At 41.3% G+C, this 112,587-nt stretch overlaps 6 protein-coding genes and 2 pseudogenes across 9 annotated transcripts; 6 read left to right on the top strand and 2 right to left on the bottom strand.

The window, feature by feature from the left end:
• Window positions 1-5,270: 5,270 nt before the first annotated feature.
• LOC103721836 (NDR1/HIN1-like protein 12) lies at window positions 5,271-6,277 on the top strand. The gene has a single exon (XM_008812193.5). The coding sequence runs from the start codon at window positions 5,372-5,374 to the stop codon at window positions 5,993-5,995; it is 624 nt and encodes a 207-aa protein (XP_008810415.2). The 5' UTR covers window positions 5,271-5,371; the 3' UTR covers window positions 5,996-6,277.
• Window positions 6,278-12,497: 6,220 nt separating this feature from the next.
• Window positions 12,498-24,086, top strand: LOC103721835 (long chain base biosynthesis protein 1b-like). Its single transcript, XM_008812192.5, has 13 exons — window positions 12,498-12,808; window positions 13,240-13,397; window positions 13,523-13,617; window positions 15,860-15,951; window positions 17,741-17,834; window positions 17,927-17,999; window positions 18,108-18,240; window positions 19,308-19,485; window positions 21,668-21,808; window positions 21,893-21,988; window positions 22,118-22,259; window positions 23,439-23,566; window positions 23,676-24,086. Exons 2-13 carry the CDS (start codon window positions 13,292-13,294, stop codon window positions 23,850-23,852), a joined length of 1,455 nt encoding a protein of 484 aa, XP_008810414.1. The 5' UTR covers window positions 12,498-12,808; window positions 13,240-13,291; the 3' UTR covers window positions 23,853-24,086.
• Window positions 24,087-28,188: 4,102 nt separating this feature from the next.
• Window positions 28,189-29,279, top strand: LOC103721847 (exocyst complex component SEC15B pseudogene; annotated as a pseudogene).
• An 18,467-nt stretch (window positions 29,280-47,746) lies between these two features.
• LOC149751086 (uncharacterized) lies at window positions 47,747-51,266 on the top strand. The gene is made up of 2 exons (XM_089927917.1): window positions 47,747-50,121; window positions 50,829-51,266. Exons 1-2 carry the CDS (start codon window positions 49,483-49,485, stop codon window positions 51,264-51,266), a joined length of 1,077 nt encoding a protein of 358 aa, XP_089784043.1. The 5' UTR covers window positions 47,747-49,482.
• An 8,721-nt stretch (window positions 51,267-59,987) lies between these two features.
• Window positions 59,988-60,687, bottom strand: LOC149751087 (uncharacterized). The gene is made up of 2 exons (XM_089927918.1): window positions 60,069-60,687; window positions 59,988-60,016 (listed from the first exon to the last, which is right to left on the bottom strand). The coding sequence occupies exons 1-2, from the start codon at window positions 60,685-60,687 to the stop codon at window positions 59,988-59,990; spliced, it is 648 nt and encodes a 215-aa protein (XP_089784044.1).
• A 2,915-nt stretch (window positions 60,688-63,602) lies between these two features.
• Window positions 63,603-68,626, top strand: LOC103697077 (cell division cycle 20.2, cofactor of APC complex-like). Its single transcript, XM_008778853.6, has 8 exons — window positions 63,603-63,989; window positions 64,086-64,196; window positions 64,289-64,468; window positions 66,598-66,867; window positions 67,219-67,321; window positions 67,450-67,766; window positions 67,954-68,103; window positions 68,213-68,626. Exons 1-8 carry the CDS (start codon window positions 63,891-63,893, stop codon window positions 68,360-68,362), a joined length of 1,380 nt encoding a protein of 459 aa, XP_008777075.2. The 5' UTR covers window positions 63,603-63,890; the 3' UTR covers window positions 68,363-68,626.
• A 144-nt stretch (window positions 68,627-68,770) lies between these two features.
• LOC103697081 (long chain base biosynthesis protein 1b-like) lies at window positions 68,771-77,516 on the top strand (annotated as a pseudogene). Its single transcript, XR_016398599.1, has 9 exons — window positions 68,771-70,103; window positions 70,196-70,268; window positions 70,377-70,509; window positions 71,587-71,761; window positions 75,119-75,259; window positions 75,348-75,447; window positions 75,581-75,712; window positions 76,889-77,019; window positions 77,129-77,516. The product of XR_016398599.1 is annotated as a long chain base biosynthesis protein 1b-like (transcript).
• Window positions 77,517-81,844: 4,328 nt separating this feature from the next.
• On the bottom strand, window positions 81,845-94,331 carry LOC103697079 (RING-H2 zinc finger protein). Of its 3 annotated transcripts, none has more exons than XM_088713035.2 (2): window positions 93,412-94,331; window positions 81,845-81,912 (listed from the first exon to the last, which is right to left on the bottom strand). In XM_088713035.2, exon 1 carries the CDS (start codon window positions 94,243-94,245, stop codon window positions 93,418-93,420), a length of 828 nt encoding a protein of 275 aa, XP_088569161.1. In that variant the 5' UTR covers window positions 94,246-94,331; the 3' UTR covers window positions 81,845-81,912; window positions 93,412-93,417. The 3 variants fall into 3 exon arrangements, with proteins under 3 accessions (XP_088569161.1, XP_088569160.1, XP_008777078.1); XM_088713034.2 differs by having other exon boundaries at window positions 81,845-81,989; XM_008778856.5 differs by lacking the exon at window positions 81,845-81,912 and adding an exon at window positions 88,805-88,989 and having other exon boundaries at window positions 93,412-94,330.
• Between the last annotated feature and the right edge of the window lie 18,256 nt (window positions 94,332-112,587).

Raw genomic sequence — 112,587 nt, forward strand, 5'->3', positions numbered from 1 at the left:
TAGCGTTTCAATTAACTACGCTTATACACGTCGTCTTAGGCGAAAAAAACCGACGCTTTAAAGCGTCGTTTGGCTTTAGGTCTACGACGACGCTTTTAAGCGTCATCCACTTCTTCAAATTACCAACACTCATTAAAAGCGTCGGAACAATTTGGCGCTGGAGCAGAATTTACCGACGCTTTCCACTAGCGTCGGCTTTTCCCTCTTTTACTATAGTGTTCAGAACATCTGGGCTTGATTGTAGATATTTTTTCTTGAAAACTGGGCTTCATTTGGTGTTTATTTTTAAGCATTGGGATTTGTTCTTTGATGAATCTATAAAAGTCTACAACTAATTTGTCTTCAGTTTTGAACACGTACGAGGAATACTAGATCCCTTTCAATAAGGCAGTGGCCATGCTATTCTAGATTTTCATGTGTTCTCTTTGCCTTCTTAGTTCTCTATGTGTATCACATTACTTATCCTTTCTTCCCTTTGTTTGGCAAACTGCATTGAAACACAAATTCAGTTTCAAATGCGGTTTCTTTCTATATTACAGAGTAACATTATTTGAACAGTATCTATTCCATAGGCTTCTATTCCAAAGCACTAAGCCAGTAAGTATTGTTGTGGACCTGTGGTTTCTTTCTAAAATTTCTGGAGACTTGAATCTATTTATCTCTCAACCTTCATGTGAAACTAAAATTTGTTTTGCTATTATTTAATTTAGCACTTTAAGTAATGGACAAACATTTGTAATAAAGATCTACACTTGTTAACATTTTTTTGTTGTGTTTCTATCGTATTTAGTTGCATTTCATGCTTATATATTTTTATTGAATTCTATGCAAAATAGGTTAATGTCTATGATGGGTAGCAATAAAAATACAGGTGAAATTTCAAGTGTATTTGATTGTAAAAGTTCTCAAGCTATGGAGCCCTTTAATAAAGATAGCTCCAAAGCAAGCAAAAAAAAAAGTCGGAGATATGGAATCATTATAGTGAGGTAGAAAACCAAAAAGACAAGGTTAAATACAATTATTGTCATTTTATTTTTTTAGCCGAACCAAAAAATAGGACGAGTCATCCTCACAAACATACAAAGAACTATACGTCAAAAAAAAGTCTTAATAGGAAGCAGAAATAGTTAATGGATAACGTGACTTCAAAAGATGGTGTTGCATTGAATTAGTTGACTCTCTATTCAACCGATCAAGAAAGAAGTCGTGAGGACCTTCCAAGAATGGTAATTTTATAAGAGTTTCCATTTACAATAATTGAACATCCAGCTTTTCGGATGTTTCTTAGAAATCTTAGATCTGAATTTCATGTTGTTTCAAGGACAATATTGGCTTCTGATTGCTTTAAAGCATACAAAAGAAAAAAAGAAAGACTTGATGATTTGTTAAGGCAAACAATGGAAGAATCAGCTTAATATCTGATATGTGGACAACAAATCAAACATTGGGGTACATATGTCTCACTGCATATTATATACTAATGATTGAAAATCTAAAAACCATATTATCAATCTTAAGATGGCTCTTTCACCACATATGGGCCTAGTCATTAGTGATTCTATAGCTAGTTGCATTTTATCTTGAAATATTGAGAGAAAGTTGGGTTCAATCATTCTTGATAATTTGTCAGCAATTACAATTATTGTCATGAAATTTCAAAGATAATTTAGAAGAAATCTACTTTTGGATAGTAAGTTCTTTCATGTGCGCTGTTGTGCATATATTCTTAATTTTATTGTGTAGGATGGGTTGAAGGTAGTGGAGGGTGCTATTCATAGGATACACAAGGCTATTAAATATATAAAATCATCTCAAGAAATGTTGGCAATGGTTATGAAAATTGTAAAATAATTAAAGATGAATGGTAAGAAATGGATATACATATATGTACGTACTTGTTGGAATTCTACGTATCTCATGTTAGATGATGCTATACAATTCAAGAATGTGTTTATGCAACTTGAGGCTAGGGATCCTAATTTTGAAGGTGCGCCAACTGAGGAAGATTGGTCTCATGACATCATTATTTGTAACTTTTTTAAAGATTTTCCATCATATAACTATTTTTTTTCACGAACAAAATATCCCACTACAAATTTATATTCTGTGAAATTTGGAGAATACAGATGCTCTTGATTCAAAAATCTAGGAGTTCAAATATAGTTGTGATAATGATGGCCTTAAAGATGCAAAAAAAACTTAGCAAGTATTGGAAGGAATGCTCTCACATTCTTGCCGTAGGGGTTGTTGTTCTTGATCCAAGATATAAGAAGAAGCTTATTAAGTATTGCTTTCAGAAAATCTATGGTAATGGTGATTATGCTTTATTTGAGATCAAGAAAGTACATGATATTCTTCAAAATTTTTGTGATGATTATACAATTTTATATGGTGCAAATGTCTCTCATGTTCAAATGAAGGAGATGGTGTCTAAATCTCAAGGTTGAGGAGATGAGACACTTTTTATGCAAGACTATAAACAATTTATCCAAGAAGAAGAAGTTTCCCAACCATCCAAGTCAGAATTGAAAACCTATTTGGAAGAGAAGATATTTTATGATCTCTATTTTGGATGCCTGCATTAAAAGATAAGTCAATAATACTAATAAAATTGACTTGCAATGTACTTTTTTGAGTAGGTTCATCCATTAGGGGAAAAATTTTGAAATTTTAGAGTATTGGAGATTCATCGAATCAAAATATCCAATATTATCTAAGATGGTACATGATATCTTGTCAGTTCCTGTTTCTAACGTTGCATCTGAGTCTGCCTTCAGCGCTACTAGCAGGATTTTGGATGATTTTTGTAGTAGCCTATCCCCGAATATGGTTGAGGCATTGATATGCACACAATTGGCTTCGAGACATCTTGCCTCATCATTTAGGTTCAATTTCTAGAACATTCATAAACTTCATCATGTACAAATGCTTTAAAACTTTTTAATTTTTAATTTCATTTTTTTTTTGTAGATGGCCCACATCCTCATACAAAGTACAAGGTTGAAAAGAAATTTTTTCACTACAAGAAACTTGGCCATTAGCGACGCTTTTTTTGGCTATTAGCGACGCTTTTAAGCGTCGGTAGAAACCATCCCGACGTTTTCCAAAGCGTCGGTAAAGCGTCGCCTATGCTACAGTGGAAAAAATATTTTCCGACGCTTTTAAAAGCGTCGCTCTTTACCGACGCTTTAAAGCGTCGCGAATTACCATTTGATAAGAAAATTACCATTTGCTGTCTGAATCTTCTCCTCCATTCAGAAATACAAACAACCTCTCCGATCGGTACCTTCATTCTATCCATGCGGAGTTGTTGGGTTTGGCTATATAAACAGTTTTTTTTTTCAAATTCGCCGATGTGGGACTAAAATGATGTGGTTTTTTGGATTCCGACGACGCTTTTAACGGCGCTTTTAAGCGTCATTATTTAACGACGCTAAAAAGCGTCATTAAAAGTGTCGTCAATTATATATTAACTTCGACGACGCTTTTAAGCGTTGTCCTTAGCCGACGCTTTTAAAAATCGTCGGCAAATGTTGACGGGGAAAAATTTTTGCCGATGCTTGGAATAAGCATCGGCTAATAAGAGTCGGAAGTTTTCTTTTTTTGTATAGTATTTGCAGCTATATTCTATCTAGTCCAGATAGCATTGTGGTGCGACTTTGCGAATTTTGGAACTTTGAATATTTGCAATATATGCTTGATTATTTTGATCATCTAAGGACCTTATTGTTTTATGCTTATTTAGGGACTGATTTATTAGTTACTACGTATGCAGAGAAAATGAAATTAGACATCTTCTTCCTTCCAAGAAAGGCTTGTCACACACACATACATGCATTCTTGTATGTCCATATGCATGTGTAAAAGAATCAAGAATATTGTTTCTATTATTCCGTCTGTCTAAAAAATAATATAATGTACTAATTGCATATGAGAGGAACATGTTGTATTAGCTCAATCCATCTTGTTGGTTGATCCCGATCGAACTACTTACCACTATCAGAAAGTCATTGATTAGGATGATGATGCAATAGATGGATCTATCTTCCTTTACCTGTTAACTTAATGAACAAGATGTTGATTTTGTTGAAATAAATGAGAGATAGATACAATTTTATAAGACAGTTTCTCTTAAATAATGTTCATATATGTTATTCTGAACTACTATTTAAGAGTTGTTCTAATATAGAGTTGATATTCTAGAAATTTCAGACACTTTCAGCTGCTGATCTGCATGACCCAGAAATCTCTGCTCTGATAGCATCAAAACTGAGGGAGTTTCATGATCTCGATGTGCCTGCTCTGAAACATGCACTCCTCTGGGACAAAGGTACAATATAGTTGCTTTCTGTACATTGCATTATAGCCTAAAGGAAACAGTTGGGCAAGTCAGCCACTGTTTCTGTTCCCCATCAGAAATTGGCTTAAAGCAAACAGAAGTCTCAGCTCTGCTGAAGAAGCTGAAGAATTTTGCTTGGATACTTCAGAAGAATTGATATAAATTAATCTCTGCATCAATTTTCAAGTCATCCTCAGGGTAGGATGTTAAACCAATTTTTTTGGTATAACAAATTTGATAAGCTCTAGCCAAGTATATACGAGAGCTCATCAAGCTCAACAAACTGAAATGCATGGCATCTTCATATTTATAACCTAAGGTTAAAACCCAATAAGCATTTTTATTTAGGTTTTTTTTGCACGAATGTCCTTCTAAATATCGAATTTTGCATGAATACATTTCTAAATTGATATTTGCATGTATACCCTTATAAAACATTTGTTTGGCTATTCTACATTTTTTTTATCCTTACGAACCCTTTTTGTTTATAAATAAAAGTTATACCATGTACTAAATCTAGCCATTTTGACGGATCAAGTGCCCAATAGATATAGCATTTTGCTCCCATGCTCTTAATCGAATACAAGAATTAAACAAAAATTTAAAGGCATCTATAATTTTATAGTGCCGATCCAATCTGCCCCATTCTTTTCAATAGGGAAAGTAAAGCCAAAAAAAGAAAAAGAAAAAAGAAAATCAAAAACTGAGTTAAAAGAAAACCTATCTTCCACATCACAAACCCACTAGTACTGTCCTTTTCTCCTCCCAGTCCCCAAGTCATCACGCCAACGCAACTCCTCCCCAGTCCCCACACGCCCTTCATCCGCTTCCTCTTGCGTCTTCTTTCACAACTTTTCCACCACTTGGCACTGCCTCCTCCCCCACCCCCTTTCCGCCCCCTCTCCTTTCTATAACTCCCCTTCCCCTCCTCTCCTTCTCTTCGTATCTTCTTCGCAACTAAGAAACCATCCACCCACCGACCCACCCGCCTACCCATCAAGGGGAGAAGACAAAACATATATAAGAATAAAGATGACCGACCACAGGAAGGGCATCAGGTACCGCTACTTGCCCGCCGTCCACCCCTTCCGCCTCCTCTGCACCATCCTCCTCACCTTCTTCCTCCTCGCCGGCGTCATCGCCCTCATCGTCTACCTCGTCTACCGTCCCCCGAAGCCCCATTTCTCCGTCGCCGGCGCCACCGTCTTCCAGCTCTCCAACTCCTCCACCCAGCCCAACGTCCTCTCCACCGGCATGCAGTTCACCCTCGTCAGCCGCAACCCGAGCGAGCGCTCCTCCATCCTCTATGACCACCTCTCCGCCTACGTCTCCTACCGCAACCAGCCCATCACTCCGCCTGCCAACCTACCCCCGCTCTTCCAGGACCGTGACAGCTCCATCGCCATGTCCCCGGTTCTCGGCGGCGACTTCGTACCCGTCTCAGGGGACGTCGCCTCCGGCCTGCTCACCGACCAGGCCTACGGCGTCGTCAACCTGCGCGTCGTGCTGACGGGAAGGCTCAGGTACAAGTCAGGACCGTTCTGGAGCGGCTGGTACAACTTGTACGTGCGCTGCGACATGCTCGTCGGAGTTCGCAAGGGGGTCACTGGTGCGGTGCCGCTGCTCGGCGAGCCCCAGTGCGATGTCGATACTTAGATATATATATATATACATACATACATACATATATATCTTCCTCTTGTAATTGCTAGCTACCTCCCTCTGGTGCAACTAATCCAGCTTCCGGTCTTCAATGTGAAAATGTACGTCTTCTATTTTTTCTTTCTTTCTTTTCCTTTTTTTTTGTTGTTAAATAAAGGAACATAAATGGAGATGGAGAGTAAATTGAGTAATGTATATGTGTGTGTGTGTGTGTGTGTAAGTTATGACGAAGTTAGATAATAAAGAGATGAAGGGTTCTTCTCCGGTTCTTGGGAAGGGCAGGAAGGCTTTGCGATTTTGGTGCTTCCTCTCTTGTTCTTTTTATTTTTACGTTCTAGCAATAAATAATGTGAAGGGAGATTCAAATTTGGATTCATGTTTGTTTTCATGATGAAGTTGGTCTACATTTCACTAGTAACTTTTATTGTTTCAAGAAAATTTATAATTTGTTTAATTTCCTGAGAAAATGCTAGAGATGGGCATCTGCTGCAATGCTTTTTTCTCCTCCCCAACAGTACTGTTTTGGATGACAATGGGAAGAGAGCTGTACTCCTTGTCTCCTTTCTTCCAAAAGAAGGTCTCAAGAGAATGTTTTAACTTTCTTCTGGCCATCTTTATTGGTGAGAACTTTTTTAAGTGCTATCGTCAGATAAAATTTGCTTCTTTCCCGAATGTTTGTGCCTAGTGGCTGATGCATGATGCTGTTGGGCTCCCGCAACCTTAATCCGAGGAAGAATATAAAATTCGCACACCCGGCCAGTAGCTCTTCTACTCTCCTTTGCTCTCTCTTATGTTGACTGACGAAGCTTCTCCTCCGGCAAGGGGGAGGTGATTAGATTCATACAAAACTGACAACAGTGCGAGATGGCACTGAAATATTTCCTTTCAAAAAGAGAGAGAGATGTAGCACTGAATGCCATGTATGTTGCCTTTGCAGTCCTCCCATGCACACAGACGGCCAGATCTCAGAGGAGGGATCTGTCTCTCTTGTTTTGATAAGATCGAGTGCAATAAACTCTGGTGGAGGTGCATACGGATGAGGACACACCGCTTTAGTCTAATAGCCCTAACACGTAGCATTCTAATGACAACCCCACATGGAACTCTTTTGAAATTTGGATGAGTTGGAGACAAGAGAACGGTCCGTTTCGGCTTACGTTAGGTTTCTGAGGAGTGCTGCTGTACTCCATGTAGTTGGAAATGGAGTTGGGTTTCTGTGTAGTCTGGGCGAGTGCGCACATTATTTTTCATCCTTTAGGTTGGATTCAGACCTAAACCCAGGCCCGGCCCGACCTGACCTGAGCAAATAAAAGTGAACTTTTGAACCAGATTTAGGGTTATAATGCAGATTAATCATGATAAAATTCCTTCCTTTCCCTCAGCTTGGATTTGCTTTCTAGGTTTTTAATCTCGCCAATTGGTCCATATATGTAGGTCATGAGGATGGTTGGGAGGAGGAGGAGGACATGGCTAGCCCATTTCCAAACCCTAACTCCATATTCTGCATGCAGGTTGTGATAGGAAGAAAAGGATAGCTTATCCCTCGTTGAAAAATGTAATGCTATGGTACCAATTATAGTATCCAATAAATGCTTGATCCCATATAATAAGAGTGAATTGGTCCTGTTCGTGAATATATATATAATGTGAAGTTAATATATAAAGTAACAATCTGCTACTCAGATATGGTGATGGAACTTTTTTCCTCTTTACCAAAGCATTTTCTCATTCATCTTCTTTTTTACAACAATATTGTTACGTTAATATGTAAAAGGGGCTGCATAAAGTGTAGTGAATTGAAATATTAGTTCGTATATATCTGAACATGTGTCCCCCAATTTTAAAAGCTGGGATTAAGGCACTTATAAGGGTGACATCTGCTATGTATACCGTAACACAAAATCCATACCATATATATGTTAATTCATACCAAGCATTTGATTATTCTTATAATGCATCAATCATATATTTGAAAGGTTAGTATATGTATATTTGTAGCCATACATACACAAGAGTTGAATAATATGAAATTTACATTAAATTATTATGATAGGATGTTTAGTGCAATGAAGCCTCTTATTAAGAGGAGTCTTGCGAACCGAGAGTAGAAAAATAAATTATAATGGTCTCCCACTAGCTACAGCACTTGAAAAAGAGTTAAAAGGATAACTAATGTACCAAATAGGAAGAGAAAAGAAAAAAAATAAACTAAAAATTGAAAGGGGCTGGTGATTTAGCCAAAAAAAAAGAAAAAAAGAAAAAAAGTGGAACAATCCAGAGGGGTGAAGCCCCAACTCCCTCCACTTAGAGACTTGCATTATAACAATAGAAATAAAATGAGAGACACATAGTCTATCATATGAATCGGTAATCTCTTAAATACGAAATCTTGAGGTAGAAGGATCATTGGAATTAATTTTTCTGAGGGCGAAAAAAAGTCCGGATCAATGGTTCTTTTACAAATGTCCGATGATTCTTTTACAAATTACAATTACAATTGGAGAGACTAGTTCTTTCAAATCTTATTTCCATCCTTCGCATTTGCATTTTTGTTTCTTTTTTTCTTCTATTCCATCCATCGTCGTCACAACCACAATAAAAAAATAAAAAAATTAAAAAAAATTAAAAAAAAATTAATTACAAAAGGAAGAAGCTGAATACTATCTTAGAAGCAAATTTAATGATGTTTTTTTTGTACAAAAGAAAGAAAAGAATCTGAAGGTCGGAGTCAGAGTGGAGGGCATCAAGGCATGGAATCTGAAGCCCCCGACACCGGAAAGACCGCGACCACGTCCAAGGATGTCTCGGATGGATAATCAGACGGTGAGGCGTCGTCGACAATCTTGGGGACGTAGATGCAAAGGTTCAAGCCGAGAGCGAGCTTGGCTTTCCTCCATTTGCTTCCCATTTTTGCTGAGACGGAACCAAGAGGCCTCGTGTTAGGGTTCGAAGATCTCTTAGGCAGACTAGCTTTGCTTCATTTTAGAATCTCCAACAAGATTTCAACGAATTGGAGCAAAGGTTTCGAGATAGGAGGTAAGAAAGAGATTTTGAGGGGGGAGGGGGAGGGCAGGGAATCGATCGAAGGCAGATTCGAAATAAAGAAGAAGTTGGGGGAAGAAGAGACAGAAGTGATTTTTCGAGAGGCGGAGGAACACCAGGGCTGCTGGGGCTATGGAGGCCGGCATCGCTTGGCATTTTATAGGGTGGGTTTGGAGTAGAAGTTCGATGGAGTGGGGTGTTTAAGCAACGTCTGGCATCCGGCGACGCTTAAAAGTATCGTCTTAAGTTAGTGTTTAAAGTATTTAAGAAAAAAATTAGTGTTAAGCAGAGGGTTTAATAAGTAGGATTCTGACGATGCTTTTAAGTGTCGTCTCCTCTTTTTTCTCTTTAGCCTTCGACAATGCTTAGAAGCATCGTCTTATAAATTTGGTTTCAACAATGCTAACTAGTATCATTTTAGTTTTATCCCCGCCGACGCTATCTAGAAGCATCGGCAAATTTTGGCACGCTCACAAAATTGCGGATGTTTTTTTCTTGCATCGGCATATAAGAGTCGGAATATCCTATTTTTTGTTGTAGTGAAATGCCATAACTTCTAATTTAGAAGTAATTTAGCAATGCAATAAATGATGAAGTTATTATATGAATCAAGATCTAATTTTTGTTCTAAATTTAAGAAATTTTTAAAAATTTTATAATATTTTATGTTTTGGAAAATTTGATACCAATTAGGCGAGGAATCTAACTGGAGTATAAAAGGGATAAACCTCACAAGGGCAACTGTTGATCATTCTCCAAGAATTCGGAGCGAACTACACCAAAACAAGGCGATAAGTTGCCAAAAGCTCGTTCACCAATTCGTGAAGAGGGAACCTCAGCCCGGCTCGGAGCGTCTCCACATACGCTCCGATTTGACCTCGAGGAGGGTCGGTGACTCGAGCCCCAGCCCCTGGAAGCTCAAAAGTGAACTCGCGCAGGAAGAAGAATCGGGCTCGAACCAAACCCAGCTCCTCTTCGGTCAAACTCAAGCCAATCCCGCTCGGACCATGGTCCAGCTAGACCTCGGTCTCCTTCGCATCCAAAGAAGCCTAGGCTCGGGATGGACCTGCGCTAAGCTCAAGAACTCTTGTAGGTAAGCCCATTGCATCCGATGTCAAGGACTTCACAGGAGCTCACGAAAAACCAAAGAAAGAGGAATAACTCTCCGAGTGATCGAGAAGGAAGAAGACACCTACCCAAGATTTCATTGGAGAAGACAACTAGAAAAAGAGAAGGACCGCCAGAAACCGAAAATGAAGGAGAAAAATCCGCTTCGAAACTCGCCAGGAAGCACCAAGAATGCTCAAAGAAAAGCTCGAGGGCAATGATGATGGCGGCCAAGGAGAAGAAGAGCGAGAGCGATGGAGGTCAAATAAGAGCCCTAGAGCCTCCTCAAGGCCTTATATAGCCGACCTCAATGGCTCTGATCGACCTGCCCGGATGGCCGAGCGGCCAAATCATGCCACGTGGCGAACCTAGAAGCTTTCTCAGCAAATCTTTCCAAATTGCGGCATTAAAGGCCGGTCATCATGATGGCCGCCTCGAAGGACAGGGTATTGATGATTGGCCCCTCGCGTTCCATCAGGTAATGCTTCGAAAAGGAGTGCACACGCAACATATTGAAGAACTCCCTCAACCATTATCGCTTGGAATGACCTGGCAGCTGAAACCATCCAAGCTCGGCCTGGAAAGCTCGGCCTGAAGCCATTAGCTCCAATAATACGAGAGGTGCACCCTACTCAGCATACAACATTTCACGAGCATTTGTCTGTAGCATAGGATGATCGACAACTCGGAAGGAATCGTGATATGGTATCGAACATAACAGTTCTCAAAGCATGAAGAGTGGAGAATGGTTAGTGTCGATCACTAGAACTATTAAAGAGAGTGAAGGTCAGGCATGGATTGGTGTAGCCACCAAATGCAGATGGTTACTAGATTATTTACAACGTGATTTATAAATAGAGAACAATAAAGATAACAATAAAGATAAAGATCAACAGCAAGTGTAACTCTGGAGGAAGATCTTTGGCCAATCAAACACTTGCTGTTGATCTTTATCTTTATTGTTATCTTTACTTTGTTTTTGCATTTATCTTTAATTTTCTTACTTTATTCTAGTTTTTTTGTAGTTATTAGTGGAGACCTATACCCTTGGCTATAACCTATCTCTTTTTATTCTGAGCAGACAGTATCTCGGCAGTAAAAGTTCTTGAAGCTCAAGGCATCATGATAAACACCACTAACCCTTTCACCTTCTTTTCTTTGTGGTTCTTGACACTAGCGGCACGTCCGGGCATTAGAACGATCTGGCCAGGGATGCACACATTATTCCACTCCATGGAGAATCCAACATTAACAATAGTAGAAAGCCAGTTTACTTGTCTATGTCATTATCAACTTTTCTTATAAATATAAATTATTGTGTATTATTTTTGTAAAATATCTTGTATCAAAACATAATCTAGACTTAACCTACTTTCACTCAAAATGGATTGGATTTGGTTTGGGTTATATTTGACTGACATGACTTCAATAACTAGGTGAATCTTAAATAACTTTTTATAGACCAAATCTTATCTAGCCCAGCTAGTAAATGAAAATCAGATCAAGTTCTAAGCATACATGACTCAATTCCAACGCATATAAGTTTGCATGGCCTAGTCTTCCCAAAAAAATGAAAGAATCAAGAAGGGTGCATGTTACATGCTAAGTGACTATATTTGAATAGCAAGAGCATATTTTTTTAAAAAAATAAAAACTGTTTCTTCTTTAATTGGCATAATTATATAGTTTTTTACTGTGTGAACCATGAAGCTACACGTCTTTGGTGAAAGCCTCATGTTGAACACATGGCTTTGCTCAAACTTTAAGCCACCATGAGATTCCGCATATAATGGTAAGCTAAATATTGAAAATGTCTTCCAACAACAAGGTAGAAAAAGAAACCAGCAATTTGTTACCTTCCATCCACATAAAACCATCAGAGTGGTGAGCCGCATAGGAGGCAATCCAATCAGCTGCTTCATTCGCTTCTCTGTAGGTATGTGTGGTCTAATGGGCATCACACCTGCAGCAGTCTATGAATATCGAGAAGCAGTGGCCTATTCTCCTCCGCACGACCCCGTTTCTAGATCCAGTCGATCACCGTAGCCGAGTCGTCCTCGAGAATAAGCCGATCTGCTTCCAAAGTCTGACGGGCAAAAGAGATGCCCTCTCAAGCCGCTCTGAGCTCAACAAACATCACCGAAGTATCGAAGATCTGCTGACCGCTTGCCGCCATTAATCTGGACTCATGACCTTCGATGATAAAACCTTCACGAAAATTTTAAAAAATAATTTAACCTTCAAAAGTCCAACCCTCGGAGCTCATCGACCGGTGGAATGATGCACGATGCGGGTCAAAGTCCACCTAGTGGAAGTCATAACCGTGTATACTTCGTTTTAGTTCGATGTATCGAGGAAAAAAAAATCCATGACGCAACCAATACGATATTTTGACCCAGCAAAGGAAAGCTGGAAGCCTTTCTCCGTCCTTCGTCGACGTCCTCGTAATTCCCGAACTACCCTTCTTCCCCCCTTCTCTTTCTCGGAAAACTCTGGCTCAATGGCGAATTCTTGATGGCATATCCATCATCGAAAAAAATAATCCATTGTTGACTTCTGAATCGTGTTTGAAGGCTCTCGATCTTTCTTCTCTATTAGTACTTTATTACATATAAAAGCTCGATCGCTCCGCGGGAGAATTGGGGTAGGGTTTCGCAGGTGAGCTCTTTCTTTCTCCTTCGCGTCCTTTTGATTTGAAAAAAAACTTTGGATACATGCCTGCATTACATCGCAATCATTTTATCTTTTTATAAACTCTTGAAGGAAAACCTAGATTTTTTTTTTTGCTTTTTAGGTGATCCTCAGCTTTTCTGAATTAATTTTGATTTCAATTTCTCGGCATTTTTTTAAAAAGTGGAAACGTGTTTTAATTCCTTTTATTTCATATGAATTAATCTTATGAATATTTGATTGCTTTGGTATCCCTCCAAAATTTTCCATTGAATGGCTGAACCCATGATGGAAACAAAGGACAAGTTTTTTCGGTTTTTCGGATCGTAAATAGTAAGGAAATCCAGTTGATAATCATGTCTTTATCATACGTTGATCCGTCCCTGATTCAGTTGTGTTATCTACTTTTTGTGGCATAGAAATTTGTGCGCACAGTGGAAGATAAAAGATTTTTGAGGTACGAGGGTATAAATGGCGTCGGCTCTTATGAACGTGACTGCATCGGCACTTAATTGGGTGTCGGTGTCATTTGATGCTCCTCTTGCCCGGGCAGTTGTTTTTGGGTTTCCTGTTGATGGTGGGTACCCCATTTCCTGTTGTAATGTGTGAAACTAGATCTTTAAATTGTGAGTGAGGTTATTTTTTGTTCAGAGCTAGTCATTTCTTGTGAATTGAGAATGTTTGTTATCCTTGTGGTTCAAGGGCATCTGGTTGTTGAAGGGCTACTCATTGCTGTCATACTATTCCAGCTCTCCAGGAAGAGTTACAAGCCGCCAAAGAAGCCGCTAACTGAGAAGGTTGGTTGATAATTGGTGATCGATGAAATTGATGGCAGTGGAACTTTATAATCTTTCGAAATTTGTCTTTAATAGCAAATATAAGTTTTATACTTGGGACTTTCTTCTGTATATTCTATTTTCTTTAAATTTTTTCCCATTTTAACATGAAATTTATATGTCTTATATGGACACGAGCAAACAATGCTGTTAGCTAATTGATTTGCAGTCTTAAGATTATATTGCTGACTTGGATTCAAGTACTGAGTAGGCATCCAATAACAATTTCTTTAATTGATTTCATATTTAGGTCCATTTTTTGGTCCATATATTCAGGTCCGTAAGTCAAGATCAATCAAAATTCAAGATGGCTAGTTATTTTATGTCTATGCAAGTCTGCCAATTTGTGGTTAGTTATGCAGCATTGCATGTGCAGATATTTTTGGTTTAACTTTGACTGTAGCTAATGCAACGTCTGATTAATTTTATTCTATTCTTTGTAATAATCAAGTTTGGTAAATCAAGCCCACCATGAAATTTTACAATAACTGAGAGCTTGAAGAAGCAGAATGCTGTTTTTTCATTCAACTAGCATTTGGCACATGCAATTGCATACAAAGCTTTGAGTTTGGATGCAGAAATGTTTTATAAATTGTTTTGGTAAGTTTATACATTGTTTCTTCTATTAGATTCACACTCAACATATTTGTGTCTTTTTAGATGGTGTGTAAGAGAGAGACAGAAAAAAGAGAGGACGGTTCATAGAATGGCCTTTACCAATTCATACTAATCGACTACTCACTTGATGAAAATGCATTGAATATCTATGCATCCCCACTGACCCATAAAGAATGTTTGAAGGGTTTTTATCAGATACATACATATCGCGGCCTATGTTTTGAAAATAGTATGCAGAAGGTTTTATGAAATAAAAAAAAACCTATTTTTCCTTTTAAATGCATTCCCAGTGACTATTCTCTCCTTCTAGTGTTATAGAAAACTGAAATAAATGGAGTATTTCCATTTAGTTTCTAGCATGCCATTAATATAATTTGTACAGACATAGAGGGATATAAAAATAGCTTCACAGCAGGTTGTCCTGCAGACCACTAAGCCTTTCATGTTAAAAGAAATTATTTTCTTTTAATCATTTCTGCAGTGGCAATGGGTTAGGGCTTTGGGTTTGCTTTGTGAACTAAGGGATATGATCTATGGAGGTCCAGCTAGCTTGGCAAGCCATTGTACCTTTACCAGATCTGCTAGTGGGGTGGACCTTCTGGTCTACGGCTAACTTGTCCTAGCCACTTACTACATATGACCTGAATTCAGCCTGCTTGGTTCTTATATCTAATTTCTTGTTTTAGAGTCTTAACTTAATAACCTTGACCTAGTGTGCCCAAGCTTATTAGTCATATTTGATTAGTGGTATTGCAAATGTTTGGTAAACATGCCGTCCATCATTTATGGAGCTGAAAACAAAAACTTTAGGTCCCATTTGGAATTGCTTCTCCTCTTTTCTGTTTTTTGTTTTCAAAGACCCACGAAGAAAGATGAACTAGACTGAAGAACATGTGAAGAAACCCTTTTACTTTTTCAAATTTTTTGTGAAATATTAGAGCTTTTGGAAACAAAATTTGCTGTTTTCATAAAGAATGAAACAAAACCAATGGGTATAAGAAATTTTGTTCAAATGCTATCTTCATCACTACTTTGTAGAAACAAAACACAAAAATACCAATGATGCCAAACAGAGCCTTAAGTATGAGGATTCTATCATAATGCAAATGTACAATGAGTGCACATGCTCCAGTTGATACTTGCCACAATAAGAATAATATTGCTAGTCATTCATGTTTATTCTGTAGTTCTGTACCTAATCTGATTAAATGCAAGTCTTGGCGCTTCAAACTGACCTCTAAATAAAATATGCCTGGCTGTACCAACAGAGGCAGTTGGATTCAGTTAAAAGACTGTCAAACCCTAATCCTGTCTTTATATACTCCGTTTGCAGGCAGTGATTTCTTCCTTAATTACACAATTTTGAAGTATTACTTATTGCTTTTAACTTGTCTCATTTCATATATATTCTCATCTCTAGTCATAATTGGATTTTGGTATTAGTTAAAGCATCGATGTCATCATTTTAGTTTTCAATATTCTTGGAATATATTTGGCATATTAAGGATATTGCTGCATGTTCTTTTCACTTTGAACATGATAATCCTACTAAGAATTTTGAATAACTTGTGTGGCTTGACTGCAGGAAATCGATGAACTTTGTGAAGAGTGGATCCCAGAATCTCTTCATCCACCTATCACTGAAGAGATGTTAGCTCAACCGCCTATCTTAGAAAGGTGAATATCCTTAATAAGAATTTACCTTTGTATGTCAATAGCACAGTCTTTTTTTGGAGGGTTGGTCCATTCTCTGAACAATGTTCAAGTTCTCTTTAATTAGAGTTTGGAAATTATTAATACTGATTCTTATCTGATTTAGTGATTTCTGTCAGTCTACGCTCCAAACATGTTTCCTAATCTTCATGTTGTGGAAAAATAGATAAAACAACTGTTAGTTTATCGACTGATAGTAGGATTTCCTGTCATAAGAGAAGCAGCTTCTCTATCATCCTCTTCTCATAGATCATTAATTTACTTTTTCCTTGCAAAAGATCACTAAATTTAGCTCCCTATTTTGTATATCTCTAGGGTTTGGGGAAATTAATTCTCGCAAAGATTAAATCAATAGGTCATATGCGACATTATGTAACTTTACACTTGCTCAAATATTACCTGTTGCTATTTTAGGCACTATCATCTTAACCTTAATCATGCATCATCCTTTTTTATTTTTTCTTTTTTCTTCTATGTGTGTTTGTGTGTGTGTGTGTGTGTGTGTTCTTTGCAGTAAAGGATCCAGTAGTTTGCTGCCAAATGGTGTGACATTTTTCTTACATATGAGTAGACAAGAAGATATATAGTCTATGTTCTTGATGCTTATAACTTTTGATACTTTAACATCTTAGACATTATAATGGTTATTGTTGTTGGTATTGTTTTTATACATGGAATTTCTGCGACAGGGTAGTCTAAACCACAATACATATCCCATTATTGGTATGTCCTGGCCTTAGTTTAAGATATATATCATGCAGAAGTTCTCACACGCATTATTTAATGCTAGGAGTGGTTTTTCTGTTTCTTTTTTGTTTTTAAGGCAACTCAGCTTGGAGGACCCAAGAAAGCATATTGCAATACTATAGGTTTTTGCAGTTTATAAGTTTTGAAAGGTTTCCTAGATATATTGGTTTTATTAAATGTTGGGATGATTCTGTTTGAACCTATAAGATGTTGAAATAATGTTAAGCTACTTGTAAGATGATTGAGCAACTTATGAAATGGGGGAGGATACAAATTGAACCCTTAGAAACTTTGGTTCATAACAAGTGTGCAGGAGGAAGAGGAGAACTTGGCTGTAAATTGGGAGTTCTTGTTGGCAACGGGCAGCTTGTAAGCAGCCTTCCAATTTCATTTGTTTCCCTTGGCATTTTACATTTGGATCTGAGTTTGTCCTGGGGTTAACATTAGCATATGGTGCTGAGGACTGATTTCTGGGCCTCAGGACAAGGGCGTTGAGGTAGATAGGCTTGCACTTAAGGAGCTAGTAGAATTGCTCTATAAACTCCTATCTTGAGAGTTAACTCTTAGAAGTCCAAGATAACCTGTAAAATCTGCTCCCTTTTGTTGTCTCTCGATATGTATTTCTCTTGAAATAAAATAATTAATTTTACTTTTGGCTTTTAGGTAGGTTAAAAGAAAATCCGTGATCACAATTTATGCCTTTGTTTATGAGGCAACAACATAGACTATTAGATGAATGCATTTATCTAATCTGTTTTTGGTTTCCTTTTTTATTTGGCTGCTTATGCTTCCTCAGCTGTTTTCATGTCATATGGAATTGCATAACTATAGCACTTTGATATGGAGATGATAAGCAGAAACAAATATAAGACCTGTGTTACAAGGATGACCCTTTCCTGTTTGGTACTCTGCTTTTCTATAATTTCTCTTTAGAGATCATTTTGAGTTTTTCAGCATCATGACAATGCATTACACTATTTGTTCATGAGGTGATGTGTTTGTCCAGTGCGGCAGAGACCCATACTGTAATTGATGGACAAGAAGTCGTAAACTTTGCATCAGCAAATTATCTTGGTTTGATAGGGCATGAAAAGATAATTGTGAGTATTTTCATTTTCCCATCTTATTTTCTACGTTACAATTTATGCATTTTGTTAAAATGGACATGAAGTTAAAGACAAGCTGTCCTCAGGATTCCTGTGTTAGTTCATTGAAGAAATATGGCGTTGGTTCTTGTGGTCCTCGTGGTTTCTATGGGACAATTGGTAAAACTTCTTTTCTGTCACCAGTTATATTATGTCAGACCTTGTTTTGAAAAGAAATTGCATACTAACAAGTTCCTAACTTCTGTATACTAATTTACTAATTTGTAGATGTCCACCTTGATTGCGAGACCAGAATTGCAAAGTTCTTGGGAACCCCAGATTCAATCCTCTACTCCTATGGAATTTCAACGATTTTCAGTGTTATTCCAGCCTTTTGTAAGAAGGGAGATATTATTGTTGCGTGAGTGTGCCTTTTCTTGCTCTCTTAAATACAAACTCATCTTTTTTTCCTCCTACTGCCTGAAGTATCTGATGAGGAATGCTGTAGAACTGAATTATATAGGTGATTAGACACTATATGATTCTCTTGTAAATCTCATTATATGCCTTTTAATTGCCATGTGCTGTAACTTATTCATTGTTCTTCAAGCTAGCTATTCATCTTGAGCTTTGCTTTTTTAATGATTGTTGAATATTTAAATGTATCACTTATCAATAAAACCACTTTCATTACTAGTGAGGCATTTGCTTTTTGGAATATTATCAGCATGAGAGAGTTATAGATGCGCAAATCCATGAGAATCTCTGCTAATTCATGCATAAATTAGCTTTTATGCATATTGCGACTGGAAGATTAAATATTTGTGGTACTTAGTCTCTTGCCTATACCTTTGGAGTAGCGTAACTTATTTGGCTTGGCTTTTTTGAAGTAGTTGAATGTTCCCTTGTACTTAGCTAACATGTCTTGCCATCTTCCATACAATACGATCCATAAAGTTTGAGAAGGCACCAGTGATGTTGAAGAGTTGGGGGGGGGGGGGGGGGAGTGAGAGAGGAATCGAACTCTCTCGAGTCTTGAATGTCGAACAGTTCGAAATTTCGACCGGTGGGGAGGGCTTTATAACTAAATTGACCTGATCAGCTGAACTATCCTAGGCCGGCGTCAATACAGTTCGATATGAGCCGAACCATCCGATTTGGTTCGGTTTGGCATTCCCTAGACTGGTGTGTAGAACTGGTGCCAAGTTCCAATAGCGATGTTTGGAATGAGTCCTAGTAGGCCAACTGATTGATAGGAACATCTACCTTATTAGTTTTAAAATTTAAATTTTTGAGGCCAGAGAATATAATAGGTCATGGATCCCATATAGGGTATCGCCTCCTGTAAAGGTTTATACAGTTCATTGATATTAGTTTATCTAATTTTAGTTGCTTTTGTGATTGAAGTGTTGGACTTTTCTCTTTGCATATATTAGATATTCTTAATCACAGATTAACACACATTGAATGCTGGTATTTTTTTTCTAGCGATGAAGGTGTCAATTGGGCAGTTCAAAATGGCCTCTACCTATCAAGAAGTACTGTTGTTTATTTCAAACACAACGATATGACATCACTGGAAAGCACTTTGGAGAAAATCACCAGACAGAATTACAAGCGGGCAGAAAAGATGCGACGCTACATTGTGGTGGAAGCTGTATATCAGGTTATTGATGACTACATGAATTGTTTTCGTAGATTTATGTATCTTTTAGTTTTTTCCTAAATAAACTAATAATACCATCTTAGTTGCATGGAACTTGTCAAACTTCAGAATTCAAATAGTTTAGTTGATGTTAATTTCTTTCTCAAAAAAAATCTTTTTTAGCTTGAATACATTGGAAGTTACAACAAGTTTGAGCATGGATGATATAAGATTGTGAAATATGCTAGCCATATTGATACCAATAAAGAGTAACCAGAAAAGATATCTGTAGAAACGTTCTAGTTTGGCATAGCACCTGCTCTTTATAATGTAACCCCCCTGCATGCTTAGACACTTGCTGGGCTTTCTAATGCTCGAGTTTATATTTAGTAATACAATGATATTTGCATGAACTTGAAATCATGTTCAACTATTATAATGCTTCTTTGCATTTATGGCCCATTTGAAAATCGATTAATCAACATTATATTAATGTACGACAGTACTTTCTCGAAATGTCTTTCAAGTTTATCCTTTTCTGTCATTTTCAACTATTCATACTTTGCAGCTTCATATTAAAATTCATTTTTTCCATGATTGCTTCCTTCAGTTTTCTTTTTGAAAAATTGTTGAACTTTTTCTTGATTTGAAGGCTTGTTATTATTCTGGACTGGCAAATAGTTTCTCCGTATTACTGACTGAGTTCAAGTATGTTATACAAAAGGAACAATTTAAGATGAATCCTACTGGCATATACTTTCCTGTATAAAAAAAAATATATAATTCAATAGCTTATCTGCTTAAATATGTGTATGAAGTTGCAATACTTATTCTGAAATTACTGAATTATAATCCTAAAATGTATAAGCACTAGTAATCTGTTTTTGCAGATATGCCATTTATATTGAATGATGTGGCCTTATATCAAGTTTCATATCATGTGGATGATGAGCTGCTATCTGTTCAATATAGTTCTATGTAGTGTCATAAGGCCATCATTGGACCATGCTTATTGTTTTGGATTGCTAGGTTAAGCCAAAATCTTGATTTGGCGACCCTTTTTGTTATCACTTTATTAATTTGTGCTATTTTATTTCTTTGAAATCATTGGCCATTTCGTCATTGGGGTCTCCTTAGATTTTTATTGAACAATTGAATGCCAACTCAATTAGTTTAAGATCTCTGTTAGTACTGCATTGTGTCCATTTATCCCCTTGTTCTTCCTAGTTTTACCTCATAATCTTTCTTACTTCAACCCTAATACACTTGTATGCTTGGGCCTTCTTAATTTTCTTTATTGTGAATCATATAGAACTGTAGTCCTTACTGCATTTTGTAAAATCTTTCCTTATCTCACAAGTCACAAGCATATTATTTTTTATGCTTGTCTCGAACTCTATTAGGTATATGAGTATATCTGTACCTATCCTTTTCTTTTCAAGATTACACATGATCACAATATAAGCTTTAGTCGTTGATTTTGATTAGGGTTCTAGAGTTATTTTCTTTTTAACTGAAGACACATCCATATAGTCTGTTTTAATTCAACTTATTCTAATATCTAAATTGATATATGGAGATTACTTGAGATACTTGTTTGAATATTAACAAAAATAGTTACATAGGCGCATGTATCAATATTTTATCATTAATATTAATGATAAAGTGCTAATATTTATGATCACATAATTATCAATGATAATGTTATATGGTTTAATATATTAAATTACCAAGGACTATCATCTATACCATCCATAACTGTGGAGATCTATGGACTGATAGCACATAGAGATAATAAAAATGAATTCAAAATGGGAAATGCCATTAATTAATAATAAACTCTTTAGGCCATGGATTGCTCAAACCCCTGGTCTGCTTGGACTCTGGTCACCTAGGCATTCAGTCATGTACTTGGCTATAACTAAATACCTGCCTGCTTTCCAGGTGTCTTTGGCATAGCCAAGGATGCAAAGCCTTCCTAAGATGTCTGTACATGACTAAATTCATACTGAAAAAGAAGCTTTTGCAATTGTTAGCTATTCCATTTGCTCTTTGGATCCAATTTTTGTTTAACTTGAAGGAAAGGGTGCGAATCAGTTTTAGCATGGTCATTGTACTCGCTCTAGCCTGCATGTTAGACCAACTTGTACTATTACTAAAGTCTGAGATGGTTAAAAGTTGATTGTGCTTCTGTTGAATGCAGAATTCTGGTCAAGTAGCTCCACTGGATGAGATTATCAGATTGAAAGAGAAACACCGCTTTCGAGTTATATTGGATGAGAGCAATTCATTTGGTGTGCTGGGAAACTCTGGCCGAGGCCTTGCCGAGCACTATGGGGTTCCGGTAGGTCTTGAAATCCTTCATCGGACTGGTCTCTCTCTCTCTAACAATTTCTTTAGCATTGCTTGATCTGTTGCATTACTGCAGATTGAAAAGATTGATATAATAACTGCTGGTATGGGGAATGCCTTGGCAACTGATGGAGGTTTTTGCACCGGAAGTGTTAGAGTTGTTGATCACCAAGTAAGTATATAATTAGCTTATGTTTTTGAATTTTTACTGAAATAATATATTTTAGTCTACAGGTTTTGTGCTCATTGTGTTTAAAATAATGACTGAACTGCTATTGATTGGTGATTTTTATCCTTTCAGCGTCTGAGTAGCTCTGGCTATGTCTTTTCTGCATCATTGCCTCCCTATCTTGCTACTGCTGCAATTGGTGCAGTCAATTACTTAGAAGAGAATCCAACCATCCTTGCATCACTGAGGAACAATATTGCTTCATTACGAAAAGGTGTGTATTGAAAAAGTTAGCAAACACATAAGATAGACTTTACTGTATCTTGCAAGATCTAGTAAAATGTAGTAGCTAGTCTAGAATTGTTCAGTAGATGTCTTATGAATGATTTATCTCATACCATGCATCTCTGGAATAGTCAAAAAATATATTTCTTATTTTTGAGTTTTTGGACACAATGTGAATAGCTTTCCGATCTTTGGTGTCAATAACTCAGTTCTATAATATCAAAAACTTTGTCGGTTAATTGATTCTGGTGTTTTTCTTTTTCAAGTGCCAATTGTAACCAAAAGAGTTCAATCCAGATAAGCTAGATGTTTGAGAGAACTATCTAATTGTCTTGAGTGTAAGGTATCATTTCTTTTCTGCGAAGTGTAGGGTATCGTTTCTAATTTACAAAGCTGAAATAATGAACCTGTGAATGGATGTAGCGTGGAACTTCACTTGTTTAGCCAAATTTGAGGACTATATGGGGAAGTATTATTATTGAAAAAACAGTGTGTAATATAGTTGCCTAGACTATGTATTAAGCGTGCGCATATATCATCGTTTGCCATGTTTACTTCTTGGCTCCCACAATACGGGCACAAGCCACAATGTGTTGCACAAAATTTTGATACGACTCAGAAATATGCCATCATTCACTCTGTAGTTTAGTTCTTGGCCATGAGGCATATAAATATAGCCTTCCTTCAGTCAATGAGTATAGATTGACCATCCATCCTAACATGTGAGAGTATGTCTTACTCTGTTGCAAACACATTATCAAGTAATTTCTCACAGTTATGCATGTAATATGCTCCTGATGTCTCATACACTAGTCTTTACTATGGTCATTTTCTGATATTAGTATATTTTATATGTTTAAGTCCATACAGTGATATTTAAGTCTCTCTCTCCCTTGTTTGCTGTTCTAAGGGTGATATCATAGTTCATGATCTTTTGCATATGTATCATCCATGCATTTTTGCTGAATATGTTGGAAATGGTCCTGGATATCTAACTCTGGTCTTGTTATTGTAGTGCAATAGAAATTGGATTACGCACATGTTATGATTTTATTCTTAAACATCTATACGATTAATGTAGTTGGAACCTGCTTTCGTGACTTGACTGATCCAAGACTAAATTTAACATATTGATGGATTTTATTTTATTTCTATTGGGCAAATGCAGGTTTGTCAGATGTGCCAGGGCTGACTATGGCAAGCAGTCCCCTTTCTCCTTTTGTCTTTTTAAAACTAAAGAAATCTACAGGTTCCCCAAAGAATGACTTGCAGCTTCTTGATAAAATTGTTGATAGGGTAAGTAGATGGTGAGCTGACTCTACTCATAAGATAAAACTGGAATAATCATTGTGTGATCAGGCTGTCCATTTCAAAAATAATGTAATTGATGTTCCTTGCTGTTTAGGTCCTGAAGGAGGATTCAATTTTCATTGTGACCACGAAGAGGTCCGCCTTGGACAAGTGCCCCTTGCCTGTAGGCATCAGATTGTTTGTTTCTGCAGGCCATTCTGAGTCTGACCTGTTGAAAGCATCCGAGTCACTGAAGAGGGTTGCGGCGTCGGTACTATCTGAGCTCATTTGAGGAAGTTTTTCGGCTAGTGAGGAAATGAAAGTAACACAAAATATCAAGGGCTAGAATAGCTTTTGTTAAATCAATAATCAAGTTTTTACTGGCCTCGGCATGTATACAAGTCTAATCTCCGATGGCTTGATGGAAAGAGTAGTTGTAGAAGATAGTGCTGTATGCTTTTCCAATACATTCATGGATCAACTCTAAGTCTCACTCTTGGTCAATATTTTGACCAGCTGTTTTGGCGTGGGAACGTGTTTACTGCTGGATATTGTTCGGCGTCACTTTCATATTTTCTATTTTTTTAAAATAAAAAAATATTTTTATTTTTCTTTCTAATTTATAAAAATATAAATACTTTTGGTATGGTCGTTTACTTTTAAAAAATAAACATATCAAGGGTCATGGGCACAATGGTAGTTGTAGTGAAGATGGTGATAATATTGGTAGTAGATATGGTTGTGGTGTTGCAAAAATGATAAAGATGGTAGTGGTGGTGTGCTTGAGGTGAGGTAGTGGTCATGACAAGCTAGGGCGCCAACAATTCGATGGAGGTGATAGCTATGGCGGCGGTGTGATAGAGGCAATGATGGTAATGATAGTGACCACGGTGGTAATAGTGATGGAAGTACTAGTGATGTGGAGGAGATAGTGGTGATGATAGCAATGATAGTGGTGGTGGTAGAGGGGATGATGGGGGTGGAAGCAGTAGTGATAATAATAGCAGTGGTAGCGGTGGCGGCGGTAGTAAAAATCATCAGTTTTTTTTTTTTGAAAAATATTAAAATGATAAGCTACTTTTATTTTTTCTATAAATAATGAAAGAAATTTTAAAAAATAAAAAATAGTAACACTAAAAATATTTTTTGTCTTGATTTGTATAATTTTATTTTAAAAATAAAAAATATGAAATAAAAGCAATGCTAAACAAACTCGAGATGTTAGCTTTTGAAATCAAAGAAATGCTTGTGCTGGTGGTAAGCATTAGGAACTTACTATAAGCAACTCTCAAAAGTTGTAGGTTGTGAAGGTAATATTTTGAGATTGCTAAACTTATGGTGCCCACGCAAGATGGATAATCATGATGAGTGGTGAAAGGATGATAATTTGCACATCACTACGCGCATAAAGTGGGAAAATGGAAAATAAAAAAGATTCATTATAGTTTTAGCACAAATGATTTTTATAAGATATGTGCATTTCTAATGATGATTTTTCAAGAGGTCCTAGATTAACGTGTCCTTTAATATTTTGCTAGAGTATTAAGGAGCAGACTGAGAATCGATCAACAAGCTGAAGTATTCAACTAATAGGTTGAAGTTATCCTCAACCAGCCAGCCAAATACTCAGCCAACTGACCCAAGTTGTACTCAACTAGTAGATTGAAGTTGTATTGATTTAGCAGGACAAGATACATGGCTAGCAAGTCGAGCACTACTAGAAAGATGCCAACCTGAAACTACGTATCAGAAAGGCAAATTGATACACCATGAGTGCAAGTTAATACATCGAGTATAGGCTGATATACCATGAGGTGCAAGCTGATACACCAAGTATGGAGGCTGAAGCTAGGGATGGCAACACATCAGCTATGGGTCGATAGGCCAATATCTATATCCAACCGTATTTGCCTCGAGGTGGGACAGTGCAGGGCAGATAGAGTTAGATGGGGAGGGTGAGACGAATTGGATCGGGCAAGGCTGGTGCAAACTAAATATAAAAAAAGAATATAAAAATAAATTTGGGTACTTCACATAATATTAAACAAAATAAGGGTCGAAGACATAGAACATAACAAACTAAATTTTTAATAATAATATATACATAATAAACAAAAATATTTTTTTAAAAAAAGTCAAATGTTCCTTAAACTAAGAAAAGTAATCAACTGAAAAATGAATAATTAAGTATTTTGACATGTAACCTTTCACATGTTCCATGTTCCTCATAATTGGAGCAACTAGGGCAAAGAGTAGGAAGGGGATTTGTGAAAGGTTATATATACGTGGGTCGGGTTCAAAGTAGGTTCTACCATTACCCACACCCACCCTATATATGCTACAAGTCGGGAAAAACCCACCCCATTAGGGTTAGATCGGGTCGGATACCCAATGGGGTGGAGTAAATTGCTACTCCTAGCTGAAGCATTAGAGTGCAGACCAAGTGACTAGTGTATAGACCAAGAGGTCAAGAATTATTGGCCTAAGACGAGACCTTGAACATAGTAGAATTCAAGGAGATAGCTAGCTAATAATCACCACTACCTAAAACATAGAGGAAAAATAGCACTACTCAGTATATAAAGTAGTGAAAGTGAGGTAATTATCATTCATAATAATAATAATCTACGTGGCTCAAACTAGCAAAAACAAACATCAAAACTAAGTAGTAACATCTATCTTACCACTATCCAAAATATAGGAGGAGTGGTAACATTATCCAAAATTATAAGAGTAATGGATGGAAGATAGCTATCATACATGAAAATAGTCACTCACGTGACACAAATTAGCAAGGACAAGTATCAAAATTAAGTAGTAATACCTAGCACAACAATTATTGGGAACTACGTATAAGTATCAAACTACAATCCTCCAAAGAGGCCCTTTAGCCATCAACGAATTAATTTCCAATTTTTTTATCAATATATCTTTAAGTTATCTCTAGTACTTTTATTTTGCAGTTCATAATTCGTAGCTCCTAGTTAATGCTCTTTTCCTAGAAAAGGCGGTAACCCAATAACAAAAGTTTTTGAAGGTCAAGGTGGTAACCTAATTTGTATAGTTTGATGCAAATAATACCATTGAATGAAAATCTTTTGTTTTAGTGTATCCACTGATGATTGTAGCTAGATGACTTGGGTTCTTTTCGGAAGGAAATCTAAGTATTTTATGCGTTTTGGAAGCTAAAAATTTGGGGAGAATGGAAATGGCTATTTGTTCAAAAATCTTCAAAGCAATAGTGGAGTAAAATTTCTTTTTAATGATTTTGAATTCGTTTTGAAACTAATAGCATTTGCAAGCAACTGACAACTAGCTATGCACCTCAAGCAAATGATATGGTAGAGAGAAAAATAGGAGTTCGGTGGAGAAGGCAAAAACCAAGTGATAATACAAGGAACTTTCTAACATGAAGTAGGAAAGTTTACGAGACAAAAGGAATAAAAAGTGTTTTGGCATTTTAGGAAATGTTTCTTTGATAAGCTTGACCGCTTAACAAAGTCCAATATAGTGTTATACAACCTACCACAAAATTTTGACTTCTCGACATACAAAGGACGCACACTGTTGGAAAACTATTGTAATATTACTATACTTTATGAAAACAGATGCGTAATACCTAAATTTGATCGATAGTATCTGAAAAAGAAGATGCATTCGATAAACTTAGTGCATTGCAGACATATGTGATAAAAAAAGGTTTGATAATTAATGCAAGAAGTTAAAATTAACAGTAAATAAGTTATCTGAGAATAATAATCAATTAACATATCTCTTGTTTGATAAAATCTGCCTGAATAGGTGACGTCAATGAAACTATAATTTGAAACACTAATACTCATATTTGGATGGGAAAAGAAGGGAGAAGTTACACATGAAGGATAAAAGGAAAGAAAATTATGCTTCATATAGCGCCTAGTATAAGGAAGAACAAAATCAATTAACTTAGATAACTAATAGAGCTGGTGATGCAAAAAACGTGGACAAAATTATTTACTTCCTGCAAGGGAAACAGAAAATGCTGAAGCTTTTGAGTTACAGTAATGCTGGAAAAGCTCATGTCTTTCTGGATAAATATGGCCATGCCATTAGGATTCCTCTATTTACTGGAAGAGAGATTACAAAATTACACAATATCATGACCTAAGGATAAGAAGAGAAGATGCAGATGCTAAACACAATGGCTTGAGTAATCTTTGCTTCATGACCAAGATGCGAGTTAATGAAAACCTTTGTTGCTGAATAAAATACAAACATCAGCGGACCTTTTGATTAATTTGTTGCTGCAATAAGAACATCCTCCAAGCTCCCAATTCTAGGAGGAAATAAATTAGATATTTCACTTTTATCAGCTGCAAAAGTTATACCTGATTAATCGGCAGGCTATGAGAGTAACAAGCTTGAATATTAGTACTATTTTTTATAGGTTTTTTTGTATGGGTACCTATCTAAATATTCAAATTTGCGTAAATATTCTCTTAAAATTTATATATATATCTATATCCTTATAAAACACTGTTATTATATAAATGTCCTAATATGTTGTTCTAATACCGTTAAAAAGAACATATTTATATTAATTAAAAGTAAAATTAATTTTTGAAATTACGTAATTGTCCTTTTCTTCTCCTGCTTCGGGATCGCGATCGCGGTCCCGCGGGCGTTTGCGAGGGCGATCCCATTGGCGATCCACTGTCCCTGACCTCTGTCGAATCGTCCGGCCGTTCATTGAGGACTCGGTCAGCTTCATGTCACACGGTGGCCAGCTTGATTTCTACCCCATCGTCAAGAAGTATCTCGACCGCCTCCTTGGGGAGGTCGTCGATGGTGCCATCCTGCGCCTTGTTGAGTCTGGAGGCCTCGGTGTGTCCCAGGCCATGCAAGTAGCTGCCAAAAATGCCTGTGATGGAGCGGGCCTGTGACTTCTTCTTCCGCCATACTGCACAGCTCTTTGGCATCCCCCTCCGCATGCATTGCTGAGAGGGGCAGGAGGGAGTTCCCATTGAAAAAGTCTCGGGATGCGGCCGAGGAGCTTTGGCTGCGCTTGCTTGAGGCCAAGCTTGATGATTTTATGATCTTGACCGACACTGTGAGCTGGATGACTGACGACCCGCCTCCAAATGGGAATGAGTATGCGAATGAGGTAATTATATGCCTTGAGACCTTGGTCTCCACTGCACAGCAGATACTGCCCATCCAAGTCCTCCGGCGGGTGCTTCATGGGGTCCTCGCCCACGTATCTGAAAAGATACGTGGGGCTTTTCCTTGGTGATTCGGTCAAGAGGTTTAATGCAAATGCTGTGACAGGAATAGATGCTGACTTGAGGCTTTTTGAATCATTTGCCGATAACCAATCCCATTTGTTTGGAGATACTGAGGACTCGGGTGCAAGCGAACTGAAAATGCCTTTACTGGAAGCAAGGCAACTGGTTAATTTGCTCATGAGCAACCACCCAGAGGATTTCCTGAACCCAGTGATCCGGGAGAAGAGTTACAATAAGCTGGACTGCAAGAAGTTAGCCACAATATCTGAGAAGTTCAGAGATTTATCAGATAGGTTGTTCTCATGAACATTTGGTACAAGGGTTCGAAGCAGAACCCAAAGAAGAAATCCCAGGATGCCTTGATAAACAGGCTCAAGGATGTGAGCTCAAGCAGCGGCTTCATTATAGTAAGAGAGCATCTCTTTCACCTTGTCATGTTAAATCTTGTGATTTAGAGTGTGTTTGCCATCTACTGATTGCCAATCACTAACTACGATTGTCGATACTTTCCATTTTACTGCCTTCTAGTTCTACTTTTTGTGATGCTAGATACCTAGTGTATGCATGGAAAATATGTTCTTAGCTATTTTATTATAACCTATGCCCTGTTCTTCAACACAAGTCCACAGTTGGGAAGCGTTGTCTTTTATCTGGAAGCCAAGAGAATGGCAAATAGTCTTTGTCACGTTCAGACCAAGGACTAAATGACCAAGGACTAGATTCACGTGAAGTGGAATAGAACATTAAGATAATAATGATCTAATTAATAAGACACATGTCACCCTCTCATAAATCCAAATTACATGGAGTTCACATTTCCACATATCAAGGCTCGTCCGTGGTGTTCATTTTCCTAACGGCTATAACAATAATTAATAAATACAAAATTTAAAAACTATGATATTAACTAATAAATACAGAATTATGAAGGCTATCACATTAATTAATATATCTAAATTCTTTCCATCTATTGGGATTCTTTTTTGCATATATATCCTTCTAAATATGCAAAATTACATGAATATCCTTATAAAGTTGCCATTTGCTTGTATATCCATGTTTCTATTTGCACGTCTATTCATTAAGGATATTATAGTCATTTTAATTTGAAACCGTTAATTTTTTAATGACGTTAGATGGTATGGATACATATGCAAAAACAAGAATAAAAAATAAGTGTTTTACGAGGGTATACTTATAAATATTAATTTTGGGAGGGTATTCATGTAAAATCCGATATTTTGGAGGATATTCATGCAAAAAATCCTTTTTCATACCTTTCTAGAAGGGCAAAGAAATCTTCTCAATTGCTGAATCATGAATGTCAGCATTAAATGTAAGCAATTAGAAACAATCAGGATGGTAGTGAACTTTAAGTAGCAAATGTGTTGTTCCTTGCCTGTTATAGATGCATTCCCTTCAAGCAGATCACACAGTGCTGCAACAAACTTATTGCAGCAGCAATACCTGCAATAAATTTTCACATACTAAAATTCTCATGCTAGATCATTCTGTGGCCATGATAAGAGGGAAAATAAAACTAATGATTTCGTGAAAAATTAAGAAAAATTTGTAGGGGAAAAAGAATGATCAATGTTTAAAATTTTTTTTGAAACTAATGATTTTGTGAAAAATTTAAACTATTGATATCTGTTTGTCAGGCTCCAGTAAAGGGTGCACATTATCTGTGGCGTTTCTATGGAGTGCCCGAAAAAGCTCTTGATAAGAGCACACTTCGGACCGTCCTGGAAATAGGTAGAGAATGAGGAACTTGACCCTAACCGCGACCTGCCGGTAGAACCAAAGTTATCAAAAGAAGCATGACCCTAACCGCGACCTGCCGGTAGAACCAACACTATCAAGTTCTAATCCAAGAACAAAGGTGAAGCTCTCACATAAGAGAAACCCTCAAATTTCATTCATGCGTTCTCCCCCTCTCAAGTACAATCAGGTGCTATTTTAAGGCTGAAATGGCTTCAAAGAGAAGCAACTCCTAGGAAATTACATAGCACTACTTGTCATGCATTTTCCAAGGCTGCATTTACCAAGGCTTGGAAAAGATGCATGTTACACCTACTCCTAGAAAAGTAACCAGAACTTAGGAAAAAGATTCCAAAGTAATTATAGTGACTTTGGGAACTACAAGAAAGTCTGAATGTGACTTGGGGAATACAAAACATCATCTGAAATATCACCCCAAAAGTATGCACGAAAATCCAAATATAATAGGAAAGTTGGCCTTCCCATGAATGCTTCTTGTCATGTGATTTGGACTTTCCAAAGTGTTGTCTTCAGATTGGACTCAAAGCATCTTCACCCAATTGTATGAAAGTGACCCAATTAGGTGCAGCTTCTATCTTACGTTGGTCTTCTTTTCCTTTGATTTTTATGATCAGGCTTTCCAAAGCTTGTTTCATCCTCTTAGTCTTGGCCCTAGTCTTAGGACCTTCAATTCCATGCAAAGGATCTTTAGATGGGCTGGTTGCGTCTCTATCATTGGTTGCGTCTCTATCATTCCCTCCCTCTTCAAAAGGATTCGTCCTCGAATCAGATTCATCACCTACATCAAACAAAGATAGATCAGCCACATTAAAGGTAGCACTTACATTACCATATTCACTTGGCAAGTCCAACTTGTAGGCATTGTCATTGATCTTCTCTAGAACTTGGAAGGGTCCATCTCCTCTTGTTTGCAGCTTAGATTTTCTTTGAGTGGGAAACCTCTCCTTCCTCATATGAACCCAAACCCAATCTCCTGGTTCAAAAATAACTTTAATACGCCCCTTATTTGCTTGCTTTGCATATTGCTCATTCTTCCTCTCAATGTTGGCTCGAACTTTTGCATGCAATTCCCTAATAGTATCCGCCTTTTTCTTACCATCCAAATTGGTACACTCATTAGTAGGCAAAGGTAAGATGTCTAAAGGAGTCAAAGGATTAAAGCCATACACAACTTCAAAAGGAGAATAAGAAGTAGTAGAATGAACAGTTCTATTATAAGCAAACTCAACATGTGGCAAGCATTTCTTCCAATTTTTCAAATTCTTTTTAATGATAGCACGCAACAAGGTAGTAAGTGTTCTATTTACTACTTCAGTTTGTCCATCCGTTTGAGGATGTGCAACAGTAGAAAATAAGAGTTTTGTTCCTAGTTTATTCCACAAAGTTTTCCAAAAATGACTTAGGAACTTTACATCCCTATCACTTACTATTGTTCTAGGCAATCCATGCAAGCGCATTATCTCTTTAAAGAACAGATCAGCAATATGTGTTGCATCATTGGTTTTAGAGCATGCAATGAAATGTGCCATTTTACTAAACCTATCAACAACGACAAATATACTATCTTTGCCACCTTGAGATCGAGGTAATCCTAACACGAAATCCATTGAAATATCAGTCCAGGGTTGATTAGACACAGGCAAAGGTGTATAGAAGCCATGGGGCATGACTTTAGATTTAGCTTGTTTACATGCTATGCACTTGTCACAGACCGATTGCACATCATGCTTCATGTTAGACCAATAAAAATGCTCATGCAATATTTCTAAGGTCCTTTTTATCCCAAAATGTCCCATCAATCCACCACCATGACTTTCTCTAACTAGCATTTCACGCAAGGAACAAACAGGCACACACAACTTATTTTTCTTAAACAAGAAACCATCATGCCTATAATAGTCCCCAAAAGCATGTTTAGAACAAGAATCCCATACTTGGCCAAAGTCAGAATCATTAGCATATAAGTCCTTTATAAACTCAAAACCAAGTAATTTAGTTTGCAAAGAAGTAAGCAATGCATACCTTCTGGACAATGCGTCAGCCACTTTGTTTTCCTTACCATTCTTGTACTTGATTACATAAGGAAACATCTCAATGAATTCCAACCACTTGGCATGTCTTTTTTGAAGCTTACCTTGAGATCTTAGAAACTTCAAGCTTTGATGGTCAGAATGAATTATGAATTCCCTTGACCACAAGTAGTGTTGCCAAGTTTGCAAAGCTCTCACCAAAGCGTACAACTCTTTGTCATACGTGAATAATTCAATGATGCCCCATTAAGCTTTTCACTAAAGTAAGCAATTGGTTTAGAGTCCTGCATTAGTACGGCCCCTATGCCAACACCAGATGCATCACATTCAATTTCAAACAAAGCAAAGGTGCATTGGTCAATTTTTCTTTTAATGAATTAAAAGCTTCCTCATGCACTTCATTCCACTTAAACACAACATTCTTTTTAACAAGTTCATTCAAAAGTGCAGCAATAGAACTAAAGTTCTTTACAAACCTTCTATAAAAACTTGCTAAACTATGAAAACTTCTTACCTCATTTGCATTCTTAGGTGTAGGCCATTCTCTAATTGCCCTTACCTTCTCCTCATCCACACTTATTCCTTTCGAGCTTACAACAAAACCCAAAAACACAACAGATTCATGGCAAAATGAACACTTTTTAAGATTAGCATATAATTTGTTTTCTCTCAAAACATTAAGAACAACATGCAAATGATTAACATGTTCATCTAAGGTTTTGCTATAAATCAAAATATCATCAAAATACACTACAACAAATTTCCCAATGAAAGAACGCAAAACATGGTTCATTAACCTCATGAAGGTGCTGGGTGCATTAGATAAGCCAAATGGCATCACCATCCACTTATATAAACCATATTTTGTTTTAAAAGCTGTTTTCCATTCATCACCTTCTTTCATGCGAATTTGATAGTATCCACTCTTCAAATCTATTTTAGAAAATACACACGAACCATGCAATTCATCAAGCATATCATCCAATCTAGGGATAGGATATCGATACTTTACAGTGATTTTATTTATGGCTCGGCAGTCCGTACACATGCGCCACGTCCCATCTTTCTTCGGAACCAAGATCACAGGAGCAGAACACGGGCTAAGACTCTCCCTCACAAATCCTTTTTGCAGCAACTCATCTACTTGCCTTTGAATTTCTTTTGCTTCCTCTGGACTTGTTCTGTAGGCTGGTCTATTTGGGATTGAAGAACCTGGAATTAAGTCAATCTGATGCTCAATACCTCTTGTAGGAGGTAATCCATGGGGAATTTCTTCTGGAAAAATATCACCAAATTCCTGTAACAAAGAAGCAACCATACTAGGCAAAGAAGAATTGAGTTCGTTAGTGAAATAAACATCCTTTTGTATGAGCACAAGTAGCTGCTCTTTTGCTAACAAGGCACTCTCAACCTCTCTTTTGCTTGCAAATGCACTCACTCTCTTTTTTTTCTCTTCTTTGGATTCTGATTTATTCTTTTCTTTCGTCTGCTGACTCTCATTTTTCTTATCTTTCCTCTTTTTTTCTTGAATGCTCAATTGTTCCTCTCTCAACTTACACTCTCTTGTAATTCTGATTTGATCAGCATAGGCCTCGGTTGGTTGGAGAGGTGTTAAAACAATAGTGTGATTGTTCATAACAAGAGTGTATCTATTTTTGTACCCATCGTGAATAACCCTTCTATCAAATTGCCACGGACGCCCAAGAAGTAGATGTCCAGCATGCATAGGTGCCACATCACAAAGAACTTCATCCTTGTATTTACCGATGGAAAATGAAATCATCACTTGCTTAGTCACCCTTATGTCTCCACAATCATTCAGCCACTGAAGTCTATATGGATTAGGGTGCTTTAATGTGGGCAAACTCAATTTTTCAACCAACAAGGTGCTAGCAACGTTAGTGCAACTCCCACTATCAATGATTAAGCTGCATACCTTGTCGTTTATATGCTCACGTTGCTCCTCATTACCACCCGCCTTAGGTTGCATGTTGAGAGCACGCCTAGTAACAAGCACATCTCCAACAACAGGTTCAGCAACTTCAACATCACTACAATCCTCCAATGGTGGCATGTCATCATCACTTGAGCCCACACTCTCTATGTCTCCATTATCCAGCAGTATCATGGCTCTTTTGTTTGGACATTGAGAAGCAATATGTCCAACTGTGGAGTGATTGATTAAAACCCCATTTGATTTTGATGAGCTCAAAGCATTTGAGTATATCTTTTGATTACTAATGAATTTAATTGAGTGTTTCAGTGAAAATCCTGTCTAAGTGTCCCAAGACTTGGTTCATAATTTTTGGATAAGTTAAGGAGTCTGTTTGAACCAATGTCTGAGACTCGAGTCGACTCCCGAGTATCACGAGTCGACTCCAAGCGTATCAAGTTCACTGGCACGAGCTCGAGTCGACTCCAGATAAGTACGAGTCGACTCCGACTGAGAACAGACAGAAGGACAGAAAGCTTCAACTCAGAACCTGTCAGCGAGTCGACTCCCGAAGTGCGCGAGTCGACTCCGATGTTCACCGAGTCGACTCCAAGGAAGTAAGAGTCGACTCCAAGCAGTCACAGGCAGAAAAGTCAGAGAACAGTTTTCGGGTCTGAGATTCGAGTCGACTCCAGTGGAACGCGAGTCGACTCCGATAGGTGGCAAGTCGACTCCAGAGAAAGCAAGAGTCGACTCTCAGCGGTACACAAAGAAAAAGTCAGAGAGCATTTTATAGACTCTGAGATTCGAGTCGACTCCCGCAATACGCGAGTCGACTCCAAGACACCGCGACCCCAAGACAGACAGAAAACCAAGTTACTGCCTCTGAGATTCGAGTCGACTCCCAGACAGCTCGAGTCGACTCCAAGACAGCTTCACGTCAAAAGGCAGAAGACCATCTTTCGGAAACTGAGAGCCGAGTCGACTCCAAGAAAGTTCGAGTCGACTCCAAGACTGGACGAGCCAAAAGACAGAGGATCGGGAGTTCGGGCTCTGAGATTCGAGTCGACTCCCAGGACAGTCGAGTCGACTCGAGTGGACAAAATTCAAAATTGGATCCACGGACTTCAGTGGATGAGCCGACTCCAAAATTGCCAAGTCAGCTCCAGAAGTTGACGAGTCGACTCCAGGTCAAGACGAGTCGACTCCCAGTCGTGAAGGCAACTTTAATTCAAATTTGGAACAGTTGCCGAGTCGACTCCGGAAAAGCTTGAGTCGACTCCCGCTACAGCCGAGTCGACTCCTGATCGCGCGAGTCGACTCCAACCCACCAACGGTCATATTGTCAGGCTGCGCAGAGTGTTCAGAACGGGCAGAAAAAGCACTCTAACGGCTAGTTTCCGTGGGGGTTGGCTTAAATAGCCACAGAGGACTGTAGCAAGGCAGAGAACAACCATTCCACTCCAACTAATCAAGCATTCAAGCTCTGCAACGTGCTCTTCAACGAAAAAGAGGAAGATCTGTATTTACTGCTTCCAACTACATCTTCCCAGCAATTAAAGCCTCCTCCTGCATTCAAGTCGACTACTCTTTCAAGAGGAGACCAGAAGTTTAAGAAGCCATTCCTCATCTCCAATCTAAAAGCGTTTGAGGCTTCTTAACTTCATTTATTGTTCATATTGTTTTCATCTACTTTTTGAGAAGCTCATTTTCCGTTTTCTTTCTACAACTTGTATTTACTTAGTTCAATCGGGGATTGAATCAAGGGGATTGAGGTTGGTTGGTGAGCCGAGTTAAAACCAACGTGTGTAAGGGTTTGATTGTGATCCCGAGAAAACAATCGGGGCGGTTCTAGTCGGTGAGCCTGGGAAAACCGACCGAGTTCGTTGTGAGCTCGTAAAACAACAAGTTTGGTTGTGAGCTTGGAAAACAACCAGCTGTAATCCAAGGGGGTTATAGTGAATTCCCAAGTGAGACTTGGGGAGTGGACGTAGGAGCAAGGGTTAGCTCCGAACCACTATAAAACCTTGTGTTTGTGTTGAATTGTCTCTCTTCTTCTTCCCCTCACATCACTCACAGCACTTAGCATTAATTAAATAACTTGCAATAGTTTTTAATTAGTCAACCACATCGTATTAATTATTCAAATTATTTTAAAACCCAATTCACCCCCCCCCTCTTGGGTTGTCTATCTGGGCAACAAGTGGTATCAGAGCCTAAACTCTTCCACCCAAGAGTTAAAAGATCAAAATGACAACCCCATTTGGATCTTCCCACATTGAGGGTCAGTCCACCCAAAGACCCCCTTTCTTTAATGGATCCGACTACTCATACTGGAAGGCTAGGATGAGAATATTCATTCAAGCCCAAGACTATGAGATGTGGACCATTGTAGTAAATGGCCCATACATCCCATCCATATATGTAGAGGGTATCAAGGTACCCAAACTAGAAAAGGATTGGGATGAACATGACATGAGGAAGGCACAACTAAACTCTAAAGCTATGAATGTGTTTTATTGTGCCTTGGATAGAAATGAATTCAATAGGGTCTCTACTTGCAACTCTGCAAAAGAGATTTGGGATAGACTTGAAGTGACCCATGAGGGCACGAATTAAGTTAAAGAATCCAAAATTAATATATTGGTTCATAAGTATGAACTATTTAAAATGGATTCTGTTGCTGGTGGTCCAAACCGAGAACGATTGGCACAGCGGTGTGAACGGGGTTCCGTTTGAATTGCCTTGGTTGGTGTTGATTGCGCTCCACCTTCCACCGGGAAACCTGCAAGCAAGCCTCGCACCACCACTGGGGTAGTGGGGGCCCTCCGACGATCAAGTCAGAGGAGATTGGAGGAGAAGGAGAGATAATAGTAGCAAGTAGGAGAATGCTCTGGAAGTTCTTGCTTACCTCCCCCCTTCTCCCCCCAGCCGCATATATACCAGGCTGGGGGGTCCTTCTGGGGAGTTGGTCATCGTGTGGCACGATGGAGTTGCCACTGACATGGCCGTTACAGGGCGTCGTGGGGCAGCGCTGGGTACGGCCATGACAGGGCGTAGTGGAGCTCCGCTTTGTACGGCTGTTACAGGAGATCGTGGAGCAGCGCCGGATACGACCGTTGCAGGGAGTAGTGGAGCAGAGGGTCGCGGCGTGCTTCAGAGGAACAGCCTGTCGCTGTCGAGAGATTGCCGACTCGGGGTCGGATTGCTGGATCAAGGGGCAGCCGACTCGGGGTCGGGCTGCGAAGCCGAAGATATCCGACTCGGGGTCGGGTTACTGGATCAAGGGGCAGCCGACTCGGGGTCGGGCTGCGAAGCTGAAGATATCCGACTCGGGGTCGGGTTACTGGATCAAGGGGCAGCCGACTCGGGGTCGGGCTGCGAAGCCGAAGATATCCGACTCGGGGTCGGGTTACTAGATCAAGGGGCAGCTGTAGTCTTCTTGGGCGCGCGTGCCGGTCACGTGGGGCATGGTGGCTGAGTTCCCCCGTAACAGTAGCCCCCCACTTCCGAGCCTGGAACCAGAAGGGGAACGGGTGAAGGAAGTGATGCTTCGAGATTGCCGCCATCCCTCGGAGAGGCGCGCGCGCTTCGAGCTCCCCGCCTTCTTTATGGCGTATGGCGGTTGTTGCTGACCTGGCAGTCTGAGGATTTCGGCGGACATCCTTCCTTAATGGCGTCGATTCGCCTTTGGGGCTCGAGCGACCCTTCGGCAGCCAGGCGTCCTCTGGCGTCACCGAGGCGTCACCCACCTTTCCGCCTATTTAACCGGGGGTCCTCCTCCGTCCGCCTTTCTCTTTACAGACATCTTCGAGTTTCTCCTTTGCGCTGCCGTCATCGCCGTCGGACTGTTCGCTTGCTCCTCCTTCGATGCTCTCGGAGCCGTTCTTCCTTCTCTTCCGGTGAGTTGCCTCGTTCTTTAATTTAGGGCTCTCCATACTCTCCTTTTGTATTAGTGTACTCCAGTCGTTCCGGTCCTTTCCCCCTTCTTGACCCTGTCCTGACCATAGATTCACTGGCCATTAGGGATGGGCGAAGTGAGAGCAGACCGCATTAAGTCGGAGTTGGTCGCCGAAGACCTAGATAGGTTCGTGGCTCGATACCACCTTCCCGAGGCCTGCAATGTTACACTCCCGGGGCCTGAGGAGAGGATGTCCCATCCTCCTCCAGGGAAGGTTGCCATCAATGAGGGCATTCTTCAGGCCGGGTTCCGCTTTCCCCCCTCAGACTTAGTCGTTCAGGTGCTTCGGGGTTTAAGAGTGGCGCCGACGCAACTGGTGCCGAACTCATGGGGCGCCCTGACGGCCTTTCAGGTTCTCTGCCGCATGCACGAGGTTCCCGCCACCCTGAATGTCTTTTGGGAATGCTACGGCCTGAGCGGCCACCCCCAGGATAAAGGGTGGTGGTGCTTTGCGGCGCGGCGAGGGTGCGGCCTTGTCAAGGAGGCTCCTACCTCCATTCACGGCTGGAAGGGGCACTTCTTTTTCGTTGACGCAGATCCCTCTTGGGGAATCAGGGCAACCTGGGAGACGCCGATGAAGTCCCCGATTGGCCTATCGAGGTTGTCGAGGGAGGAATCCGACGGCGTCGCCGTCTTGAAGGAGTTGGTTGCCGAGGGTCGGCTCCCCCCGGTGGCTCGCCTTATTTCCGAGGATACCTTGGTGAACGTCGGTCTGAGCTCGGTCCCCACTGACCGTGAGCCCGCCACCATTTCTTTTTTAGCTTTTTTCTCCTCTTTCGTTTCGTTCTTTCCTTCAGTTTCTCAACCTCCGACCACCTCGTCCTTTTTGCAGAGATCGACGACGTCATGCGGTCGGACAAGGCAACGGCTGTTGGTAGGACGTCCCTACTGGAAGCAGTCCGGAGGAAGAAACGAGCTCCTCCGAGCGGGGCCCCACCGGCGAAGAAGTCCCGCCGGCAGGCGACTCCGACGCCGACAGACGGGTCCGGACCCACCGATCAGGGGGACGCCGCGGGCGCGGACCGGGAGTTGACGCTGTATCAGCCCTCCGATGCCGATACTACCGTTTCTCCGGAGGCATCACCCGGGCGCGCCCGAGATGGACGGGTCGGACGTGATCGGTCCCCAGCCCAGCCTTCGACTCGGTCGGCTCCGGATGATACGGGGAGGGATGCGCCGAGGCCCCGGCCGAGCGGGACCCTGTCAATTCCAGGGGCGGTCCCCGCCCCGAGCATGGTCAGCATGACTCTTCCCCAAGCGATGGATAAGGGTAAGGCTGCAGAACCACCGTCCGACTCCGGGGAGAAGTCGGGGTCGGCCTTCACTTTCGCCGGCGCCCGAAACCTCATCGAGACGGTACTGCTGGAGAAGGACCGCAGGCAGGTCCAGGAGATGAGGGTCCCTGACGTTGGGGCTGCCAGCTGCGTCTGTCTCATGTCGGTGAGTGTTCTTTCGGTCGCTTTCATCATTTATAGGCTCTGTTGATCCCCGCCTGACGCCCTCGTTTTTCCTATCTCTTAGCTCGCCCAGTACATGATCCGCCTGGAGGAGTGCTACGAGGAACAGGCGAGGCTTCTGGCGAGGGCCGAGAGCCAACTGAAGGCAGTAGAGGAGGGAGGTCAGGCTGCGGCGGGGAGGACGACCAGGAACCTCGAGACAAGGCTCCAGGTGGCCGAAGAGCGGGCACTCGGCTTCGCCACCCTCGAGAAGCAACTGTTGGAGGCTCGGGAGCAACTCAAGGTTGCCTCGGGTCTCGAGGGCGAGATCAAGAAGGCGGAGGAGCGGGCCGAGAAGCAGTCCCGGAAGGCTGCCGACTACCGGGAGAGGTGGGAGAAGGCCCAGCGGTCAGCCGACAACGCCCGCAACCGGACCCGGTCTCTTGAAGCCAAGCTGGGCGAATTGGAGTCGGCCTTGGAGAAGTCCCGCGCGAGCGACCTGGAGCTTCATTCGCGCCTGGAGGAGGCTGAGGCTGCTCGCATCGCTGCCGAGGCGAAGCACAAGGAGGCCCAAGCTGATCTGCTGAGGGTCTCCTCCGAGGCGGATGACCGGATTGTGGCGAAGGTCTTGGAGGCAAAAGCTCAGATTATGGAGTGAGCAGAGGCGGCGCTGGCCGAGAAGAGTACGGAGATCGGGCGTCAGGCGGTACAGGCTTATCGTCAGTCCGCCGAGTTCACCCGTGACATGTCGGGGGCGGTACAGGCCTATCGTCAGTCTGACGAGTTCGTCCGTGACATGTCGGACGCGGGGTCCGACTCCTTTGTCTTAGGCTTCGAGGAAGGCCTGGCAAGGGTGTCGGCTAAGTACCCCGAAATTGACCTGAGTGGGATCTCCCTTCTCGACTCCCCTCCGGCGCCATTGCCTGTTGATTCTCCAGCCGTCTCCCTACCCCTTGCAGACGTGCCGGGCGTTCCTGACCCGGGGGTTCCTCCAAGCTGACCCTCTGTACTTTTCTTTGTGTGTTGGCGTTTTGCCAAGTTGTATGGGTCTCGGCCCTGAAACAATGAAAGTTAATGCAAATAGAGTTTCTTCATTTTACTTTCATCCTTCTTCTTTCTAACTCTTGGTAGCGTCTCGCTGATTCCCGACTCTTGAAATTCTTCTGGCGCTAGGCCAGGTATCTGAGGGTTAGGCACCAGGAAATTCTTCCGGCACTAAGCCAGGCATCCGAGGGTTAGGCCTCAGAAAATTCTTCCGGCATTAAGCCATGCATCCGAGGGTTAGGCCTCAAGAAATTCTTCCGGCGCTAAGCCAGGCATCCGAGGGTTAGGCCTCAGAAAATTCTTCCGGCACTAAGCCAGGCATCCGAGGGTTAGGCCTCAGGAAATTCCGCTCGTTGGTCGGCCAAGGCTGGCGCAAGCCGAGGCGACCGGTCGGGGCTTCAGGCTAGTCTGCTCCCGGGATGATCATCGGGTTAGCCTGGCATCCGAGGGCCGAGCCTCGGGAGATTCCGCTCGTTGGTCGGCCAAGGCTGGCGCAAGCCGAGGCGACCGGTCGGGGCTTCAGGCTAGTCTGCTCCCGGGATGATCATCGGGTTAGCCTGGCATCCGAGGGCCGAGCCTCGGGAGATTCCGCTTGTTGGTCGGCCAAGGCTGGCGCAAGCCGAGGCGACCGGTCGGGGCTTCAGGCTAGTCTGCTCCCGGAATGATCATCGGGTTAGCTTGGCATCCGAGGGCCGAGCCTCAGGAAATTCCGCTCGTTGGTCGGCCAAGGCTGGCGCAAGCCGAGGCGACCGGTCGGGGCTTCAGGCTAGTCTGCTCCCGGGATGATCATCGGGTTAGCCTGGCATCCGAGGGCCGAGCCTCGGAAAATTTCGCTCGTTGGTCGTGCGCCTGTCGCTTGCCGCCCGACGGGATTTCTCCGTGGCCAGCTGCGATCGTGTTTCTCCTCCTCTCCAAGCGTCGCCTGGGGAACACCAGATGGGCATTAAATGCTAATTAAGGGGTTACCTGAGAAATCGGATCTCCAGCTGCTGCTTGCGAGGAGTGTCAGTTAAGCGGCCGCGATACGCGCGTTCTTCGAGGCGGATGCGGCCTGGGCGCGAGCGGAGATACGTGGACCTAGGGGTACAGGCCACCCGGAGTGTCCTGCACAAAGAATACGATTAAGGAGAATGACGCTTAGGAAATCACGGGAAGATACGCCTCGAGAGCCGGATCTGCTCCGGATTCAATGCGCCCGCATTTATTGGAGCCACCCGCATCGGAACGACCGGGGGGCCGCAGTTTGGCTATAAATATAGGTGCAGGTGCGATGGAGCCTGCCAAGCCGGAGCTGTTCAGGTTGCCATGGATCGTGGGCCTCCTCTCCGGTGCATGGTTGAGAGACCCCCACCGAAGGAACGGGAGGCGCGCCCTTCGCGACTTCCGCCAACTAGCCGTTTCATCTGGGATCAACAAGGAGGTTCTCCCTGGCGGAACTCCGCTCTAGGCGTTTCATCCGGGATCACGTCTCCCCTCCTTGAAGTTCGGCCTCCCGATTGAGCTCCGCACCAGGCGCCTGATCCGGGACCGCGCCTCCATATGCTCTTCTCCCTTGTATTCCTTCTCTCCCCTAGCACTGGGGAGGACCGGAATATCCCTTGGAGGTGGCGTTCCCCTGGAGGCAGCGGGAGCTTCGTCTGCGGCGGCTCCTCGTCCTTTTCATGGGGCGTGGATGGCGCCTCCGGTTGGAGGCAGTGTGGACTTCTCCTTCGTCCACTTCTTCTTCATCCGCGCCGGCTCTTCGTCTCTTTCGTGAGACGCCGATGGCGCCTCCGGTTGGAAGCACCCACTTCCGGCGGGATTGCAACCGCTTCAGATGGAGGTTTCGGGATCCCAGATCTTCAGCTCCTCGGAGTCTCCACCTCTTCTTTACTTTCTTTACACCCTAATTCCCCTCTGGGAATTTCTTGTAATCACACGAGCACGCCGTTGTAACCAGAAATTATTGAAATGAAAAGTGTTATACATTTTTGAACTGTCTTTCTGGCATTGTCGTTCTACTGGTAATACATCCGCAGGTTAGCGGAATTCCAGCTCCTTAGAATTTCTCGACCATCTAGGGCCTCCAACTGGTAGGAGCCAGGTCGGTTTACCCAGCGAACCCTATACGGGCCTTCCCAATTTGGCGCTAGTTTCCCACCTTCCGCAGGTTGAGATGCTTTAGCTCGCCTTAGCACCAGATCTCCGATTCTGAAAAGATTCGGTCGGACCTTGGAGTTGTAATATCGGGCCACCCTCCGCTGATACATCGCCATCCGAACCTGCGCCATTTCCCTCGCTTCCTCCAAGAGATCCAGGTTCCCTCAGAGTTGCTCCGAATTGGCCTCGGGTCGGTGCGCGGCCACCCGAGGTGAGGGGAGTCTGAGCTCCACGGGGACAACGGCTTCCGTGCCATAGGTTAGGCCGAAAGGCGTCTCTCCGGTAGGGGTCCGATGCGTGGTCCGATACGCCCAAAGGACATTCTCGAGTTCTTCGACCCAAGCTTGCCCCGTCCGACCGATTCGCGCTTTGATTCCTTGGAGGATTGTCCGATTTGTGACCTCGGCCTCGCCGTTGGTTTGGGGATGCGACACAGATGTGAACCGATGCTCGATCCCGAACTCGTATTCCCCAATTTGCCAGCCAATGTTGTAACCATTAAGCGCATGGACTTCATCTTTTCCAGTAGAATACTGAAGGATTGTGCTCTTTCATGGCCACTGGGACAGCAAGAATCTCGTCCAGAACTCTCGCAGAAGTCACGGAAATGCTTGTTGTCGAACTGTCGGCCATTATCCGAGATGAGGACCCGAGGTACCCCAAATCGGACAATGATGTTCTTCTTCACGAACTTCCGGACTTGCGCCTCCGTGATAGTGGCCAGCGGCTCTGCCTCCACCCACTTGGTGAAGTAGTCGATTGCAACAATCAAAAATTTCCGCTGAGCTGAAGCGACGGGGAATGGTCCGAGGATATCCATTCCCCACTGGGCGAAGGGCCAGGGTGCAGTGATTGGTGCCAAGGGGACAGAAGGGACTCTCTGGACGTTGGCGTGGCGCTGGCAGGCGTCGCATTTCCGTACATGATCCTTTGAGTCCTCCAACAAGGTAGGCCAATAATAGCCTTGCCTCCTGATCTTGTGCGCCAAGGACCTAGCCTCCAAGTGTGATCCGCAAACGCCTTCGTGGACTTCGCCGAGGACGTAGGCCGCTTCCGAGGGGTGGAGGCACTTTAAGAGGGGGGCGGTGAACGAGGTCCGATACAACCTCCCTTCATAAAGTACGTAGTGGGCGGACTTCATAACAAGTCGCCGAGCTTGATCTTCGTCTTCAGGGAGGATCCCTTCGGCGAGGTAGGCGACAAGCGGGTCCATCCAAGACGGCTCCGGATCAATCGCCATCACCGCTCCAGCCTCGCCGATGCTCGGGGCATCCAGGGTCTCTAGGTAGATCGCCCTCGATAAGTTGTGCGCGTCTGCGCCCACTAAGCGGGACAACCTGTCGGCCCGGGCATTTTCACTTCTTGGGACCTGCTGGATGTCGACACTGCCGAGGTCGGGAATGAGTGCTTGCACCTTCCGGACGTAATTCTGCATGGTCGGGTTCCGGGCTTCGAACTCCCCACGGACCTGCCCGACCACTAGCTGGGAGTCGGTGAAGACCTTCAGGCGCCGGATGCCGAGCTCCTTGGTGAGTTTGAGTCCCGTGACTAGGGCCTCGTACTCCGCCTCGTTGTTGGTCACTGGAAATCCGAACCTCAAGGCATACTCGGCTATCACTCCATCAGGGCTGGTGAGGACCAGCCCGGCCCCTCCATCTTCGAGGTTCGACGACCCATCGATGTGAAGCGTCCAAATCGGGAGGTCGAGGCTGGGTATTTTCGGCGACCTAGGTTCTGCCTCCTGCACCGTGCACTCAGCGAGGAAGTCCGCGAGCGCCTGGGCCTTGATGGCGGGTCGGGGCTGGTAGCGGATGTCGAACTCACCAAGTTCTACTGCCCACTTCACCAGCCGTCCCGCATTCTCAGGATTGCTGAGGATCTGCCGCAGCGGTTGATCGGTCAAGAGGGTGACAGAATGGGCCTGGAAATAGGGGCGAAGCCTCCTGGTCGTGGTCAGCAGCGCGAAGGCGATCTTTTCAGCCTTCGTATACCGCGTCTCGGCATCCCGTAGGACCCGGCTGATGTAGTACACAGGCTTCTGGAGCTTTGCCTCTTCCCGAACCAGTACCGCACTGACTGCGGTTGGGGAGACCGCCAGATAGAGGTAGAGCATCTCCCCTTCTTGCGGCTTGGACAGCAGGGGAGGAGACGCCAAGTATTCCTTGAGCTGGTCGAATGCTGCTTGACATTCGGCCGTCCAGAGGAAGTCTTTCGGGCGTTTCAACACCTTGAAGAAAGGTTGGCAGCGTTCGGCCGATTTTGCCACAAATCGTCCGAGCGCGGCGACCCTCCCGGCGAGCTCCTGAACCTCCTTCACTTTGGTCGGAGGGGACATATCTTGGATGGCCTTGATTTTGTCCGGGTTGGCTTCGATCCCCCGCTGGTTGACAATGAAACCGAGGAACCTCCCGGCCGAAGCGCCGAAGGCGCACTTCGCTGGGTTCAGCTTCATGCGAAACTTCCGCAGGGTGGCGAAAGTCTCCTCCAGATCCGCGATGTGCTGGTCTGCATGGCGGCTCTTCACCAGCATATCATCCACGTACACCTCCATGTTCCGGCCGATTTGCTCTTTGAAGATTTTGTTGACGAGGCGCTGGTAAGTGGCGCCAGCATTCTTCAGACCGAAGGGCATTACCTTGTAACAGTACAGCCCTCGGTCTGTTATAAAGGCAGTTTTCTCCTCGTCCTGTGGAGCCATCATTATCTGGTTGTAGCCGGAGAAGGCATCCATGAAAGACAGCAGCTGATATCCGGAAGTCGCGTCGACCAGTTGGTCTATCCGCGGAAGCGGAAAGCTATCCTTGGGGCATGCCTTGTTCAGGTCGGTGTAGTCGACGCACATCCTCCACTTTCCGCTCGCCTTCCGGACAAGTACGACATTTGCCAGCCATTCGGGGTAGCTGACCTCCCTTATGAATCCTGCCTCCAAGAGCTTGTCTACCTCCTGGTCGACCACTCGGATCCGATCCGGGGCACAGTGTCTCTTCTTCTGCTTTACTGGTCGGTGGGTTGGGTCGACGTTGAGGGCGTGAGAAATGACCTCCGGGTCGATCCCAGGTACATCGGCCGCCGACCAGGCAAATACATCGGCGTTGGCTTGGAGGAATTCCACCAACCGAGCCCGAGCTCCCGGGTCGAGATTGGTGCCGACCCGGACCGTCCGGTCCGGGCGACCTTCCTCGAGGGGAACTTCGATCACACCTTCGGCCGGCTCTCTGTGCCGCAAGGCCACCTCGTCTCTGGCGTCGAGGGACTCGACGCTTAAGGCTTCTACGGGCTTCTTCCCTTTGAGAGTTGCTAGGAAACATTGCCTTGCGGTCGGTTGGTCACCTCGGACCTCTCCAATCCCGGCCGCCGTGGGGAACCGCATGAGCAAGTGGTACGTAGAGACCACCGCGCGAAGGGCGTTCAGTCCGGGTCGTCCGAGGATAGCGTTGTAGGCCGAGGGGACGCGGATGACCAAGAACCCGAGCAGCACCGTGGCTTCTGTGGGTGCAACGCCCGCAGTCACAGGCAGCTCAACGACACCTTCGGCCGAGATAGCGTCACCAGTGAATCCTATGAGGGGGGTGGATGTTTTGTGCAACAATTGTCTGGACAAGCTCATCTTTTGGAAGGCCTCGTAAAACAAAATATCAGCTGAGCTTCCACTATCCACAAGAACACGCCTTACATCATAGTTTGCCATAGTGAGGGAGATCACCATGGCGTCATCATGGGGGGTCTGAACCCCCTTTACATCTTCATCACAAAAAGTGATTACATTACCGACCCTCTGCCTCTTTGCGACGGCTGCCCCTGATGCTTCAGTCGAACCCCCCGCGTTCCTCTCGGGCCGGGGGCAGCCCCCAGTGATAGTATGGATCACGCCCGCGACGGGTCGATTCTGCTCCCGAGGCTCCGGAGGGGCCGGGTCGGCCGGACGCGAGTCTGCGGGGGGACGTCGGTCGTTCACATATCGACCGAGACGCCCTCGGCGGATGAGAGCCTCGATCTCGTCCCGAAGCTGGAAGCAGTCTTCGGTGTCGTGGCCGTGGTCCCGGTGGTACTCACAGTACGCCCGAGAGGGCCTCCTCCCAGGAATCTTCTTCATCTGTCTCGGGACCGGGAGGTCTTCCCGCCCCTTGATTTCCATGAGGATCTGGGCCCGGGGAGTCAGGAGTGGAGTGTACCGGTTGAAACGTCGGGGCGGAGAACGAGGGCGTAGGGCGCCGTGGTTCCTCGCCGGCGACAGACTTCTGCGCCGACGTTGAGGCGTCGGGCTCCTCCTCTGGCGTGCCTCTTTTCGCCTTTTCTTTCCGAGCTTTGGAGGGATCTCGGCGGCCTCCTTGCTCCGGTGGGCGGCCGCCTCCTCGGCGTCCGCATACTGGTTCGCCCGGGACAACAGCTCCGGGAAGCTCCGCGGCAGGCGTTTGTCCCGGGAGAAGGTGAGTCTGCCCTTTCGGAAGCCACGCTTCAGGGCTGAAAGAGCCACCTCCTGGCTCAGGTTCCGGACTTCCAGCGTAGCCTTGTTGAAGCGGGTAAGATAATCCCGCAAGCTTTCTCCCTTGTTTTGCCGGACATCAAAGAGGGAGTCGGAGACCAGTCGCCACCGGCTACTGATGGCGAAATGGGTGATGAAGAGGCGAGTAAACTGGTCGAAGGACTGGATTGAGTTAGCCTCCAAACCGGCGAACCACGCCCTTGCCGGGCCACGGAGGGTCGCCGGGAAGGCCTTGCAGAGGAGAGGATCTGATGCTCCGTGGAGGAGCATAAGGGTCCTGAAACTCTCGACGTGATCCCGCAGGTCCGCCGCCCCGTCATAGGGCTCGATCGCCGGCATTTTAAACCCCGGCGGATTCGGGGTCTGCAGGATCCTCGAGGCAAGCGCCGGCTGGGAGGAGATCTCCAAGTCGGCGAAGGGATCTTTGGAGTGGCCCTTCAGGACCTGAAGTTGTCGGTGGAGATCGTCCACCCGCCGGTCCAGGGAGCGCGACCGATGGGTGGGAGACAAGGAGCACCGAGAGGGGGACCGACTGGAGCGCGGGTTCCTTGAGGACTGGGGGGTCTGGGAACGCGCCCGGGCCCGCCTCTCGTACCCCGCGCAGCTCCGATGGGAAGGTCCCGGCAGAATGGACCGTGCTCGAGAATCTTCCTCGCGCCGGCGCTCCTCCCCATGGGAGAGGAAGGAGCGCGGGTTGAGGAGGACAGGTGAGCGCTCAGGGAGCAGCGGCTCCTGGGCCCGCTGCGGCGCCCGAGACATCACACCCTGCATGTTCTGCACTGCCTCCGCGAGGGTGCGAACCTGCTGGGCTAACTGGTCGAACTGAGCGGCTTCGACCATCTGAATGGGGGGTGGAACGGTGGAGTGTTGCTGAGAATGTGTTGGAGACGCAGCGGCCTCCCGGCCGGAGGCGCGAGAGGCCCCGCGACCGGAGGCATTGGAAGCTCCACGACCACCTCGCCGTGCCATTACGATCGCTCTGAGATCAGTCCCTTCCTCTAGCGCCAACTGTTGCTGGTGGTCCAAACCGAGAACGATTGGCACAGCGGTGTGAACGGGGTTCCGTTTGAATTGCCTTGGTTGGTGTTGATTGCGCTCCACCTTCCACCGGGAAACCTGCAAGCAAGCCTCGCACCACCACTGGGGTAGTGGGGGCCCTCCGACGATCAAGTCAGAGGAGATTGGAGGAGAAGGAGAGATAATAGTAGCAAGTAGGAGAATGCTCTGGAAGTTCTTGCTTACCTCCCCCCTTCTCCCCCCAGCCGCATATATACCAGGCTGGGGGGTCCTTCTGGGGGGTTGGTCATCGTGTGGCACGATGGAGTTGCCACTGACATGGCCGTTACAGGGCGTCGTGGGGCAGCGCTGGGTACGGCCATGACAGGGCGTAGTGGAGCTCCGCTTTGTACGGCTGTTACAGGAGATCGTGGAGTAGCGCCGGATACGACCGTTGCAGGGAGTAGTGGAGCAGAGGGTCGCGGCGTGCTTCAGAGGAACAGCCTGTCGCTGTCGAGAGATTGCCGACTCGGGGTCGGATTGCTGGATCAAGGGGCAGCCGACTCGGGGTCGGGCTGCGAAGCCGAAGATATCCGACTCGGGGTCGGGTTACTGGATCAAGGGGCAGCCGACTCGGGGTCGGGCTGCGAAGCCGAAGATATCCGACTCGGGGTCGGGTTACTGGATCAAGGGGCAGCCGACTCGGGGTCGGGCTGCGAAGCCGAAGATATCCGACTCGGGGTCGGGTTACTGGATCAAGGGGCAGCTGTAGTCTTCTTGGGCGCGCGTGCCGGTCACGTGGGGCATGGTGGCTGAGTTCCCCCGTAACAGATTCTAATGAGACAATCACTAGCATGTTCACTAGGTTTACTGACATTGTCAATGGCCTAAAAAGCCTTGGCAAGAGCTATACTAACAGTGATCTTGTCAGGAAAATACTTCGCTGCCTACCAAGGTCATGGGAAGCCAAGGTGACGGCAATCCAAGAAGCTAAAGACTTGAACAAGCTTCCACTTGAAGAGCTCCTTGGATCCCTAATGACTCACGAGCTAACCATGAAGCAACACAGCGAAGAGGAGTCCTCCCACAAGAAAAAGGTAATAGCTCTTAAGTCTACTTCATCTAACAAGGACTTGTCTTGCAGTAGCAGCAGTGACGAAGAAGAGAATGAGGAAGATGATGGTGAGGCTCTTCTTGTGCGCAAGTTCAAGAAATTCATCAACCACAAGAAGTCCTATCATCAAAGGAGAGGCCCCTCAAATTCCTACCGCAAGGACAAAGGTAAGGAAAGAAAAAATGAGGGGATTGGGTGTTACGAGTGCAAGAAGCCGGGTCACATAAGAGCTGAGTGCCCCTTACTGAAGAAGGGGAGTAAGTACAAGAAGAAGAAGGCTCTTGTCACAACACTATCCGACTCCGACTCATCATCCTCCTCATCAGATGATGAACAAGAAGAGAAGGCCAATTTCTGCTTCATGGCCAATGAAAACGAGGTAACTTCCGATACGCATCCTGATTTTTCTTTTGATGAACTTTATGATGCATTTAATGAATTAATGGTAGAATATAAGGCCATAAATCTTAAGAATAAAGAACTAAAAATAGCTAATCAATCATACCTACATAAATACGATAAATTAGTTAAGGATAAGGATTTAATCATCAAAGAAAATATAGAACTTAAGACAAGCAACCAACTTTTAACTCAAAAGACTAGTACCTTAACTAAAGATAATGAAAAACTAACTAAGGAACTTTCAGAACTTAAAAATCATAAACAAATCTTAAATAAGGATCTCACAAAAGAACTTAATGACCTAAAAGCAGAAAATCAAACTCTAACTAAAGAACTTAACAAATACAAACCCTTAGTTGAAAAATTTACATATATTCTGAAAAATTAAACATGATACTTAATAGTCAACGAGCCGTATTTAATAAAACAGGTTTAGGGTATAAACCAAGAAATAAACAAAAACTTCTTAGTAACTTCTTTGTTAAAGCTGGGGAAACTAAAACTAAGAAAATAACTTGCTTTTGCTGTGGTACTATAGGTCATAAAGCGAATGTGTGTAATTTTAGGAAAAATAAAACAAAAAGGAAAATTAAAAGGTATGGGTTCCAAAAGGAACCAACTTGACTAACCATGAAGGACCCAAGAAAACTTGGGTACTTAAGATGACATGATTTGCTTGTGTAGGAGTGTCTTGCAGCCAAGGTCAACAAAAACTGCTGGTACTTGGATAGTGGCTGCTCAAGGCACATGACGGGTGACAAAGATCAATTTTTCACCCTTGAAGCTAAGAAGGGAGGTGCTGTGACTTTTGGAGACAACAACCAAGGTCACATCATTGGTATTGGTAAAGTTCAAATCACCCCTTCTACTTTTATTGATAATGTTAGATATGTTGATGGTCTTAAGCATAACTTATTAAGCATTAGTCAATTATGTGATAAAGGGTATGATGTTATGTTTAAGCCATCACTATGCATTATAACAAACCCTAATGATAATAGTTTAGTTTTTAAAGGGATTAGACGTGGAAATGTATATGTTGTAGACCTAGAAGATCTTGCAAAACATAACCAATGTTTAGTTGTAAATGAAACTAAAGATAATGATGCTAGTTGGTTATGACACTGTAAGTTAGGTCATGCAAGCATGGACACAATAACTAAACTAGTTAAAAGAGACTCCGTGATAGGTTTGCCAAAATTAAAATTTGAAAAGAACAAAATATGTGAAGCATGTCAATTTGGCAAACAATCTAGGAACTCTTTTAAATCCATAAAATGTGTCTCTACCTCTAGGCCTCTAGAATTATTACACATGGACCTATTTGGTCCAACTAGAACGACAAGCCTAGGTGGAAATAAATATGGTCTAGTTATAGTAGATGATTACTCTAGGTACACATGGGTCATGTTCCTAGTGCATAAGGATCAAGCATTTTCTATGTTTAAGAAGTTCCATAAGGAAGTAACAAATGCTAGAGAGTCTTCAGTCATAGCCATTAGAAGTGACCATGGTACCGAATTCGAAAATCAGTCATTTAATGAATTTTGTAGTAAGAAGGGGATAACCCATAATTTCTCAGCACCTACGACACCACAACAAAATGGAGTGGTGGAAAGGAAGAATAGAACACTAGAGGAAATGGCTAGAACTATGTTATGTGAAAGTAACCTTCCTAAGTACTTTTGGGGAGAAGCCATTAATACCTCTTGTCACATACTAAATAGAGTTCTATTGAGACCCATTATAAAGAAAACACCTTATGAACTGTGGAAAAACAGAAAACCAAAGGTTAATTATTTTCATGTGTTTGGATGTAGGTGTTTTGTGCATAATAATGGGAAAGATAATCTAGGGAAATTTGACTCTAAATCTGATGAAGGAATATTCTTAGGTTATTCTACAACTAGTAAAGCCTATAGAGTCTTTAATAAAAGAACCTTAGTTATAGAAGAATCTATACATGTTGTTTTTGATGACTCTAGTGACATCTCGTCTAGTAAGAAGGTTAATTTTGATGATGATATGGAAATACTTGAAGAAAAGATAGATGAGATGGGATTACAAGATGATAATCAAAAGTTGATTGAAGGAGAATCATCAAGCCAAGAGGCTATTATGGATCATGGGCTAACTAAAGCTTGGAGGTATGCTCATGGGCATCCTAAGGAACTAATTCTAGATGATCCATCTCAACCCGTTAGGACTAGAGCATCCCTTAGGAATTTGAATAACCATCTAGCTTTTGTTTCACACTTTGAGCCCAAACATATAGAAGAAGCCGAAAATGATGTAAATTGGATAAATGCAATGCAAGAAGAACTAAACCAATTTACTAGAAACAAAGTGTGGAATCTAGTAGAGAGACCTTCTGAATATCCAATTATTGGTACTAAATGGATTTATAAAAATAAACTTGATGAAAATGGAATTGTTATAAGGAATAAGGCTAGACTAGTAGCAAAGGGGTATAATCAAGAAGAAGGTATAGATTTTGATGAAACCTTTGCTCCCGTAGCTAGACTTGAGGCGATTAGACTACTATTAGCATATGCATGCTCTAAGGACTTCAAACTATTTCAAATGGATGTAAAAAGTGCATTTTTAAATGGGTATATTAATGAGGAGGTATATGTAGAACAACCTCCTGGTTTTGAAAATCATCAATACCCCAATCATGTATATAAGCTAAATAAAGCACTTTATGGTTTAAAACAAGCACCTAGAGCATGGTATGAGAGGCTTAGCAAATTCCTATTAGAACATGAATTCTCTAGGGGAAATGTAGATACAACACTATTTCTGAAAAAGCAAAATAAGGATATGTTATTAGTACAGATTTATGTTGATGATATCATTTTCGGTGCTACTAACAATCGCCTCTGCGAGGAATTTGCTGATTTGATGCAGAGTGAGTTTGAGATGAGCATGATGGGAGAGCTAAACTACTTTCTCGGGCTTCAAATCAAACAGTCTGAAGGAGGCATCTTCATCAATCAAGCCAAATATATCAAGGAGATGCTCAAGAAGTTTGACATGGAGGGAAACAAGTCAATCAGCACCCCCATGAGCTCATCATGCAAGTTAGACCAAGATGAATCAGGTAAATCTGTAGATCAAAAACTTTATAGAGGTATGATAGGATCTTTACTGTATCTTACTGCAAGTAGACCTGATATTATGTTTAGTGTGTGCATGTGTGCTAGATATCAGGCTAATCCTAAAGAATCACATCTAGTTGCAGTTAAGAGAATTTTTAAATACTTAATAGGAACTAAGAACATAGGGCTATGGTACTCTAAAGAATCTAGCCTAAACTTAATAGGGTACACAGATTCAGACTTTGCTAGATGTAAGCTTGATAGAAAAAGTACCAGCGGGTCGTGTCAATTTCTAGGAGAAAACCTTATCTCACGGTGTAGCAAGAAACAAAACTCGGTTGCATTATCCATTGCAGAAGCTGAATATGTTGCAGCCGGGAGTTGTTGTGCTCAAATCTTATGGATTAAACAACAATTAGAAGATTATGGCATTAAACAAGATAAAATTCCCATTAATTGTGATAATACAAGTGCCATAAACCTAACTAAAAATCCAATTCAACATTCAAGAACTAAACACATTGAGATAAGACATCACTTCATAAGAGATCATGTATTGAATGGTGATGTGACACTCCAATTTGTTTGTACTGATAATCAATTAGCAGATATTTTTACAAAACCCCTAAGTGAAGAGAGGTTTAGTGTGCTTAGGAGGGGATTAGGAGTGATTGATCCATCCTAGTGGTTCCACTAGATACATTGATTTTGATGATTACAATGTGGTTAAAAATAGAGTTTCTTTCCAATGATCATCAAATCAGATCTTAATTAAGTGATTTTCCATCATTCGGCACGATTATAGCATGAGTTTTAGGTGCGTGCCAAAGTTAGAGACGACTCGAGTAAGTTTCAGAGCCGGCTCCTAAGGGGGAGTCGACTCGCGCATTGGCGGGAGTCGACTCGCAAAGATGGCAGCAGAGGGGGAGTCGACTCGCATACTGTCGGGAGTCGACTCGAGGTCCACAGGCGCATAAGGAGAGTCGACTCGCGCATATTCTGGAGTCGACTCGAGGTCGAGTCGACTCGCGACTCAGTGGAGTCGACTCGCAGTCGGGATCCGACTTTTAAACCCTAGATTTGTCGTTTCGAAAACACTTTTCTTTCAAGCCGCCACTGTTCAAAAAGCCCTAGAGCCGACTCCTAGGTCGTCCCCGATCGTCTCCAAGCCATTTTTCCGTCGATTCTTCGCCGGACATTGAGTTCTCCTCCCTTCCTAGGTCATTCCCGGTCGGTTCCGAGTCTTTTCCGTCGGTCCTTCACCGTCCTCTAGGTTTTTCCTCTCAGTTTAGGTCAAAATGTCGCGTAAGACCGTAGTTAGGAAGAGGTCCCGACCCGAGGCCGGTCCCGAGCGGCGCTCCAAGGCGCGGCACGATCCCGCGAGGCAACCACCTCCGGCTCGTTCCCCGCCTAGGGCGGTTCCCGCGAGGCCATTGGCCGGGAAGGTCGTCTCCACCGGGAGGTATGTCGATTTCGACTTCCTCTTCCTCTCCCGGGAAGGGTTCACCATAGGTGATAGACTTAAGGCCCAGGGCCTAGAGTACTTCCTTACACTGGACCTCCCCACATACCCGGGCCTTATTAGAGAGTTCTATGGTACCGTCCATCGGGGAGATGGAGGTATCGAGGGCACAGTAGCCGGTGTCCCTTTGCGTGTCACGGAGGATCTTATTGCCCACATCCTCCACCTTCCATTAGCAGGGGTGGCTCCCGCACACCCTGAGGATAGGGTTGAGGCCCTTACGGCCGTTCTAGGACATCCACCCCAGTCACCTCTAGACGAGGTATCCACGAGCTCACTACCGATTGAGGTGCGGATCCTCTTGAGTATTTTGTCTAGATCCATCTTCCCTAAGACAGGGAGATTTGATTTTGTAAATGAGAGAGACCTAGCTCTTATGTTCTATATCCTTCAGGACACCCCAATCAACTTCCCTAAGCTCATCTATAGGTATATGTGTGAGCCCCTAGATAGACCTAGGCTCACCCTCCCATACGGCATGATTTTCACCCTTCTTTTTAGGGAGTACGAGGTTCCCATTCCTGAGGGGAGCCCTTTCGCGCTTTGCGATGGACTGATCGCACGCGTGCGGGGACCCTACATAGGATGGGGTTTCGGAAGAGAGAGGGGGTATGGGTTAGGAAGTCTACCCTCACCGCTCAGACCACCAGACCTTCACCCAGTCCTGAGCCCGATTCAGACTACCCAGACCTTCTAGACCATCCAGACCTTCCATCCACTCCTCCTGCTCCTACTACCTCCGCCGGACCTTCCTCCTCGGCTCCACCATCCATGGAGGTCCGGATTGATCCTGAGCAGCTCCGGGAGCTGCGACAGGAGATAGTCAGAGATGTGAGGGATGAGCTGCTTCGGGAGCTCCGAGGTGCGGTGCCTGCTCCCACTCCTGCACCCGTATCTTCTCAGTTGGTCCCTTCCTTGACAGCCGTGACTGACATGACGGCTCATGTACGGGAAGAGATCTACAATGTCCGGAGTTTGGTCCAGGCCCAGTTCCACAGCATGAGTGAGGTCACGAGCACCACTCGACAGATGCGAGAGGACATAGGTCGTGACATGCACACCACCACCGAGGGGGCCGAGCGCTTGTCGAATGTACTCATCGACAAGCTGGACGCACTTCAGACGTCGGTGACTGGGCTTCAGACGTCGGCGACTGAGCTCTCCACTACACATAGCAGAGCCACTACGTCTATTATCACGCAGCTTGGCCATGTTACAGATGCAGTCACCCTCCTCATGGAGCAGAGCCGATTGAGAGGAGGAGCCACATCCACGAGAGGAGGACCCACATCCTCGAGAGGAGGTGCCTCATCCTCGAGGAGGCCATAGATGTTTTTGTGTTTTGTCTTGTTTTACTTTACTTATTGTATTCTCACATGTATTCACATTCATATCAATACAATGAGTAGACATTTTATCTTCAATTATGTGCCATTTGATGATTGGTTGTGCCATTGATTGTGTGTGATTGCCTCCTTTTTGATATGATGACAAAAAGGGGGAGAAATAAAATATGTAAAAAAAAAAGGGGAGAAATATGTATAAAGTATGTAAAAGGGGCGAAATATGTAAAAGAAATCAATGGAAATCAATAAAAACATAAAACTCTTAAAAACACACAAATTTGTTCTAAGTGGATTCGGTACCTCGAGGCTCATTATCTCTCTTTTGGGGCTCCTAATGGAGTAATCTCCAGAATCTATTCAAGGGATATTCGGAGATTAGCTGAATCCTACACAAGAACAAATTGACAGATTTTCCCTCTAAATACAAAAAATTCAGTTCAAAAACTTCAAAGCATTAAAAGGAAATTCAGAGAATCAAAACATAGTTGAATGCATATGTTGAGGGGGAGAATCTGAATTTTAATCAAACTAAATCATTAATGACATATAAGCCAAACAATTGATTGCATAATATGAAGGCTTATATAATTCCAAATGAAAGGGGGAGCTTTAACTCCGAAATTTATTGTTTCACTCCTTTCAAGCTTGGATAAATTGAATTACCAGACATTTGAATTTATTTATGGATTTTATTTCATTATTTATTGAGCAATTCATTTTACATATACTCAAAGTTTTGTCATCATCAAAAAGGGGGAGATTGTGGAGTGATTGATTAAAACCCCATTTGATTTTGATGAGCTCAAAGCATTTGAGTATATCTTTTGATTACTAATGAATTCAATTGAGTGTTTCAGTGAAAATCCTGTCTAAGTGTCCCAAGACTTGGTTCATAATTTTTGGATAAGTTAAGGAGTCTGTTTGAACCAATGTCTGAGACTCGAGTCGACTCCCGAGTATCACGAGTCGACTCCAAGCGTATCAAGTTCACTGGCACGAGCTCGAGTCGACTCCAGATAAGTACTGTTGCGGGATTTTCACCCCGGCAACAGCCTTAGTCCCAACCGAGCAGAAAGAGACCGCGTCCCCCACGAGGTATTGTCCGCTTTGGGCGCTCCGGTCCGCGCGTCCAGCGCTGACGGAAGGAGACGTTTCCGGCCCGCGCGTCCAGCGCTGACGGGGGGATTGCCCTCACGGTTTTGTCCCACAAAAGGGCCCTCGTGAGGAAAAGGCTTCGCCCTCCTCATTATAAGGCACGGAACCTTTCCGCTCTAGCCGATGTGGGACTAAATTCAAGGCCCCCTCCCCCCCCCCACAACATAGCCCCCCCAGCGGGAAGGTTCCGGCCAGGTTTTACCCCAACGGGCCCCCACAGTCCTGGAGGGTAGTCAATGGAGAGAGGAGGCTGGCCCTTCCTCTAGCGCCAACTGTTGCTGGTGGTCCAAACCGAGAACGATTGGCACAGCGGTGTGAACGGGGTTCCGTTTGGGTTGCCTTGGTTGGTGTTGATTGCGCTCCACTTTCCACCGGGAAACCTGCAAGTAAGCCTCGCACCACCACTGGGGTAGTGGGGGCCCTCCGACGATCAAGTCAGAGGAGATTGGAGGAGAAGGAGAGATAATAGTAGCAAGTAGGAGAATGCTCTAGAAGTTCGTGCTTACCTCCCCCCTTCTCCCCCCAGCCGCATATATACCAGGCTGGGGGGTCCTTCTGGGGGGTTGGTCATCGTGTGGCACGATGGAGTTGCCACTGACATGGCCGTTACAGGGCGTCGTGGGGCAGCGCTGGGTACGGCCATGACAGGGCGTAGTGGAGCTCCGCTTTGTACGGCTGTTACAGGAGATCGTGGAGCAGCGCCGGATACGACCGTTGCAGGGAGTGGTGGAGCAGAGGGTCGCGGCGTGCTTCAGAGGAACAGCCTGTCGTTGTCGAGAGATTGCCGACTCGGGGTCGGATTGCTGGATCAAGGGGCAGCCGACTCGGGGTCGGGCTGCGAAGCCGAAGATATCCGACTCGGGGTCGGGTTACTGAATCAAGGGGCAGCCGACTCGGGGTCGGGCTGCGAAGCCGAAGATATCCGACTCGGGGTCGGATTACTGGATCAAGGGGCAGCTGTAGTCTTCTTGGGCGCGCGTGCCGGTCACGTGGGGCATGGTGGCTGAGTTCCCCCGTAACAAGTACGAGTCGACTCCGACTGAGAACAGACAGAAGGACAGAAAGCTTCAACTCAGAACCTGTCAGCGAGTCGACTCCCGAAGTGCGCGAGTCGACTCCGATGTTCACCAAGTCGACTCCAAGGAAGTAAGAGTCGACTCCAAGCAGTCACAGGCAGAAAAGTCAGAGAACAGTTTTCGGGTCTGAGATTCGAGTCGACTCCAGTGGAACGCGAGTCGACTCCGATAGGTGGCAAGTCGACTCCAGAGAAAGCAAGAGTCGACTCTCAGCGGTACACAAAGAAAAAGTCAGAGAGCATTTTATGGACTCTAAGATTCGAGTCGACTCCCGCAATACGCGAGTCGACTCCAAGACACCGCGACCCCAAGACAGACAGAAAACCAAGTTACTGCCTCTGAGATTCGAGTCGACTCCCAAATAGCTCGAGTCGACTCCAAGACAGCTTCACGTCAAAAGGCAGAAGACCATCTTTCGGAAACTGAGAGCCGAGTCGACTCCAAGAAAGTTCGAGTCGACTCCAAGACTGGACGAGCCAAAAGACAGAGGATCGGAAGTTCGGGCTCTGAGATTCGAGTCGACTCCCAGGACAGTCGAGTCGACTCGAGTGGACAAAATTCAAAATTGGATCCACGGACTTCAGTGGATGAGCCGACTCCAAAATTGCCAAGTCAGCTCCAGAAGTTGACGAGTCGACTCCAGGTCAAGACGAGTCGACTCCCAGTCGTGAAGGCAACTTTAATTCAAATTTGGAACAGTTGCCGAGTCGACTCCGGAAAAGCTTGAGTCGACTCCCGCTACAGCCGAGTCGACTCCTGATCGCGCGAGTCGACTCCAACCCACCAACGGTCATATTGTCAGGCTGCGCAGAGTGTTCAGAACGGGCAGAAAAAGCACTCTAACGGCTAGTTTCCATGGGGGTTGGCTTAAATAGCCACAGAGGACTGTAGCAAGGCAGAGAACAACCATTCCACTCCAACTAATCAAGCATTCAAGCTCTGCAACGTGCTCTTCAACGAAAAAGAGGAAGATCTGCATTTACTGCTTCCAACTACATCTTCCCAGCAATTAAAGCCTCCTTCTCCTGCATTCAAGTCGACTACTCTTTCAAGAGGAGACCAGAAGTTTAAGAAGCCATTCCTCATCTCCAATCTAAAAGCGTTTGAGGCTTCTTAACTTCATTTATTGTTCATATTGTTTTCATCTGCTTTTTGAGAAGCTCATTTTCTGTTTTCTTTCTACAACTTGTATTTACTTAGTTCAATCGGGGATTGAATCAAGGGGATTGAGGTTGGTTGGTGAGCCGAGTTAAAACCAACGTGTGTAAGGGTTTGATTGTGATCCCGGGAAAACAATCGGGGCGGTTCTAGTCGGTGAGCCTGGGAAAACCGACCGAGTTCGTTGTGAGCTCGTAAAACAACAAGTTTGGTTGTGAGCTTGGAAAACAACCGGCTGTAATCCAAGGGGGTTATAGTGAATTCCCAAGTGAGACTTGGGGAGTGGACGTAGGAGCAAGGGTTAGCTCCGAACCACTATAAAACCTTGTGTTTGTGTTGGATTGTCTCTCTTCTTCTTCCCCTCACATCACTCACAGCACTTAGCATTAATTAAATAACTTGCAATAGTTTTTAATTAGTCAACCACATCGTATTAATTATTCAAATTATTTTAAAACCCAATTCACCCCCCCCCCTTGGGTTGTCTATCTGGGCAACACCAACTCCTTGACACCTGAAACATTTGATATCACGAGATCTAGAGGATGAATTAGTTTCCATTTTACCTTTAGGTGCAGCAATCGAATTTTTGGCCTTTGCATCTTCTTTTGGCTTTGACACAGATTTGTTATTTTGCCAATTCGATTTCCATGAGGAACTAGTAGTAAATTTGGAAGTACTCTTAGCTTTCAATTGCCTTTCCACTAGAATAGCTTTGTGCAGCAAATCCTCCATCTCTATATAATGTTGCAATTCTACCACATCAGCTATCTCCTTCTTTAAACCTCCAATGAATCTAGCCATAGTTGCCTCTCGGTCTTCTTCAACATTGGCTCTAATCATGGCTATTTCCATCTCCTTATAGTAATCTTCCACACTCATGGAGCCTTGAGTTAGACTTTGCAATTTCCTGTGCAAATCTCTATAGTAGTGGCTGGGTACAAACCTTTTTCTCATGACAGCCTTCATCTCATCCCATGTACCAATAGGCCTCTCCCCATTTCTACGTCTACTAGTCACCATTTGATCCCACCAAATACTAGCATAATCATGGAACTCAACAATGGCTAGTTTAACCCTCTTCTCCTCGGAATAATTATGACATTCAAACACATGTTCAACCTTTCTCTCCCACTCTAAATATAATTCAGGATCATTTTTACCTTGGAATGCAGGGATTGTCATCTTAATACTTCCCAAATGACTGTCTTTTCTTGATTCATCTCTTTGCCTCCTTCCATTACTTCTTCCATCCGAATACTCCTCTTCTTCTTCTTCTTCAAACATCCGCCCCCTCAAAGGTTTGAGTCTGCTTGGTGATTCCAAATCATTCATTCGTGCACCAAGCTTAGTAAGTTGATCAGCAATGGCTTTCATCCATAACTTCATATCAACATCTGGTTGTTTACTACCTTCACTACTCATCTTTGTATGCTGCAATCAAAAGATTAGTATAAACAGAATAGGTCCTCACACACTCCTCTCTCTGGTGGACACTCTTTTATGGTTTTTTCTTGATGATGATCTCACCCTCTTACCTTTTACCACTTAGCTTCACCTTATGAGCTCTTAAATAAGAACCTTTTGGATGTTTCTACACAACAGGAAACAGTAAGGAGTCGATGATAACCTTAGGGAACAAGAACTCGCAAGAAACAATTTAATTGGAACCAACAAAGGGTTCAAGGAAGGTTTGAATTGAGAACAATTCAATGGAAGCGTTAAAGAACCCACAAGGAAATTAGAAGCAAAATCTGCCCCGAATTTTTTTCTTTTTTTTTTTTCTTTTTTTCTTCTTCTTCTTTCTTCCTTCTCTTTTTTTTTTTTTTTTTTTTGAAATAGCAGAACAGAAAGAAACAAGGACGATGACACAAATCGATTAAAGGAAGATGTCACCAAGGATATAGAGATAAACAACAGCGGAACACCTTTTTTTTTTTTGAATTAAACAAGATAAACACACAAAGGATAGATAACACCTGATTTCAGGAACCGGGCTCTGATACCAAATGATAAGAGCACACTTCGGACCGTCCTGGAAACAGGTAGAGAATGAGAAACTTGACCCTAACCGCGACCTGCCGGTAGAACCAAAGTTATCAAAAGAAGCGTGACCCTAACCGCGACCTGCCGGTAGAACCAACACTAAGTTCTAATCCAAGAACAAAGGTGAAGCTCTCACATAAGAGAAACCCTCAAATTTCATTCATGCGTTCTCCCCCTCTCAAGTACAATCAGGTGCTATTTTAAGGCTGAAATGGCTTTAAAGAGAAGCAACTCCTAGGAAATTACATAGCACTACTTGTCATGCATTTTCCAAGGCTGCATTTACCAAGGCTTGGAAAAGATGCATGTTACACCTACTCCTAGAAAAGTAACCAAAACTTAGGAAAAAGATCCCAAAGTAATTATAGTGACTTTGGGAACTACAAGAAAGTCTGAATGTGACTTGGGGAATACAAAACATCATCTGAAATATCACCCCAAAAGTATGCACGAAAATCCAAATATAATAGGAAAGTTGGCCTTCCCATGAATGCTTCTTGTCATGTGATTTGGACTTTCCAAAGTGTTGTCTTCAGGTTGGACTCAAAGCATCTTCACCCAATTGTATGAAAGTGACCCCATTAGGTGCAGCTTCTATCTCACGTTGGTCTTCTTTTCCTTTGATTTTTATGATCAGGCTTTCCAAAGCTTGTTTCATCCTCTTAGTCTTGGCCCTAGTCATAGGACCTTCAATTCCATGCAAAGGATCTTTAGATGGGCTGGTTGCGTCTCTATCATTGGTTGCGTCTCTATCAGCTCTTCTCTAGCATATACATATAAATACTAATGGACTTTCATAGGATCGAGCAATACAACTTGTTTAAATAAAGATGACAAAATTCTATTTCTAATTGCTCTCTCGAAATGAATCCTCGGATCAAGCTAATTTTATGAACCTGTAAAAACAGTAGAATATAGAATAATGAGCAAAACAGTCTAGTAAGCAATGAACAACTTCAGATAAATATATCAAGCAATAAAATAAATAATAATAATATATTAAAAATAAGAATGTAAAGTACATCAATTCAAAATCAAATTTAAACACTACTCAGTCATTTCAAAATTTAATTTCATTCATAAATCAATTTCTTTCGAAATATCAAGTTCATCTGCATAACCATAAACTGTGACTACATTTATCTCTTATAGTTAAGCCAGAATATAAGCACAATAATAATCAAAGTGCCAACATATAACTCCTACGGGCAGGGTATCAATATGCCAACGTATAACCATCACTAGTAGGGTATTGATGTACTAACGCATAACCTCTACCGGTAGGGTATCGATATACCTGTATATAATCCCACTGGTATGGTATCGATATGCTAGTATATAACCCCTACTAATAGGGTATCGATATATAGTCAGGCTGCAAAAATATCTCGAATCAAAATTTTATTTCCATCGAATCAGTTTCATATTTTAAATCAAAAAATACATAAAACCATCCGGTATCAAAATCAATCAATCATAATCCACAATAAAATCAATACCTTTGATCATGTATTAATTAATATTCTATAATAAGATATATTCAACAAATAAGTATTATGTTTTAAGTTCATAAATCAAAAATAATATGACTCAAAATTCAATGACATAAATATTATAAAATTTGCTGATAAATTTAGAAAAAAGGATTATATTACTTATCTTGCAAATGAAACCAACATATAGATTCAATTACTTTTGAAAATCCCTCTTATAGCCTAATATTCAAAATTTGTATTTTTATCAAAAGTTTGCCATGATTATTTTAAGATTAAAACTCCTAAATTCTAACACACTTTTAGGGCTGGCCAATCAGGAGTTCGCGACATCTCGGTCGGTTTGATCAAGATGAATTCCTCTTATCATGGTTAAATTAGGATATAGATGGTTCAGTAGAAAACAAGGTACGAAATCTAACAATGTGTGGCAAGGGTCAAGGTAGAGACCGGCGTATCGCCCCACGGCAAAAGGTCTATTCGATCAATTAACTTCATTTAATCAGAATCACATGAGGACTCCATAAAGATCGCTAAGCACTTAGATCCTAAGGACAAGACCTATTCGGATTGGGTTACAGAACATCAACTCGTTAAGTGGCGGAAAGAACACTCCCTCTCTCTCTCTACCTCCCTCCCTCTCTATAAATAGCCCACAGTCGAGTCGATTGGAAACCTTTCCGTTTGCTCCTGTCTCTCCCTCCTTCTCTCCCGCTTTCTTTCGCTCTGCCAAGAAACCCGAGTCTCTGCATCAATTCGAAGAAAGAAAAGAGAAAGAAGCTCTAATCTCCCCTTCCTCCTCTAATCTCTAGCTTCTTCTCCGTCGTTCAACAATCGGTGACCGCCGATATGGATCAGAGGATTCCAAGAAACGGGATGGGATCACCCCTGATGCGGCTTCGAGAGCACCAGTGGTCTTCCTCGTCCTCGAGCAGATTCGTTTATCCGGTAACCAAGATTAGCTCTTCTTTCCCCCTTCTTTCTTTTGCTCGTTCTTGAATTCTTGAACCCTTTTCCCCTAATATCTTCTTTCCGCTTCTCAAGGGAGATCGATTCATACCCACGAGGAGCCTGATGAATCTTGAGCTCGCACAAAGCTTGCTGTGGGAAAGGCTGCAGAAGAAAGACGATCGCCCGGCAATCTTGACCGCTAGGGTAATCCTTCATCTCCTCCTGTTCTTTCTTGATCTTTTTCTTTCTTTTTATATATTTTTTTTTGAATTGCTTTGTCCGAATTTTGTTGGCAGGATGAGTATAGGAGGAAGGTGAGAGAGCAGCTGACGCTGGATTCGGAAGGGAAGCCGTTCAGGATGCTGCCTTTTAGGGGAATCCCAAGAAGATGCAAGAACGTGCTTACTGTCGAAGAGATGTTGCAGGAGGAGCGGGAACGATCCAGAACCTTTAAGCCCTTCCGTCGCATTCCCACGGTAATGCCTGAATTTTCTTGCCGCGATCCCTTAACTCAGTAAAAGAAAGGGGAAAATTTTCATCTTTATGTTTGAGTAATTGGTTCTTTCTGTGTAGATAAAGGCTATATATCGATTTGGGCTATGCCCAGACAACCAACTTGTTATGGTAATATAATAACGAAATCATGAAATCAACTTCTTAATGATCGAGTTGGTGGTATTTTAAGAATCAGTAGTTTTCGTTAAGTTTCTCTAAGGAATTTAAGATTTATGAATGATTTATCTCATACCTTGCATCTCTGGAATAGTCAAAAAATATATTTCTTATTTTTGAGTTCTTGGACACAATGTGAATAGCTTTCCGACCTTTGGTGTCAATAACTCAGTTCTGTAATATCAAAAACTGTCGCTTAATTGATTCAAGTGTTTTTCTTTTTCAAGTGCCAACTGTAACCAAAAGAGTTCAATCCAGATAAACTAGATGTTTGAGAGAACTATCTAATTGTTTTGAGTGTAAGGTATCATTTCTTTTCTGTGAAGTGTAACGTATCGTTTCTAATTTACAAAGCTGAAATAATGAACCTGTGAAGCGTGGAACTTCACTTGTTTAGCCAAATTTGAGGACTATATGGGAAAGTATTATTATTAAAAAATGTGTAACAGAGTTGCCTAGACTATGTACTAAAAGTGCACATAAATCATCGTTTGCCATGTTTACTTCTTGGCTCCCACAATACGGGCACAAGCCACATTGTGTTGCACAAAATTTTGATACGACTCAGAAATGTGCCATCATTCACTCTATAGTTTAGTTCTTGGCCATGAGGGATATAAATATAGCCTTCCTTCGGTCAAAGAGTATAGATTGACAATCCATCCTAACATGTGAGAGTATGTCTTACTCTGTTGCAAACACATTATCAAGTAATTTCTCACAGTTACACATGTAATATGCTCCTGATGTCTCATACACTAGTCTTTACTACGGTCATTTTCTGATATTAGTATATTTTATATGTCAATAACTCAGTTCTGTAATATCAAAAACTTTGTCGCTAAATTGATTCAGGTGTTTTTCTTTTTCAAGTGCCGACTGTAACCAAAAGAGTTCAATCCAGATAAGCTAGATGTTTGAGAGAACCATCTAATTGTTTTGAGTGTAAGGTATCATTTCTTTTCTGCAAAGTGTAAGGTATCGTTCCTAATTTACAAAGCTGAAATAATGAACCTGTGAATGGATGTAGCGTGGAACTTCACTTGTTTAGCCAAATTTGAGGACTATATGGGGAAGTATTATTATTAAAAAAATAGTGTGCAACAGAGTTGCCTAGGCTATGTATTAAACGTGCACATAAATCATCATTTGCCATGTTTACTTCTTGGCTCTCACAATACAGGCACAAGCCACAATGTGTTGCACAAAATTTTGATACGACTTAGAAATATGCCATCATTCATTCTGTAGTTTAGTTCTTGGCCATGAGGCATATAAATATAGCCTTCCTTCGGTCAACGAGCATAGATTGACAATCCATCCTACCATGTGAGAGTATATCCTACTCTATTGCAAACAAATTATCAAGTAATTTCTCACAGTTACACATGTAATATGCCCCTGATGTCTCATACACTAGTCTTTACTATGGTCATTTTCTGATATTAGTATATTTTATATGTTTAAGCCCATACAGTGATATTTAAGTGTCTCTCTCCCTTGTTTGCTGTTCTAAGGGTAATATCATAGTTCATGATCAGTAGTTTTTGTTAAGTTTCTCTAAGGAATTTAAGATTTATTCATCTCTTACTTCTTTTTGAAAGCTTTTGGGCCATTTGAACATTATGAAAAACATGAAGGATTAGACTAATGGTATCGGAGTATCTTCTATATGAGTCGATTGTATTTATCTTTCTTTCTTAATGAGCTGGGGGTATTTTGATAATCTTTAGGTTTTATAAAGTTTGTCTAAGCAAATTTATGGAAATAAACTATACTAGTTGATGGCATTAATTCATCAATTTCTTCTTTGAAAGCTTTGGGGATCAATGTTATAGGAGTATCTACTATACGAGTAGATTGTGTTCATTTAAGAAAGAATGATTTTTTAGTGATTCTTACTGCATTCTTTTCCTTTCTGATGGTGGAGCAGACTGCTGACAGAATATTGGAGGCGCAAAACCTAATGGATGACTACTATTTAAACCTCTTGGACTGGGGGAAGAGCAACATCCTAGCTGTTGCATTGGGGCCCTCAATATACTTGTGGAATGCTGAGAATGGTGAGGTGAAGTTGCTTTTGGAAGCGAATGAAGAGGAGGATCACCCCACAAGCGTTGCATGGTCTGGAGATGGGAAAATATTGGCTGCTGGATTTGCAAGCTCCAGAATTGAGCTCTGGGATGTTGCAGCCTCGCGTCAGGTATGGAACAATGTTAATGTAAACTTGTGTCAGTTTTGCATGTCGGCACATAATACTTGATTTGTTCTAACAATAGATCAGATAGTTTTTAATATCACAATAACAAACAAGTGGATATTCTTGGTTCTTGGATTAGGAATTGCTGCAGGTAAACTCGAAGCAAATCCAAATCTTGTTTATTATGAGAATGTTTTGACTAGAAAAATAAAACACCATTGAGGGGACTTCTCTTAGCAATATATATTATATGTTTTAAACTCTAATGGGGGTTTTAGTTGCAAATATCTACAGTCCTGTTACCTTAATTTCCAAAATAGATGAAAATAGATCTAATCTTATGGTTTACCTTAGGTGAGAATCTTAGAAGGACACATGTCTAGAGTTGGAAGCCTTGCTTGGAATCGGAACATTTTGACATCAGGGAGCCTTGATGCCTCTATCATCAACCATGATGGTACATCACTCTTGCCCTTCATTACATTATACCTTATGCTTCCATAAAGCTGCACAAAGAGATGAAAAAAGAAGATATAACAGCTTTAGAATAACCTCCTTTTTTTCCAAATGCGACTTCTTTTGTAGTGAGATCAATTGGCAGATCAGCAACTCATTTTCAAGGGCACACCGATGAAGTGTGTGGTCTAAGATGGTCAGGAGCTGGAGATTTGCTGGCTAGTGGTGGCAATGACAATCTTGTTCATGTGTGGGACTCTTCAAGCATGGGATCCTCCAAATACCTACGCAAGTTTACTGATCACTGTGCGGCTGTAAGGGCCCTTGCTTGGTGCCCATTTCAGTCAAATATACTGGCATCTGGTGGTGGCACTGCTGATCGATGCATTAAGATTTGGAATGCTCGGACAGGGAAGTGTACAAAAAGCATCGACACAGGTGCACAGGTAAAGTCCATCTCTCTCTCTCTCTCTCTCTCTCTCTCTCTCCATGAATCATGGAATGAGCCTAATTTATGATGTTTTCCTTATGTTCCATTATTCAGTTCCATCTTCGAAGAATAACATGTAAGTAGGAACTTGTTACCATTTAATAGCATTCTCATGTCTCAAAGTATTTGATATTATCAAACAGGTTTGTGCATTAGAGTGGAACAGGCATCATAAGGAGATTTTGAGTGCCCATGGTTACAGTCAGTTTCAGCTTAGTTTGTGGTCATACCCTTCTATGTCCAAGATTGTGGATTTAAGAGGTCATGAAGCCAGAGTCCTGCATCTTACTCAGGTTTGGAAGCCACAAAAGCAGAGAATTGTCTATAATTGATTTTTTATTTTTAATATTACTGCATTGTCGTGCTAATGTTCTCGATCGTCTCCTTCCATTGTCGAAGCAGAGCCCTGATGGATCAACGGTGGTGTCAGCTGCAGCAGATGAATCAATTTGTTTCTGGAAGGTGTTTGGACCTCCTCCATCGGCCTCCTCAAGGATGTGCGATGAGGATTATACCGGCCACCTATCACTGAAAAGATTCGATATAAGATGAGAAAAATCTGTCTGTAAGCAAGGTGGTCATGCCTTGTCAGAGTTTCCAATCAATCTGAGTTGTCGTTACATGTCGGAAATTGGTGGTTTAATTAGATTATTTATGTAACGAGGATTTGATTCTTTTCCATGCATGTACATTGTCCTTTGTATATTGGGACTAGGGAGGTTGGTATCTTTTATTTCCTTCCCCCAGCATTGTATCATTTTGTGAAATATACATTCATTATTCTTTAAATTAAAGGCAATAATATTCTTGTATTAGCAAGAGGACGAATTGTCTTTTTTGTCTGCTCATTTCTGCTAGTTTCCCCTTTTATCCCCTCCTGTATTGCTAATATGTTGGAAATGGTCCTGGATATCCTCTATTGTTTTCTTATATGTGTGTGCGTGTGTGTGTGTTCTTTGCAGTAGAGGATCCAGTAGTTTGCTGCCAAATGGTGTGACATTTTTCTTGCATATGAGTAGACAAGAAGATGTATAGTCTATGTTCTTGATGCTTATAACTTTTGATACTTTAACATCTTGGACATTATAATGGTTATTGTTGTTCATATTGTTTTTATACATGGAATTTCTGGGACAGGGTAGTCTAAACCACAATACATATCCCATTATTGGTATGTCCTGGCCTTAGTTTAAGATATATATCATGCAGAAGTTCTCACACGCATTATTTAATGTTAGGAGTGGTTATTCTGTTTCCTTTTTGTTTTTAAGGCAACTCAGCTTGGAGGACCCAAGAAAGCATATTGCAATACTATAGGTTTTTGCAGTTTGTAAGTTTTGAAAGGTTTCCTAGATATATTGGTTTTATTAAATGTTGGGATGATTCTGTTTGAACCTATAAGATGTTGAAATAATGTTGCTACTTGTAAGATGATTGAGCAACTTTTGAAATGAGGGAGGATACGAGTTGAACCCTTAGAAATTTTGGTTCATAACAAGTGTGCAGGAGGAAGAGGTGAAGTTGGCTGTAAATTGGGAGTTCTTATTGGCAACTGGCAGCTTGTAAGCAGCCTTCCAATTTCATTTGTTTCCCTTGGCAGTTTACATTTGGGTCTGAGTTTGTCCTGGGGTTAACATTAGCATATGGTACTGAGGACTGATTTCTGGGCCTCAGGACAGGGGCGTTGAGCTAGATAGGCTTGCACTTAAGGAGCAAGTAGAATTGCTCTATAAACTCCTATCTTGAGAGTTAACTCTTAGAAGTCCAAGATAACTTGTAAAATCTGCTCCCTTTTGTTGTCTCTGGATATGTATTTCTCTTGAAATAAAATAATTAAATTTACTTTTGCCTTTTAGGTAGGTTAAAGGAAAATCCGTGATCACAATTTATGCATTTGTTTATGAGGCAAAACATAGACTATTAGATGAATGCATTTATCTAATCTGTTTTTGGTTTCCTTTTTTATTTGGCTGCTTGTTGCTTCCTCAGCTGTTTCAATGTCATATGGAGTTGCATAACTATAGTAATTTGTTATGGAGATGATAAGCAGAAACAAATATAAGACTTGTGTTACAAGGATGACCCTTTCCTGTTTGGTACCCTGCTTTTCTGTACTTTCTCTTTAAAGATCATTTTGAGTTTTTCAGCATCATGACAATGCATTACACTATTTGTTCATGAGGTGATGCGTTTGTCCAGTGCGGCAGAGACCCATACTGTAATTGATGGACAAGAAGTCGTAAACTTTGCATCAGCAAATTATCTTGATTTGATAGGGCATGAAAAGATAATTGTGAGTATTTTCATTTTCCCATCTTATTTTCTACGTTACAATTTATGCATTTTGTTAAAATGGACATGATGTTAAAGACAAGCTGTCCTCAGGATTCCTGTGTTAGTTCATTGGAGAAATATGGTGTTGGTTCTTGTGGTCCTTGTGGTTTCTATGGGACAATTGGTAAAACTTCTTTTCTGTCAGCAGTTATATTATGTTAGACCTTGTTTTGGAAAGAATTTGCATACTAACAATTTCCTAACTTCTGTATACTAATTTACTAATATGTAGATGTCCACCCTGATTGCGAGACCAGAATTGCAAAGTTCTTGGGAACCCCAGATTCAATCCTCTACTCTTATGGGATTTCAACGATTTTCAGTGTTATTCCAGCCTTTTGTAAGAAGGGAGATATCATTGTTGCGTGAGTGTGCCTGTTCTTGCTCTCTTAAATACAAACTCATCTTTTTTTTCCTCCTACTTCCTGAAGTATCTGATGAGGAATGCTGTAGAACTGAATTATATAGGTGATTAGACACTGTATGATTCTCTTGTAAATCTCATTATATGCCTTTTAGTTGCCATGTGCTATAACTTATTCATTGTTCTTCAAGCTAGCTATTCATCTTGAGCTTGCTTTTTCATGATTGTTGAATATTTAAATGTATCACTTATCAATAAAACCACTTTCATTACTAGTGAGGCATTTGCTTTTTGGAATATTATCAGCAGGAGAGAGTTATAGATGCGCAAATCCATGAGAATCTCTGCTAATTCATGCATAAATTAGCTTTTATGCATATTGCGACTAGAAGATTAAATATTTGTGGTACTTAGTCTCTTGCCTATACCATTATGGTAGCGTAACTTATTTGGCTTGGCTTTCTTGGAGTAGTTGAATGTTCCCTTGTAGTTAGCTGACATGTCTTGCCATCTTCTATACAATAGGATCCATAAAGTTTCAGAAGGCGCCAGTGATGTCGAAGAGTTAGGGGGGGCAGGGGAGGGGGAGAGTGGGAGTGAGAGAGGAATCGAACTCTCTCGAGTCTTGAATGTCGAACAGTTCGAAATTTCGACTGGTGGGGAGGGCTTTATAACTGAATTGACCTGATCAGCTGAACTATCCTAGGCCGGCGTCAAGAAAGTTCGATATGAGCCGAACCACCCGATGTGGTTCAGTTTGGCATTCCCTGGACTGATGTGTAGAACTGGTGCCAAGTTCCACTAGCGAGGTTTGGAATGAGTCCTAGTAGGCCAACTGATTGGTAGGAATACCTACCTTATTAGTTTTAAAATTTAAATTTTTGAGGCCTGAGAAAATCATAGGTCATGGATCCCATATAGGGTAGCGCCTCCTGTAAAGGTATATACAGTTCATTGATATTAGTTTATCTAATTTTAGTTGCTTTTGTGATTGAAGTGTTGGACTTTTCTCTTTGCATATATTAGATATTCTTAATCACAGATTAACATACATTAAATGCTGGTATTTTCTTTCCAGCGATGAAGGTGTCAATTGGGCAGTTCAAAATGGCCTCTACCTATCAAGTATTGTTGTTTATTTCAAACAAAACGATATGACATCACTGGAAAGCACTTTGGAGAAAATCCCTAGACAGAATTACAAGCGGGCAGAAAAGATGCGAGGCTACATTGTGGTGAAAGCTGTATATTAGGTTATTGATGACTACATGAATTGTTTTCGTAGATTTATGTATCTTTTAGCTTTTTCCTAAATAAACTAATAATACCGTCTTAGTTCCATGGAACTTGTCAAACTTCAGAATTCAAATAGTTCAGTTGATGTTAATTTCTTCTCAAAAAATATCATTTTTAGCTTGAATACATTGGAAGTTACAACAAGTTTGAGCATGGATGATATAAGATTGTGAAATATGCTAGCCATATTTATACCAATAAAGAGTAACCAGAAAAGATATCTGTAGAAACGTTCTAGTTTGGCTTAGCACCTGCTCTTTATAATGTAACCCCCCTGCATGCCTAGACACTTGCTGGGCTTTCTAATGCTCGAGTTTATATTTAGTAATACAATGATATTTGCATGAACTTGAAATCATGTTCAACTATTATAATGCTTCTTTGCATTTATGGCCCATTTGAAAATCGATTAATCAACTTTATATTAATGTACGACAGTACTTTCTCAAAATGTTTTTCAGGTTTATCCCTTTCTGTCATTTTCAACTATTCATGCTTTGCAGCTTCATATTAAAATTCATTTTTTCCATGATTGCTTCCTTCAGTTTTCTTTTTGAAAAATTGTTCAGCTTTTTCTTGATTTGAAGGCTTGTTATAATTCTGGACTGGCAAATAGTTTCTCCGTATTACTGACTGAGTTCAAGTATGTTATACAAAAGGAATAATTTAAGATGAATCCTACTGGCATATACTTTCCTGTATTAAAAAATATATATAATTCAATAGTTTATCTGCTTAAATATGTGTATGAAGTTTCAATACTTATTCTGAAATTACTGAATTATAATCCTAAAATGTATAAGCACTAGTAATCTGTTTTTGCAGATTTGCCATTTATATTGAATGATGTGTCCTTATATCAAGTTTCATATCATGTGGATGATGAGCTGCTATATGTTCAATATAGTTCTATCTAGTGTCATAAGGCCATCATTGGACCATGATCATTGTTTTGGATTGCTAGGTCTAGCCAAAATCTTGATTTGGCCACCCTTTTTGTTATCCTTTATTAACTTGTGCTATTTTATTTCTTTGATATTATTAGGTCTAGAGATAGGAAAAGATAGAGGTAGGTAGCCATCATTTAGTTGTCACATTCATATCAAAGCTTTGTCATTGCAATTTGTTTACTTTGCTGATTTAAATTAATTGATCTATTTTATCAACAAGTTCTTGTGATCATTTGAGAACAATGAGAGAACATGTATCTGCTTTTGCTCGGTGTTTCTCATTCCAGTTGATGCATTATTGTATTCTATCCATTCCTGTACAAAAATTAAAATGTAGACTCTTCTTTGTCTTCATCTGTCTCTGTGTTAACATGACGTAATTACATATTTAGTTCTCTCTAAATTGTTTGTGAAGCTTGATGTACCTATTTACTTGGCAACTTAGCCATTTATTTCAGATTTCAACTCCATTTTTGCCTGAACATTATTTGTACTTCATAAGGTTTTCAAATTACCTGCGGAATTGCAGGAGTTGATTTGCCTTGAAGTAGGGTGTCACCGAATGTTCTGGAAGAGTTAGGTCTTCAAGGTTTACCTTTTATTTGTAGGTGATCATATTTGCTTTCCTATTCTTCAAAACTAAGTGATTATGTCATTACGATGAGCTCAGAGAGCAAAGCTACAAGTTTCAGGACTCCGCTACAAGGTGAAAGTGCGGAGTGAAGAAACCATAATGTTGTATCTCAATATATTAAGCATCATTAAATCAAAGTTGAAATTCTATGCTCTGCTGATGCTATGCTTGCCTCTACTGTTTCACTAAAAATCCTCAAAGATATCACTATTATCTTTTGCTCTCAGAATAACTGTATATTTAAACATAAAATATATGTTTGTGCAACTATGTGTATTTATAAATTTTTGTTAACAGTTTTGCTTAAAGCAATATTAAGGTGCTAAATCATTCTTAATATTGGCAGCAACATTATGGACATATTTTTAACAAAACTATCAGTGCTATAAAGCTAAAATACCAATAAAAGCAGCATACTCACATTATAAATCTTAATACTGGTGCTGGAATTGTTTTGACAAATACAATAATTTTGCCTTGACTATTTTCAATCAGTTATATGATTCTTTCTTAACAAATCATTTCAGATATGGGTAAATTTTTTTTCTGAGGAAGCTCTTCCAAATACCGCCAAGACTTCCATTCATATTATCATAGCTTCTTGCCTTCCCCTTTTGACCATTTGTTACAGATCTAATCCCCATTTCGTCATTGGGGCCTTCTTACATTTTTATTGAACAATCGAATGCCAACTCAATTAGCTTAAGATCTCTGTTATTACTGCATTGTGTCCATTTATCACCTTATTCTTCCTAGTTTTACCTCATAATCTTTCTTACTTCGACCCCAATAAACTTGTATGCTTGGACCTTCTTAATTTTCCTTATTGTGAATCATATAGAACTGTAGTCCTTACTGCATTTTGTAAACTCTTTCCTTATCTCACAGGTCACAAGCATATTATTTTTTATACTTGTCTCGAACTCTATTAGGTATATCTGTACCTATCTTTTTCTTTTCAAGATTACACATGATCACAATATAAGCTTTAGTCGTTGGTTTTGATTAGGGTTCTATAGTTATTTTCTAACTGAAGACACATCCATATAGTCTGTTTTAATTCAACTTATTCTAATATTTAAATTGATATATGGAGATTACTTGAGATACTTGTTTGAATATTAGCGAAAATAGTTACATAGGCGCATGTATCAATATTATATCATTAATATTAATGATAAAGTGCTAATATTTATGATGTCAAAATTATCAATGATAATGTTATATGGTTTCAATATATTAAATTAACAAGGACTATCATCTATACCATCCATAACTGTGGAGATCTATGGACTGATAGCACATAGAGATAATAAAAATGAATTCAAAATGGGAAACACCATTAATTAATAATAAACTCTTTAGGCCATGGATTGCTCAAACCCCTGGTCTGCTTGGACTCTGGTCACCTAGGCATTCAGTCATGTATTTGGCTATAACTAAATACCTGCCTGCTTTCCAGGTGTCTTTGGCATAGCCAAGGATGCAGAGCCTTCCTAAGATGTCTGTACATGACTAAATTAATACTGAAAAAGAAGCTTTTGCGATTGTTAGCTATTCCATTTGCTCTTTGGATCCAATTTTTGTATAACTTGAAGGAAAGGGTGTGAATCAGTTTTAGAATGGTCATTGTACTCGCTCTAGCCTGCATGTTAGACCAACTTGTACTATTACTAAAGCTTGAGATGTTTATACATCAAAAAGTTGATTGTGCTTCTGATTGAATGCAGAATTCTGGTCAAGTAGCTCCACTGGATGAGATTATCAGATTGAAAGAGAAACACCGCTTTCGAGTTATATTGAACGAGAGCAATTCATTTGGTGTGCTGGGAAACTCTGGCCGAGGACTTTCCGAGCACTGTGGGGTTCCGGTAGCTCTTGAAATCCTTCATTGGACTGGTCTCTCTCTCTCTCTCTAACAATTTCTTTAGCATTGCTTGATCTGTTGCATTACTGCAGATTGAAAAGATTGATATAATAACTGCTGGTTTGGGGAATGCCTTGGCAACTGATGGAGGTTTTTGCACCGGAAGTGTTAGAGTTGTTGATCACCAAGTAAGTATATAATTAGCTTATGTTTTTGAATTTTTACTGAAATAATATATCTTAGTATATAGGTTTTGTGCTCATTGTGTTTTAAATAATGACTGAACTACTATTGATTGGTAATTTTTATCCTTTCAGTGTCTGAGTTGCTCTGGCTGTCTTTTCTGCATCGTTGCCTCCCTATCTTGCTACTGCTGCAATTGGTGCAGTCAATTACTTAGAAGAGAATCCAACCATCCTTGCATCACTGAGGAACAATATTGCTTCATTACGAAAAGGTGTGTATTGAAAAAGTTAGCAAACACATAAGATAGACTTTACTGTATCTTGCAAGATCTAGTAAAATGTAGTAGCTAGTCTAGAATTGTTCAGTAGATGTCTTATGAATGATTTATCTCATACCATGCATCTATGGAATAGTCAAAAAATATATTTCTTATTTTTGAGTTCTTGGACACAATGTAAATACCTTTCCGATCTTTGGTGTCAATAACTCAATTCTGTAATATCAAAAACTTTGTCGCTTAATTGATTCTGGTGTTTTTCTTTTTCAAGTGCCAACTGTAACCAAAAGAGTTCAATCCAGATAAGCTAGATGTTTGAGAGAACTATCTAATTGTCTTGAGTGTAAGGTATCATTTCTTTTCTGCGAAGTGTAAGCTATCGTTTCTAATTTACAAAGCTGAAATAATGAACCTGTGAATGGATGTAGCGTGGAACTTCACTTGTTTAGCCAAATTTGAGGACTATATGAGGAAGTATTATTATTAAAAAAACAGTGTGTAACAGAGTTGCCTAGACTATGTATTAAGCGTGCACAAAAATCATCATTTTCCATGTTTACTTCTTGGCTCCCACAATACGAGCACAAGCCACAATGTGTTGCACAAAATTTTGATACGACTCAGAAATATGCCATCATTCACTTTGTAGTTTAGTTCTTGGCCATGAGGCATATAAATATAGCCTTCTGTCAATGAGTATAGATTGACCATCTATCCTAACATGTGAGAGTATGTCTTACTCTGTTGCAAACACATTATCAAGTAATTTCTCACAGTTATACATGTAATATGCTCCTGATGTCTCATACACTAGTCTTTACTATGGTCATTTTCTGATATTAGTATATTTTATATGTTTAAGCCCATACAGTGATATTTAAGTCTCTCTCTCCCTTGTTTGCTGTTCTAAGGGTGATATCATAGTTCATGATCTTTTGCATATGTATCATCCATGCCTTTTTGCTGAATATGTTGGAAGCGGTCCTGGATATCCAACTCTGGTCCTCTTATTGTAGTGCAATAGAAATTGGATTACGCATATGTTATGATTTTATTCTTAAACATCTATATGATTAATGTAGTTGGAACCTGCTTTCGTGACTTGCTTGATCCAAGACTAAATTTTAACATATTGATGGATTTTATTTTATTTCTATTGGGCAAATGCAGGTTTGTCAGATGTGCCAGGGCTGACTATGGCAAGCAGTCCCCTTTCTCCTTTTGTCTTTTTAAAACTAAAGAAATCTACAGGTTCCCCAAAGAATGACTTGCAGCAGCTTCTTGATAAAATTGTTGATAGGGTAAGTAGATGGTGAGCTGACTCTACTCATAAGATAAAACTGGGATCATCATTGTGTGATCAGGCTGTTCATTTCAAAAATAATGTAATTGATGTTCCTTGTTGTTTAGGTCCTGAAGAAGGATTCAGTTTTCATTGTGACCACAAAGAGGTCCGCCCTGGACAAGTGCCCCTTGCTTGTAGGCATCAGATTGTTTGTTTCTGCAGGCCATTCTGAGTCTTATCTGTTGAAAGCATCCGAGTCACTGAAGAGGGTTGCGGCGTCAGTACCATCTGAGCTCATTTGAGGAAGTTTTTCGGCTAGTGAAGAAATGGAAGTAACACAAAATATCAAGGGCTAGAATAGCTTTTGTTAAATCAATAATCAAGTTTTTATTGGCCTCGACATTATACAAGTCTAATTTCGGCATGTATACAAGTCTAATCTTCAATGGCTTGATGGAAAGAGTTGCTGTAGAAGATAGTGCTGTATGCTTTTCCAATACATTCATGGATCAACTCTAAGTCTCACTCTTGGTCAATATTTTTGACCAGCTGTATTGGTGTGAGAACGTGTTTACTCTTGGATATTGATCGGCATCACTTTTATATTTTCTATTTTTCAAAAAAAAATTTATTTTTCTTTCTAATTTATAAAAGTATAAATACTTTTGGTATGATCGGTTATATTTTAAAAATAAACATATCAAGGGTTATTGGCACAGCGGTAGTTGTAGTGAAGATGGTGATAATATTGGTAGTAGATAGGATTGTGGTATTGCAAAAATGATAAAGATGGCAGTGGTAGTGTGCTAGAGGTGACAATTCGATGGAGGTGATAGCTAAGGCGGCGGTGTGGTAGAGGCAATGATGATAATGATAGTAACCATGATGGTAATAGTGATGGAAGTACTAATGATGTGGCGGAGATTGCGGTGATGATAGCAATGACAGTGATGGTGGTAGAGAGGATGATGGGGGTGGAAGCAGTAGTGATAATGATAGCGGTGGTAACAATGGTAGCTAAGGTGGCAGTGGTGGCGGTGGCGGCGGTAGTAAAAATCATCAGTTTTTTGTTTTTGAAAATATTAAATGATAAGCTACTTTTATTTTTTTCTATAAATAATGAAAGGGATTTTAAAAAATAGAAAAAATATTTGCACTAAACATATTTTTTATCTTGATTTGTATAATTTTACTTTAAAAATAAAAAATATGAAATAAGAGCAATGCTAAACAAGCTCTAGATGTTTGCTTTTGAAATCAAAGAGATTACAATCCTTGCTTGTGCTGGTGGTAAGCATTAGGAACTTACTATAAGCAACTCTCAAAGGTTGTAGGTCGTGAAGATAATATTTTGAGATTGCTAAGCTTATGGTGCCTACGCAAGATGGATAGTCATGATGAGTGGTGAAAGGATGATAATTTGCACATCACTATGCACATAAGGTGGGAAAGTGGAAAATAAAAAAGATACATTATAGCTTTAGCTCAAATGATTTTCATAAGATGTGTGCATTCCTAATGATGATTTTTCAAGAGGTCCTAGATTAATGTGTCCTTTAATATTTTGCTAGAGTATTAAGGAGCATATTGAGAATCGACCAATAAGCTAAAAAATTCGACTGGTAGGTTGAAGTTATACTCAACCAGTAGGCCAAATACTTAGCCAACAGGTCCAAGTTGTACTCAGCCAGTAGATTGAAGCTGTATTGATTTAACAAGACAAGATACATGGCTAGCAAGTTGAGCACTACTAGAAGGATGCCACCCCGAAACCACGTATTAGAGAGGCAAATTGATACACCATGAGTGCAAGTTAATACATCAACTATAGGCTGATATACCCTGAGATGCAAGCTGATACACCAAGTAGGTAGGCCGAAGCTAGGGATAGCAATGGATCAGCTATGGGTCGATAGGCCATTATCTATATCCAACGTACTTGCCTCGGGGTGGGACAGTGCAGGGCAAATAGAAATGGGGAGGATGAGACGAATTGGATCGAGCAAAGCTGGTGCAAACTAAATATAAAAAAGAATATAAAAATAAATTTTAGTACTTCACATAATATTAAACAAATTAAGGGTCGAAGACATAGAACATAACAAACTAAATTTTTAATAATAATAGATACATAATAAACAAAAATATTGTTTTTTAAAAAGTCAAATGTTCTTTAAACTGAGAAAAGTAATCAAGTGAAAAATAAATAATTAAGTATTTTGACATGTAACCTTTCACATATTCCATATTCCTCATAAGTGGAGCGACTAGGGCAAAGAGTAGGAAGGAGATTCGTGAAAGGTTATATATATCTGGGTGGGGTTCAAAATAGGTTCTACCATTACCCGCACTCACCCTATATCTGCTACGAGTCGGGGAAAATCCACCTCATTAGGGTTAGATCAGGTTGGATACCCAATAGAGTGGAGTAAATTGCTACCCCTAGCTGAAACATTAGAGTGCAGACCAAGTGACTAGTGTATAGATCAAGAGGCCAAGAGCTATTGGCCTAAGACGAGACCTTGAATAGAGAAGAATTCAAGGAGGTAGCTAGCTAATAATAACCCCTACCTAGAACATGGAGGAAAAATAGCACTAGTCAGAAACTCAGAATACACAAGTAGTGAAAGTGAGATAATTATCATGCATAATAATAATAATCTACATGGCGCAAACTAGCAAAAACAAATATCAAAACTGAGTAGTGACATCTATCTTACCACTATCCAAAATATAAGAGGAGTGGTAACATTATCCAAAATATAAGAGCAGTGGATGGAAGATAACTATCATACATGAAAATAATCACTCACGTGACACAAATTAGCAAGGACAAGTATCAAAATTAAGTAGTAATACCTAGCACAACAATTAATGGGAGCTACTTATAAGTATCAAACTACAATCCTCCGGCCCTTTAGCCATCAACGAATTAATTTCCAATTTCTTTATAAATATATCTTTAAGTTATCTCTAGTACTTTTAATTTGCAGTTCATAATTCGTAGCTCTTTTCCTAGAAAAGGCGGTAACCCAATAACAAAAGTTTTTGATGGTCAAGGCAGGAACCTAATTTGTATGGTTTGATGCAAATAATACCATTGAATGAAAATCTTTTGTTTTAGTGTATTCACAGATGATTGTAACTAGATGACTTGGGTTTATTTCGAAAGGAAATCTAAGTATCTTATGCGCTTTGGAAGCTAAAAATTTGGGGAGAATGGAAATGGCCATTTGTTCAAAACTCTTCAAAGCAATAGTGGAGTAAAATTTATTTTTAATGATTTTGAATTCTTTTTGAAACTAATAGCATTTGCAAGGAACTGACAACTAGCTATTCACCTCAAGAAAATGATATAGTAGAGAGAAAAATAGAAGTTTGGTGGAGATGGCAAAAACCATATTGAAAACTAAAAGGCTTTACCAAATTTGCGACCAACACAAAACAATAACCTATAACTTGAACAAGCATCCTACTTCATCATTGGAAGATATCACCCTGCATAAAGCGTGGACAGGATGGAATCCAAAGGTAAATCATTTCACAATTTTGGTTGTCTTGCATATCATGAACCTCCATCTGTTGAGACATTTTTCTATTGTTTTTGGTTCATAAGGCACGAGGTGCGAGTCGTCACTCTCTTCTTTATTCTTTCATGTGAGAGTTTGTACATACTAATCGACATACAGATATATAGATCTTTGATCTTGGGCTACCACCATATTGCTTTCATCACTGCAAAATCCACATTTCTTTTAACAATCAGAGTAAGCAGTACAAAACTGTATGAATAGCTAGCCAGAAGTGAAAACAGACACATAATGATTCAACAATTTACTTCTTCATTATTAAATACCTTTCAGAGAAGACTCCATTTGCTGATGCCCCTGATGTTTTACTTGGCTCATTGTTTTTTAGTTTTCAGTAGTCATAGAAACTTTATATTGCATGATTTAGTTTCATGATCTTATCCGAAACCGAGGTCATTATTCACTATGAAGCCATATCAGTCTTAAAAATGGCTACATGATTTGCGTAAATCTAACATTATCATGCCATAACAGGGAACAAAATTGTTTCCAACAGTGATAATACAAGGAACTTTTAAACATGAAGTTGGAAAGTTTATGAGACAAAAGGAATAAAAAGTGTTTTGGCATTTTAGGAAATGTTTCTTTGATTAAGCTTGACCACTAAACAAAATCCAATAGTGTTATATAACCTACCACAAAATTTTGACTTCTCGACATACAAAGGATGCACACTGTTGGAAAACTATTGTTATACTACTATAATTTATGAGAACAGATGCGTAATACCTAAAATTTGATCGATGGTATCTGAAAAAAAAGATGCATTCGATAAACTTAGTGCATTGCAGACATAAGTGGTCAAAAAGGTTTGATAATTAGGATTCCTCTATTTACTGGAAGAGAGATTACAAAATTACACAATATCATGACCTAAGGATAAGAAGAGAAGATGCAGATGCTAAACACAATGGCTTGAGTAATCTTTGCTTCATGACCAAGATGCTGAGTTGATGAAAACTTTTGTTACTGAATAAAATACGAACATCAGCAGACCTTTTGATTAATTTGTTGCTGCAATGAGAACATCCTCCAAGCTCCCAATTCTAGCGGGAAATAAATTAGATATTTCACTTTTATCTGCTGCAAAAGTTACATCTGATTAATCAGCAGGCTATCGGATTAACAGGCTTTTGAAAAGGCAAAGAAATCTTCCCAATTGCTGAAGCATGAATCTCAGCATTAAATGTAAGTATTTAGAAACAATCAGGATGGGAGTGAACTTTAAGTGGCAAATGTGTTGTTCCTTGCCTGTTATAGATGCATTCCCTTCAAGCAGATCACACAGTGCTTCAACAAACTTCTTGCACCAGCAATACCTGCAATAAATTTCACATACTAAAATTCTCATGCTAGATCATTCCGTGGCCTTGATAAGGGGGAAATTAGATTATTCCTGCAATATTTACCAAATAAAACTAATGATTTTGTGAAAAAATTAAGAAAAAATTGTAGGGGAAAAAGAATCTCACTTTTATCTAGCAGGAAATAAATTAGATATTTCACTTTTATCTGCTGCAAAAGTTGCACCTGATTAATCAGCAGGCTATGGGAGTAACAGGCCTAAATATTAGTACTATTTTTTATACCTTTCTAGAATGGCAAAGAAATCTTCCCAATTGCTGAATCATGAATGTCAGCATTAAATGTAAGCAATTAGAAACAATCAGGATGGGAGTGAACTTTAAGCAGCAAATGTGTTGTTCCTTGCCTGTTATAGATGCATTACCTTTAAGCAGATCACCCGTCCCGACTAGTTTGAGCCGTATCAGACCGGTCCGGCTTGTAACCAGTACGGCGGAGCCGTAAAAACCGGTACGGGTCGAACCCAGCCAGAGCCGGAGAAGACGAAGAGAAGGAGAAAAAGAGAGCGGGGAAGAAAGGGACAGAGGAGAAGCCTCCGCCGCCCGCAGAGGGCCGCGGGAGGCCGGCAGAGCCCAGGGGGCGGGGGGGCGACGGGGGACCCGGTCGCGGCCTCGGCCTCTGTCGCGCCCCCGCGGGCTCCCCCGCCCCTCCGCGACCATTCGCGGGCGGCCTCTCCTCTTCTCCCTTCCCCGCTCGCTCTGTCGTTCTCTTCTTCTTGCCCGGCTCCGGCGAAAAAGGTGTTCCAGTTCGGTACCGGTTTAAACCGGTCCGAATTGGAACCGTACCCATTCAGTAGGCGATCGGTATGTCTACCGGTACCGGTATGGCAAATCTTGATTACAACCATATCATCACATGCAAAGCTGGTCTCATGAAGTTCTCATCAAATTAACCTTTAAATATTAACGCAGATCTTGATTATCTTGAAATGCATTTATGTCACTGTGCAAGAATTACTAGCATATACGAGAGTGACGAAAGTATTCATATTCTTCATGAGCTCACTAACCAAAATTAAAGATTAAACAAGTGGAACATAGAAATAATTTAAATCAATTTTAGATAAAAGAAAACAGCTTGTAGACCCTAACCACTCATATTCAAACTTTTGCATAAGGTATGGAAGTTTAGAGAAGACATAATTAGATACAATGATTTGAAGATATTGTAAGTTTGAGATATAAGAAATTGTTCTTTTTGGTGACATAAGAAAAATAAATTCTCAAAGATCCATTTTGCTGGCAAAATAAGTTCTCAAAGATCCATTTTGTTTGCCATTAGCCTGGACAAATGGCTGGGGATGTGAGTGGGATAGCCTAGCTAGAAATGTGATATTGTGCCAACCTTTGACTGGTGCAAGCATGCAATAGCACTAAAATTCTTGCCTCTCATTTTTCAAAAGCTTTTGAACACGATCTAGCAACGGGATGTATAAAAAAATCAATCGATTGCAGTTTAATATATGAATTATATAATGTAACTATTTTTCATGATTTGATGGATTAGATGGAATGATTTGCTAGACCATCCCCAAACACTTTTTATAATCACCGAGAAGTTGATCTCAAAACTGTATTTGAGTTTGCCTTCTGAGCACAGCTCCCATTGAACATCTATTTGACATGAAGTGAAGACATTCAACCTTAAGAAGGAAAACAAGAAGAGGTTTGTTTGTTTGAGAGAAAATATAAATTTCTAATTTTTTAAAGATTTAGAATATTGCCATTAGCAAACTATTAGGGTTGCAGTTGGTTCAAGAATTGCCTAGCCTTCAACTTATATATTTACTATTTTTGCATTTTGACTCTTTTGTAATAATCAATATAAAACTATAATCTAACTTATAATCATCTCTCTTATATTTAGCAAGTTGTTTGCAAGTAGAGAGATGATGGGATCAATGTAGGGGGACAACATTAATGATCCTTTTTTGGCTTTTTTTGCTTTGAACTTTTTTTTTTGGGTGTGTGTGTAGGTTCAAACTACAAATACAAACTGTACATGGGAATATGATATAAGATATGACTGTTTGATTTGAACTCTATGGTTTGTTTGTTCATCCTCCAATGGTTTGCATGCAATGTAAAGAATCGATGATCCATTTACTTTTGCAAATGAAATTTATTTCAATGAAGCATTTTGATTATGAAATGATGTTCCTAGTATCACAATTTTGTAAATACATCCACTATTATGACAGCTTCTCAAATATTATGAAAATATAGTATTTATACCACAGAATTGCAATTACTATTACAAGAATTTAACAGAAGCATATCTTCAATTTCAAATATAACCTTTTATTAGCTATCAAAGTCCGCATTACTATATATCACGTAAATTTTTGAAAGCATTTAAAAAGTACCAGTAAATAATGAATTTTTGGTAATTGCATAATATCGGAAAAAATGGGAGGTATTTGTTGCAATTTAACTAAAATAGTGTCATTTTGTAGAAAAGACGGCAAGTTAGAAATTACCAATATATGAAAATGATGATAATACCTATTGAAATACATATTTAATGGTGTATATAAATGCTGCTAATACACGAACTTCTGCTGACATATCCTAATACACCGCACGTGGTTTATTATTGGTATATGTAATATCCTAAAAAATTAGAAAAAAAATATCATGGTGAGGGGTCAATGAGGAGTTCACTCAAAGTGTAGAATCATGGTTCAACTGGTCATAGTCAAATGGCTTATTGAGTCGCCATGTAGAGCATCAGAAGCTTCACAATATCATGGTGGAAAAAAAAATTGGATTTTAAATTACAATATGGAAGGGTGGCCTTCAGTAGAGTGGCCCACAAAAACTTGAGAAGTCTGCTACCAAGTTCAAAGAGAGTGGTCTTCAGTAGAGAGGACTTGTTTTTTTCTACTATCGTACCCAAAGAAATAAGGGGGAAAAAAAAGCTTTCTCAAAACCACCAGTAATTTCGTCACAGTGATTGTGCATGATTACCCTTTCACTGCTAATGTTCCTTATCACTAAATATTAGGTAGCAAAAAGGTAGTGATGGCTAAGAAAATTTTAGGGCCTTGGTAGCAGTTGAGAAGAAGCACTGGCTTTTCTCCTTTCTTTATTTTCCTTAGAAAGAGGAGGTGGGGTTTAAAAATTAGTAGCAGTGAAGTATGTTACATTGTATTTAAGATTAAACATCTCTCTACCAAATGCTTTGGCTGCAGATATTATATAGACTAGACTCCTTTCGAAAGGATTTGGAGCCAGATCCAATCAACTTCCTCACCGTCCAATTTGCATAATCCCACAGCGATCGAGTGCTTCCCCTTTAATGTTAACATTAGCTGTTTGGGAAGCAAAATAAAAATAAAAAAAAACGACATTTAATGAAACAAGATGGGAGGCCACACGCACTCTCATACCTCAACCTCTTCCTTTCAAATTAGCTACCCCCTCTATCTCTCCAAAGCCCTCTCTCTCCATTTGAACCACCCCACCTCTCTCTCTCTCCCCCCTCGTTGAACCATCCTACATCTTTCTCTTGTTGGAACCCCAAACCCTCCACCTCTCTCTCTCTCTGTTGAACCCTTCCACCTCTCTCCTGCCGAAATCTAGAGGTGCAAATGGGTCGGGTCAGACCGGGTCATAAGTGACCCCGACCCAACCAGATTCCTTGTTCGGGTCCTAAAGTTAGACCAAGATCCAATCTAATTGAAAATTGGGTTGAATCGATCAGGTCTATTGCTAAAATTTCTGACCCAATAGGTCATTCGGGTCATGTCCAAGTCGGATCCCAACCCAAAATTACGTAATTTGTTTTGATAACTTAATTTGTTCTACAATCTATTAGCCATAATTAGGAAAGAGGAAAAATTATTTTAGTATATAAGACTAAAATGAGGATGTGTACCGCATGTGGTTATACAAAACTCTTCAATATGCAGATATATTGCACATTCTGGCTTTCCTTAGGCTTCTTATCCTGTTGATAATCATTATCTTATTATTAATATAGCTAGTGTTGGCATGTACGGGCATGAAATTATTAGGTTTTATTACTTCTCTTTTTGCGGAGTTACTTTGTTCTCCATGTTCTGGTGTTTGGTATTCATTATTTAGTTATTTTTGTACCAAATTCTCAGACTACATTAGGTGACTTTAAAATTAATTGAGATCATATGTTTTTATTCTAAATGATGATTCCAATACTCCATCATTCTTGCACAGGACATAGCATCCAAAATAACATCCTTTTCACAACAGGGATTGCGTGCTGTCTGTATACCCTCGGCTAATGGTGCTGTCTCTATAGTGAACCTTCGCCAGCGAGCAATAGGGATAATGTGATTGGATGCATATGCAATAGGTTTAATTTGTCAAGAAGCAAAATTGCGTTATTCAGATATCGTGTTATTGAAAAAGACAGGTCATAGTTTCCATATGGACTCTAGTTTCTTGTGTTTGAGCTGAATATAAGGCAGTTATATATAATCTATCAGCTAACTAAGGGATATCAATGAACTTAACTGGTAGTACCAACTTGCGTCATATGGGACATGGAAGGATGGAAAAATGATTTTACTGACAATTGTTTATCAAATCGACATGTTTGGCTTCCACCTGTACAGCCCGCAGGCCCAAATAGTTTTGCAGGTTCGAGTCGGAGCGGGTCGTAGGATTGGAAACCCAAAATTATCTAAATTTCAAATGGATCGGATCAGGTCAAGTCGGGTCGGGCCGGAATTTAGAAAATCCAGATCTAGCCCCAAAAATGGAACGAGTCTAATTTTAGAATCCAACCCAACCCTACGAGTCCTTTAAAATAGGTCGGATCGGGTTTAATTAGATCGGGTCGGATTGGGTCACCGGTCGACCTAACCATTTGCACCCTTACTGAAATCCAACCCCTTAACCTTTTTTTTTCTTGCCAGAAAACCACCCCCACCTCTCACTCTCCATTTACCTTCATTTCTCTTTCGCTCTCACCGTAAGGAACCTGAACCCCCCACCTCTCTCTTTATTAATCCTTCTCACTTCTCTCTCTCGCATGAATCTCAACCCCTCCACCTCCCTCTTTCTCTCATTGGAATGCCAGCACCCTCAGCTCTCTCTCTCTCTCTCTCTCTCTCTCTCTCTCTCTCTCTCTCTCTCTCTCTGGAAGGAACCCCAACCCTCCGTCTCTTTCTCTCTCTCTCTTTGTTGAACCCTCCTATCTCTCTCTCACCATAACCATAAGAAACCCCAATCCCCCACCTCTCCCTCTTTGTTGAACCCTCCTACCTCTTTCTCTCACCATAAGGAACCCCAATTCCCCACCTTTCTCTCTTTGTTGAACCCTCCTACTTCTCTCTCTCATTGGAAGGAACCCCAAGTCCCCCCCCCCCACACACACACACACCACGACCTCTCTCTTGTCAGAAGGAACCCTAACCCCCCACATCTCTCTCTTACACACTTGAAGGAACCCCAACCCTCTCACCTCTCTCTCTTGCCGGATGGAACCCTAACTTTAACCCCCCCTCCCCCCCCCCCCCCCAAATCAAACATTAAGGGAGTCAACCGAAGGCTCCAAATTTTTTCAATAGGAGCCTACTCTCTCTCTCTCTCTCTCTCTCTCTCTCTCTCTCTCTCTCTCTCTCTCTCTCTCTCTATATATATATATATATATATATATATATATATATATATATATATATATATAAAGAACCTCATAGCTTTATGTATGGTAGCAAACTAATAGTTTCAATAAAATATGTTTGGAACCACTTATCATGTATATCGTCTTTAATATACAAAAACATCAATTAGGAAAATTAAATGTCATTTTCAAAATCTGAATTGTATGTTGGAATAGCATTCCTTTTCTTTTCCATTATGGTTCAACAAATGTTCTTTGTCCATATCCAGAAGTCCAAAGGCAATTACATTGTCAAGCTATTAGTATATTTAATGGCACCATATATATATATATAAATGGTCAAGGACAAAAATAAAAAGATAGGAAATATTATTATACCCCGACCTAATAACCCGAGCCAGGCATGTGGAAGACAGCTACACATCCATAGCATTTAATCCCACGAGACATGCAAGGCCTACCTTTTTCATATTAATATATCATCCCAATACTAAGGTAGTGGTATTAAGCAGCAATTAATATTCTAACATAATTAAGCAAAGAGAAGTTTTACGATCTCAAATTATAAGAAAAGTTCATACAAAAACTTAATTAAAATATTTTAGTTCAAATGGGCTAACAACTAATTAACTAAGTCCTAAATCCTTTCTGCTGAGCCTTCAGTCCCATCTATTCTTATGCATCTGAAAAAAAAAAAAAAAAAAAAGAAGAAATAGCGAGGTTTACGGGCTTAGTAAGTTATCAATACTTTTAGATGGATCAAACATAATATGCAGCTTTTCCAAATATGAACAATCTAACAATTTCAAGGTATAGAGGACATTAGATAAGCATTATCAACATAATTTGTTTTTCAAAATATGCCATACTTTTGATCAATGATGATTCCAAATTATTATCTATAAGTTATAAACTCACTTGCAGCCCTTGGAGACTACGACCACGATCAGCATTGCGACAAGGCTTGAAAGAGACCAACTTCTGAATATAGAATGCACTATCTAGACTAGCAGGCTTAAACTTGAATCATAGCTAGACTAGATAGTGTTTATAATATCCATATCAAACCGATTTTCTCGTACCTAAAATATGCATTCTCATTTCAATAATAGTACTGTCATGCCCTCAACCCGACATCACGAGCCAAGGTCATGTCAACCACTGCATATTTATAGGTAACATTTTCCATAAGCAGGAAATGCATTTCAACATGATATCATAAGCAAGCAACAGAATAAATTTAAATAATTGACATTCAAACTTTAATTTAAATAGCTAAATCAAAATTAAATATCTTACAAACCAATACTATTCTAAAGTCTTATATCAATATTAATAAAAACCTAATCTAAATAAAGATGACAAAATTCTATCTCTAATTGCTCTCTCGAAATGAATCCTTGGATCAAGCTAATTTTCTGAATCTGTAAAAACAGTAGAATATAGAATAATGAGCAAAATAGTCTAATAAGCAATGAACAACTTCAGATAAATATATCAAGCAATAAAATAAATAATAATAATATATTAAAAATAAGAATGCAAAGTACATCAATTCAAAACCAAATTTAAACACTATCCAGTCATTTCAAAATTTAATACATTCATAAATCAATTTCTTTCGAAACATCAAGTTCATCTGTATAACCATGAACTGTGATTACATTTATCTCTTATGGCTAGGCCAGAATATAAGCTCAATAATAATCAAAGTACCAACATATAACTCCCACGGGCAGGGTATCAATATGCCAACGTATAACCGTCACTAGTAGGGTATTAATGTACTAACGCATAACCTCTACTAGTAGGGTATCAATATACTAGCATATAATCCCACTGGTATGGTACCGATATACCAGCGCATAACCTCTACTGATAGGGTATCGATATATAGTCAAGCTGCAAAAATAGCTCGAATCAAAACTTTATTTCCATCGAATCAATTTCATATTCCAAATCAAAAAATACATAAAACCATCCGGTATCAAAATCAATCAATCATAATCCATAATAAAATCATTACCTTTGATCATGTATTAATTAATATTCTATAATAAGATATATTCAACAAATAAATACTATGCTTCAAATTCATAAATCAAAAATAATACGACTCAAAATTCAATGACATAAATATTATAAAATTTGCTGATAAATTTACAAAAAAAATGATTACATTATTTATCTTGCAAGTGAAACCAACATATAGATTCAATTACTTTTGAAAATCTCTCTTAGAGCCTAATATTCAAAAGCTGTACTTTTATCAAAAGTTTGCCATGATTATTTTTAAGATTAAAACTCCTAAATTCTAACACTCTTTTAGGGCTGGCCAGTTGGGAGTTCGCAACACCTCGGTCGATTTGATCAAGATGAATTTATCTTATCATGGTTGAACTAGAGTATAGATGGTTCAGTAGAAAATAAGGTACCAAATCTAACAATGTCCGGCAAGGGCCAAGGTAGAGACTGGCATATCGCCCCGCGGCAAAAAGTCAATTCGATCAATTAACTTCATTGAATCAGAATCACGTAAGATATAAGGACTCTATAAAGATCGCCAAGGACTAGATCCTAAGATTCTCGACAAAGGCTCGGGTAGCGCCAATATGCTGTTCGACTAACAAGACAGTTCAAAGCCCCTTAATTGAGGTCAACTCATGATCAAAACAAAAGGGCTCGAGACCCTCCACTGGGCACATAAAAACATAGAGAGAGAGAGAGAGAGAATAAGAAATAGGATTTTTCTACATTTTTTTTTCCTTTCTTATTCTTTTCTTCTTGAAAGCCCCTCTCTAGAACATAGGAAGCTAGTTGTGGTTGTGATTGTCAGTTGGAGGACCAACGGTCGGGCCACCATGAACGATAGCCAGTGACAGCCGACAACTAGTGGCGATAGGCGTCTGGCAAAATTGAAGAAACAGTGCGAAAATAGTGGATTTAAACCTCAACCTTGATCTGAGCTTAGGTCCTCTCACTAGCGGCTGGTGCTCCGATGACGACCATGGGCTGATGCAAGGGACCGGCTAGACTCTTCAGCAACAACATCGGTGGCAAGGATGGTCTAAGAAAGAATAAGAGAAAGGATAATAGTGTTCTTGGCTCGATTTCCGGCAATTCCTCGACGGAATCCAATCGGTAGTGGCTCAATAGAGAAGGCTACAGAAGAAAATAGATAGGGTTGGGGTTCTTCATACTTCGTCTCTAATGAGGTTTTGCAGCCAGCATGGTGATGTCTTTTGGAAGAAGAAGAGAAAGGAAGTGAAATGGGTGCAGTTTCCAACGGTGGAGGCTTAAGACCAATGGTAAGGCTCATGAAGGGGGAGTGGGGGTCCTTAAATCGTTGGTGGAAGCTAGGATTTCTAGCCGCTTTCAGAGATCAGGATGGAGGAGTCTGTCAACTCCAACAAGTAAAGCAGGGCTTTGCCCTCTTTTTTTTCTATTTTGGCCCATTAGGCTGTTTTGGGCCGGTGAAGTGGTCTAGGCCCAGCCCTCAAATGGACTGGGTGTTACAAGTATTATCCAGCATTTCTCATCTTATTTCAAATGCTATATCGATATTACAATAGGATTCTTATTTCATTTCAATTATCATGCCATGTTAAATTAGGAGTGATCATCACATTCCAAATTCTGCAATTATGCAAATAAATTCTTATTTTCACAATCATTGTAGAAGGAGACATGATTTTTAAATTAATCTTTTTATGGAAGCATCATAATATTTATAAATCATGCATAATTTTCAAAATTTCCAAATTCATATATTTAAATATTTTTCCTTTCAATCATTGGTTCAAAAATTAAGCAATATGCATTCCAATTTTAAATACATGGCATGCTTCACAAAACTATTGGAAGTGGAGGAAACTTGTAGTTTTAGCTCTACAATCCCTTGAGATTCACCTAATAGGAAGATCATCTAGAGCCCAAAATATTTTAAGTGACTTATTAGACTTCTATAGAACGCCATATAACTTGAAATATCCCATTGACCTTCTCAGGCTCCACAACTGAGGATTTTACTGAGGCATAGGTGGTGATTCTAGATCAACGAACTAGTGACTCTGCCTCAAGGATAGGGTCCAACCTACGTCTACCCCACCCAACCTAGCCTAACGTCTACAACTTACCATTAATACAAGTATTTCGCAGCAAGGTGGAGTTTTTTTTATTACCTAAATGTGAAGGGGACCATTCCAATCATGCCTCTTAGCTATTAGGTTCTAGTTTCCGCTTGATCAAATTAAGATTCTTGGGTTAGATCCAATTTTGCAATTAAAAGAAAATTAAGCTAAATTGAGAGGATTATGCTCAGTCTGAGTCTAATCAAAAGCCTGATCTACTTTGTCCGAGCCGGCCAATAGGGAAAGGAGAGAGATACTAGGTTTAGATCCAATCAGGTTATGGGTTTGATCTACCTGGAAAGGGTCGACGAACAAAGGAAAGAGAGGAAATCAGGGGGGGGGAATTCGTTATCTGGTCCATAGGTCACCTAGAAAGGCAAGAAAGGGGAGGGAAAATTCGTGTGGATGGGAAAGGAAAATGCAAGAGAAAAGGAAGAAGAAAAAGAAGAGGAAAAGAAGAAGATGGAGGAGGAGAAAGGAGGGGGGGCCTATGATGGTGCTGGTGGCTTGGCCATGCGCGGTGATGGGTCAGCAACCGGTTGGCAGCGGCCGATGACGGCGGCGGCCAACGGAAGTGGTCAAATAGGTGGAACAGGATCTCCAATCCATGGCAGCTCGAGTTCGAGTTTGCTCCTCAAAGACCCTCATGGAGAGGGTGAGATAAGGGAGAGGGAGGCCAAGGTTCTGTGGCTTGCAATAGAAAAACAGAGCAAGGGGGCAAAGCAAGCGGCAGCACCCTAAGCTACCTCGGTGGCGGTCTTCTCAGCTAAAGGGTGTGGGAGAGGGTGAGGGGGCTTACAGGGGTGGCAGAGACAGTGGAGCTTGACCAAAGGTGGCAGATTCTAATTTCTAGCAAGAAAAAGGACATGGAACAGGGAGGCAAGGGAGTCAAAAAAAGGGCTTCTGGACTGCAGCGGTCGGCAAGAAGGCTCTGCAGCCACCGAAGAGGAGCAAAAGATCATCATCACGATCCTTTGTTTCAATCCCATTTTTTCCACACAAAAAAAAAAAAAAAATAATAATAATAGAAGTCAGCAACTTGCCAACTTCAGTTCAAAACTGGTCCAACTGGACCGATTCTCACAAACATAATTCTTTGCACCATCATCCCCCTCTACATGACCTTCAAAATTAAAGGGGGCAAAAATTAGTAATTAACCTCATCAAACCAGGAGCTACATGTGAAACTCAATAGAACCTATTCGAAGTGCAAAAGTGCAAGGTAATGCAATACATAATAATGCTTACTCAAATGATACATACGCCATTTTGAGGTCCTCATTCAGATGACTTCAATATGATTCATCAGGGATGCTCACTCAACAATACCATTTATCATTTTCTAGGAACTCCAGCTCCTCACTCCACTAGTGTCTGCTTGCTCCAATTATCATAAGTTATAGTTACATGTAAGGATTGTTTTCGTCATTGTTCATTCCACATAAATGTATCATGGAGAGGACCTTAGTAACTTATTTGGCTTCCGCCATTATGCTTAATATTAGTATCCACATATCGCATTTTAAAACCTCTTCTTAAGTATGTCCAAAGAGCTAAGAACATAAGCTTCAAGAAGAAAACAACAACAAAAAGGTAAGACAATTTGGAAGAGAAATTGCCCTCAATATCCAAGCTGCCAAAGTCCAAGAAACATTTATCTTTTTTAGAGAAAAAAAGAGAGATAACTAGAGCTGCAAGATGTAAAGAAAACCTCACCACACATCAAACGCTGCCATCATCATCCACCCAGTTCCAGAAATGCCTCCGAACAAAGACCGCCTTCTCCCGGGCCTCGACGGCTTCCCCCGTCTCTTCCGTCGAGAATTCGCCCTCCTGCGGCAGCCCCTCTACCTCGGCCTCCACCGAGTGCAGCACATACCGCGCCGGCAGGCCCGGATACGACGCCGACGCCCTCTCCTCCACCTTTATCTCATAAGACCCCGGCAAAATTTTCACCGCCTCTTTCCCAAGCTCCTCCATGACGGCCCGGGCGGCAGCGTCCTCGATGGATTCCCCGGGGCGCATCTTCTCCGACAACGGGCGGCGGCGGGGCCTGATGGTGCCGTCGGAGAGGAGCTGGTGGGATTCGATGAGGAGGGCGCCGCGGGGGTTACGGACACGGACGGTGGCGACGTGGACGGCGCGGAGGGCGAGGGAAGAGGATCCCTCCTCGTCCGAGGGGAAGAGGGAGGTCTCGCCGTGGGAAATCTCGAGCCAGAGGTTGTGGAGGGTCTTGGTGCCGGGGGCGACGCCCCAGGAAGCGAGGGCGTCGGAGGGGAGGCGGGGTTTGAGCCATTCGGAGAGAGAATCCGGCGACGAGAAGGCGAGGGGGGCGGCGGGGCGGCGCATCGCAGAGGTTTCGAGGCAGCGGCTGCGGCGGCGGCGGCGGAAGCGAAGAAGTGGGTGGAGGAGATGAGGGGGTTCGAGGAGGAACAGGAAGGAGAGAGCAGCGGCGGCAGCTGCGGCGGCAGCGGAGTAGAATATGAGATTTGGGGGAGGAGGAGGGAAGGAAGTCGTGATGGCGGTGGTAGGGCTAGGAGGTGGGGGCATGAGGCTGCTGCTTGACGGTCTTTCTATTTGGGGGGACGGAGCACTGCCATCGCCCAAAGCATTATTTTCTTTTATGCGGTCGAGAGTGTGCGAGCAGTTGGTGGAGTTGGTTTTGACCCTGTAGGTCCCTACCGAAAGAGAGGTTGATAGGCTAGTATGGCTGCCGACGGGACGGTCACAGTTGTAAGCTAGAGATCTTCATGCTCTGATCAGTAGGGAGCCAGCTCGATAGATTGAGGGTGGTTGGATATGGAGGCTGCGGATTCATCCCCGTATGGCGCTCTTCATCTGAAAGATGGCTTGGGGCTGTCTTCTAACCAGGAGCTTATTAGCTCGGCGTGGCATGAGGGTATCTCAGTGTTGTGAGGAATGTGTAGAGATGGAGGAGACCACCAAGCATGTTCTTCTGCAGTGCCCTAGGGTCCGAGAGATTTGGAGGAGGTCATCGATACCACTACCTGACTCGGCGGTATCGGTGTAGGACTTGATTCCTTTGCTGAGGGACTCCATGCGGAGTCATAGATCTGCTGAGGTAGGAATTTTTATGGCATACTTGTCTTACTGCATTTGGTTGGACATGAATGCCGGCCTGTTTGAAGAGAGGAGGTCGCTCCCGTGGATGATGGTGGATAGAGCGACGCTACATGTGAAGGAGGTCACTGCGGCTGCCGCTGTGTTTACTTCTGGGATGGCTAGGGACATCTGGGGTATTCCTCATGCTGGTTCAGCGCTCCGATTCGCCCTTGTTTTTTGGGTACCTCCACTTCTTGGTTATCTCAAAGTAAACTTCGACGACAGTAGATCAATGGATGGTGTGACTGGAGGGGTTGGATTTGTGATCAAAGACCACCGTGGTAGAATGATAGCGGTAGGAGAGCCGCTCACGCCAGGACTTACAGTGGTTGGGGCAGAGCTGCGGGCAGCCTGGAAGGGTATATCCTATGCGAGGCAGGTACTTGGCATCTAGCGGGTGTACCTCGAGGGAAACTCATCTATGATGATCGATTGGATCCAAAGGGCGGACCAGTATGGCGATGATCATCCCCTTATTCGGAAGACTCGCAGGATGGCTCAGTTGATGGGTGACTTTCAAGCAGTACACGTGTTCAGGGAGGCGAATCGGGCAGCAGACTGAGTCGCCTCCTTTGTCGTCCGGCATTTCGGGGATTTTTTTTGGACGTCCGTATCAGACGCTCCTCCTTCTTTGTATTTTTTACTTTTCTGTGATCTAGCATATTGTACTCACGATAGAGCTATATAAAATGAGTAGCCACTTTTACGGAAAAAAACTTAATTAATTAGGATTTGAGTTGCTTTGAAAGTCGTGCAATATTCCTTTGGGTTCCGCACAACCTAAGGGAAACCGTCTTTTATTCCCGCTGTCAGAGGTTTATCATAAAGGATTTTAGCATGTTATAATGCGCAGCGGAAGTTAGGAATTTTAAAAATTTCTTGATAAAGTTCCTTAACATAAAACCCTTATAAGCCAAGATCACCTTAATGAAAGCAATCAAATAATATAATATAAATGCAGAAATAGAAGAATACCTCTAACGCTAATCCAATATGCAGAATTTCCACTAGGTGCCCAAGTGTTCACCCTCCAACGTTAATCAAGATCTAACAGTCTAGATTGAATGATTTATTAAATCTAATCCAATTAGACTCAAACCAAGCCAATTAGGTGCCAACTCTTGGCTAACCCGTATTAGAATATGATCTAATCAAATTAGATCAATTAAGAATCCGATTCGAATCCAATTCGAATCAGATTCGAATCCAATTCGAATTAGGAGCTAAGGTTTGCAACACCTGCTAGGATGTTTATCTTGCAAACATGATCTAATCCAATTAGACCCTTGATAAGTTTTCTTGTGTGTGACCCATTGGGTTCCATACTTAGCCAGCAATAGGTGTGAGTGCGAGTTGACCCAACTTGATTAGAACTCTTCTAATCGATTTAAGTCCAAACTGCGCGAACCCGAACTTAGCAATTAGAATCCTTTCTAATTGGTGATCGAATTAACTCTTTAATTTGATCAAACCTATAAAACAAGATTGACGTCTAGCAACGTGTCATGTCTACCCGGAAAATATGGAATTTGGTGGAAATACCAAAAATACCCTTCAGTGGCAAGTTACCATGCAATTCAATCCTTTAATCAAACTGCATCCCAAATATGCATATGAGTATGAATATATGTCAAACTCAATTTCATATTCATATTTTTCTCAATCTTTTAATGATAATTCAAATAATGAAACATTAGAAACTCTTTCTAATTTTCATTCTACTTTGATCAAAGGTTTCCTGAATTATCATATGATTAGAATAAATAGGATGCTATCTTCTCTTACTAGAAGTGATTAATTTCTTGTTGACCTACTCATAATCTTCGTACACAATTCACCATATCCAGAAGACCTCGTACATAACTTATTGTCATGAATGAGTGTAAACCAAAATATGGGTTCATGTGCACAAGATACCATGGTGATCTCAGGTCATAGGATCAGTTGCACAACTCCCACTAAGAGAATCATCTTTTGACATGTAAGTAAGACTTCATAAGATTTCTCTTTGTAGGTCAATTCAGTGAACTCATTCCTCTAATGAGCACCCACATCTTTGTATTAGTGTCTCCACACAAATGATTGTGAGATCAATCATCCTCTGCATCGAGCATACATAAGACATGCCAGTCTTTCCGGTAATCATTGATCCCCGACTCAATGTACCAATGACTGGGAATATTTAAGATTAGGATTTTAGGATTTTAAGTCTCACTAGTATGATCTCATCATAGTCTTAAAACCATTGCCCTAAACTAAGGAGTTTATCATAAATATAATCAACAGCATATGATAAAACATAACGCCTTTATTCATATTTAAATATCATGTACATGATTTGGACAAATCAAAAGAAAAAACCTTTCGCAATACATATTGCGATTGGCTTGTAGGGCATCTACTCTTTCAATCTCCCACTTGCACTAAAGCCAATCGCTCTTATATTTTATCCCCATACAATCGAGGTGGCGATCGAACTGCTGTTGTGGTAGAGCTTTAGTGAACGGGTCTGCTAAGTTGTTCTTTGTGTCTACTCGTTCAATGACTATGTCTTGTCTCTCGACGATCTCTCGAACGAGGTGGAAGCGTCTTAGAATGTGCTTGGATTTGTGATGAGATCTTGGTTCCTTTGCTTGAGCAACAGCTCCAGTGTTGTCACAATAAACTGAAACTGGTCCAGCAATCTCAGGAACTACTCCCAACTCAGCGATGAACTTCTTCATCCAGACAGCTTCCTTAGCGGCTTCACTTACAGCGATGTATTCTGCCTCAGTAGTTGAGTCAGCTACAGTTTGCTGCTTGGAACTCTTCCAGCTCACTGCACCACCATTTAGGGTAAAGACATACCCTGAAGTGGACTTGCTATCATCTGGATCTGATTGAAAACTAGAATCAGAAAATCCTTCTAGTTTCAACTCAGATCCTCCATAAACTAGAAAAATATCTTTAGTCCTTCTTAAGTACTTAAGAATATTTTTCACAACTATCCAATGATTTTCTCCTGGATCAGCCTGGAATCTGCTTGTTATGCCTAAGGCATAAGCAACATCAGGCCTAGTACATAGCATAGCATACATAATTGATCCTACTGCCGAAGCATAGGGAATAGAATTCATTCTATTCCTCTCTTCAGATGTCTTAGGAGACATCTTCTTAGAGAGACGTATGCCATGACTCATAGGTAAGTAACCTCTTTTACTTCCTTCCATGCTGAATCTTTTTAGCACACGATCTATGTACTTAGACTGGGACAAGCCTAGCATCCTTTTAGATCTATCCCTATAGATCTTTATACCAAGTATATAGGATGCTTCTCCCAAGTCTTTCATGGAAAAGCTTTTTGATAGCCAAGTCTTGACCGATTGTAACATTGGAATATCATTTCCAATGATTAGTATGTCATCTACATACAATATTAAGAAGACAACGGCACTCCCACTAGTCTTCTTGTACACACATGGTTCATCCACATTTTTGATAAAACCAAACTCTTTGACTGTTGTATCAAAACGGATGTTCCAACTCCTCGATGCTTGCTTTAATCCATAAATGGATCTCTTAAGCTTGCATACTTGATTTGCTCTCCCACTTGAGACAAATCCTTCTGGCTGTGTCATGTAAACCTCTTCCTCAAGATAACCATTAAGGAAGGCGGTTTTGACATCCATCTGCCAAATTTCATAATCATAGTATGCAGCTATTGCAAGCAAAATCCGAATAGATTTAAGCATGGCAACTGGTGAAAAAGTTTCATCATAGTCAATTCCTTGCTTTTGCCTGAAACCTTTTGCCACCAATCTAGCCTTGTAGGTTTCTACTTGGCCATCTGCTCCAATCTTCTTCTTATAGACCCATTTGCAACCTATAGGGTTAACACCTTCTGGTGCATCAACCAAAGTCCATACTTGGTTGGTATACATAGAGTCTATTTCGGATTTCATAGCTTCTAACCATTTGTTAGAGTCATTACTCATGATAGCTTCCGAATAGGTCAGAGGATCATCATTTTCGATGATGTGGGCTTCATCATTCTCAATGATAAACCCATACCTCTTAGGTGCATTTCGCACTCTATCTGACCTTTGGAGAGGAGATGTGTGTTGTGGTTGTACTTCATCAATGGGTACATTTGGTTGAAGAATTTCTTGTGTTTCTATTTGTAGGTCTTGAACTTCATTAAGTTCAATTCTTCTTTCACTGCCCTTTTCTAAGATAAACTCTTTTTCTAAGAAAGTGGCATGCCTACTAACAAATACCTTTTGTTCAGTAGGGTGATAGAAGAGATATCCAATACTTTCTTTGGAATAACCTATAAATGTACATTTATCTGATCTAGCACTTAGCTTATGTCCAAAATTTCTTTTGACATATGCTTGGCAGCCCCATATTTTAAAATATTTAAGATTGGGCTTTCTACCTCTCCATATCTCATATGGAGTACTAGATACAGATTTTGAAGGTATCCTGTTTAGCACATATGTAGCAGTTTCTAAGGCATAACCCCAGAAGGAAATAGGAAGATCTGTAAAGCACATCATGGATCTTACCATATCTAATAGAGTACGATTCCTCCGTTCAGCTACACCATTTAGTTGTGGCGTATACGGAGGTGTCCATTCAGAGAGAATGCCCTTTTCTTTAAGATGATTTAAAAATTCACTAGAAAGGTATTCACCTCCTCGATCAGATCGAAGGATTTTAATACACTTTCCGGTTTGTTTTTCAACCATACTTTGATACTCTTTAAACTTATCAAAGGCTTCGTATTTATGTTTCATAAGATACACAAATCCGAACCTTGATAAATCATCAGTGAATGTGATGAAGTAAGAGTATCCACCTCTAGCTGGAGTTGTCATAGGACCACATACATCTGTATGTATAAGTCCTAATAACTCACTTGCCCTTTCTCCATGTCCAGTGAATGGAGACTTGGTCATTTTTCCCATAAGACAAGATTCACAAGTTCCTAATGATTCATAATCATAAGGATCAAAGAACTCTTCTTTGTATAACTTGTTAATTCTTGATTCACTTATGTGACCAAGTCGGCAATGCCAAAGGAGGGTATTATTCACTTCCTCTCTCTTTCTTTTATTGCTTTTATTAATATGAAAGACATTGTCATTAAGTAATAAAACTAGAAGACCATTTTCCATAATGCCATTGCAAAGATGCTTATTAGAAAAATAAATAGAGCAACCATTGCCCTTTCCATTAATTTCAAAACCTTTCTTTAACAACAAAGGAATGGAAATTACATTTCTAATAATTTTGGGCATATAATAACAATCTTCTAATTGTAGGAGCTTTTCCGAAGGCAATTCCAAGTTGTAGGTTCCAACAGCTTCAGCCTGGATGGACTCTCCTCCAGCGCCATACAGCTCGAAGTCACCTTTCTTCAAAATTTTAATTTTCTGTAGTCCATGCAAAGATTTGCAAATGTGAAAACCACAGCCGGTATCCAATACCCATGAATTTGAATTTGAAGAACTTAATGACAAGTTGGCATGTAACATAAACATACCTTTTGATGCAACTCTTGCATCGGTCTTCATACTTGCAAGAAAACTCTTGCAATTCCTTTTCCAGTGGCCAGCTTTGCCGCAATGAAAACAGGTACTTGATCCGGAGTTTTTCTTTCCTTTTTTCTTTTTGATGCTACTCTTGGGGTTCAATCGTTTCTTAGAACCCTTATTTCCCGATTTCCTCATAGAGGTGCTATTTATAAGAAGGAGTGGACCTTTATCCTTCTTAATATGCCCTTCAGCTGTTTTGAGCATATTTAACAGCTCGGGCAGGGAGGTGTTCAGCTTGTTCATGTGAAAGTTCACAACAAACTGAGAGAATGAATCAGGCAGTGATTGCAGGATCAAATCCTGACTGAGCTCACTATCCATAGCAAAACCTAATTGACTTAATCTGGTGATCAAGTCTATAACCATAAGAACATGGTTTTGCACTGGAGTTCCTTCATTCATTCTAGCATGGAACAACTGCTTAGATATCTCATACCTAGCAGTCCTGCTTTGTTCTCCATACAACTCTTTTAAATTGAGAAGTATGGATTGAGTATCCATGCCTTCATGTTGCCTCTGTAATTCATTGTTCATAGAGGCAAGTATGATACATTTGACAGTCACACTGTCATTTTTCCACATCTTATGTGTGGCAACCTCCTCTTCTGTAGCATCATCCCCTAGATCTCCAAGATCAGGGGTTTCAAGTATATAGGAAATTTTCTCCTGAGTGAGTACTATCTTTAAATTCCTCAACCAGTCCACATAGTTTGGTCCGGTCAACTTGTTGGCATCTAAGATGCCTCTTAGTGAAAGTGAAGAAACCATTTAATAATTCTACATATGCAAAACAAAACTAATATAAGCAGACCAATCATGATGACATGTTTGCAACTAGATAAGGACTTTAATCTAATTTGTCTCCTACTATTTTTATCGAATATCATAGCCCTCTCCTATGATAAACGTGAAAATATAATTTTTCTTAGTAGGGTTGAGATCCTAATTCATCATAAAAAGCCTTGTGTTTACACAACAAACTCTTATGAGTTCAAAGGTAGGAAACTCTTTCCAATTGCATCTCATGCAATTCTCAACTTTATCTTGTCCTCTTAAAATACTTATTGCCTTGTGTTAGCACAACAAACAATAATATTTTAGTTAAGTCAAACCCTTCATTTCCATATAATCATATTCGAATAATATTGCCCTTGTGGTTGCACAACAAGGCAATATATTAAAATATGCCATAAGCATCTTAATGCACCAAGACAGTATAACATCAGTCCCCATTGCAAGTCTTGTGTTAGCACAACAAACTAGCATGGATCTTGACATAATAATATCGAGGCATGAAGGAAGGCTATCAATAGTGTTATATCAATATTAAGCTTATCCATAATAGGCAATCAAACAATTGGCCAGGTAAGCAGGTGGGAGGCTCCCCTTACTCAGAGAGTAAGGTCCTAATTAAGTAACCACCTTTAGTGCTTTCCTTAGACACCAATTAGATTAATTGTTCTAGAATAGGTTAGCTCAAAGTTTTTCAACACTATGACTTAATATAATTTTTATTGAGGGCTTACTAGTCTCTAGCACATTCTTTAATTGTAACATACATTTAACATGTCTAAAATAAACTATTATGCATCATGGCTATCTCATAGCATGTATAAATCATAAGCAATTAATTAACATGCTTCAACATATTTTCATATGAAAAATTTCATATCATGATATTTTATTACATAACATATCATATATTAATCATACATTTCAGCATTTCTCTAAGCATATGACATTACTATCTCATAGTAAATTAATAATCATACATCATACATAATTATTTGATTGAACCAATTAAGGATGGCTCTGATACCACTTGAAGGATTTTAGCATGTTATAATGCGCAGCGGAAGTTAGGAATTTTAAAAATTTCTTGATAAAGTTCCTTAACATAAAACCCTTATAAGCCAAGATCACCTTAATGAAAGCAATCAAATAATATAATATAAATGCAGAAATAGAAGAATACCTCTAACGCTAATCCAATATGCAGAATTTTCACTAGGTGCCCAAGTGTTCACCCTCCAACGTTGATCAAGATCTAACAGTCTAGATTGAATGATTTATTAAATCTAATCCAATTAGACTCAAACCAAGCCAATTAGGTGCCAACTCTTGGCTAACCCGTATTAGAATATGATCTAATCAAATTAGATCAATTAAGAATCCGATTCGAATCCAATTCGAATCAGATTCGAATCCAATTCGAATTAGGAGCTAAGGTTTGCAACACCTGCTAGGATGTTTATCTTGCAAACATGATCTAATCCAATTAGACCCTTGATAAGTTTTCTTGTGTGTGACCCATTGGGTTCCATACTTAGCCAGCAATAGGTGTGAGTGCGAGTTGACCCAACTTGATTAGAACTCTTCTAATCGATTTAAGTCCAAACTGCGCGAACCCGAACTTAACAATTAGAATCCTTTCTAATTGGTGATCGAATTAACTCTTTAATTTGATCAAACCTATAAAACAAGATTGACGTCTAGCAACGTGTCATGTCTACCCGGAAAATATGGAATTTGGTGGAAATACCAAAAATACCCTTCAGTGGCAAGTTACCATGCAATTCAATCCTTTAATCAAACTGCATCCCAAATATGCATATGAGTATGAATATATGTCAAACTCAATTTCATATTCATATTTTTCTCAATCTTTTAATGATAATTCAAATAATGAAACATTAGAAACTCTTTCTAATTTTCATTCTACTTTGATCAAAGGTTTCCTGAATTATCATATGATTAGAATAAATAGGATGCTATCTTCTCTTACTAGAAGTGATTAATTCCTTGTTGACCTACTCATAATCTTCGTACACAATTCACCATATCCAGAAGACCTCGTACATAACTTATTGTCATAAATGAGTGTAAACCAAAATATGGGTTCATGTGCACAAGATACCATGGTGATCTCAGGTCATAGGATCAGTTGCACAACTCCCACTAAGAGAATCATCTTTTGACATGTAAGTAAGACTTCATAAGATTTCTCTTTGTAGGTCAATTCAGTGAACTCATTCCTCTAATGAGCACCCACATCTTTGTATTAGTGTCTCCACACAAATGATTGTGAGATCAATCATCCTCTGCATCGAGCATACATAAGACATGCCAGTCTTTCCGGTAATCATTGATCCCCGACTCAATGTACCAATGACTGGGAATATTTAAGATTAGGATTTTAGGATTTTAAGTCTCACTAGTATGATCTCATCATAGTCTTAAAACCATTGCCCTAAACTAAGGAGTTTATCATAAATATAATCAACAGCATATGATAAAACATAACGCCTTTATTCATATTTAAATATCATGTACATGATTTGGACAAATCAAAAGAAAAAACCTTTCGCAATACATATTGCGATTGGCTTGTAGGGCATCTACTCTTTCATATCACAGGCTCAACTCCTACTTCCACCTAATTGGTGTTTCTATGCTATTGAGATGCAAGGATTAAAGGGTGGTATTTTTGCTATGTAGCAACGAGAAAATGTGAAAATTGATGCTTTTAATAGTTGTTCGCATCAAATAATTTTCGTTATTACAAAGCCAAGGAAAGCACAATGGATTCCATTGGCCGTTCGTTGGACAGAGGTGAATTCTATATCTATTATTGATCAAGGATTGCCTACATTAATTGTTGGAGATTTTAATTGTGTTGATGATTCTTCTGAAAAGATGGGCGGTAAGCCTTTCACTAATAAGATCGGTGTCAGGAAATTTTATTCTTTTACCTCCCCTAATGGCTTATTTGATCTTTGTTATTTGGGCGTATTTGGGCGTACATTTTACTTTGTGTAATAATCATAGCGGTCAAGCATAGGTATGGGAGAGAATTGATAGGACTTTTGCTACTATTAGCAAGACTCAGAATTTTCCTGAGATTACTAGGTGCACTATCTTTTTTGTATTACTTCTAATCATTGATCTATTCTTTGTAATAACCCAGCCCTTGAAGCCAGATGGGAAGTTAGGCCTGTTCCACTTGACCGGTCCAGAAAGATAAATCAACCTGAAACCAAAAGGGTCATTGTCCACTTGTGATCCTATACATAGCACCCAATATTTAAATGGAAGATATATTCACCTCTTACCAATTCAAGTTTTAAATTCAGAATTCAAATTTCAGATGCTTGCTTAACCATAATTTGCTTTGTTTGTATTAATGCCCTTACCTCAGTTTTCGCCATCCTCTATTACTTGCAGTATTCTAATGTTGCGGCCATATCCATTGATCCATATAATTGCATGGCATCTGGTGTGTCATAACATCTAGGCAAGATCTTGGTTGCTTTTTAAAAGGAAATACACTACTCTCCCACCTGAGGCTACTTCATACGCAAATCACCGAAGCCTACAACAATTGGTCATAATGTGTGTTTCCTGCTAAGTAATCTAAACTAATGGAAAAGCTAGTGAAACCATATATCTATCTAGGGTCTACCTTTTGAATTTAGTTTCTCCATTGTTAGGGTTGAAACCAAATCAGATATGGATTTGATACCAATATATCTATATTCATATTTATTTTGTTTGATGAAAATAGATATAAATTCATATCTATATTTGTTTTTAAAAAATATGGATACAAATTAGATACTGAAAATATAGATATAAATATGGATATAAGTTGAGTAATTAAACTTTGTAACTAAATGGATATTACTAAATGGATGCTAAATCAAGTGAATAGCAATGCGGTTATATATATTCATTAAAAGTTCACAAGTGTTATATAAAATTAAATAGAGCTGCAAATAGAATCAAATATTCAGATACAAATTGGGTAGTTATTTATCCATTTCTATATCCATTTTTGTATGGATATGGATACGAATGTGGATATGGGTCGGATACACAAATTTTTTATCCATATCTGAAGAAATTCGAATATAAAAATAGATCCATATAGATACTAAACTTTCATCCCTATCCATTATCCAACACAAATAAAATAGTAACCTTTGGCATATTTGGAGAAGTTTCTAAAATAAAACATGGGTATCAATAACATAGATTGTCACGCCCCACACCCGAGATCGCGAGCCGGGGGTTACAGCAACCGTTGCATATGCATAGAAAACTCTTTCCACAAATATGAAAGGCATCTCAACATGATATCATAAATATGTAGCGGAACAATTTGACTAATAATATGCAAACTTTATTTCTTTAACTAACTCAAACTACAATCTCTCACAATTCCAACATTAGTCTAAGGTAATGCATCAGTTTAAATAAAATCTAATCTAAGATAACTGGTGCCACAGTTCTTCTAACCGCTCTTCCATATTAAAAATCCCAGTAGGCTAGTTCTCTGAATATATAAAAAAATAAAAAATCGTATAATGAGCTAAACAGCCCAGTAAGCAATGAACACTCTAGTTAGATAAATCAAGCAATCAAATAGATAATAATATGCAGAAAATAAGCATATATGCAGTACTAATATATAAATCAAATCTTTCTCAAAATATTAAAATTATGTTCATAGATTCAAATTCTTTCAAATATTTAATTTATTTTATTGATCCTAAGCTATGACCACATTTTTTCTATGGCAAGGTCATAACACCGACTAATCTTCTTGCGGTGAGCCGTGCATCATCTTGCAGCAAAGTCTTTCAGGACTGCTGGTCTGCTGGTGGTTTGTCACTAATTATTTTAGACATGACCTCCAGGACAAATCACGTGTCAACGTATTAGCCCCCATTGGCGGGATCTTCAACATAACCAGGTCGAAATTCAACTAGTTCCAGATTTTATATTTCAATTCTAAAATAATGCAATGTCAAAAATCAATTAATCATATATATAATAGCATCATATATCGTCATAATATTTCAAAATAATATTTTCCGTAAATTCATTCATCATGAATAATACCACTCAAAAGTTATGAATATAATAATTTTATAATTGCTAATAAATTTAGAAAAAGTAAAATATTACTTACAATAAATTCAATTTTAAAATCCAAATATCATTCATAAATTTATTTTTTCAAATCATCAAATTTAACTCGACCGCCAAAAACTATGACCATATCTTTCTATGGCTAGGATCATAACACTGACTAATCTTTTTGCAATGAGCTGTACATCATCTTGCAACAAAATTCTTCAAGACTGTTAGTCTGTTGGTGGGATGTCACTAATCATCTTAGACACCATTCAGGACAAATTATGTGCCAACATATTAGCCTCCATTGGCGGGGTTCTCAATATAGTCTGACTGCAAGTCCAAATTTATTTCGATTCAAAACTCGTTTTCTCAAAATATGTTCAGTATTCCAAATCGAAAAATTTGATATCGAAATCAATCAAACATAATCCATATCCAAACTAATACATTCAATCAAGAATCAAACAATATTCTAGAAAAAGGCATATAACACTATGCATCAAATTTATAAATAAAGAATGATTCGACTCAAAAAAATACATAGAATTTGCCAATAAATCTAGAAAAATATTATATTACTTGCCTTATAAATGCAATCCAACTAATAGATCCTATTAATTCCAAAAATCCTTCTTAGAGCCTAATATTTTAAAATTATACTTTTTATTAGAATTTCATCATAATTTTATAAAAATAAAATTCTAAATTCCAACATCCTCATAGGGCTGACCAAGCGAGAGTGGTCGACACTTCGGTCAGTCCGATCAAAGTAAAATACATCAAATCATTCTCGGATTAGGGCATAGATAATTTAACAAAAATCAGGGGTGATCAAATCTAACAATATTTAGCAGAAGCTAGAGTGGGTTTGACATGTCGCCTGACGACCTTAGATCAAGATCCTTCATCAGGGTCAATTCAAAATCATTGTGAAGAGTTCCTATTGAATTTAACTTTTTTAGAGAGAGAGAGAAAGGATGGAGAAGAGAGAGAATCTCAGTTCAAGTTCAATTAGGGGTTTGGGTTTGGTTGTTAATGGCATGGTCAACCTAAATCAATTAACATGTTTGGCTATGAATCAAAAGAAAAAAACTTCATAGAGAGAGATAATAGAAAGAATAAGAGAGAGAAAGTATGGAAAACAGAGAGAAAGAGGGAGAAAGAAAGTTTCTCTCTCTAACCAAGAAAGAGGAAGGAAGAGAATGGCTGCAGGTGATGCCTGGGCTCAGAGACCAATAGCCGGCCAACAGACGGCCGGTGGTCGGTGTTGCTGGAAATTGGACCCGGGGGTGACCGTGAGCCGAGAGGGGAGGAGCTCCGCTGCTGGAACAGTGGGTGCGGCGCGCCGGCTGGTGGCGTCCTCCTGGAAGATCCTGCAAGAAAGCCGGTGGCCGGGATCTCCGGCGCCGGCCCTCCGATGCTTAAGTCAGAGGGGGGCTAGTATATGAGTGGAATAAAAGAGGAGAATGTTTGTTCCTGTGTGTGTCCGTTTTTTCTTTTCCCCCCAGGTTTCCTTTTATAGAAGGATATTATGTTACCTGAGAGGTGACAGGGTAAATTGTCTTTTTTGTGATAATTGGGCACGATCATGCTCATTAATGGCGTTGTGGAGAATAAGACCGGATCAGACCGGAGTCAGCGAACTGTCATGGTTGATCGGACCTGTTGGAGTGGTTGAACCGCCGGCCGTGGTGGGCCTGGGGTCGTAGATAGCAAGTGCATTGATTGCTGAGTGAACCAGTGATCAGAGAGAGCCATACGCTTTGATGGTCCAGTGATCCGGAGATCATCTTGAGCCGTATTCATTTAATGGTTGAGTGCATCGGAGGTCCGCAGGGGTCACACGCATTAATGATAGGGCGTGCCGAAGGCCTGCGGAGGTCACGTGCCTTAATGGCTTGAGGACAGTAACAGAGTACGGTGGAGTTGGGTATCTGGTTGTCAGATCCTCTAGAGGATTAGGCGAGAGTTGGATATTTGGAAAGGCATGGGCTCGGCACAGGTGCCGAGCCGAGCCAGTTGCTCAGCGGGGTGCCTTCAGCTTGAGCGTTGTGAGGTCGGGCGCCTTTCTGGTCGGCGCTCCCTGGCCAGGCGCCTCTCTGGTCGGCGCTCCCTGGTCGAGCGCCTTTCTGGCATGACTTGGGTTTTCCCCCCAACACTACCCCCCGACTTCCGAGTTCCAGCTGGCCACCAGCTTGAGCGCGGGAAGTAGTTTTAGTCGGGCTATTATGAGTTAAGGAAATTTCAAATTATCGCGCGTTTCGAATTATCGCGCGCTTCGAGATGCTTTTAATAGGCGGCGTCTCTTCTTTTCCGAAACGTCTCATTATTAGGGTGCCTTCTCCGAAGCGTCCTCGCGTCGTGGGCTCATGATAGGGCCGCACGATCCAACGAGGCGCTTCTGTGTTCGAGGCGTCAGCCCGAATTGAATGTGGCGCTCCGTCTTTCGGGCCAACACGCGTCGTGATCTGAATGGGGAGCAGCATTTTTTCTCGCTGATCTGGGCCGTTGGAGGGATCTATATAAATCCTCACCTGGCCTCCAGCTACTTTCCTATTGTCTTCTTCCTCCAGCTTTTCTCAGTCCGAAGCTTCTTATCTCCGGCATCCTTCAAAGGTCCCCCTTTTTTTTATCCTCTCAGAACCCTTCTTTCCTCTTCCTAATGGGTCTCGGTCCAAGTGATGTCGAGTCCACCATGAGTGAGTTGGAGGTCGAGATGGCCGAGGAATGGTTCTTTCCTCGACGAGGGTTCCGTCTGGAGCCCGCCGGGTTGGGGGATCGGGTAACGAATCCCCCGGTAGGCCGGATCGGAGTGTACCTGGAGGCACTCTGGGCCGGCCTACAATTTCCTCTTCACGGGTTCGTGAACGAGTTGCTTACGGAGTACCAGTTGGTCCCGGCGCAACTCGCTTCGAAAGCCTGGAGGACAGTAGTCGGTTTCCTGTCGCTATGTTTGGCGTTCGGGATTCCGACTTCTGTAAACGTTTTCCGGCGACTCTTCGTGTTGAAGTTGAACCCGGGAGACCGAGAGTGGCTCTACATTGCCCTTCGGGCGGGTCGGCCACTCTTCCAGGGCGCTCCTTCGTCCATTCACGAGTGGAAGAAGAAATTCTTCTTTCTAGGCTCTGAACGGACATGGGGGTTTGACCCTAGGTGGAGGCCGACCCGACTCAGGTCCATCAATAAAGTCCCCAAGCTTTCTACGCGCGAGCAGGAGATCTTCGACACCGTTCGCAGCCTTGGGGACGGTATTCTACTGAGCGGCCTCATAAGTGAGGACGCTCTAGTGAATGTTGGCCTGAGCTCGGCGCGTCCTCAGGATAAGGGTAACAACAGAAAGTTGTTTTTTACTCTGCTATTATTCCGTGTTCTAATCCTGCTCGCCCTGACAGATATCGCAAAAATGGTGACCAACAGCGAGGTCCTGTATGCCCGATTTCAGAAGAGGGCGGCCGAGCTCGCGGGGGAGCCGACCGAGCCGAAGAAGAAGGCGAAGGTCTCGGCGACCGCGGCGGCCGAGACGGGCGCTCCCAGCACCGCGCACTCTGAAGCTGGTCGGAGGGAGGGCCCAGGTTCCAGGGGCACGAGCTCCGGTGGGGCTACGATAGCGCTTCCGTGTCCGGCGCCAATTTCACAAATTCCTGGTCGGCAGGAAGCCCCGAGCGCCGACCAGGGGGGAGGAGTTCTTCGGCGGGTTTGGCGCTTGCGCGCCCCGCCCCAACTTTGCGGCAGTCAGATCGGCCGCCTGTCCGACCCCAATTCCCCAGTCCCGAGCCGGGGAATAGTCAAGAAGCTGCGGGGTCGGCTCCGCCCAGGCCAGCCGAGGCCGGCCTTCCGGGCTCGTCGGGCCCCCGGGAGCGGGTGCCTTACGCTCCCGGGTGGACGGTTTTCGAGGGCGACTCGGCCCTCAACAACCCCCAGGTAGCGCGCGAGTTTCTTCGGGTCGCGCTGCTCCCGGCCGACCAGGCCAAGATCCGGTCCATGAATTATGGCGCCTTCATAGATTCTGCCCTTTGCTCTGCCGTCCGGGTAAGTTTATCTCTCCGTTCGTGCAACTATATTTGTGCAAGTTTATTTTAAATTGGATTTGTTTCTCACGTCCCTCTTTTTACAGCATCTGCACGAGACGGAGACGCTGATGCACATTATCCAAGACTATCGGGAGCGAGCCCGAAGGCATCAGCGGGGGCACGAGGAGGCCGAGGCGAGGCGCCTGGTGTCCGAGGCTGAGCGCCTGGAGCTCCAGACGAGAGTGGGGGCGGCCGAGGACGAGATTCGGGCTCTGACCGCCGAGCTCGAAGAGGAGAAGGGCGCGCACACTCTAGTCAAATCTGAAGTGCGCGCCGTGGAGGCTCGTCTGGCCGAAGCCGAGTCGACGCTCGCCATCCGCGAGCAGGAGGTGGGGGAAGCTCACCTCAAGGCCCAAGTGCTCGAAGCCCGTTTGCTCGACGCGCAATCTTTGCTCGTCGATCGCGATCAGGAAATAAAAAATTTGGAGCGAAAGGCCGCCTACCACGAGGCTCGGGAGAAGGAGGCTCGGGAGCAGGCCCAGGACGTCGTTAAACTCTTCCATGAATCGGAAGAGTTTCGCGACTTACTGGAAGAGGAAGGCGTAAACGGGCTCATCCAGGGCTTCAAGGACTTCCGCAACCAACTACGGCGACTTCTTCCAGACTTCGACCTTAACCTGCTTCAACCAGGAGCGGGGGTCGAGGAGTCGGAGGTGGAGACGGAAGCTCCGGCAGCTGACCGGGCTGCCCAGGAGGGCCCGGCCGAGGCGCCCGAGGCTGCTCCCGAGATTGCCGAGGCTGCTCCCGAGGCCGCCGAGGCTGAGGTAGGAACCTCGATCGCAGAGGAACCGGCCGTTCCTGAAGTCGCCGAGGACAGTAGAGCTGAGCCTTAAAAGTTTTTTCGTTCTCTTTACTTTTGTAAATTGGGGTGGCCTCCATATTGTTAAGGCCGAGCCCAAACTCTGTACTTAGCCTACGGGCTCCTTTAAATGAATAAATATTTTTTCGTAACTTGCAATTGGTTTGTGTTTTCGATTTTCGGTAGACCTAAGTTTCTTCACTTGGGTCCGCTTTAGGTTCCAAGGACTTGGGCTCTGCAGCCCCAACTTCGTCTGCTACATAGTTAGACCTGCATTTAGGCTCGGCGTATTTATCCAGTCCGAGCTCAGGTCCGAGTTTCCGCTGCTCGGACTTTCGACCAGCAATATCGCGATGCTTACGTCTAAGAGAATATGCTTGGGCTCGGCAAGCCTTCTCGAGCTTAGCTCAGAATTCGGCCGAGCCCTAGGACCAAAGGTCACTAAACTCGAATTTTATTCGGACTTAACTCGGACTTTAGGTTACCGAGGCGGATTGTTGGACTTCTTTCGACAACCGAGTTGGATGTCCCGAAGCTCGGGATGAGGATTCATCGAGCTGCTGGTACAAACTAGGCCATGGCTCGCGGTCGAACAGTGCATGTGGGATGGGTGAGGCCGAGCAATGATTAGCCCGACCAGGTACCTCGACGCTGGTCGGGGTTTCATTCAGGTAATTAATTAATCAGGAATGAAGTAAATGAAATAATGTGAAGACATTAATCGAATGGGTACCTGGTACCATGGGCGTCTTACGCCAAGGCTGTGAACTTTGCTCGGCGATTTCGAGGACGCTCTTCTTGCTCGGAGTCCGTTCTTTAGGGACGCCGGCATAATAGAAGCCAATCCGCCATCAGAGATTGTCGCCAATCACGAATGTTTCACTGATCACGAACAGGAGATCGAGCCGAGCATGATGATCGATGGAGATCGAGCCGAGCTCGATGTTTGATGGAGATCGCATCTCGAACTCACGAACTCACGAACCCACGAACCCACGAACTCACGATCATCTTCAGGGAGACCACGTAGGTGCTCCGTCATCCCGAAGTATCGGGGCATCCCAACCGTGGTCGAGGTATTCGATGGAGATCGAGCCGAGCTCGATGTTCGATGGAGAGCGAGCCGAGCTCGATGTTCGATGGAGATCGAGCCGAGCTCGATGTTCGATGGAGATCGAGCCGAGCTCGATGTTCGATGGAGATCGAGCCGAGCTCGATGTTTGACGCTCCAAGATTTTGTCAAGGCGTCTGGCTCCGCTTTATGCTGATTGACGAGCCGGGCCAGGTCTGGTACCATGAGACAATCATTAGGAGAATTGGCGAATTTGAACAAGTCCACATAAGCTGTTGTAAAATGAGATTTATGATTAAAAAATGGGGAACCTCTCGGGGTTCTACG

Source organism: Phoenix dactylifera, chromosome 16 (assembly GCF_051530095.1).
Source record: "Phoenix dactylifera cultivar Ajwa chromosome 16, Ajwa_hap1_PhDact_Kaust_v1.1, whole genome shotgun sequence".
NCBI lineage: Eukaryota > Viridiplantae > Streptophyta > Magnoliopsida > Arecales > Arecaceae > Phoenix > Phoenix dactylifera.

Coding starts and splice junctions, on each gene's coding strand:
- LOC149751086 (XM_089927917.1), top strand. CDS start 49,483: ATGTTCACTAGGTTTACTGACATTGTCAATGGCCTAAAAAGCCTTGGC. Junction 50,122..50,828: donor TCATGGCCAATGAAAACGAG/GTAACTTCCGAT, acceptor TTGCTTGTGTAG/GAGTGTCTTGCAGCCAAGGT.
- LOC103697079 (XM_088713035.2), bottom strand. CDS start 94,245: ATGCCCCCACCTCCTAGCCCTACCACCGCCATCACGACTTCCTTCCCT.
- LOC103721836 (XM_008812193.5), top strand. CDS start 5,372: ATGACCGACCACAGGAAGGGCATCAGGTACCGCTACTTGCCCGCCGTC.
- LOC149751087 (XM_089927918.1), bottom strand. CDS start 60,687: ATGACAATCCCTGCATTCCAAGGTAAAAATGATCCTGAATTATATTTA. Junction 60,017..60,068: donor TTCGATTGCTGCACCTAAAG/GTAAAATGGAAA, acceptor CAAATGTTTCAG/GTGTCAAGGAGTTGGTGTTG.
- LOC103721835 (XM_008812192.5), top strand. CDS start 13,292: ATGGCGTCGGCTCTTATGAACGTGACTGCATCGGCACTTAATTGGGTG. Junction 17,835..17,926: donor TAGGGCATGAAAAGATAATT/GTGAGTATTTTC, acceptor AGCTGTCCTCAG/GATTCCTGTGTTAGTTCATT. Junction 18,000..18,107: donor TGGTTTCTATGGGACAATTG/GTAAAACTTCTT, acceptor ACTAATTTGTAG/ATGTCCACCTTGATTGCGAG.
- LOC103697077 (XM_008778853.6), top strand. CDS start 63,891: ATGGATCAGAGGATTCCAAGAAACGGGATGGGATCACCCCTGATGCGG. Junction 63,990..64,085: donor CGAGCAGATTCGTTTATCCG/GTAACCAAGATT, acceptor CCGCTTCTCAAG/GGAGATCGATTCATACCCAC. Junction 68,104..68,212: donor GAGTCCTGCATCTTACTCAG/GTTTGGAAGCCA, acceptor TTGTCGAAGCAG/AGCCCTGATGGATCAACGGT.